The sequence below is a fragment of the Caretta caretta genome, chromosome 3, assembly GCF_965140235.1.
Source record: "Caretta caretta isolate rCarCar2 chromosome 3, rCarCar1.hap1, whole genome shotgun sequence".
Lineage (NCBI taxonomy): Eukaryota > Metazoa > Chordata > Testudines > Cheloniidae > Caretta > Caretta caretta.
Genome location: NC_134208.1, coordinates 174574305 through 174686835, shown reverse-complemented (window position 1 = coordinate 174686835; position 112531 = coordinate 174574305). Strand labels below are relative to the sequence as shown.

At 41.8% G+C, this 112531-nt stretch overlaps 1 protein-coding gene across 4 annotated transcripts; it reads right to left on the bottom strand.

The window, feature by feature from the left end:
• Positions 1 to 3576: 3576 nt before the first annotated feature.
• On the bottom strand, positions 3577 to 101567 carry PPM1B (protein phosphatase, Mg2+/Mn2+ dependent 1B). 4 transcript variants are annotated; one of them, XM_048843001.2, is made up of 8 exons: positions 100821 to 101039; positions 50795 to 50943; positions 29985 to 30848; positions 28129 to 28246; positions 15137 to 15248; positions 13822 to 13879; positions 13501 to 13569; positions 3577 to 5418 (listed from the first exon to the last, which is right to left on the bottom strand). In XM_048843001.2, exons 3-7 carry the CDS (start codon positions 30828 to 30830, stop codon positions 13537 to 13539), a joined length of 1167 nt encoding a protein of 388 aa, XP_048698958.1. In that variant the 5' UTR covers positions 30831 to 30848; positions 50795 to 50943; positions 100821 to 101039; the 3' UTR covers positions 3577 to 5418; positions 13501 to 13536. The 4 variants fall into 4 exon arrangements, with proteins under 4 accessions (XP_048698958.1, XP_048698959.1, XP_074983242.1 ...); XM_048843002.2 differs by lacking the exon at positions 13501 to 13569; XM_075127141.1 differs by lacking the exons at positions 3577 to 5418; positions 13501 to 13569; positions 100821 to 101039 and adding exons at positions 6470 to 7552; positions 101548 to 101567.
• Positions 101568 to 112531: the final 10964 nt, after the last annotated feature.

The following is a 112531-nucleotide window of genomic DNA, read 5'->3' as shown; positions in this document are numbered from 1 at the left end:
TTTCATAGTTAAATCAAAACTATCAGATCCAGACAATACAATCTCCAGTGCACTCCATGACAAGCTACAAGCTATCTGAAAACATTCACATATGAAGCAAGCAAGTTGAGTTGTACTTCTTTAGCATGAACACAAATTTCTTAAGTGGGAATGACACTTCGCCCCATGAGGAGTCCATGCACAATTCTCTTCATCCTTGTCTCAGGATATTTCCATTATGGTATTGTTAGAAGAATACAATAAAAATCACATTTGTTAGTTATCTGCCCAACACAGCTTTAGATTGAATAAATGAACAAATTAGTGATTAGAGTAAGCAATGTCAGACCTCTAGCTTTTTTTCACACCAAGGTGGAAGTCAAAGATGAGCATGTTTTCCAACTACTATAACACTATAAAAGAAAACCAAGTTATTTTGAGATCACAACCACTTTAGAGGCATGTTCACTTAAAGAATAATTCTGGGTATGCTGAGGTGTGATAAATAGGCTGTAAAGTGATTTAAAAATAGCGATTAATCGTGTGATTTAAAAAATTAATCTTGATTAATCATGCAATTAATTGAGCAGTTAAACAATAGAATACCATTTATTTAAATATTTTTGGATCTTTTCTACATTTTCAAATATATTGATTTCAATTACAACACAGTACAAAGTGTACAGTGCTCACTTTATATTTTGGATTAAGAATATTTGTACAGTAAAAACAAAAAAGTATTTTTCAATTCACCTAATACAAATACTGTAGTGCATTCTTTTTACCATGAAAGTTCAACTTACAAATGTAGAATCATGTACGAAAAAAATAACTGCATTAAAAAACAAAACGATGTACAACTTTAGAGCCTACGAGTCCACTCAGTCCTTCTTCTTTAGCCAATCACTCAGACAAACAAGTTTGGCTACAATTTGCAGAAGATGCTTCTTGTTTAAAATGTCACCTGAAAGTGAGAATAGGCGTTTGCATGACACTGTTGTAGCTGGCTTTGCAAGATATTTACATGCCAGATGTACTAAAGATTCATATGTCTCTTCATGCTTCAACCACCATTCCAGAGGACATGCATCCATGCTGATGATGGGTCCCGCTCAATAACGATCCAAAGCAGAGCGGACCAATGCATGTTCATTTTTATCATCTGAGTCAGATGTCACCAGCAGAAGGCTGATTTTCTTTTTTGGTGGTTCATGTTCTGAAAGCATGCTTCACACCTCATCCCTCAGATTTTGGAGGGCACTTCAGATTCTTAAACCTTGGGTCAAGTGCTGTAGCTATCTTTAGAAATCTCACATTGGTACCTTCTTTGCATTTTGTCAAAACTGCAGTGAAAATGTTCTTAAAACAAACATGTGCTGGGTCATCATCCAAGACTGCTACAACATGAAATATATGGCAGAATGCGGGAAAAACAGAACAGGGGACATACAACTCTCCCCCAAAGAGTTCAGTCAGAAATTTAATTAATGTATTTTTTTTTTTTTTAAAGGAGCATCATCTGCATGGAAGCATGTCCTCTGGAATGGTGGCCAAAGCATGAAGGGGCATAAAAATATTTAGTGTATCTGGCATGTAAATACCTTGCTACGTTGGCTACAAAAGTGCCATGCGACCACCTATTCTCACTGTTAGGTGACATTGTAAATAAGAAGTAGGCAGCAGTATCTCCCGTAAATGTAAACAAACTTGTCTTAGAGATTGGCTGAACAAGAAGTAGGACCGAGTGGACTTGTAGTCTCTAAAGTTTTACATTGTTTTGTTTTTGACTGCAGTTATATAACAAAAAAAAATAATCTATATTTGTAAATTGCACTTTCAGGATACAGAGACTGCATTATGGTACTTGTATGAAATGAATTGAAAAATACTATTTCTCTTGTTTATAATTTTGACAGTGCAAATATTTGTAATCAAAACAAATAATACAAAGTGAGCAGTGTACACTTTGTATTCTGTGTTATAACAGAAATCAATATATTTGAAAATGTAGAAAAACATCCAAAAATATTTAATACATTTCAATTGGTATTCTATTGTTTAACAGTGCAATTAATCACGATTAAATTTTTCAGTTAATCGTGTGAGTTAACTGCGATTACTTGACAGCCCTAGTGACAAAACATATCTGGTGTCCAAGTCACAGTCAGAGCTTAAAGCCAGAAAGGACCCCAGATCATCTAATCTTCTGCCACCAACCAGCAAGCACACATTAAACCCAACAACCAAAAGCACAAGAACGTCTAATGGCATAATTCCTGAAAAAGCAGATGCATAAACATCTGTATCTGAGGGAAAGGACGACCTATTTTACATTTGTGAAGTAGTTGTATGGACTAACGCACTGTCTTGCAAAGCCTTCTACACATGCTTTACTTTACAGAAACTGAGTAGTCCTATTGACTTCAATAAGGCTATTCACAATACATTGTTAAGTATAAATATAAGTCACTGCAGAAATGGGGCCTATCAGAAGAAATGCAAGTTTTCCTACTGCAATGTAAAAAGGAATTAAAATTGCTAGTTAATCAATTGTTCAGGACAAAGATTGCATTCTACAAACAGATCTGACCAAAATAAAATAAAACAAAGCTTATAAAATTAAATGTTTTCTGGCCCAGAATCCGGGTCATGCTAAGAGCCATTCATGAACACTATGGCTGCACTTTTTCCTGACTAAGTTCAGGATTTGAAATTTATGTGAAACGCCTGTTTTAGAATCTCAACCTGGGAAACTGCTGGAAAGGATTAAGATCTCTTCTGAGAAAAATGGCCCTGATTATTGTGACAGCCAGAAGTCTGCACAAATGGGCCAAATCTGGCATCAGATAAAATGGCTTCTGATTTGACAATGATGAGATGCAGGTATCTGTGTTCCAGACTAAAACTTCATCCATGCAATTACAACAAGCTCTGCATCTGAAATAACAAAATTGTCGTCTTGTTATTCTCACCCTCTCCCACACCATTCCACTACAGTGTAAACATTTAATAGGTGGCCAAAATTAATTACTATTTACCTGTAACATCTTTGTGGAGATTTTTTATTTTTATTGCTAGAGAGTAACTTCTACCTAGTACTTCACCAGAAAGTATTAAACCACTGTTGGAAGCCACAGATTTAGCCTGAGATTGTCAAGCTGTTACATTTGGACAGTTTGTCTCAATTTTGCAGATGCAGCTGGGGATCTTCCATGAATTTATGGCTAAAATTCAAATCCTGATCACTTTTTTTTGTTTTTAAACTCCATCTGATGTTCTTATCAGACTTGATTTCACACTCTCCAAACTCTAGAATAATAGGTAAAATTACAACTAAACTAAGGTGAAAGCTTGATGGCAGTTACAAAGCCAAATTCATCCCACTGTTTGTACCATTCTGTGACAGAAGTACCTATTCAGAGATTTTTGGTTTTGTATGTCACCAAAGGACTAACCCTGAAGTCTTGTCATTGTCAATATACATATATAGGCAGCAAAACCAAAAGTGAATATTTAAAATTACACAAAAGCAAAGATAATCAAACTTTCTACCTTTTCGGAATAAATCCTTTCTACACAAAATAGCAGTGTATCACACAGTTTTAGCAATCCTTTATTGAAGATAACAAGTTGGTTATGTTCACTGTATTGTATGAAACATCACAATATCATACTGGGAAGGTACTATCAGTACAGGGTTGGACCAGAGAGGACAGTCTGAACAATAAACCATTTTGCATTCTTCATTCCCTATCTTTTAACAACCCCAAAAACCCAGCAAAGGGACAAATATCTGTTAACATCATCATTTAGAACAATTTAACTTACAAGGCTAAAATCTAATGAATAAATAAAATATATTGTGGCAATAATCCTCTCTAGAACAAAAAACAAAACAAAACAAAAAAAAATCAGATACACAATGAATCAAAATGATTGGGAAAGCTGCCCATAGGCACCAGTGAGTGTGTGTGTGTGTGTTTACAGACTCAGCATGGGGATAAAGTTACAGAAAAATAGCATGAATTCCATTTCACACAAAACCAGTTGATGACTGTCATTAGCTTAAACTACACACAAGGGCAATTACATCCTCGCTGAAACACAGTTTAAACAAATAGGAAAATGTTTACAAGGCATCCACAGCATGTAAAGCATGTACAGATGGATACATTCATTGTTTCCCCTCCCCAATAGCTTTTTTTTTTTTTTAGATAAATACTTTACTCTTCTCCGTTTTTAGCATCTACTGGACTCAATACATGCACAACTCAAAAGAATTCAGAAAAAAAATCAAGGTTATTGCAAAAATAGAATTAAACTAAGAATCTTCAAGTACCTTACATGACAGCCACTCTGTACCATGCCCATTGTTTATAAAATGAAAGGTCACTGAACCCATGAAAATATCTCTAATATTTTCTTAGATTTAAAATAGATAATTTTAACTGTATTTATAGTAATCTCAAAGTGATAAATTTGAGCTTTGAAAATAATGCAAACAATTAAAAATTATATTCATATTACACAAGACTTCTGTCTGTATCTTAAGATGAAAAATTAGAGGAAACTATAGAAAACCACATGTGGAACAAAAATCACATTTTACATTATAATAAAGGCAAATTTTCAGCATTTAAAAAAAACCTGCAGCAGTGAGTGAGATGTCAAATTAAGTTACATCTAACCATAAATTAATCGGTTTCGTTTTAAAAGTTTTTTTTTCCTAGAAAGAGTTTAAGGATGTGTTGTACACGTGCGTAAAATTCTTATTAGTTTTAGACGCCTAAAATCTTCTTCTATTATTGCCAAATACATTTATCATCAAGCAAGCAGTAGGCAACATATCACAATTTGGACACTGTAGGGAAACCTAACAGTCTGGTAATACAGGTAAAACTGGAAATTTAAAAAAAAAAAAAAAAAAAAATACAAATCCTATTCCATATTGCCCAACTGAAATTACTTCCAAGCCACAGAGCTGCAAAAGCCTTCCAACTTGGTAAAGTGAAATAAGTAATGTCTCATACAATTATTTGTACTCTTTCATGCTTATATGTTAAGTTTTGTTAAACCATAATGTATCTTCAGAGTACAACTACAATCCCATGCACCTCAGGTACATATATTGATCTGCTAAAAGAATCACTTTTTCCTTGGTTTTTAGGGCTAAAAGTTCAACAAAGATGGAGTCAGTATGCCTGAGGCTGGTAAAGATACTGTAATACAGGCAATGCTAAGAGTGGCAATATCAGAAAACACAAAAATAAACAAGTGATGGAAAACTCTAATATCTTTCTGCCCATTTCACAAAATGTTGGAAATCCACCAAATTTTTTCCCTTGTATTGAAGAAAACTGATTAAGTTTTTTCCCCCAGAATCAAAAGCATTTTAGTAGATTTGTAAGGCTACCACGGATCTTCTAGATCTCCAGCACCCTACAGGAAAAGAAGAGGAAAAATATTAATACTCACCAATACAAAAAACTACATCCATAATTAATTGAATTTGAACAACATAATAAAGTGGAAAACGAGCAAGTAAAGAATGAAAGGAATGGCCACGTTTTCTATACTAATTTACACACATACACAAAATCCCTTTTTCCATATATATCTCTGTCCCCAGAATCTCTGGAATGCATCTCTGGAAGCAGCATGATTAACTGATTAAAAGCTTAGCTATGCTTTTCTCTTACAGAACATATGAATGCAATAAAAATAATGCACTGCAAATGAATATAAATAAAATCCTAAACAAATCACCTAGTGTATTATTCCATCAATCCATCAGCTAACCACTACTTTAAAAAAACAAAACAAAACAAAACCCATAAAAATCTGTGAAACACTAAGGGAGATTTCTGAACTCTTGAAAGATAATCCAAATTTAGCAAGAGGTTCCCACAGGATCTTACTCACTGAGGTAGTGAACTTTTATTTACACCTTTGCTGGATGATAAAAGCTATAATTTTGTGCAAGTGCTTCAATAACTGCAACCAAATATATAATAGGAACTGTGACAAAATACCTTTGTCACTGCTGACAATGGCATACTTTTGACAATGGCATTTCAGAAATAAACTACAGGCAGTTAGATTCACAGTAACATAGTAATACACGAATCTACTTAAATGTGTGTATGTGCATGTGTGTACACACAATGAAGAGGAATATCACAAAAAAGGTGGAATAGAACCTAAAATACAACAGCACGTTTACCTCAATTTTATTGCAGTGTTTAATTTAAAACTATGAAATATTGCTAGAACACAGATTAGAGTTATGATAATAAAAACTCCCAGCATATTTGTAGGAATAGCTAGTTTAATAAACAGTGTCACGATCTTTGTTGTCTGTTATTAACAGTAGCTACAAATATTTCCAAACCTTGACTAAATAATTAGTATTTCAAATGAACTTCCAAAAAGCTTGAGGTAGCATCATATCAACAAAATTACTTAAATAAAGTCAATATGCATACAGATATTATTCCACATCATATTTTTTATTTGGATGTAAACAAATTTTTAGAGCTTCACACTAAACACTAATTCTAAGTACATATTATTGTCTGATATACATTATGCTATAACCTATGGTATAGTGAAGGATACAGTTCTCTAGAAAATAAGTAAGATATTCACACTGAACAGAGGATACAGTCTAAATTGAAAGGACCATACAGTGAGGAAAACAAAAGTGGCATAACAAATCCTAAAACAAGTGAATAATTATTTTTGTAACTATGATAATGTGAACTATATACAATTCAAAAAAAAACATGCAATATGTAGGATATTATGCTGTGAAATAATTCAATTAATAAATTTGAACAAAAGGTGTATTTGACTAAGATGCCAATTAATATATGTAATGTAAAGTATTAAAATTCAGCATTCACTAGGAATGCGCTTACAACACAAAGAAAAACTCACTTTTGCATCTGTCAAAAATTCCTATCACTGGCGTCACAGGGTTTTAAAAAAAGTAAAACCTTAAGACTACCAACTACCAGTAAATGTAGATGTCCTGCTTCACATAATATAAAACGTAATTACATTTTGTTTATTAATCCAAACTACAGTAAATAGTAATTTTTAAATTACTCAAAAAAGGATGATTTTTCATATAAAAAGTCTGTACATATAAATGTAGGTACAAACAAACTAACTTTTTAGAACTGATGCAACAATGTGCTGACATATGAATACATTAGAACAGCTAGGTCAAGCTATCAAATCGACTGTGCGAAACACAAAGACATTACACCTGTTTATCACTCATCTCATTTCTCCCTGAATCTTCATTAGAGCTCTGCATTTCAGCAAGATGATTCTCAGATTCTGTTTGGGTGTCTGCCACTGGGTCACTGGGTCCAGCAAGATTATCAGAAGTAGATGCTGTAGCTGGTTCAGCAGTGCACTCTTCTCCCTGTATTTTAGCTAGCCTGTAACTAGTCAGCATCTCCTCCAGAAGGTGGCGGTAGTTGCCCCTATGATTAATTCTCATTTGCCTGAGAGCTTCCACCAATTTCCCCTGTGTTCCACTTTCCTCGGGTTCGCCAGGGTCCTTTTTTTAAGATTCAAGACCCCAAAATCAGTAGTTAAACTAGGATATTTTAGAATGATACATATATTTTAAAATACATTACATAAAAAGTAATTTCTGATTGAGGAAAAGATCTGAGCTTTATGCTCTCCTATGTATATATAAAAATACCTTAAGTTAGCAACATGCATCCTAAAATTAAGTTATTTGATCCATGTTTATTTATTTATTTTAGAATGGGCATTTAAGAAAATACCTTGTCTGTAAATTGCCTCGATTATGACTTACAGTATTGACAAACATTTCAATCTACTTTATGCAAGGCACAAAGAACAATATCAAAAAGATGACCCCGGAATAAACTGGCCTTTAGTTCAAACTATGTCCTTTGATGCACATAGCTGTCTGGTTGACTTCAGTGAAAGCCAACTGTCACTGACTTCAGTGAAAGCCAAAGAATGAAGAACTCGGCCATTTAAATTTACACTAGCCACTGAGTCAATATTTTAAAATGTAAAGTACTACTGATTCAGTAGCAATATACACCCTATGTGAACAGCTTAATTAAAAAATGTTAACTGCCAACAATGGATGCTGTAGTATCAGAATTCACTTAATTGATAAGCATTGCAAAATAAAAATCCTTTGACATTTGAAATCTGATTTTCTTCATGTGTACAATGCAGCGGGTAGAGGGCCAAGCTATTGCCAATCAGCATCACAAAGATACTGTTTCACAAAAACTCCAATGATCTAGCAATTCTTCTTCCCAAGATGCTGTCAGAAAAATGAATATCCAGAATATCTAGCTAAAGCCAAAGCCAACAACCTAAATTTAGGCACCCATCTTGAATTGTGACCTAAGATGTGGGAAGGAATCCTCCCTCCACCTAAGCTGCAGAAGTGTTGCAGACCACTTCAACCAAATGGGCAAAGCAAACCAAAAAAACCTCTTCTTAGTCTGTGATGGTGATTAGTGTGCCTTTGCGAGGGTAAAAAGTTGCATGGATCTGAGGTCCAAACTGGCTATTTTAAGTTCTGGATCAGTGCCAAAACAACTCTGTTGCTTTGAGGGACCAGAAGATATTTTAATTATTGATGCCTCACAAACTATCACGCTAAAAATAGTAGCTAGATATCACTGAAAGGCTGGTGAGTCTCACTACAAATGACATTAAAGGCAAATCATCCTGATTGCCATTCATGCTTTCCTACTGCCTCCTTCAATTCTGATCTGATTTTAGAGGCCCCTATTCTTGAGAGCTTTCAGAGCTGTAATCAACATTGTAAGCTATCTGAAAACTTGGAATCCTAACCTTACAAATGTTGAACGATATCTAATTCTAAGGGGTTCATGAAAATATTGGCTGCCATAACATATTATCTCTTTTCTACCCTTCAATTCCAATAATCGAATAACTTGGTTTTGAAGTGTGGGTGTCATTTTCAAAATTTGTTGTTATTGAATATAAAACTGTAAAATATCTTTATTTCAGAGAACACAAAATGTTAATATTTGAAACTCCACTGAGGCTTCCTGTCCTGTGAAATTTGAAACACTTTCCCCAGGTGGCTAGTACTGACAGTTCACATTTCTACATTCAAGGGAAGCCAGCTGCAATGGCCCAAGCCATGGCTACAATAAGGGACTATAGGAACACAGATACAGTGCAATAGCTATGTTAGCACAACCCTGTAGTGTAAATGAAGCCTACAGAGACGGAAGGGGTTTTTTCATTATGGTAGGAATACCACCTACCCAAGCGATGATAAGCTAGGCTGACAAACACATTCTTCAATCAATCTAGCAGCATCTACATCAGGCATAGCTATGTCACTCAGGTGTGGATTTTTCACACCCCAGAATGCTGTAGCTACATCAATCTAGTGTAGACTGCGCCCGAATCAGTACATAGTGTAAGTATAAAGAAGAACTGAAAAATACAGCCATTTAAAAAAAAAGAGAGTATCTGAGAACAATCCAACCTCTTTTTTAAATTAATAAAATAACTACTCTTCCTATTACATTTTAGCTAGCCTCTAATGATTTTTTCTGGTAGTACTGTAACCCTCTTCAAATATTTTTTATAAGTTGTTTCCATTTTAAATCCTTTAGCTACAGCATTGAGAAAATCAAATGCAAGTTAGGAGAACTACATTATACTATTCATTTAGATGGCAAATCTTTTGGTGCAAGGGTCTATTACATGTTGGGCACTGAGCACTATATAGCACCACATACATTTATAGCGCTATTAAGGAGCAGATCTCGTCTCCGCCTTCCTATCTATGGGGATCCTTGTCTACAGCAGAAATGGTGGAATTACTACACAAGAGTGATATACAGGGGTTCCTGGTAACCAGACATGCCTCTAGGGATCAGTGATGAGCCAGAGCTCCTAATTACTCCACTCCACACCATGTAAGAGCGCACAGGAGCCCAGTGACTACTGCATCTTGGAGGCTCCAATACTACCCACAAAACAACTCTGCAACATTACAGGGAGGATTCCTTCCTCCACAGATCTCTTCCAGTACAGTGCAAGCATATATAGGCTGTGCACTGTGTTAAGGATTTGCTCCTAAGTTATTATATAACAGAAATATATTTCAGAAATTAAACAGTTACCACAGAAAGTGCACTACACCCGAGGACAAAATTCTTGAGCTTGACTACAATTTAAATAAAAGCCTTTATACTTGTGAGAAATATAAATAAATTTGTATTCTGAAAAAAATAATCGATAAAAGATGCTTTCTGAAAATTCTTGATTCATCAAGCTATAAAGATCACTGTCATCAAATGAAGATTACTTTTTTTTTATTTAAGCTGTTCACACTACAGTATATTGTTACAACCTAGACATCCGCTCAACTGCAATAATTCATATAAATACCTTTTACTTTATAATTTCATCAGTTCAGGTTTTATCCCACACCATATATTTTGTTGACTGTACATTAAAATATGCAATGCAAATCACATCTATATATAATGACTATCAATACAGTACAAATTAATTATATGGAATGTTGATAAATATATTACGTATCACTGAATGAATGATTGAAGATTTCTGAATGTTGTCATAAGGAAGGAGTTTCAAAGACTGTTACAGCAATATTGCATATAGAAAAATATTAAACAGATGTAAACATTTTTCTTAGTATATGTAAGAACACAGTTCACCAAAATAGGGTCAGACTCTCAGCAGTGTAAAATCAGTGCAGCTCCAGACTGTGCAAATTAACACTAGCTGTGGATCTGGCCCATAATTTTTAATATAAAGCTCTGCTTTTGCTATAACATGACTTATACTGGGAGCATTGTGATATTTCATTTTGAAACACACTTTACAAGCCACCACCAACTGGGTGTGTTGTATGTATCCAGCCCTCTGCTTTGGTATCTGATTGAACGCAGGTTTGCAGGGGCACTCCAGTTATGCTATCACAATATAGAGAAGAACAGAAGCATTTTAACTAATAATGGAATTATTCCTTCTTCAGTTTTCTTGTCTAAGCATCAAGCTCAAGAGACTGAAGGACAGTCCAGTGGCTAGGGGAGCGAGTTTAACAGTGACCTAGAGCAGTGTTTCTCAATGACCGGTCCATGGACCAGAGTTCGTCCCTGCCTGACACAGTTTAGGAAGGCAGCAAGCCAGTCCCTGGTATCAAAAAGGTTGCGAAACACTGACCTAGACTATCAGGTTCAGCACAGCACATGAACTACTAGACTCAGCCTCTCTTAACGAGAAAGGAAAGTAAGTACCTTTCCTCTACTGAGGTACTATAAAGAGGTGTCAGCTCTGGCAGCACTGAATTTTCTCCTCCCTTTAAGTCTTTCTGGGACATATGAGCCAAGGACAGAAAAGGGAAATAATGCTGTTGCCAAATGAAGTAGATATTCCTATCAGAGGATTAAACCCAATCCTTCACCTAGTGTGGCTGATGCATTAAACTGCAGTCTCAGGTCTAAGTGACTTCTTGGGCTATCAGCCATCCTCCAATACTCAAAGATCACAGAGATTTCCCTTAATATAGGGATTTAATTCAATTCTAGCAGAAAAGAAAACTATATTTACATAGCTCAAAAAGTGCATTGCACTGTATTGTCCACACTTTTTGCATAATACGGTATTCAGTGTAAATATAACCTTTAATAGTAAGCCTGCCCTCCCTTTGTTTTTACTATGCCCGCCAGATCTGCATTTGTGTAAGAATTAAACAATTAGTTTAATAAAATACAAATAGATAATATTTAAGCACTAATGAAGCAGGTCCAAGACATTTCCTGAGATTCTAAGTAGCTGAGAGAATGCTTAACATATTTGTTTACTGTGGTTTTTACCTTTGTGGAGCTACACAATTTATAACAATTTGGTCCTTTGCGTTTTCCTTTGAAAGTCTTGCTCTGTCACAAATATGCTGCAGCAACATCAGGCATTTATAATTATCTGACAGAGGAGCCAGATTTTTCCTTTTCATTGCAAATGTTCTGAATTGAGTGCTTTAATTAATCCTAAACATTTCCATTTTTGGAAGTGGGTAAAAAGACACTGAGGCACAGAGAAAATGTAGTATTCCAAATGTTAGGAGTCATGGTGGGTTGGGTGGATGCATTGTCTTGCAGGACTGAGGAAACAGCAGATGTTTGAGGATACTTTGGAAGGAACTGTGGCACACTTTGAAGGGGTTAAGGATGTAAAATTTAACTGTAACCTTTATGATCCAAGACAAAAAAATAATAACAAACCACAAATTTTAATTTTTAAAAAGACAGATGTGACAATGAAACCATTAGCTATTTATCTGTATTGTGATAGCACACAAAGGCACAAATCAGAATCAAGGCCCCCAACTGTGCTAGGCTCTATAAAGACACATAGAAAGACAGTTCCTGCCCTGAAGAGCTTGCAATCTAAGGCCATATCTACACAAGAAAGTTTTACAGTAACTTTATTGCTGGCATACAGCTGCCAACATAGCAATTGCACATGCACTCTTAAGACAACACACCATATCAAGGTAACAGCCAACAGAAGGGAAGTAGATGGAGTGAGGCAAGAAAGACAGTGATAACAATAAGATAATGTAATTACAGAGGTTAGTTATATGCACAACTAGATTCAGAATAATTTCGAAGTAGTTAAAATAAATAAATAAAATCTGACATCCCTACCCACCCTCTCACCAGAGCCTTCACTTGCCAACTGAATTGTTTTTAGGCATCTCATGCATGCATGGTTCCTGGGGACCATTTAGAGAACAGGGTAGCAGCTCTACAAATTAGCTTAGGGAGTGAACCCTGTGGGTAAGAGGCAACATTTCGCGAAGCAATGAGTAATTATCCACTTTTTGAAAGTTACTCTCTAAACAAGTAAAAAAAAAAATTGTTAGTCTCCTAGACATGAAGTCTCTAAACCAATCTGTCACTATGGAGCTGACTGACATAGAATGACTGCTACAATTACTTTGTAAAACAGATGTTAAAAAAGTGTAAATTGTAAATTTCACATTTATTCCTTACTCAGTCCAGTAACGTAGTAATTTAAAACAGTTACAGCAACCCACTATATTTCATAGTGTTGTATTTTTTTGTGTGTAATTTAATGTTTAAAGATTTGAAAGCTCAACTGTCCAGGAGTTGAACAGATAGGTGTAAATAATTCATTTAAAAAATTAAATCAGGAATGATCAAAGAATTTGTTACTTTCATTCAAGTGTAAATTATACTGTTCTAGGCCATTTCACGAAAGATCTTCAAAACTGAAATACACTAATCTTCACTGGAATCATCTGTGCAACATGCTAAAAAAGCATAGCCAGTATCACTACCATGACCCTTTTCACTTAGTGCACACTCAACAGAAATCTTCTAAATGAATATGATTCTTACAAGGACACAGAATTTGACACTAGATTTTCAAGTACAGGGCACGTAACAAAATTTCAATCTCATTACTTACTTCAAAGCCAGAGTACATTTAAACTACCAACAGCTCCTAAAGTAAGTCCCCATATTGTGGCTCCATGGTCTTGAATGAAAAGCAGAAGCAGTCATTTATATTAAAAATTAATCAATCAGAACTAGGTATCATACACAAATCACTGTCCCTTTAACAATAAAGTTCTAGAACAGTGATATACAATTAAAATATATATCAAATATTTAAACACATACATACTTAAATACAGGTTACTTAAATTTTGTTCTGTACCCCACCTGCATTGAAGTATTATGGTTTCCTCATTATTAGTGAAGCCTAAGACCCCAAAGTAAAACTTACCCCATCATTCTCTCTGTGTGGATTCAGCCTGTTATACACAGCTTCTATAATATTACGCCTAAAAATGAAAAAAAAAATGTAATATAGCAGAAAAATGCCGTACAAATTTGAACACCCTACCACTCAAATGAAGAGAGATATTTCATGTCTAAACTTCTGTTTGTCTACCCTGCATATAAAGAGTTCAGTTAATGGTAACGAAGGATTTTTCAAGGCTTAGGTTTGTATGCAACCGACGTTTCCCTATTCTGAATTTTTGCTTCCCAGCCCTCCTCTCCTCTCAGGTTTTTATCCCGCTACATCTTCAGAGTTGCTTGAACATTTCAGAAATTCCCACTATGTACATGCAGAATGTCCCAGGTGTTATTATAGTAGTTCTGGGATAAATCCAAACTTTCGGCTTAGCCCAGCAGTCTAAGAATTCCTAAGGTGAGCTGCAATTCTTACTATAAACAAACTGTGAAATGTGAAAATATATATTTTAAAATTGGTATATTTGAGTCTTATGCAGGGAAATGATGCCATGTATGGGAATCCCAATGTAGAAGATTGTAAACAGGTTTGTACCTTGGCTTAATAATGACTTAAACAACCAGAACAACAGTTCACTAAAATTCTCTCTTGGGCTCATACTGCCAGTCACACAAAAAAATTATTAGCAAAAAAACCTGGTGTCCCATCTATAGGCTTACAAAAAAACTGGTGTCCCACCATAGGCTTATCTCAATTTTTCCTAATTTTAATTTTAAAAAACATTTCACAATGTTAATAACGGAAAGTACTTTCTACCTTTCAAATTTTCAGGCTGACATGTTAAGCAAAATAGGCGCAATTTTTCTTCGAAGAGGCAAGCTACGCTGTCACTGACCCAAGTACACATTGGGCCCTGAAGCCAAAAGTTCAGAGTAGCATGAAAATTGCTCAATTTTCTATTTTATCACTTTCTATAGATAGTGAACAAATATAAAGAACTAAAAAGCAAAATATGCCAAATTTTATATCTTTACATGTAATTGTATGGGATGGTAAACCAATATGTTATGTATCAAAGTAGTCTGTTTTTTCCCCCTATTTGGGATGGAGTGGGGGGCTGGTAGTGGCAGAATAGAAAGCATTGCCTGTATTTTCTATAGTGCAGACAGTGAACTAGTTTAATGTATGAAAAACTGAGCAATTTTAAATGTTTTAGTAACTTAAGTTTGTACATCTTCTCTACTAAAGATAGCCAAGTCTTCAGTTAATGAAGAAACGTATTGTACTTATATTCAAAATTATAATTACTAAAAGCCATAAATTGTTCCAGCACTGTACTTACTTGCCCGCTAGACCACCCCCAGGTGGTAAATTTGGGATATTCTCTGCAGATAAAATGCGCATTACATGAGCAAGATCAGGCATTCCTTCCTCACCCGACTTCTCCATAATTTCTGGTTAAAACAAAAGAAGTCCTAATTATTAGTTAAAAATGAATCAGCAGCAAACAGTAAAATAAAATCCAAGGTACTATTACTTTAGCATGGAAAAAGATTTAAATTTCAAAATGAAAATTCTTACTTCCCCATTGTACATAAGCAACATTATTCATATGGTGGTACGTAGGCCCAGTCAGGATCGAGGCCTGTTGCAGTAAGTGCTCTGTAAACAGAATGCATTTCCAAATAACCAGATATATTTTTCTAAAACATTTTGGCAATCTGAAATTTTTGAATTGCTATGTATATATACTATGTTACATGAATTCTTTGCAGAAAATAAAACAACTTTGGTTTATCTGTTAATTTACCCTAAGGACTGCTCATATGAAAAGTCAGAGCAGCTACAAGGCAAGGTCATACCACTTGCATCTATTATCAGGTATATGCAAATTACCATAAACAAAACACAGGGAGAATAAAAGCATCTGAACAGGGTGGGGACTTGTGGGGACGTATCAAGCAGGTCTTTGTGAAAGATAGTGCTTTTAGCAAGATTAGCCTTTTAAAAGCTTTGCTCTTAAGAGGACAGCTTGTGTATCAAGGCAAACTGCATAACTGTCCTTCTAGACCTTATACAAGGTATGCTGATCACTTGCACTCTGCGCATAACTACAAGAAATCCATAAATATTTCCCAATGTTCTGCTATAGTAAAGGACAGCTTCTCTTCAGATTTCTTTAATAGGAAGGAATTCCTTTTGGGGTATGCCTACATTATCTGTCTCCTTAGCAGTAGCCTGGTGCACTAGGCTTTGTCTTATCTTCCTAAAAATTGTGCTTTTTGTGGAAGGGAGAACATCATAAGAATGCAATTTTTCCTTCTTCTGAAAATAAGAAATCATATTTCTTGGATCCATGTTGCTTGATTTTCTTGAACCTACTGAAGGAGGCCACAGAAGTCCCAAAGGAGATCGGATAGGTGAGTGAGGCTTCCACAAAGAGAGTGTGAGGGACTGGTAGGTCTCCTCAGAAAGGTGAGATACACCGGGGGGGGGGGGGGGGGTGTTAGGGACGACCCAAACAGCTCATGCATCTTCTGCTTTCTGTTGACCTTGGAGAACAGTGCTGTCCCACCAAAGACTCAGCATTGCTGCACCTGGCAGGTTGAAAATTTGTTCCAACAACAGGAGGGAACCTGATGGGGTCTGGGATACAGTTTGGAGCCCTACTGAACACTGCTGTTTCAAGGAATGGGAGATCAGTCCAGGTGGAAAGAATACTAGGGGAAGCAGACTAAGCTACATTGCAGAGACTGATCAAACAGAAGTGGCACTGTACTACCTGGAGACTCGGCAGATTGACAAACCCTACTCAAACCACTCTTTAGCTGGGAAATGCTTGTAGCTGGTAACAGACAACACACAACTGCTGTTACACCTCACTGAAGAATCCCACCACCGACTGTGAATTAATATGGAGAAGAAGAAACTGCTGACCAGAAACTGGGTCCCACAGGTGTGGAATGGGACCCAGGAGAGAAGGCAGCAGAAAAAAGAAGAACCCAAGAAAAATATTCAAAGTGATTAGATGAGAAAAACTATTGAAGGTGCTAGTTTGCTGCTGGAGGCAGAAAAACTGGCATTTAGATTCCAGCCCTGGATTTTAAAAGGTCAAAGTTAGTGCCTAGAAAAGAGAAATTTTTACATACTTCTCTCCAGATAGGAATTGGCAAGATTTAGGCAGAAGTGGCTCTGGACTGACAGAGGAACACTTCAAGGGAACACAAGAGACAGTATGAAAAAACAGAGCACATAAAAATAAATACTTCAACCATAAAAATGGTTATATAGTAGACAAGAAAAAAATTATACCATGCTACTGTCTTCAGAGATATTTGTAAAATCCTAAAAACAAAAACACTGTAGTAATGATTACACAAATATAATGAGGTGGCGAGATTTTGCTGATGGCCCCACTTTTAGTAACTTCTGGAAAATGCTCCTTGATCCCTGTTTGCCCACTGTGGCTCATGTCTCTTATTAATACCAAAGATGGCAGTAGCTCACTTAGATGAGGAGTTTTAGGAACACAGACATTCTAAAATTCTATTTGTGGAATGATGTTCAATTAAATATGTTTTGTATAAAATGTTGGCAAGGGGTGAGAGCAGGCCTGGTTGGCAAGGAGACTGGGATTGGAATGAGCAACCTGAGAAGTGAGATGGGAACAAGGAGCCAGAGGTGGGGAAGAGACTGGACTGATCCAAGGATAGGTTTGGTCATGCTTGGAGGAATGGGCAGAAGAGTCTGTGCCCATCAGAGAACATTTCCCTCTAGAGTGGGAATGGAACCCAAGATTCTTGAGTTTCACCATTCCTCTACTATCAGCAAACATCTGTGAAACTCTCTGGCAAAGCGTCCCATCCCTTCTAGTGTTGGTCCACAGAGGATGACAACCTACTACTGCTATCAGTTCAAGTGCCAAAAGTCTGTGCAGTGAATCTAAAGGTTCCCAACCCTGCTGCTGACCTATGTGGGTGTCAGTATGTTGTCACATGATGGAATCTGTTTTTTCAGTTTGCTTTTTAAAAATGTAGGAAATCACACACACACTCTCTCTCTATCTGAAAACAACATTTTTAGACTGTAAACTCAAGCACTCAAAAACTAGGAAATGCCAGAATTAAGGTTGCTTGTGCAACCTCAATTTGGCTTTCTTCTACGTATGCACTATGGTACAGTTTAATTAAATGATCACATATTATCTTTTCCACAGAACTGTTGCTCCATTGTTCTTTTAGGTTTTTGTGTGGTAGAGTATACATATGCTCTACCAACAGATTTTAGAAGCAAGGCATTTCAGCCACAGGTAGGAGACTTGATATTTCTTGCCTATTTCATGCCAAATTCCAGATGGATTGGTAATGTACAGGATATACTAGATTAAAAAAACTGAAGCATTTAAAGTTTCTAGCTATGTGTACATTAAAAGGGAACAAACAGTAATGAACTGAACACAAACAGAATATAGCTGTACAATAAATTATTAGATATATCTGAGGAAAAAAACCACGTTTCCACTCAAGCTAAAAAAAGTTAAAGTTATGATTATCTACCAACATTTTCTGTAACAGCCGTTTTACTTTCTAACGCACTTTACACTGGCTAGTAGGCTTTGAATTGGGCCAAGAGAAAATCTATTTTTTATGATTAGTGGGAGAAAATAACCTTACTAATCAAGTTCCTGGTGAAATTAACTATCTACTGCTTCTGTTCCTGCTGCGGAATTGAATTATTTAATCCACATTATTTAGTACTTGAAACATTCTCTTTTCAACTAAGTCAGCTCAGTGCTGGAAAACCTGAGAACAAAGAATTTAAAAGTAAAACAGAACATGGGTATTACTTTTGTTACATGCTACCCTGTAATATACATGCATGTTATGGTCTTATGGTTATTGACAACTTCACTGTACAGAAAGTAACTCAAAGTATAGTTTTGAACTAGGAGTAATTCATTATTGACCACACTTCGTGTAAACTTATACAGGACAATTTTATAGCATCACTCTAGTTTTAAAAAGTGACTGCATAAAAACAGCATCTTTCTGGTAAGATTTTGTTTTGTTTTTTGGTATATTCAGAGTAAGATCCTTTGTATTCCCACAGACCCAACCTAGCTAAGGCTGAGTAAGTTGGAATCTATTCTGTCTCGTACATCAACACATTTACTTACTAGGACACAATCATTTAAACCTCTGCAACCCAAGAAAGACAATTATGTGAAGTAAAAAACAAGCATATTACTTTTTAAAACTTTTTAAACAAAGCCTAAAATTTGGAACCAAAAGATGCAAGTGTTCTTTAAATCCAGAGTGTATATGCAATCAATTAAGAATAAAATATTTGTTTTGATTTAAATAATAAAGACACCTATACAAGACTCTGGGCACCCTAACACATAGTTAATACTAAAACAAATCCTCACCAGCAGTAAAACAAACATTCAAAAGAGAACTCTCTCTCAGCCAGCCAGCTAGCTAGCTAGCTACAAAAACAACTCATTTCCAACCTATTGTCATTTCAGGAAGTATACCTCCAGCTCTCTTCAAAAATCTTATCAAATGTATCTTTTGCTGTATGCCCAAAAAGTCATAAAATACAGGACATTTTAGACCAAGAGGAGGAGTAAGTTCCTGATTCTTGTAGCACTCACAGAGAATGCCCTGCCAATGTCTTTTATAACTATGGGACTCCAGCTGAAGTGCCTCTGCTGACCATAGCTGCAGCAGTATGGCATAGAGAGAGAGAAGATACGTCAGACAGGAAAGAGCCAAGCCATTACTGTATAAATCCAGTAGTTGACAGCCTTTGCTTCATATATCACAAGCAGAATAAAAGCCATTCCATATCATGAAAAGTATCAACAAAATGACTACAAAACACACCACATCAATCAAGCCAACATTCAACTACCAGAATATGATGTGAACTAAAAAATAACTAAAGTTATTCACAGCAACTATCTGTTTAGAAGAAATATTCCCTTTCTTTAATTAAACAAAATAACTATCTTCCTCACACCACAATGCGTCTCTCCAAATAATTAACTCATTGTACTAAATAAAGTTGAGTCATGTCCCTGTTTTTCCTCCCTCTTTGGCCTCATCTGTAGCTTTTCTTAAAAACACTTGGCTGAGGCACTGTACTATTTCTAAAGAAGTTAATATTAGAAAACGTAGCTAACTTCTCCTCCACCCCCCAAATTAATTGTCTCATGCACATCACTTGTTTGCCAAGGTTGGTTGTTTGTTTTGTAAATGAATCACCTGCAGAGCTCCCATAAAAATGGAGAAACTAAAATATTTGAGATAGTTAGCCATGTTCATTATTGAATAAATGAATTATTGACCTTGATCCATAAAATGCAACCTTACAAATACACTTCAGTAGTCATAGCTTGTGCCTTTGGAATATGGTAGAACACACTGTACATGTCATGATACAAAAGTAGCTTTACAAGAGTTACAGTATACAGCCCCCTTTAAAAACAATCTCAGACCCAGCTGAGAGTGTAAGTGATTTCTAAGCAGTGCACTGAACACTTGAGAAAGCCATATGTAACAGTCAAATCAAATTGTAAGCACACAGGGTCACTGAATTTTACTAGTAAGCCGTAGAACAGCTTGATTTTTACAGACCATTACATACCACACAATTTAATGATGTGTGCAAACCTGACAAGAACCTTACTCTTCACTACTTTGGGGTTTTATAGTAAAAGACTAACTGTAATTTAAGACACAAGATTATATCCACACCACCATCCTTAGCACACTACATAACCACCAACATAAAAGTAATGTCTTGGTTATCAAATTGAGCTAGAATATCCCATTAAAATCTACAGAACTTTTCTGTCGTGAGTGGAAAAAAAATGTCATTTCTATGAGCAGTATGTTTATTGGGAATGGAAATAGTTGACTTAAGTGCTTTGCTTCAGGAAGTATATTTCTCAGTCAAAAGGTCTGGTATTTTTCTAACTCACATCAGAACAATATTTATTTAAAGCACTTTTATTGAAAGGTGCCAGTATCTCACATATAAAAAAGAAAGTAATTTAAATTTTTGTAGCCTCTTAGCTATCACAGTTTAATACACCATGGAAGAACTCTTTTAAAAAAACAACATTTAGAATGTTTTTGACATGGGTATTTCATAAGTAAAACAAATGCTACATCATTCTTATTAGACACAATTAACTTTACACAACTTCTGCAATTTAAGAGACTTTACGGAGGCAGAATAAGTAGATATTAATAAAAGTGTCATGATAAGATTTATGTGGTAACTTAACAGGGAGGCAAAGCCAGTCTTCCTTTTAGGAAACAATCTTGTTGGTTTGTTTTTGTTTTTTTGCAATCTAGTGTCTTATTTTACATTCTAACAGTTCTAAGTTCTATGATACTTATTTGAACAGAATTATCTCATATCTTTTCTTTATAACGCTAGCTTGAAATTAAATAAATACAAAACCATACTGCTTTTACTTTTGCTGTTGAGTGCACTTTCACACAATATTTTAACTGGCAACACATATTTGCCATCCAGTACTCAATGGCAGTTTCTACAAAGTTGTTTCTTTGAGGGTACAGATAGCATTTTAAAATTTGAAAGCGCAACTACCATTGTATTTCCCCTTAAACACTTTAGTTTTATTAAATGTAATTTCAATAAATGACCAATGTGATTAGAAGAAATGTATTTTGTGTCCATCTGGTAGAGAACAAGTTAAAAGGAAATAAAATTCACCCATCCTAAAAGTTAATTTCCCTCCTCCTATTACATGTTCCTATTTCATTCTCTCCTTTTCCTTAAGTTCCTTTTCTTTGAAAAAAATCTTAAAACAAGAAAAACCCAAACAAACAAAATGACAAAGCCAGTATTTTTCCTATCCTTTAAATCTTTATATTTTCTTTCCCCGTCCCATTCCCTCTCACCCCCAGAATAGATTATTCTCTTTTCTTGCACATTCCACCATACTCTGTCCCTCCTCAAACACTCACTCTCTCTTCTTACTTCCTCCCTCCTTAATTCTTCTCAGTGGGAAGCAGAGGTCGCTTTTGCTCCCATACAGAAACAGTGGACCAGTAGCTGAGTGGGACCAAGTTCTTCTGATATGTAAGCAATGGTAGAAAGATGAAGTGTTGGATCTTGGAAATCTGAATTTCTTCTCTGCTAGGTCTTTTTTTATTGTCTGCTCCTGACCTCATCCTTTGGATAAGGACTATATATTCACACACTTGGGCTATGATACCGTCTTTGCTTTTCTGCGAAGTATATGGGAGAGTGCCTCTATGTAGCTGGGCAGAATTAGTCACTCTGAGGCAATTTTTAATATACATATGGAACATAAAAGACCACTACCACCACACGTACAACTGCAATTTCAAATTAGTCTGAAATTACATGCACATTTTTAACACCTAACGTTTGAAAAATCTGATTCCTCATGGCAAGTAAATCCTACACTAGTCTTTTTGTGAAATACCACACGTAACTTAACTGTAGTTGCAATTACTTATTATGCTCCATTCTCAAACATTAGTCCAGGTCCTGCATGATTTTCCCCTCATTGTCTGCATCACGGAAATAGAATTTTACTTTCTTGGTACACTCTGATTACTGGTGTATGAGGAGAGCATTAAAAAAAATCCACTCTCCTGGGGAAGAGAGGGGAGCTTTCCCTGGTGAGTGCCAGCAAATTCTGCAAGCCTAAAATTTTTTTTTTAAAACCATCACACACACAAAAGGTGTTTAGTCCTTATGGTTGCAATGAACCTTGAAAATATTAACTTACTATAAACTGATGCTGTGTATTCTTAAGCCTGCAGACAAACAGCTCACAGTATCTCTGATGTTACTCAATTTTGTCACACTGAAGTAGAGTAAAAGCTGACCAAAGTCTTGTCAATTATCATTGTTGAGATTGAGAATCCTGTGCCAAGCAGTGAATTGAAAATAATCATTTTTTTCACAGCTGTAACTTTTGGAAGCTTTTTGAATTGATACAGATACTGTGGCTGGACACATTGAGCCAAATTGATAGCAACCCTCTGGCTTGCCTCTGTGTGCAACTGGGGAAGACTTCCTCTACAAAAAACTTCTGCCAGCCGGGCTGGGAATTTGATTTCCAAGGGGCTGTTTAAAAGGCGTAGTAGAATTTGAACAGGGTGAGCATACCTGCCTATTGGTTAGCAAGGGTTGGGTCTTACAAGGGTTCTGACCCCCCTCCTCTCCGTGTCTTAAGGAGGAGTCGAGTGAGCCTGACACACAGCAGGACTGTGCCCCACCAGCTGCCATATCTCAGTGGGTTTTTGCCCAACAACCAAGTCTTCTGGGTTACAGGAGCAATGGGAGGAGAGGAGCAGTGTAAACTGGCTGATATTTCTCATTCCCTGGACAGTGGCCGGAAGCAAAAATTGCAGATTTCAGTTTAGAATAGCTTTAAGCTTTTCCTTAAAATCCCCCATATTTATTTTATTCACTACTCGATCATGTCTCATATCAAAAGAACTGTTAATTAAAAATACTGGTTGAACAATGAAGATACCACTTTCCAATTCTTCATTCCAAAGAACAAAATAATACTCGTACTGCAATCCACTGGACCACCACCACCTCTCAAAGATCAAAGACCTTAGATTATTGAGTGAACTCATGTCCTTCAGGTGACAACTAAGTAATTTCTTTTCAAATAAGGTCCGTTATATTTCACTCTGTTTGGATAGGCAAATCTTTATGTATCCATACACTGCTCTGAGGCCTGATCAGCAAAGCACTTAAGCACATGACTAACTTAAGCACATGAGTAGTTTCACTGGCATCAATGGGACGAGTCGTGTGCTGAAAGTTAGGCACATGTTTAAGTACCTTGCTGAATTTGGGCCTGAAAACAATCTCTACAGTGACTGGGATCACGGGAAGACACAGTCTTATTGACCATCATAACAGGCCACGAGTACATCAAGAATATACCTACAGAAAAAATACTAATAAAAAATCCACTAGAAAGTCAAACAAAAAGAGTGGGTCAGCAGGCACTCTCCCACCAGCAACACAACTCTTCCATTTAACAGGCTGGGACTATAAAGTGTATTAGATTGCAAAATCAACTAAATGACTTTCACAAATTACAAATTCTTCCACTCTATTCTCCAGAGTGCATCGTATCCAAAAATGCATGCAAAACTGGTGAGAGCAATTAGCCTTCTTCTGATATTTTCTTACAAAGAGGCTCCTTCTCATTTACAAAGCCGCTTTTTTTTTTTTTTTTTTTTTGATATTCAACCAATTTTTCCAAACTTGACACCAAACATATTCCTCACTGAAGACTAAATACATGTCACAACGTAAAGTTTTAAAGACAAGCTATATACGTTTTCTGGGCACAACAGCTGCAATGGAGTCAAACAATTTTTTCAACAAAGACAGTTTTCCCACACTCAGATAGCAAACAAACCATCTAAAATGTCTACTTTAAGCTCCAACAAAATGTCTACTTCTATCCTATAAATATTTGATGAAAAAATTTAATAGTAAAATTATAGGCAGCCAATCTCTCAAACCAGAATTCAGCCACTTTATTAAGGAATCAATAGACATATGTCAAAAGGATAGAGAGATAATGAACTTATTGAGGATAGACGAAATATGCTGGGAGAAAAATAGGGAGGCGAAATATTGTGGGTTCTTCCGCTTTGTCTTCTGTTTTCTTGACTTGCTTCTATTCTGGATATAAATTCCTTGACTACTAACTCTCATTCCTTGTCAAGTGTATGTCACTTAAAGGTCTTATACTTTATCCAACGTACAGAACATTGAATGACAGGGGGAACTCCTGTGGGAAAACCAAAAACAACTGAAATAATAGGACGGACAAATGTCTGGATAACTTATTTCTGTTGAATACTCTGGCTTACCAGTCATTTATATTTCAAAATAGTATTAGATCAAAAGGAATACTCCCCTATATTTGAAATAAAGGTCATGGGTTTCAGACTTTATTTTATGTTTATGTAATATAGGTCTATTATCTTTCAAAATCTGAATTATATATATTTCTGTCCAAAATTAAATCTGGTGGACTATTATAAACAAAAAGCAGTAGCTTATAATAGTACAGGGATCGGCAATCTTTGGCCCACGGCCCACCAGGGTAAGCTGGGGCCGGTTTGTTTACTTGCCACATCTACAGGTTCGGCCAATCGTGGCTCCCACTAGCCGCAGTTTGCCGCTCCAGGCCAATGGGGGCTGTGGGAAGCGGTGGCCAGCACATGCCTCGGCCCGCGCTGCTTCCCACAGCCCCCATTGGTCTGGGACGGCGAACCGCCGCCAGTGGGAGCCGTAATTGGCCAAACCTGTGGACGCGGCAAGTAAACAAACCAGCCTGGCCTGCCAGGGGGCTTACCCCTGTTGTGATATTTTCACAAAACTAACTTTGCATAATTCTAAGCAAGTAAATGCTTAATAATAATGTTTATTGAGCACTTCTTCAGCAAGTTTCATGCAAGGATCTCAATGCATTTTAAAACAAATCTCAAAACATCCCTATAAAGTAATAGTACCTCTGCTTTACATATAAGGAAACTTAAGGATGAAGAAGTTAGGTGATTTGCACAAGGTTAACAGTGGTAAGGCCAGGCATATGGTCTAGCCACGAGAAAATGCTGTGCCCGGTACATTACTGTAGTGAGTACACAATAAATTGTCAACAGTTAGTAGTATGCTTTTCTTTTAGATATTTTCAAGGGTCTGAGAAAAATCTCTCTCCTTAATATCGACAGTAAAAAAAATTTGTTTTCAGTAAAAAAATTACGAGTTATCTCTAACCCTATTTACTATTTTGATTTTGATTTTTACTATTCTACAGCACAATAAAAGCATGTACATCCAATGATCCTAGCACATTTGACAATATTTTTAAAATACGTTGAATAGACCCACCATCACTTTCCCCAGATCAAGCTAAATAAAGCAGCAATAGAAGAATAAAAACAAGAATTAAAGCAATATCCACCAGACTCCTACATCACCATTACCCATCCTTACCCAACACCCATCTCCAAACAGAAAAGCACACCCTGAAAGGTAACATTACTTGGGTTCTTATGCGTCTAGAGAGGACACACATTTCACAAGTCCAAGGCTAGAATGGCAAACATCTTGCCAATCATGCCCTCTCTCATACTGAAAGGGTTTCAGCTCAGGCATCTCCAGTAACCTGAACTATAGCAATATACAATGGGCTGAGAGAGGTGATCTCTTAAAAGCAGGTAGGTCCCAGACCATTTAGGTTTTACAGGTCAGAACCAACATCTTAAAATCAAACCTGAAACTAACAAGTAGCCAGTGCAGATTGTAGAGCACAGCATTGATAAGCCTTTGGCAGGAAACACTGTTTAAACAAGTAAGCCACTGAATTCTGCACTAGCTGCAGTTTCCAAATAGATATAAGAAGCAGTCTCACAGTCTAATCTTGAAGTGACAAAGGCTGGCTGCGAGTTGCAAAGTCTGCATCGAAAAGAAACTCCAACAGCCTACCAACCATCCAAAGTCTGACTTGGCTGTGGCGGCTACCTGATCAGCGAGTAGCAGCCATGACTCTAATCAGACCCCAGATTGTGAAACTGGTCAACAAACAGAAGGCACATACTTACAGAAAGACCAACATAACCCACCACCATCTCTCCCAGTTGCCTTCCCCAACCAACCTCTCTCACCTGAGTCTTATCCGGATTGGGCCTCAGACAGGTAGCCCTGATCTCTACCTACACTGTCCCCCAAAACGCTGAGTAATGCAACTGACATCTTTAGCCAAGTCAGTGAAGATGGAGCTATAAAGCTCCATCATCAATGTACTGAAAACACACAACCCATGCTTCTCACTAATCCTCCCTACAGTTATGCAAATCTGCATCTACAGAGAAAGAGAGAGGGGAACTTTACTGAAGTTTCTGAATTGTAGAAATTAACATAGTCACTGATTGATAGGGTTCTGCATGCAGATATCCATACACACACGCTTATACATACACATATAACAGAGTATTTGCACTTGGCGCACACTTAAACCCTTCAGGAAAATATAATGCACTCGCGCATATAGTTGTTTTCAGTCATAAAACCTCTTTTTCTTCCCTTTTTTAAAATTAAAGTCTTAGCAAAGCATGCATTTTTCACGGAGGACTATTTATATGCTAACTTCAAAGTTTTAAAATAAAAAATTGGTTGAATTATTTAAATGTTAAAAGGGCCTGAACAATTTTTAGTGCATGAAGAGCTTATTTCACATTAACTCAAAAACAACAACTTTCCTTCAAACCTTAAAAAAAAAAAAAAAACCAACTCCACACCTATGGGTTGAAATGAAACATTAGAAATAGAATCTAAAAGAGTAAATCAAAAGTGCTTTCGCAACCATAAATATAGAATAAGTTGTTAGCAAGAGATTACAATATCATGTAATGATAAAGTAATGATAAAGTGTTTAGAATCTATATAAGTAATACCTAATTTATGCCAAAATTTAGGAGACAAACAGAAAACCAATTCGAGAGCCAGTCTGAGTATTTGCTGCAATAATAATTTAAAATACCAAAACTACCAATATATCCTACAATACATATGGCTGATATGAGGCACATGTTCTCTAAAAACAAGAGATTACTCAAGTTACCTCAGTGGCAGCATAGCTTACAAAAGAAGGGTGTTTCTGCCATCAGAAGAAAAAGATAGCAAGATGCATCATGATAAAATAATGCTGAATAATCACTGAAGAAAAAAGCTTGTGTGTAACATAAAATATAAAAAAGGAGGGTGGGAGACAATAGCCATTATTTCCTAAATGCTATTTTTCACTATAGGCTTGATTAGCATGCATTGTTTAAATATAATGGGCTACATTCAGAATATGATATAAGCAAGTTCATCTCCACCAACTTCAGTAAGATTTCCCTAGATTAGGCAAAGAAGTTATGCTTAAATCAAGTGCTAACCCCAACCTTTTCCTTACCACAGGCACAGGTTAACATTTTACCACAATTTAACAGGTCGAGGTCTACCCTAGGGTGAAGCCTGTGACTAACTTCAACCAACTAAGCAGAGGTACAAGGTGTTAACTTACGTATAAATTAAGGAAGAGATACTGGTTCTATCAGGGTTAGCTAACCCCAAACAATTTTTAACCTTTTCCTAATTTATGAAAATCCATAGAGCTTTATCTATTTACATCAGCTCTGAATTTGGCACAGCATCATTTAAAACTTGAGAACCATTAGGTCTTTACGATTATGAAGACAGCAGCATTTTTAATACACAAAGTGGTTTTCCTACCTTCAACCCGTGATTCCAAGTGCTTATCCAGCTCAGCATCCTTTTTCACTGCCTCATCTGAGACCTTAGGGGCATTTGAAAAACAAACTAGTACAATACTCATGTTATCACGACTTCCCTATATAGTGGAGGGAAAAAAAAAAGTACGTGAGAGGGATCCTTAGTTTTAAACCTCTTGCCTTCCTTGTTATTAATCACTCTCGCTTGTTCTAAGATATAACGAACCATTGTTAACACAATTACTTTATTGCACATTTGTAACATGTTAATTAGCTGCAATATATTTCATGTAGAAAAAGATTTTATAGTCTTGAAATTTTATATATTATCTTACAATTAATAATAAATATATCACTATTAAGCATTTCTTCACTTGTTTAAAAGGTAACGACAAAAAGACCACAAGTTAAAATGAAGAAATTGTTTAACTGTTACCCAAACCAATAACAAACTAAAAAAGCTAATATTTCATTCTATGAAAATACTCAGGTGAGACACTACAGCTCATTTCAAATATATTTGTTCATCTGAATTCTATTTGTGCCACTGCCTAAATTGCATTTCACTTTGATGCTATGAAGTTCCAAAAATGAATACGATCACTGATATGGCCAAGATCTAACATAACGTTTCTCGATCCACCTCCCCAGGTCAGCCACTAATATATAGTTAATCTGGAACTCCCAATTTTCTTGCAAATTATGCAGAACTACAAATTTTTAATATTAATTTAATCTCCACTTGGAAATGTTTACACATTTCCAGCTGATCTTACAGTTCAACACATACCGTGCAAACATATCAACACTATTTTCTTTCAGAATCTCTCTCTTGTACTTCACTTTTTGCTCAGTAGTAATTTGCAAAACTATAATCCCAGCACTAATTTAATTTACTACTGTACACCCATTCCCAGAGTGTATACTAATACCCTCACAGAGCTGATTAATCAAAAGTTTGGCCTTCCCTTCCTCTTCCTCCCATGTTTGTATAAGCTTAATTGCAACTCCTGATGCTCCCAGGAGCTTGTAAAGGAGTTTAGTAAGGACTGGAAGAAGAATAGGTATCCAAGCTGCTGCTATATAGCATAAAGATTTGAAAGAGGGTTTCAAGAGATTATCCATTCTTGCACTGCAAATCTGTAGAGAACATTGTGACAACCACCAGTAGCCAAACTAATATGGTAAACCCAGGGTTACTAGACCTTACATCGCCTTTTTTGTTCAGACCTACACCATGGGGCAGTTCCTAGCACCCATCATCACACCCACTCTCCTGCAGGAGTACAACAGGACTGTGGAGTAGAGAGAATACCATAGTAGAAAGGGCTTTGTTTTTGAAGTTTCCTTCTGCACCAGGCCTAAAAGGATTCTCACCTTTCGCAGTCAATAAAAGATAGCTGTTGGGAGTCAAAAAATTCCCTCCTCTTCCAGAGTTGCAGAATATTGAGGCTAAAACTTCAAATTCAACTCCAATCTTGCAAGCGGTATGAACTTATTCACATGGAATTTGGACATCAGTGCCCTATATTGAATCTGCCTATACAGAGCTCAGTGCAAGATCAGGGCTCAATTAAGCATTAAATATATTGTAGTAGTCATTCCACATGCACAAGACTTGCAGATGTTGTTGGTTGGAAAAACACCACATTCAAGCGAAGCTTACAGTGTGTGCTGCACGCTACAATTCAACCATGAAGAATTCTCTGGGTAACAAGAAGGAAGTGCAAGCTATTTGCATTACCTGAATTACAACCAGAGGGAACTGAAATTCTTCTTTTTAACTGGTATTGTATTCATCTAAATAATTAAAGATCAACAACTGTATAACAACTTTTAGGAAAAATAGTTACATACCTTATGTAAACAAGTATCGACCACCCAATTGCACACTTTTTCCAGGTCATCTGATACTTCAAGCCTAGACTTAACAAATTCACAGAGCTCTTCATTACTCATTACATCCCAGATTCCATCACAAGCTAAGATGATAAATTCATCCTCTTCTGCTCTTAAAATTTCATAAACCTCAGGCTCTGGAGAAACAAGCTGTTCTGTAGGGCCTTTGCCATCAACACATTTGTAGTCATAGTCGCCCAGAGCTCGAGAAACTGCCAATGAACCATTAACACGCTGAATCATTACACTACCTCCTGCATTCTGGATTCGCTCCTTCTCCCTTGGGTTGCAAGGTTTGTGATCCTGTGTTGAAAAACACACTTGTCCATTTCTAAAGAGAACAGCACGCGAATCACCACAGTTGATAAAATATATATGCTCACGTGAAATCATAACTCCCACTGCTGTTGAGCCACTCCTGTCCATTCCATTTCTGAGGTCAGAAAAATTGCGCATATATTCATCAATTTTCAAAAAGCCAGTTCTGATTCCACTCTTGACATTTTCCACTGAAGGCTCAAGAGCTGATCCTGGTTTTTCTGATGCCCTAAAATCATCATTGTTGGTGATGTGTTCTAATAAATGTGTTGAACAGTAATTTGCCACACGAGAGCCTGCATGACCATCATAGACAGCAAAAAAGGACCAGTCTTCTAGGCCATGGGGAATACCTACAACAGCCGTGTGAGCATCCTCCATTTCCACTCTCCATCCCTGCATACTGCTGAGGCCATAACGCAAGCCATTCCCTGCACCATGAGCATTATGTTTATCAGTTTTTGGTTTATCCAAGAATGCACCCATGTTTATTTAATATTGAATCTGGAAAACAAAAAAAAAATGTTATTTATAAATCTATTATCCCACAAAAGTCTTGTACAGCAATCTGTCAAACAATACATACATAATTCCTTGTGGCTTTTCTTACAGTACAGTCAGTGAATTACTGTATAACGAAGTGTGTACAACAAAGTATGCATTTTTATTCAGGTCAGCTGTGGGGGAAAAAGGTCTGTTTCAATTTTTTTTAAATGTGATCCTGTCAAATTAGACATTTTGGTAGCTTACCTGCCACTGTCCTCAAGGAGGGGAGGGGGCTTACCTTTGTCTTAGGAACATTTCATGCTCACTTACATATATAAATGAAGGAGTCCTTCAAATGGAAGGAGCAGCTTTTCTGTCTCTGTAGCACCATCCCTTCCTCCCCAGTCCACGTCCCTCTAATTCCATAAAAGTTACCAGGAAAAGCTAGTATAGTCTCTCACTAATTTTTCTCCATAGCTCCCCAGAAGCTGTCCAGTATAGGGGACTTCTGCATAGTGCAGGGGGATAGAAGTAACACTGGTAAGGCGTGGCCGGCCTACTACTGGAACACTGAGTTTGGGGGCAACTTTTCCAAGAGGAGTTTGAGGACAAATCCTTCTCCCTCACCCACCAACAAGATGATGGGGGTAATTTCCAGAAGAGAATCCTCAGAGAAGTCCCTGCTTAAACAGAAGTCTGGGAACAATCTGGCCTCCTGTGTGTGTAAGCAGTTCCAATTTTTAACTTTTCCAAAACACATTTCTTAAACTAATTTTGGATGCAATTTAAAATTCAAAAATATATATTTGCCTAAATTAAAATTATCATCCTGCAAATAAATCACACCATTCACAGTATTAGGAAAAATCAAGAACTACAAAACAAAAACAGTTCTTCAACTCTAATTCGAGAAGACCTATTTAAAATAAAATAACTAAATGCATATAAGGACAGCAACCTTTTAAGATGACATATAATTTACTCCAAATAACGAACTTGTAGTTCATACACCTTCCTTTTAAACAATGTCCTTTTACTGGCCTTATTTTAGATAGAAATCGTATCTTCACTCTGATTATCACAATGATTTTTAGTGCTCTACTGAGAAACAATATTAATTATTGTTCTAGTTTTATGTTGTATTGTCTTGGTTTATATGTTTCTTTTCCAAGTCATTTCAGTTCTTGTTTGCATTACCATTCCCTTCAGCACAAAAGTTTCAAGTTCAACTAAGGGTCAAGCTAGAGTTGATAGAAACTGGTATGACTAAATGACATAATTCAGCTCCACCCTTTTCTTAAATGGTCTATACAGTCCTGAGGCAGATACTGTCAGAATTGAAAAACAGACAGATCAAGGCAGAGTTTTCTGTAATCACCCCTGAGGGCCCAAGTGCACAAATGGCAGAATATCTACTGAAGGAAGAAATGTGAATGGAGTGGAAATTTACAGTAAGCAATATCCATGTTCAAGCTCTAATTTAAAGGTTAAAAGTGCCACGCACCCCCCCCCTTTTATTTTTTTTGCACTCATGTTCTCCTCTCTCGTTCTAGGATTAGATTATTTTGTGCTGCAAGGCAGGAACATGACCCTGCCAGTATTATGTTATTAAACCTTTAAGGTACACCTAGGTGTCTCCTTTTAATTACATAATCCTCATATATATTGCAAATCAAAAACTTCTCAGCTAATTTTTTTTTCATTAAGCAGAGTACTGGAAGCTACTGATATTAAAAAGTAAGTATGACATTCCGTAGTATTGTGACAATTTCAGACTATATATTTTAAGTGACTAACTTCTGTGTTCTGTCCTCCATATTCTAAAAGACATGCCTGGTAATTTAAAAGAAATCCCCCCCAGATAGTATCTTAATTTTATGTAATAAATACCTTATGTATTCAGAAGTTCCACTAACCACACCAGTTGTAACAGAAAAGTGAGGCCCTGTGAGCTAAAGAACTGCCTAAAATGCCAGAGGTATGGGCTGCCTGAAGAATTAGGTATACATCTCCAGTTTTTATGTGGGATTTTTGAACTAATAATCCAGGTACAGATGAAGAATGAAAGGCTTTATTATGCTTTCCCACAGAAGCCTGTCCATGTGGAAAGGCTAAAATTGCTTGGAAAGTTCACCTAGAACTAAAATACTATGAGATTTTGGGAAGAGAGGAGACTTGCCTTATCACTCCACAGAATGAGCAGGAGTGCCCCTGCAAACTACCAGATGCCCAAATCCTAAGGATCCTATGCTCCTCCTACGGCTCCAAAAGCCATGATGCCATAGCGTCTCTGACTATGTCAGGGACAGTTCCCTTTCATTTCCAGGGTGGCTGGTTGCATAAAGCAGGAACCTGAAAGAATTAAGGAAGGATTTACTATAGGATGCTGCCATGAAAAATGACTGATTCCTTGACCATGCCTATGCCTCTATCTACCTACTAAACTTGAAAAGAACGAATTGCCTCATGTTTGCCTGGAACATTTCTACAAAGTCAGCAAATGAGAGTGGGAATAATACCACACTGGCTCCCCTCCCCATGACACATTTTGGGCAGTTATAGTTTGCTTTGCACTATGAGTTGACAGAGGTCAGGGCCACCACTACCCAAGAATCCACAAAATCTTGCACCTTCCCTCTGTAAATGGAGTTCTATGGTAGCTGTGCCATTCAGAGCCCTCACTCCCACTCCTCCCATCCAGATTCTATACTTCCTAGGGGAGGGGTCCCCAACGCGGTGCCCACAGGCGCAATGTTGCCTGCTGGGGCAGCTGTGTGCGCCCGCAGGACACCACACCACCAAAATGCCGCCGCTGAGCACGGCTACCTGAGAACCGCCTGCTGAAATGCCGCCGAGAAGTGCTGCCGTTTCTCGGATGCATTTCAGCGGCGAGGCTTCCTTCCGCTGCCACTTCTTGGCAGCATTTTGGCAGTGGGGTGTTTGGCTCCCGCCACAGTCTGTTGGGAATAGGAATGTTCTATTCCCACAGAAAGGTTGGGGACCACTGTCCTAGGATGTTTTGCCAAGCAGGGTATGTCCATTGGATTCTATCTTTGTCATAAATATAAAGGGAAGGGTAAACCCCTTTAAAATCCCTCCTGGCCAGAGGAAAAATCTTCTCACCTGTAAAGGGTTAAGAAGCTAAAGGTAACCTCGCTGGCACCTGACCAAAATGACCAATGAGGAGACAAGATACTTTCAAAAGCTGGGAGGAGGGAGAGAAACAAAGGGTCTGTGTCTGTCTGTATGCTGCTTTTGCCAGGGACAGAACAGGAATGGTGTCTTAGAACTTTTAGTAAGTAATCTAGCTAGGTATTTGTTAGATTATGATTTCTTTAAATGGCTGAGAAAAGAACTGTGCTGAATAGAATGGCTATCCCTGTCTGTGTGTCTTTTTTGTAACTTAAGGTTTTGCCTAGAGGGATTTTCTATGTTTTGAATCTAATTACCCTGTAAGGTATCTACCATCCTGATTTTACAGAGGTGATTCCTTTACTTCTATTAAAAGTCTTCTTGTAAGAAAACTGAATGCTTTTTCATTGTTCTAAGATCCAAAGGTTTGGGTCTGTGGTCACCTATGCAAATTGGTGAGGATTTTTACCAAACCTTCCCCAGGAAGTGGGGTGCAAGGGTTGGGAGGATTTTGGGGGGAAAGATGTGTCCAAACTACGTTTCCCAGTAAACCCAGTTAAAGTTTGGTGGTGGCAGTGGAAATTCCAAGGGCAAAGGGTAAAATTAATTTATACCTTGGGGAAGTTTTAACCTAAGCTGGTAAAAGTAAGCTTAGGAGGTTTTTATGCAGGTCCCCACATCTGTACCCTAGAGTTCAGAGTGGGGAAGGGAACCTTGACAATCTTGGCATCTTTATTTAGATACTGATGTAGATTAAACTTTTCCAAAAAGCTGATAGGTATTGCTGTAAACTCCTTGACCAATTTATTCTCTACTTTTTACTACCCCAGCTAAGCTATTAACAAAAAAGGTTTTTTTTTTGTTTTTTTTTTAAAGTAAGGTTTATGCAGGTGGTATCCCTTCAACTTTTAAATAGTTTTAATGGGATTGAAGAGAAGAGAAGCAACTGGCAGCGCACATCACTTTTTCTATGGGACTTCTTTATGATGCTCTAAGACTTTTAATAGCCTTTAGGTTAAGAGCATTATACAGTTTGTAAAATAGGTCAACATAAGCAGCATTTCATCTTGCCAATTACAAACCTATTTAGCAAAGTTACATAATAGGTAATGAGAATTAACATTCACATCTACAGTCACAAAGATATGCCAGTCTAGTACAACAAACAAACCAGTTAAAGATGTTCACGCACCCATTGACTTTTGTTAGAATTTCAAATCAGATTTTAAATACAGAAGCTGTGTTCCATAACTATATATAAAAGTAACTGACATTAATGTTTATCTATGACCTGGCTGAGCAAAACATCAGGCAAAAATATTAAATACCAAGAAACATTAGGCTCTCCCTGCTATTTTCTACAGAATCCAAGCTGTTAAAACACAACCACCTTCTACTCACCTATTTTTTGTTAAAAGGCATGTCCACCAACCCTACCAGTTGGCTCCTCCTATTTTGCAGTAACACAAAGGCAGTTGTAAAGCCTTGCAATGAGAGATGTAGCTTTTTTTTTTCTTTTTTAAAAAAAGAACAGGATTTGCATGGGCCCATTTGCAATCCTCTCATCTCACCTACCTACAAAGCAAATCCCTCTGGTGTAGATTGCTTCCGAGAGGCTGCAATGATTTGGGCCATCTGCTTAAAGGCACTGTGGCTATATATCTGCTCCACCATAGGCCAAGCTGACAGAGATAGGACAATCAAGATGGAGCTGACTTTCAATTGTATTAGTAATGGCCTAGGATCCTAATTAAAATCCTAGCGTGTGCCAAAAGTACCAGGGTTCAATTCCAATCAACCATCCTGATATAATAAACTGGACTCATTAGGAAAATTACATGGATCCTAAGGACACCAATGACGCGGCTGCATGGACTGAGTCTTCCATCCTCTCAACCGCCAAGAAGAACCCAGCTCCTCTCATCCTTCAAGAAGGATGAGGATATGCCAAGAAAATACGAGCCCCTATGAAGTGAGGCACTGAAGTCAGATGCAAGCACCAACTAAGTCAGTCAAGTTCTGACATTGTGCCCACTCAGCAAGGTGTCAGAGGGGTGATGGGCACGGCACTGATGTTACCAGGCCCCAAAGCACTAACTAATGAGCACCAGAGAGAAAATGGTATTGGGCCAATAGCCTGATATGCCATTTGCCAAGAAGGCACTTGCACAACAACAGGAACCAGCAGATAAAGCCAACATGATGCTGGAGCTGAAAGCGTGGGAGGAAGTGTACAACACTGACCACCCCAGCTGCTGATGTCCCAACACTGGAAGTCCCAGGTGCTGGTCTTGCACAGCACTAATGTGATTAAGTGGGCCTAGTGCTAATGGGGGGAGGGATAGTTCAGTGGTTTGAGCATTGGCCTGCTAAACCCAGAGTTGTGAGTTCAATCCCTGAGGGGGCCATTTGGGATCTGGGGCAAAAACTGGGGATTGGTCCTGCTTTGAGCAGGGGGTTGGACTAGATGACCTCCTCAGGTCCCTTCCAACCCTAGTATTCTATGATTCACTGAGCTGAAGAAGACTAGTGCCAGTAGTATACTAATGTGCTGGCTTCACAACCCTGTTGGTGTAACAAAGGGATCTGGTGCAACTAGCCCAAAGCACTACTGTGACAAAGGAGAAGAGTACTAGCTACACAAAACTTGGTAAAGGTGGATACTGAGCACATCTGGTCCAACAGGTAGGATTTTCTTTTGTTAATATGGGATTTAGCATACTTTGCAGCTGTAATTCACATTATTACTGAAAGATTATATATGCACATAAATCTGCTGGATTTTGGGAGGGCAAACCCAAATCGAATTGAGTGGATTAGGCATACACAAGACTTTCTTCGTTAGGAATGTCCCTTTTCTGTCAGATTTTATGCTACAAACAGAGGGATTTATGGTCAGCTGCAAATGGATAACATTCTATCAACAGCTGCACTTCTATACCCCCCTCCCCACCTACAGGTGTGCACAATTTAAAAAAACCCAAAAAATTAACACTCTCAAAACCCCTTGTTTGGAAGCAAGTAGTGTTGTTTCCCCTAAACATACCTGACACAAATAGATGAAAATATGGAAATTAAAAGTTAAGCCACATTACACAACACACACTTCACTCTTTCATTCAGCAACATATACACTTTCCTATCTCCCCACTTATAGATCACATACCCACAACCCTTAACTCTGCTCCACTAGCAAAACCAGTCTTCCATCAATCCCGTTAATTGCCTTTCTATAATTCACCCACTCAACTACCCTTTCACAACACAACCACTGTCACCAAACAGCCACAAGGGTTTGTCAGATATGTGGTGTGTACAACCACCATAACTGGTTCACAACTAAGTTGTATGTGTATTAATTGTAAAGACAAAGCAAAGCCATAGAAGATCCATCAAGTTTGATCCTGCATTATAGGCAGAGCAGGTCGCAATAGTTACAGTTATAAAATATAGTTGTGCTTTCCTAACGTTTTCCAATAAAATTCCTTGTTTTCAATTGCTTACAACTTTGTCAAACTAACATTTCCGGCTGAAAGTTTCTATGGTTGTTTTTGCCATCAGCAAAAATCGTGCAATGGTTTTCAACTATAAAATTAGGAGGAAATAGGTAGTGTTTCCAAAATTAATTTATTTCCAGGCATCCTGAAGAGGTCTAGAAATGCCATACTTAGGAGCAAAAGCCTGAAATTTGGCACAGGGAAAGTCTTGGGGCTCAAGAGAGGTCTTTTGCTGGCCCCATAAAAAATTTTATCCAGATTTGGCCAATTAAGGCCCTGAAAAATTTCCATTGGTACATGCTTAACAGAGCTGGTTCGAGGTCAGCTGCTAAAATCTTTGAACTTCTGACTCCCTTGGAACTCCCTGAGCATTGAGCATGTTTTCTATCCTTATGGAGTCCCTTACATGACCTTGTATTGTAGCAAGGCAAAGCAGTAGCTGAAAAATAACCTTTGGCTGAAAAGCACTGGATTAGAACCTAGGAGGCAACCGTGAAGTTTAGTTTCAACTCTTCCACTACCAAGTACTAATTGCGCCCTTCATGTGTCTTATTATTGAACCAGGGCTCATTCATATCCCTCTCAAGACACAAACAATTATCATTCACCCCCATTTTACAGATGGGATAACAGATTGCACAAGATGAGTACTGGCACGACTAGGTAAAAACCTACAGCTCTAATATGAAAGGCCCATTTAACCAAACTGTCTTTCAGAACGAACATGCCAAATCTGTGGGTTCAGATGTTCTGTCTATAACCACTGCTCTATCCTCTAGTCCATTCTGCCCTTGAGCCTGAAATAGAATCTTGATTGCCAATACTGTTCCGCTGTCTAGCAAATAGTTGTGCAATCCATTAAAGTGGGTTTTGCACTCCCTTCCAATAGCAGGTCCTCCCACATGGAAGACAATTGCTTATTGCTGCTACCAATTACTATTTTAGCTCAAGTTCTAAGGATTTGTGACAGGTACCTAAAGGTCTTGGGTACTAACACTGCTAACGACACATGCAGTGGGATCTATATGGTTCCACATGATGGATTCTAATTTTTAGTTTGTTTTTTTTTAATGTATAGAAAGTTGATATACAAAATGTTAAATACTGAAGTTGAAAAATCAAGCACACAAAAGTGTTAGGAAACTCCATTAAAGTTGCTTGTGTAACTAACATGTCTCCATTTTGGCATATGCATTATGATACAGTCTGTAATTACCACATATAATTTGCTCTGCAGAGCCCCATTATTCAGTGCACAGAATGAATGATGAATGAGACATTTGCAAGCTGAGAAAAATGTTCTCTTACAACTAAGTGCTAGACTTGGATTCAGGAGAACAGAATTATATCCCAGGCTGAATCAGACTTTGTGGTGTTAAGCAATATACATAACAAGGCAGAATTCATTAATTCTGAGTTTACTAATTTTTGAGTGCTTGACTTTGCAACATTAATGGTCTCTTAACAGTTTTTTGCATGTAATATTAATAGTAATGCTCTTTTTCCAACTTGACTTCAAGACAGTAATACAATTTTCAACCTTCTACTATCATCAGACTGGCAAAACTCATATGTTATTAAAAGTTAATGAAAGGGTTTTGTTATATAATGTAGAAATTCTCAGCAAATCCTCTCGCAGATTAATCCTCTGCTTTGATGTAGAGCAATGATTGATGAGGTAGTCCAAACTTTAAACATAGTAAGTTCCTTTCCTTTGAGTGGCTATTAAAAAGTGAAAGGGAATGTTTTAATATTAACAAGGAAGAAAAACATGGTTTTGTTTAAGCGGGCATGTGCTCTACTATTGTATACACAAGGCTGTGTACTCCTCAGATGTGCAATTTGAAGAGAAATCAATCCCTTGTCAAAAATATGTGCTCCAGAATCTAAGCCTTCATTTTTTAAAATGAATCTTTCTACTATGGCTGTGAAAGTAACTACAAACATGTAATCAACACAATGGTGTCGTCCTGAATATGAAGACAGCATGAAAAATCAGTTACGGATCTTCTGTAACGATTGTTCTTCGAGGTATGTTGCTAATGTCCATTCCAGTGTAGCTGTGGGGGAGGATTCGGAGTTCATTGACAAGCAGACTGTAGCACTACTCTGCCAAACTCAGCATCATCTCCAGTCTGCTGACGGCATAGTGAGACGCAACAGTGTGGACTGAAGACCACGTTGCCCGCTCTACAGATGTCCTGGATAGGAACCTGTGCCATGAATGCAGGTGAAGATGCTTAGGCCTTTGTGGAATGCACCCTCAGGCAGGAGCAGGGACTTTTGCCAGGTGCATGTGTAAATATAGGAAATGATCCATGATTAAATTCTCTGGGCTGAGACTGAGAGACCCTTCATCCTGTGTGCAACTGCCACAAAAAGAGTTAAGAAGTTCTCCAGAATGATTTAGTCCTTTCTACATAGAAGGCAAGTGGATGTCTGACATCCAGGGAATGAAGTCGCTGTTCCTGTTTCTGGCATGTGGTTTCAGATAGAAGACTGGAAGGAATACATCCTGGTTACTATGGAATTGTGAAACCACCTTTGGGAGGAAGGCTGGGTGAGGGCACAGCCGGGTCTTGTCCCTGAAGAATACTGTGTATGGAGGCTCTGAAATAATGGTCCTAATCTCCGAGGCCCTTCTGGGACATAATAGTCACCAGGAAGGCCACCTTCCAGGACAAGAAGAGCAGAGAACATGTTGCCAATGGTTCAAATGGAGGACCCAGGAGCCATAACAATACCAGGTTGAGATCCCAGGGTGGGACTGGTTGTTGTACCTGGGGATACAGTCTGTCAAACCCCTTGAGACAACGACTACAGATAGAGTTTGTAAAAACGGACAGGCCATTTACCCATGGGTGAAACGGCGAAACTGCAGCCAGGTGGACTCTAATTGACGACACAGATAGCCATTGCTGCTTCAGGTGTAGCAAGTAGTCCAGAATGGCACTGATGTCCGCAGACCAGATCAAGAAGCTTTTCCACTTTGCCACATATGTAGCTCTAGTGGACAGCTTTCTGCTTCCTAAAAGAACTTCTTGAACTGGTTCAGAGCATACTAGTTCCAAGGGGTTCAGCCATGGAGCTTCCAGGCCATGAGTTGGAGGCCTTGAGGTGAAGAAAGTGGGTCACGCAAAATTCCCATAAGCAAAGTGCCTCCTGGCACAGGTGAGAAGGCTTAAATCTCAGAGACCAAGGCATGCCCCGGTGCTGGGCAGAGTTAACCCTGCCTAGTGGGGTTCACTAACTCCTAACTATCTACTAATAACTGAAAACATAATTCCTAAAATCAACTATATACAATAAGAGAGAGAAAAGTCCACTGAGGAGTACTTGCAGAGGCAAGAACGAGTAGTAATTCCAGCGACCATCCCAAGTGGTAAAAAGGAACTGAGGTGGCGGTGGGTCGGCATGGCCCTCTATCCCGACGCTATGAGTGTGTGACTCCAGGGAGCACCAGAGTCAACCCAATGGATACCACTGACGGAAAAACTTTCTGGCAGCGGTGCTCCAGGTGAGCACACACCTACATTGGAATGGACATGAACAAGCATTCAGAGAACAACAACTATGAAACTGCCCCATTCATTCTAATAGGGTGTTAACTGAAGTTGACAATTTAAAAAGTCAAACTCCTTAGTTATTTCACCACAGATTATTTGAGCAGAAATAGGCAGCTAATACATTTATCCCACAATTCCAAACAGCCTCCAGTAATTCCCCACATGCCAGAAGTCCCAAGAGTACCTCCAGCTTCTAAAATGCAGGTATGTGCTATCAATTTAAAAGTCTGGCACACAGCACAGTGACTGCATTCAATTCAACTTTACATAAAAACAAGTGACACAGGGATCAGTATGTCATATTTACTGTTACTCTTTGTAGACATAATACAATGACCCTCATATATAAAAGCTATTAACTAGCATATCATAAACAAGGAAACTGGATACACAGAAATTGAGATTGTAAGCCTCAAATTACTTGTAACTTGCAAATTAGTGTGACATACCAGTGCAGTGTTTTGCTCAGCCTGTCTACATCATCATGTTTCTATTCTTATCTGAAATAGAGTCTGATTTTCAGTTATAACACTGCTGCTCAATAGTGTAAAAACACACACAGAGCAACTCATGCCAACTGAGCCAAAGAACTGACATCTCAGGAAGCTGTCTGATCAAGAGAGTCTTAATTTTTTTTTATTTTCCCCACTGAGATGTTTTTGTTTTGACGCTTTAAATTAGACTCCATAATAAAAAGAAACTAACTGAACAAATTTCCCAGGACCTGCAGAAATGGGTTTTCTTATCAACAAGTTTTTCATACTTTTAGCAGGCTGAACAAATAAACAAGATTAACCCAGTTTTTTTAATAAATCTTAATTGTCATCACTATGTAACTAAGTGTGAGGCTATTCTTAACTATTTGTTAGGCCAACTCAGTCCTATAAATAAACTTATAAGAACACAAGAATGGTCACACTGGGTCAAACTAATAACCCATTTAGCCTGGTATCCTGTTTTCCAAAAGTGGTCGGTGCCAGATGCTTCAGAGGGAATGAACAGTACAGAGCAATTATCAAGTGATCCATCCAGTCACCCAATCTCAATTCCAATTTATGGCAGTCAGTGGTTTAGGGACACTCAGAGTATGGGGTTGTGTCCCTGACGATACGAGCTAATAACCATTTATGGAGTTTTCCTCCATGAACTTATCTAATTCTTTTTTTAACCCAGTTATACTTTTGGCCTTCATAACATCTGTTGGCAACAAGTTCCACAGGTTGACTGTGGCCATGTCTACACTTACAAGCTTATAGCGGCACACACAGAGCAACTTATTCCTGTACCAAAACAACTGTGCTGCTATAAGAGCAGTTGTTTAGTCACGTAACACCAATGGGAGAGAGTTCTCCTGTCGACATTATAAAACTAGCTCTACGAGCGGCACCAACATAGTGTTGTGCACATGACCACTTATGCCGGCAAAACTTATGTTGCTCATCAGAGAGGGTTCTTTCACACCCTGAAAGACAAAAATTTTGTGGACGTAAGTGCTAGTGTAGACATGGCCTGTATGTTGTGTGAAAAAGTACTTCCTTATGCTTGTTTTAAATTTGCTTTTTATTCATTTCATTGGGTGACCCTTGGTACTTGTGTTATGTGAAGCAGTAAATAACACCTCCTTATTCACTTTCTCCACACCATTCATGATTTTGTAGACCTCTATCTCTTTTCTAAGAGAAACATTCCCAGTCCTTTTAATCTCTCCTCATAAAGAAGCTGACCTTCTCTGTACTTTTTCCAATTCTAATACATGTTTTTTAAGAGAGTCTGATCAGAACTGCACACAATATTCAAGGTGGGTATATACCATGAATTTATTTGATGGCATGATTTTTCTGTTTTATTATCTATCCCTTTCCTAATGGTTCCTAACATGCTGTTAGCTTTTTGACTGTTGGTGCACATTGTGCAGATGTTTTCAGAGAACTATTCACGCTGACTCCAAGCATAGGCGCTGACTCCATGGGTGCTCCAGGGCTGGAGCACCCATGGGAAAAAAATAGTGCTCAGCACCCACCAGCGGTCCCACCAGCCAGCTCCTCCCCCTCCACACCCCCTCCCGCCCAGTAACCAGCTGTTCAGCAGCATGCAGATGGCACTGAGGGGTAGGGAGAGGAGTGGGGCAGGAAGAGGCGGAGCAACGGTGGGGTGTGCTCGGGAGAGGAGGCAGAACAGGGCAGGAAGAGGCAAAGCGGGGACGAAGTGAGACAATTTGGCTCAGAATGGCTCAGGCATGGAAATCACCATCACATTCTCTGCAGTGAACACTGACTCAAAGAATTCTTTTAGCTTCTCCACAATGGGCTTGTCTTCCTTGAGTGCTCCTTTAGCACCTTGATCATCTAGTGGCCCCACTAATTGTTTGGCAGGATTCCTGCTTCTGACGTACTTAAAAAATTTGTTTGCTGTTAGTTTTCATGTCTTTTGCTAGTTGCTCGTCAAGTTTTTTTTTGGCCTGCCACTTGACTTGCTACAGTTTATACTCCTTTCTATTTTCCTCAGTGGCATTTGACTTCCAATTTTTAAAGGATGCCCTTTGGCTTCTAACTACCTCTTTTACTCTGTTGTTTAGCCATGGTGGCATTTTTTGGTCCTCTTATTGTTTTAATTAATTTGGGGTATACATTCAGTTTGAGTCTCTATTACAGTGTTTTTAAAAAGTTTCCATGCAGCTTGCAAGCACTTCACTCTTGTGAGTGTTCCTTTTAATTTCCATTTAACTAGCTTCCTCATTTTTCTATAATTCCTCTTTTTGAAGTTAAATGCTAGTGTGATGGGTTTCTTCTGTATTTTCTGCCCTCCACAGGTGTCACATTTAATTACATTATGGTCGCTACTACCAAGCAGTTCTCAGCTTTTGGACAAGATGCTGTACTCCACCACTTAGGACGAAATCAAGAACTGCCTCTTCCATTGGAGTTCCAGGACTAGCTGCTCCATGAAGTAGTCATTACTGGTGTCTAGGTATTTTATCTCTGCATTTCGTCCGGAGGCGACGTCTATCCAGTCAATATGGGGATAACTGATTTCCCACATTATTACTGGGTTTTCAGGTTTTATAGCCAGAAATGCTCAGATCTCTGTGAGCATTCCACAGTCACCGTCACCATCCTGGTCAGGTGATCAGTAGTATATTCCTACTGCTATACTTTTATTATTCAAGCATGGAATTTCTATCCAGGCTTGAATAACAAAAACTCATTATATATAAACTGTGAAGATATAGGACTACAGAGAAATGCATAAGATGAGAAAATATATAAGCTGAAATTCTGCCTGTCTTGTAACTGTTGAATTTTGCCACACACATATGCCAACTGGAAGTATTCTTTCAGCAAGTCAGACCACTTACAGTTGTTATGGAAGGTTGAGGTTACTATACCCATATATACAATGTTCAGTAAAAATATGAAGAGATGCCAAATTGCAACATTTTACAGATCTTACAAAAGACCTTGTTTAGGCAGAATCAAACAGGTTGCCATCAAACTGATGGAAGAAGCAGGAATCCCTGACAGGGGAGACCTTCTAGATCTCACTAAAGGATCTCCAGATGGTTACCTGCAGAAAATGGTAGTCTTGGAAACTGACTTTTTTTTTTTAATGGCCATGAGCTACAAAAAATGCTTCTACAATACCTAGGCACTATTTAATGGATTGGGGGAGACATTTAGAAAGATTTAGGAAAAAATAAAAAGGAAAATATTTTGATTCATGTGGAAGAGTGCACTGATCTTGGGAGCTCCTGAAGACACCTTCATCAGGAGATGAGAGCCAAGGTGAAATCAATGAGGAAAGTAACATTACAATGGATGGCCCCATGCATTTTGCAATTCCACTGAAGAAGAGCAAAATTACTAATCTCCATCCCTATCTCCAATTACTAGTTATATAATGTTATGACAGAGAACCGATTATTGTTATTTAGTTACAGCATATTCTTGGTGAGGCTTTGTGGTTTAGGTATTTGGAGGGGGAAGGGAAGAATGGAAAAGAATTGTTAACCTTATGTTTAAAGAAAATACCTGCATGTTGCTTTCCACATATATTCAGAGTTAAGAGGCTGAAAAAAAAACAAACCTGCTTATAGGATGTTTTGCTGCAAGGCAAAAAGTGTACTTAAATCGTCAGGTACAGGTTTGAAAAGCTACTATCAACAGTAAATCTTTGATGTATTTATTGATCAGTAAGTTTCAGATAACTTGTGAGTTTCAAATAAACTATTCTGAAGTAAATTAATGCTCTGATGATTTACAATCCGTACAAAGACAACAAACCTTCTTTTAATATAATTAGGGTAGCCCAGTCTCAATCTTTTGGAAACACGCTATGAAAGAATAATTCTCTTCCTCTGAAGAGTTCACTTCATGGGCTAGTAATCTTGAATAAGTTAGTGCTATGGAAAAAAACAAGCAGTGCCAGAGTTGCCTGTTACAAAGTGCATGTGTTCCTACTATAAAAAAGGCTGACATTTCTACAGAAAAAACTCTATGCTTGTAAACTGAAGATGGAAGTGACAACCAATGTATCTGAAGTCTCATTGTCACAAAATACAGTGTAGGTTATTAGATATTTTTATTTTGGGGTAGCAGGCAATATGAAAAGAATACTCTTCTAAAGGAAAACATATATTTCATTTGGAGCTAAATGAACATTTAAATCCCTGGCCCAGAACTAGTACAGTATGCTCTGCACTAATAATACACCAGAAGGTTTTGGTTTGTTTTTAACAAGTTTATAAAAGATCGATTAACACATTCCACTTTATTCTTAAGTCCTTCTTAGAAAAATGAATACTACTCACCTGTCTGCATTTGAACTGAGCAAAACAAGTCAAGGAACTTAAAACTATTACTTGATTTTACACACCAATCACCGTACTGTTACCTGGTAATTAACGTAAGTGGGCATGCAGTATCACATGCAGCATCTTCTTCTTACATATCACTTCTCATCTATAGCACTTTATAAAAAGGAGATAAGTTTTATCTCCATGTTCAAAAATAAGAAAAAAACATTATGGAAATGCTGGTAATCACATAGCTAAAGTTGCATTCTATTTTGCAGTTAACGCAGGGATTCAACTTTAGTTTCGTCTGAAAAATACAGTACACCCTTCCAAATTTACAACATTTTACTCCAAGTGAAGAATCAATTGTCTGATAATCTGCAAGTAAATCCATTAGTTTATATTTTAAACTAATTAAGAACTGGGTCCTTTAAACAGTGTCATGTATGCCAGTCTTTTCTTTGTCCTGAATTACTTTAACAATGGAACAACATTGGCATTTCATTACTTTCCACACAGTTAAAATTAACTGCAATCTTCAAAGATAGCCTGCACTCAAGAAATTACGTTACAATTAAGCTATTACAGCAATTAGATACACAACTGTTAATTATATGGACTATAAATAACTTGAGAGCTCACTGTGACAAAGATAGCCAATAAAACAGTTACCTACCTTTCGTAACTGTTGTTCGAGATGTGTTGCTCATGTCCTTTCCATTTTAGGTGTGCGCGCACCCACATGCTCCATTGTCGGAATTTTTTGCCTGGCAGTATCCATAGAGCCGGTTCTGGCACCCTCTGGATTCCCATGCTCATGCGCCGGTACACGAGGCGCCGCTGGCCCTATGCTCTCTCTGTTCCTTCATACCAGTAATTCCGAGAGAAGGGTAGGAGGACGGGTAATGGAATGGACATGAGTAACACATCTCGAACAACAGTTACGAAAGGTAAGTAACAGTTTTTCTTCTTAGAGTGCTTGCTCACATCGATTCCCTTCTAGGACTCACAGGCAGTATCCCCGGAGGTGGGCTTGGCGTTCATGGTTGTGCAGCTTGCAATGCTGCTCTACGAAAGCCAGCATCATCCCGGGTCTGTTGGGTAATCGCATAATGGGACGTGAACATGTGAATGGATGACCAGGTAGCGGTCCTGCAGATGTCCTGAATCAGCGCCTGGGCCAGAAGGCTGCTGATGAGGCTTGTGCTCTGGTCGAATGGGTGGTTATGATCTCCAGCGGTGGCATCTTTGCCTGTTCATAGCAAAAACTGATGAAGGCGGTAATCAATGAAGAAATTCTCAGAGCAGAAACAGGAAGGCCTACATGCTGTCTGCCACCGCACTGAAGAGTTGCATCGACTTATGGAACAACTTAGTCCTGTCAACACAAAAGGCTAGCGTTCTCCTGATGACCAGAGAGTGTAGCCTATGCTCCTCATCTGACTTATGAGGTTTTGGAAAGAAGACCGATAAAAATATATCCTGGTTAGTAGGAAACTGTGAAACTACCTTGGGCAAAAAGGCTGGATGCAGCTGTAGTTGAACCTTGTCCTTAGAGGACACTGTGTAGGGCAGCTCTGATGTAAGGGGCTCTGATTTCAGAGACGGTACGGGCTGATGTTATTGCCAGCAGGAAGGAGACCTTCCATGAGAGAAGAAAGGGGGAACAAGAATCCAACCGCTCAAAGGGAGGACCCAGGAGCCTTGACAGCACAAGGTTCAGGTCCCAAGGTGGGACAGGGTCACGGACTTGAGGGCAGAGCCACTCCAGAACTTTTAGAAATCAGACCATCATGCGCTGAGCAATGACTGACCTGCCCTGAACTGGAGGGTGGAAGGCTGAAATAGCTGACAAGTGGACTTTGACCGACAAAAGTGACAGGACATGGAGCTTGAGATGCAGAAGATAGTCTAGGAACAACTGGAGTGAGGTCTGTTCAGGCAAAAGATTTTGGCCCGAGGCCCAACATGCTAACCACTTCCACTTGGCCAGGTAGGTCGCCCTGGTGGAGGGCTTTCTGCTACCCATCCGTACCTGTTGAACACGACCCGAGCACGCCTTTCCCTCTGCATTCAACCATGCAGCAACCAAGCTGTCAGGTTCAGAGCGGTCAGATTTTGGTGTGTGGTTCAGCGGTAGTTTTAACAGAGCTGCTATGGAGAGTTTCAGCAGAATGCCGAACCAGTATTAGCGAGGCCAAGCCAGAGCTATCAGGATTACCTTCACCTCATCTTACCATAGAATCACAGAATATCAGGGTTGGAAGGGACCTCAGGAGGTCATCTAGTCCAACCCCCTGCTCAAAGCAGGGCCAATCCCCAATTAAATCATCCCAGCCAGGGCTTTGTCAAGCCTGACCTTAAAAACTTCTAAGGAAGGCGATTCTACCACCTCCCTAGGTAACGCATTACAGTGTTTCACCACCCTCCTAGTGAAAAAGTTTTTCCTAATATCCAACCTAAACCTCCCCCACTGCAACTTGAGACCATTACTCCTTGTCCTGTCCTCTTCTACCACTGAGAATAGTCTAGAACCATCCTCTCTGGAACATGAGGTTCATCTTCATGAGGAGTCTGATGAAAGTTTTTGCAACACATGCTTCACATGCAACTCCCCCAAACACTTTAGGCAGTTGCTATGGAGGTCACTAATAGGCACAGGCTTGTTGCAGACTGAGTATGACTTGAAGCCCGGGGACCAGGGATTGCCTCGTCTCTGGGATGAGGTCCCTAACGGGGACACTAACTATTAAACCTATATAAAAACTACTAACATTAAGTATTGAGAACTATATACAATGAAACACAGAGAAACCGCTATCACACTTGCAAATGCAAGAGGAAAGGTGCTCTGACTAACTATCACAGGCAGTAAGAAGGAACTGAGAGGGCACAGGGCCAGCAGTGCCTCATATACCGGCACATGAGTGCAGGACTCCAGATGGCACCAGAGCCTGCCCTACGGCTACCACTACGGCAAAATATTCCGACAATGGTGCATACGGACACGCAAACACCTAGAATGGAATCGACGTGAGCAAACACTCAAAGAAGAACATCCCTCTTCCTCTACACCTAATTTACATGCAATAATTCTAATGCTTGCAAGGACAGTGGTATGAGGGAGACCAGACACATGTCAAGAGTGATCAAGGATAAAATTATTTGGCCTGAATGTCACTGGTCTTCAAAGATTCTGTGGTCACATGCTAGCTTGGGCTACTGTATATGAAAGATTCTCTGTGGCACTGCTGAATCTGCTCCACTGCACAACACTGGAGCAACACTGCAGGGGAAATTGATGTACATGTGCAGGAGGAGCCCTTCAAGTCCACAGAAGTTGTGGCTTGGGGACAGGATTCTCTGTGTCCGCTCCACTTCATGTGGAACCAGTCTCACTAACGGAGCATTCTAAAACAGTAAGTCAACTGCAAATTAAGGAGATATTCACCAGGTTGCTTCAGCTACCTTGTGCTGTTCTGCAGTTGCAGAACAACCAGTAAACCCAGTTTCACTGATTAGTGTACTTGGCCTGCTTTGGTGCACCAGTGAATGATGTTAAATTTTTTTGTTTTGTTTTTTTAATGATTTAGGTTCATACTACATATCTTCAAATCTTTAGAAATATTGCATAAAAGCTCTCTGTGTTTCTTCTTTAGTATTTGGGACTCCAGTTTTTAAAAAAGTTAAAGAAGTTCCCAGACAAATTTTAAGATGTAACTATAGTTGACTGTGCATCAGTAATTTGTAGATAAAACAAACTACATGGAAGTTAAAATTATGGCAAAAACAATCATAAAATCAGGAAATTCGAAGTTCAGTGACAGGTTTCAGAGTATCAGCCGTGTTAATCTGTATCCGCAAAAAGAAAAGGAGGACTTGTGGCACCTTAGAGACTAAAATTTATTGGAGCATAAGCTTTCGTGAGCTACAGCGTGATCAGGTAAGGTGAGCTATTACCAGCAGGAGAGCGGGGGGCAGGGGGGACGACCTTTTGTAGTGATAATCAAGGTGGACCATTTCCAGCAATGACAAGAATGTCTGAGGAACAGCGTGGGGGGAGGGGGGAATAAACATTTGGAAATAGTTTTACTTTGTGTAATGACCCATCCACTCCCAGTCTTTATTCAAGCCTAAGTTAATTGTACCCAGTTTGCAAATTAATTCCAATTCAGCAGTCTCTCGTTGGAGTCTGTTTTTGAATTTTTTTGTAGGAAAACAGTTCAGTCTCTTTGGTCACTCAGCTACAGACCTAAAAGTGGCAATTCTTCAACAAAAAAACTTCAACGAGAACCAGCAACAATGACCTTGGGAAGTCTGCAACACCTCAGATACCTTTCCCCTTGCAGAGGTTTTTCAGCAGTTGAATCTACAATATACTTACGAAGGATAGTTAACAAAAAAGTTACAGAAGGTTCTGTAACTGACTCAAAAAGGAAACTTTCACATTACTGCCACAACTGCCACATTTAAGGCAAGAGAGACACTAAGGGAAAGGAGACAGTAAACTGATCTCAGCCAGGTGATGCCAAGATGTTTCAAGAGTTTTTACTAGTTGTCGCTAGAGGACAATCTTTATTGGAGAGCAAGAACCCATCAATTCTGGATTAGTGGGAAACCAGTGTACTGATTAATTAGAGTTTTCCACTTACTACAAATGTTTTCCATTGAAAGTTTTACAAAAATGTAATTATCCCTCAATCAGAAAAATATGTCTAGCTGAAATGATCTACCTGTTCGCAACATATACCCAGGATACAAATGTTAAATGTACATTAAAATGTTGACGACTACATTTAAGAATGAGAAATATCAATTAAACTCAAAACAAGTTTCAAGAAATGCTAAATTATAAATCCTTAGTCAATTTCAAGTTGAAACAGCAGAACAACAAAGAGTGTTACCTTAGTCACCAAGGTAAGATTTCAGGTTACCTTTCCATCTTACCTCCCTCAAAACAGCAGAATTTGTTCTTACCTGTTAACTGCACCTCTAGCCAATTCCTCCAGCATTAAATCTAGAGCATTAGGTTTACATTCCTCCTGCCAACACGTACAGAACAGAGTAAGTTGGAAAACCTTGAGATACCAGTGCACGATGCAACATCTGCTTTATTTTGAAATTTCCTAGAGAGAGAGAAAAAAAGAAAGTAGCTATTTACTCAGATAGGTATACAAAGAATTAACTGAATTTTAAGACTAGAATAGGGTTTGTTTGTTTTTTTGATACACTGGTTGTATTAAAACTCCTAGCCCGGTTGTCAAAAATATCAGTACAACCTGTTAATCTACACATTCAAGATTCACTGATGACTGAATATAGCTGATATGAGTTTTTGGTAGATTAGTTTGTGTCAAGTGGTATTTGGGCATGTTTAAGTTATTAGGTTGATAAAAGGCAGCTTTCATATTTCAGCAGCTCTTTCTTTACTTTTATCCCTGTGAATTAGGAGGACTGAGTTCTATGTATGGGGTATATTTTGATTTTAAAGCACAAAACCGCTATTGCTGGAAGAGACACTAGAGAGAGAGCTGAGTATATATAATTAATTTATACACTATTTGGGACAGGGACTGTCTCTGTTAGATGTTTGTAAAGTGCCTACCACTATGGGGATGGGTCCTCAAATAAATGTGTAATTTCAGCCTAAGGTCAGCTTAGACCTGAGGAAGAGCTCTGTATAGTTGAAAAGCTTGTCTATCTCACAAACAGAAGTATATCCAATAAAAGATATTACCTCCCCCTTGTCTCTCCAATATCCTGGGACCAACATGGCTACAATACTGCATAACTGATAGATACATTTAAAAAAAATTAACTCCAAAAATACTTTAAATGCCGTTTTCACAACAGAAAAGAGATGAGTAATATAAAATAATATATTTATATCAAACATGGTTCTGTTCCACAAAAGTTACGAAGACTAGTACACTGGTGGAAGGAACCAGACTGCAGCAAAAGCCCCAAGAAAAAAAAATCTGGCTAAGTAGCCAGAGTTTCACCCGGGATGGGGGAGGGCGGGAGTACAAGATTTACTGGAATATTCATTACTTTAAAATGGATGCAAATGCAGACTACCCAAATGCCTGTTCAGCTCTGATGACCAGAGTGAAGGGTGTGTGGCCATAGCCTAGCCCTCGCACTGTTCAGTGCCAGTGCAGAAACAGAGCAACAATCTAGCAAAGCAACAAACATTTTTGCCTACGTTGCTTGGAACTAGGAGTTCCTAAAAAGGAGAAAGGATATTTTGGCTTCTGGCTGAAGCAGAGTTCTCCAAGCAACGCCCGTGCTATACCCTCGATGCACTAACTACTGAAATATTCACAAGAAAGACACACACACAGTAACAAGAAGTAATACCCAAAAGTCATTCCCAGTCCTCAGAAACCAATGCGTGGAAAAGCTCTCAAATACATATTCAACAGCTATAGCTAAATCAATAATTATAAATTGTGGGACCAGAAGTATAAAAGACAGTCTTTCATAGCATTCAGTTTTAAGGCTTAAAAGAATTATATGCAAATACATTAAATATCCTTCCCTTTGAATATTCATGGAGACTAGAATACCAAAGCGTTTCATAAGCAGACAGAATATAATTAATCCAAAATAACATATTAGAATTCTTTTTGCTTAAAAAATACATGGTGATTGTAATAAGACTTAATTGCTGTTAAAACATTCAGGCAACAAGTAAAACAATACTAGGACATTTACAAGTCATGTAAATATGCAAAATATAATATGCCCTAACTACTAATAGATTTCAAAGATTTTTTTCTTTAAAATTCCTAAAACTGCCTCAGGAGATAAAGCCCTTAAACTGTCAGAAAATTAAAATCAACCACCACAAAACATAAAATGACTGCCAAGGTATTACTTAACTGTAGGTATCTTAAAACAAACAAACAAAAATACAACAATTTAAAAAACGAGACATGCAAACCCAGTTCTGGAAAAATGTATAATTCCGTAAGCAGAAATTTTAAAAAAAATCAAGGCATATAAATGATTACTCTAAAAATACTTTTATTAAAAGAGAACCTCCATCTTATTCCATGGATGTCTAATTCTATAAATTCCTGCAAACTACCTATGCATTAATATCCAAAATGAACAGGTACAGAGGGACATTAAAAAAAAAAAAAGCTGCTAAAGCTGTGGTTTTTTTCAATAATGCTCTCAACATTCATCCCTATCACAGGTCACCAGATCCTGCTCAGAGTGACAGCTACAATGTGCAGGTTTTATTCTTGCAAAACAACATGAGTGACAGAGGTGGCCTTATATGAGTAATCAAATGCTGCATGGGGGGAATGAGCTGATTATTAGTTTTTGGGTGTTTGATTTTCATTGTTAGGCTGAATGGTAGATGGAGATTTGGTTGGCCTACAAGTATTTAAACACGGATAAGCCTAAAGTATCAAGTAATTCAACATGTGGTTGCATCTAAACAAGACAAGGATGAGGCAGACGGTTACTACAACCTCCAGAGTTATAATCTCTTTTACTGAGGAAAACTAATGGTCAAGAGTTCTCCAAACTAATCAGTATTGATTGAGGACATCTATTGAAAACAAGAATTCACTTGAGGATAAAACTATCCATAACATCTTTAGCCCTGGTCTACACTAGGGCTTTAGGTCGAATTTAGCAGCGTTAAATGGATGTAAACCTGCACCCATCCACACAATGAAGCCCCTATTTTCGACTTAAAGGGCTCTTAAGTGGATTAGCGCTTAAATCGGCCTTGCCGGGCCGAATTTGGGGTACTGTGGACACAATTCGGCAGTATTGGCCTCTGGGAGCTATCCCAGATTGCTCCATTGTGACCGCTCTGGACAGCACTCTCAACTCAGATGCACTGGCCAGGTAGACAGGAAAAGAACCGCAAACTTTTGAATCTCATTTTCTGTTTGGCCAGCATGGCAAGCTGCAGGTGACCATGCAGAGCTCATCAGCAGAGGTGACCCTGATGGAGTCCCAGAATCGCAAAAGAGCTCCAGCATGGACCGAACGGGAGGTACGGGATCTGATTGCTGTATGGGAAGAGGAATCCGTGCTATCAGAACTACGTTCCAGTTTTCGAAATGCCAAAACATTTGTCAAAATCTCCCAGGGCATGAAGAACAGAGGCCATAACAGGGACCCGAAGCAGTGCCGCGTGAAACTTAAGGAGCTGAGGCAAACCTACCAGAAAACCAAAGAGGCGAACGGCCGCTCCGGGTCAGAGCCCCAAACATGCCGCTTCTATGATGAGCTGTATGCCATTTTAGGGAGTTCAGCCACCACTACCCCAGCCGTGTTGTTTGACTCCTTCAATGGAGATGGAGGCAACACGGAAGCAGGTTTTTGGATGAAGATGATGATGATGAGGAGGAGGAGGCGGCTCTAGATACCTCATAGCAAGCAAGAAGAGAAACTGGTTTTCCCGACAGCCAGGAACTGTTTCTCACCTTGGACCTGGAGCCAGTACCCCCTGAACCCACCCAAGGCTGCCTCCTGGACCCGGCAGGCGGAGAAGGGACCTCCGGTGAGTGTACCTTTTAAAACACTATACATGGTTTAAAAGCAAGCATGTGAAACGATTAATTTGCCTTAGCATTCACGGCTCTCCTGGATGTACTCCCAAAGCCTTTGCAAAAGGTTTCTGGGGAGGGCAGCCTTATTGCGTCCTCCATGGTAGGACACTTTACCACTCCAGGCCAGTAGCACGTACTTGGGAATCACTGTACAACAAAGCATTGCAGTGTATATTTGCTGGCGTCCAAACAACATCTGCTATTTATCTCTCTGTGTTATTCCCAGGAGAGTGAGATATCATTCATGGTCACCTGGTTGAAATAGGGTGCTTTTCTTAAGGGGACACTCAGAGGTACCCGTTCCTGCTGGGCTGTTTGCCTGTGGCTGAACAGAAATGTTCCCCGCTGTTAGCCACGGGGAAGGGGGAGGGTTGAGGGGGTAGCCACGCGGTGGGGGGAGGCAAAAATGCGACCTTGTAACGAAAGCACATGTGCTATGTATGTAATGTTAACAGCAAGGTTTACCCTGAAAGAGTGTTGCCATTGTTTTATAAAATGTGTCTTTTTAAATACCACTGTCCCTTTTTTTTCTTCCACCAGCTGCATGTGTTTCAATGATCACAGGATCTTCTCCTTCCCAGAGGCTAGTGAAGATCAGAAAGAAAAAAAAAACCACACTCGTGATGAAATGTTCTCTGAGCTCATGCTGTCCTCCCACACTGACAGAGCACAGACGAATGCGTGGAGGCAAATAATGTCAAAGTGCAGGAAAGCACAAAATGACCGGGAGGAGAGGTGGCGGGCTGAAGAGAGGGCTGAAGCTCAAATGTGGTGGCAGCGTGATGAGAGGAGGCAGGATTCAATGCTGAGGCTGCTGGAGGATCAAACCAATATGCTCCAGTGTCTGGTTGAGCTGCAGCAAAGGCAGCTGGAGCACAGACTGCCGCTACAGCCCCTGTGTAACCAACCACCCTCCTCCCCAAGTTCCATAGCCTCCTCATCCAGACGCCCAAGAATGCGGTGGGGGGGCCTCCGGCCAACCAGCCACTCCACCACAGAGGATTGCCCAAGCAACAGAAGGCTGGCATTCAGTAACTAAGTTTTTCAGTTTTTAAGTGCAGTGTGGCCTTGTCCTTCCCTCCTCCCCCAGTCTCCCCAGGCTACCTTGGCAGTTATCCCCCTATTTGTGTGATGAATTAATAAAGAATGCATGAATGTGAAGCAACAATGACTTTATTGCCTCTGCAAGCGGTGATCAAAGGGGAGAGGGGAGGGTGGTTAGCTTACAGGGAAGGAGAGTGAACCAAGGGGGCGGGGGGAGTTCATCAAGGAGAAACAAACAGAACTTTCACACTGTAGCCTGTCCAGTCATGAACCTGGTTTTCAAAGCTTCTCTGATGCGTACCGTGCCCTCCTGTGCTCTTCTAACTGCCCTGGTGTCTGGCTGCACATAACCAGCAGCCAGGCGATTTGCCTCAACCCCCCACCCTGCCATAAATGTCTCCCCCTTACTCTCACAGATATTGTGGAGCACACAGCAAGCAGTAATAAGAGTGGGAATATTGGTTTCGCTGAGGTCTAAGCGAGTTAGTAAACTGCGCCAGCGCACCTTTAAACGTCCAAATGCACATTCTACCACCATTCTGCACTTGCTCAGCCTGTAGTTGAACAGCTCCTGACTACTGTCCAGGCTGCCTATGTACGGCTTCATGAGCCAAGGCATTAAGGGGTAGGTTGGGTCCCCAAAGATAACTATAGGCATTTCAACATCCCCAACAGTTATTTTCTGGTCTGGGAATAAAGTCCCTTCCTGCAGCTTTTGAAACAGACCAGAGTTTCTGAAGATGCGAGTGTCAAGTACCTTTCCTGGCCATCCCATATTGATGTTGGTGAAACGTCCCTTGTGATCCACCAGAGCTTGCAGCACGATTGAAAAGTACCCCTTGCGGTTTATGTACTTGGCGGCTTGGTGCTCCGGTGCCAAGATAGGGATATGGGTTCCGTCTATGGCCCCACCACAGTTAGGGAATCCCATTGCAGCAAAGCCATCCACTATGACCTGCACATTTCCCAGGGTCACTACCCTTGATATTAGCAGACCTTTGACTGCGTGGGCTACTTGCATCACAGCAGCCCCCACAGTAGATTTGCCCACTCCAAATTGATTCCCGACTGACCGGTAGCTGTCTGGCGTTGCAAGCTTCCACAGGGCTATCACCACTTGCTTCTCAACTGTGAGGGCTGCTCTCATCTTGATATTCATGCGCTTCAGGGCAGGGGAAAGCAAGTCACAAAGTTCCATGAAAGTGCCCTTACGCATGCGAAAGTTTCGCAGCCACTGGGAATCGTCCCAGACCTGCAACACTATGCGGTCCCACCAGTCTGTGCTTGTTTCCCGAGCCCAGAATCGGCATTCCACCGCATGAACCTGCCCCATTAGCACCATGATGCATGCATTGGCAGGGCCCATGCTTTGAGAGAAATCTGTGTCCATGTCCTGATCACTCACGTGACTGCGCTGACGTCGCCTCCTCGCCCAGTATCGCTCTGCCAGGTTCTGGTGCTGCATATACTGCTGGATAATGCGTGTTGTGTTTAATGTGCTCCTAATTGCCAAAGTGAGCTGAGCGGCCTCCATGCTTGCCTTGGTATGGCGTCCACACAGAAAAAAGGCGCGGAACGATTGTCTGCCGTTGCTCTGACAGAGGGAGGAGCGACTGATGACATGGCTTACAAGGTTGGCTTACAGGAAATTAAAATCAACAAAGGGGGTGGTTTTACATCAAAGAGTATTTCAGGCAGGACTTCACAGAGCGTTCCAATAAGAAATGGTGCACCTAAGTAATTGTTCTTATTGGAACAAGTAGGTTGGTCTGGCCTCTGATTGATACATGGCCAGATTTACCTCGCTGCACCTTCTCTGTGAGTGACTGCAGTGTGACCTAGAGGAATGAGTCCCCTAGACAGGAGGATGGGGGGAAGCAAATGAGTACAAAACAAATCTGGTCTATTTCTTGTTTTGATCCACTCCATCTATCTTTTACATCTTTGGCTAGCAGCAGACGGTGCAGAAGGACTGCAAGCCATCCACATCTCATGGCTGCTCGGCAGAAGATGGTACAATAGGCCTGCTAGCCATCCGTATCTCTTGCCTGCCTGGCAGAAGATGGTACAATAGGACTGCTAGCAATCCGTATCGCCTGCCTGCTCACCATAAGATGGTTCAATAGGACTGACTGCAGGACTAAAGAGAATGACCTGGTCAAGTCACTTCTAATGTAGTCCCTGAACCCATGTCTGGCCAGGAGTACTTCGGACATGACGATGACGGCCAGCAGTCCTATTGTACCGTCTGCTGCCACAAGGCAAGGGGTTGCTGCTGCTGAGTAGCAATGCAGCACCATGTCTGCCAGCACCCAGGAGACATACGGTGACGGTTACCTGAGTGGGCTCCATGCTTGCCGTGGTATGGCGTCTGCACAGGTAACTCAAGAAAAAAGGCGCAAAACGATTGTCTGCTGCTGCTTTCACGGAGGGAGGGAGGGAACAGGGGCCTGACGATATGTACCCAGAACCACCCGCAACAATGTTTTAGCCCCATCAGGCACTGGGATCTCAACCCAGAATTCCAATGGGCAGAGGAGACTGCGGGAACTGTGGGATAGCTACCCACAGTGCAATACTCCGGAAGTCGACGCTTGCCTCGGTACTGTGGAAGCACTCTGCCGAGTTAATGCACTTAATGCACTTAGAGCATTTTCTGTGGGGACACACACACTCGAATATATAAAAACGATTTCTAAAAACGACTTCTATAAATTAGACCTAATTTCGTAGTGTAGACATACCCTAAGACATTGTCCTAAAAGGGAAGCTGATACTTTTCCTTAGCTGTGTTGCTCACCCTTTATCTTATGGGATGAACAAATCAACATTTAAATCTAACAAGATATATAAAAATTTCAGACATTATTTATGTATTGCTCAGTGCTAACATATGCTTTGTTCTGTATAAACAAGATGCCATGGAATTACCTGAATTTTAGAAAATTCTAACTTGAGCATTTGTTTTCTCAACATTGATGTTGCACTAAGTGCTAAATTTTTCCATTTAAACTCTGCCCCTACATTTTATTTATTTATTTTTAAGGAAGAAGGAAATATTTGGGTACTGCACTTTGAGACATCACTTACTGAAACCCAGCATATCAAACAACTATTTAAAGCACTCTATACCTTTAGAGCAATTTAAACAGTATTAGAGACTTTACAAAAAATATAGCCACAGCTATAGTACATGTGTAGACCTTTCAATCAAAGCAAGAACCCTCAGAATACTAAAGGCTTTGAAGAGCTTTATATCAATTTTAAAAAAATTGAACCAATTTTATTTTTAAGCCATGTTTGAAGAAATTTGGTTTTGTACTTTAAATTGCAGTGAGATGGACAAGAAAAGCCAAGAGTGAAGTATCCAGCTTCAGTCATTTGAATTGTCTAAGCATAAAATTTGACGGGAAACACTGAACACTGCTGAATGTTTTATCTTGTAGGATTAGTTTCTGCTTAACTTCAGTGAATTCCTTAACAGTGCATGCTAAAGTGAAAGTCTGGGACTAGCATGGGCTTAGCGGCATTCTAAGTTAGGTCCACACTTGTTCTAGCTAAAGATGACCTTCACCTACCCATATACAAAAACAAACAAAGAAGTGGGTTTCTGGGGCATGTGGAACCTAGAGATCAAAGATCTGTTTGGAACTTAGTTTCCCCCCCAAGAAAGATGTCCTGATTACATCTCCTTCTAGGAAAAGCCTGGGCTCTAGCAGAATGAGCCCACAAGACAAAGTATGCTCATCATTTAATAACAGATAGAAATACACTGTGTAATCCATGTAAATATTCTCTATGCCAGAACAGTTTGTCCCTTAACTATATTGAGGGACAGCAGTGTCTAGCCAGATAATATAAGGCCTTAGCCACATCCAGAGCATGCTATTTCTCACGTGGAGTGGGGTTCTGGAAAGAAAATAGGGAAAAATTGATTGGTTTAGGTAAAATTAAAAAACAATTTTGGGAATAAATTTAGGAGACCATACCACCACTTTATCTGTGGGATAGCGTAGGAAGGGTCAGCCACAAGTGCTTGGGAGTCACTAATCCTTCTTGTTGATGTAATGGACACAAGAAAAACTGTCTTGAGAGTAAGGTGGTGAAGAAAGCACTTGCAAAGGGGGCTCCAAAAGACCTTTTAGGACAGTGAGATTTTAGGAAGAAGTCAGCTGGCTCCCTGTTGGACAAGTGTGGATAAATTATTTTAAAGAGCTTCAGAACAGTAGGGTAAGATAACACAGAGCATGACTCAACTGGAGGGTGGCATGCTGAAATTGTTGCAAGGTGAACCCTGATTGAACTAGAGAGATCTGAGAGCTTTTACTGTAGTCAAGAATCTTGGGAATGGAAGCCTTCAGAAGATCAATATAATTCTAAGCAGTCCTTATTGAGAATCTCTTCCATTTGGAGGAACAGGATTTTCTTTGTGGAAGCCTGCTCTGCAGTGATCTCTCTCAAACCAACACTGAACAGTCTATCGGTGGCACTTCGCCAACCAACTTCCAGGTTGAGAGGTGTAATGACTTCAAGTCTGAGTAGAAAATTTTATTCTGATTCAATGATATGTCCTGGAAGCCTGGTAGTGTGAATCGGGGCTTGAGCGGATATGTGAACTAGATCTGTCAGTCAAAACTGGCTGTGCCAATAAGGAGTTTGGTATAGTCTGTGCTGCATTCTGTCTCATTTTTCATACTATCTTGGGTAGAGAAGCAAACAGAAGGCCCTGTTTCCAGGATATGAGAAAAGCATTTTCTACGGATCTTCGACTCGTGTGCTCTGGAGCAGAATTTTGAGCACTGTGTTCTCTTTGGTGGCAAATAAGTCTATGATAAGAGTACCCCCAGGGTGACACATGCGAATAAGGACAGATGTTTTGAGGGACTACTTGTGATTGGTTATGGATTCCCTGTTGTGATCAGCTAGGGTGTTTCCAAAAACTGGTAGGTGAAGGGCTATCAGAGCTATCCCATGTGTCAGGCACCAATTCCAAAACTTGATGGCCTTGCAATACAGGGGCAATGAGTGAGCTCCACCTAGTTTCTTTACCTAATGCAATGCAGACACAGGGTCTGTGAGAATTTGTGTGATAGGCTTTCTGACTGCCCACGTTCCAACATTTAAATGAAGTCATGAATCTCCTCTTGACACTAAACTCCTTGTATCTAAAGGTATTTTAAGAGTGCACCACATTTTATTCCTTAAACATCTGTGATCACTGTCTTTGAAGTGGAAGAGTGGAAAAAGGTACACCTCTGTGCATTGTCTATCCATCAATTTATTGATGCCACAATATGAAATAGGATCATTAAACATGTCCATGAGTCTCATTCCATACACTGATCTTAGCCAGCCTTGCAACAGTCTTAGAAGACTCACTAGCATGGAAGTGCAAGTTGGCAAGTGACCCATGAGTTTCAGAGACAACTCAAGATTGAGTGACCAGTTTGCTTTGATACAGGAGATAAATGTCAAAATGGAGTGAAGTGTCTTTAGAAAGGTTATACCAACCCCAGGTTAGGAAGAGAGCACCTGCCTACTCCCAACAGTAGCCTACCTATTACCTTCTGAGAAAGAAGCCTGGTTTCTCCCATAGGAAACCACTACCTTCAGTGGGCATCAAGCCTCCTGTATAGTCATCCGGACAGCAGGTTTGCCAGACAGTCATCCCTGAACCTGACCTTCAGATGTCATCTTCCCTGTTTTATCAGCTTAGACAGGAATACCCTCAACCACTGATAGATGGGTACTTATCTCTAAAAGGTATTCTGTCCAATTCCAGTATTTTTTCCTTTTCCACTTTCCTTCCCTGTCCCTTTTCAGTCTTTCTCACAAGACCCAACTGAAAGAAGAGATAGTCTCCCTGATCTGTCTTAGAGCCATGAAATTCAAAGGAAGAAATTTCTACTCCTAAAATTTCCTTATTCTGGAAAAAGAGAAAAGGGGGAAGCCTTTATGCTATATTTATCTGAGAAGGTCAAACAAATACATACACCTTCTCAGATTCAAGATGGTAACAGTAGCCCCTAGCTAGCTCAAAACTGATTCATGGCTTTTGACCTCCAAGATGTATATTTCCATATTGTGATCCCTCCAGCCTTCACAAAATGTTCCTATTTTTTCCCAAAAGATTTAGGCTTGATAATGGATTGCAAATCATCCCTTCAACCACACGGCTGATATAGTTAGGGGGTTTAATAGTCTCTAAGCTGGCAAGAGCATACAAGGTTGCCACCTTCAGGCTACGGTACAGATCCTCAATGACCTCAACATAGCACTGCAGTCTCTTAGAGAATGCAATGCCTTGTCAATCCAATTACTCAACAAACCATTGTGTTTGAAAGGCAAGTCCTCAACTACATTCTCCACCCCCCTAAGAATATCTGAAGCTTGCAGCCACAATGCCCTTCACATTGTCTCTGCAGTGGCCATGAACTGAGCTGCAGTGTCTGAAGTATCTGTGGCCACCTGAAGAACTGTCTCCTAACAGTTATCAGCTACAAATTTTAAACTGTCTGTTTGTTTGTTGAGCACTAGTTTGTTGAGAAAGGGAAATACCTTGTCCCATGTCAGCAATTCGTACTTCAAAATAATGTTTTGTAATTTGCTATACATAATTGAAGAGAGGTAGAATGGGTTTTCTTACCAAAAAAGTGAGCTTTTCACGATCTTTATCCTTGGGAGTCACTCCCACTGGGCCAACTGACTAGCTTCCTCTTGGGCTACTGGTCTTCCTGATAATGGGTAACAGATTACTCAACGCTCCTTTGTGGCACTGTATCTTTTCTCTACTCTCTTTGCTGTAGAGGCAAGAGTAGCAGGGGTCTGACATGAACTTTACAGATGGGTCTAGGTTCCCCTTATAAGGGCATGGCTATTCTACCTGGATCAGTGAAGTACAAGATACCTAAAATCTTATAGGTCTTCTCTTCAGTTAATGTTGTCTCAAGTTCTAGTATATCAGCTAATTAAGATAGTAAATTCTGAAAGTCATCAGGTGCTGGAACCGCGCCTGAGTCTCCCCTGTAAGGTGACAAAGTTGAGGGGAGTTTGGGAAAGGCTATATGGTATTGGTCCAGTTGTTCTGGACCAGTTTCCTTCTTTTGTTCTTTGTCTCTGTCCAGGATGGTAGCAGATATGGCTAATGTACTTCGGCAGCATTGACCTCAAGACTTACAAGAATATCTGCATTTATGCAATGAGGTAGGGAGAGAGTTAATACTGCGTGTTCTACAAACTACAGGGCAGACCTCCCAAGGGAGGTGTGGGAATGTGTCCGTGTTTGTTTAATCCTTCAGTAGCGAACACAACAACAACACAAAAGTACAAGAAATAAAGTGTCATTCAGTGAAGTTGGTGGCATGGGAAAACCTTGTTTTTCTGGGATTAATCAAGAAAAGAGCTAACATCAAGGCTATAAACAGTAGGTCTAGAATGCCATGCTACGTGAAAAGTATTAGGTTAACGTCCTACTTCATTTTTTTGTTTGTTTTTTGGTTTGGGGGGACGGGGTAGACTAATGACATTACAGCAGCTTGTATCATCAGAGAAGATGAGAATTTGCTAATTCATATCCTATCTTTCTAGTATCTTAGGCTTGGTTTGCATTCTTGTTTGTTTACTAGGTGATCTGCTTTGATTTGTTTGGTATCACAAACTTATTTTATGTTTTAATCTAAACCAGTAAGTTGGAGTGAAGTGCTTGGGAATCTTAGCTCCAGGGGGTGTTGTATTTCCTCTCCAAGTTGAGAGAGGGGCGAACTCTAGGACCTCACACTGTACAGTTCCCTGTACAGCACAAGATGGTATAACTTTGGGTTTACACTCCAGTAGAGGGGTCCTAAGGTGGGAAGCTGGTGGTTATTTTGGCTGTAGCCTCTTTATTGTTGGTTCATGCAGTAGGTGGGTCAGAGAGCCTGCATGTAACTACAGCTAGGCGCATTCCTACCTGTGTGAATACTGGAAGAAGTGTAGAGCCGGAAGCAGGTCTGCAAACTGTCACAGCAGCACAGTGTGAGAGAGAGCCCAGGCTAGTAGATCAAAGGGCTCAATGGTACTCTAATTCCAGGGGGAACCCATCACACTCTAGACCAGCAAAGTTTTACCACCATTTGCAAGACTGAATATCTGAAGTTAGGAAAGGGCGAAAAGGCAAGCAAAGCTGTATTACATTTATTGGCCCAAAGAAGGAATCAAAGGCAAAATACATGCAAGGATGAATAAACTAAGTTTTACTTGCTGGAAACAGTTAAGGCACACAGAGGAACTACCCTAGGAAAAAAAAAACTGCTTTTATTTAGCATGTTCTACACTCAATGGAAAGCAGATTTCAGCAGACCAGCCTTCATTTGATAGAAGTAGTATTTTCTAATAGGTAGAACACATGAAGGAGTCAAGGATCCTGGGTTCTTACTCTGGCATTATCTTAGTTAAGTTACCATGTGTCTAAGTTTTATGCACCTGTAAGATGGGTAATGATCCCTCACACAAGTTTTACCAGGTGTAATTATTGCTTGTACAGCATTGAGGTCCTGGGATAAAAAGCCACTACAAGCGCATGGCATTTTTAAATATCAGGAATCTTGGCAGCATTACATCCCAATTACTGTAACACAGCACACCCAAGCAGTGTTTTATTTTGAATTAAATCTTACTTGTAATTGCTTCATAAAAAAAAAGCCAGAAATTATGCCTATGGACAACAAAAGGCTTTTACATATTGATTAAAAATAAAGAACTATTTAATTTCATTCTAAGTTTCATAAAAAGCCCATATTAGTTCCTAGTACAAGCAATTACATATCATGAAGGTTAGAAGACTTGAACTTCCACAATGCACCACCTTTAACTCTCCAATCCCAATGGCTGTAGTAACTACAGAGGTCTTCAACCACGGCTGGAGATTCCACTTTCAAGACTTACAAGTTTGAAGTCTTTGGAATCAGTAGGAATCCAGATTACACTTCAGTATTACACAGCTCCAAGCAATACATTGGACATTATAATCTTTCAGTCCCTCCCGCTCAAGAAGGATGATATAAATCAACTAGATATCACCATCATACTTTAGTAAAACAAGCAAGGGGAAGCTCATTCCCCGATGTTGTGTTAGAAAGATGTAAAGTTTGGATGTAGTGTATTTATCATCACAAAACACCAGACGGTTCCACATCTGCCAAGACAAAGAACACTCAAGGAGACGCCCTGAACAGACTGAAATGGGACCAGCATAAACAGTCTCTTAAGGACTCAGTGGTTCAACACATATTCTGCAAGCGCGGATTTACCACAATACATCTGTTTATCAAGGAAGATACCAAATGTCATCAGTTCTGTTCCAGAGTGAGCAAGGACAAAACATTCCTTTCTGTGAGGTTGGAGCAGGGATTTCCTCTGTATTCCCACCCATACATCTACTGCCCAGCGGTGAGGTACCAAAAACAGCATTAGTGCTGGTAGTGCCAGGGTTTCATCAGATCACTGGTGCTGCTTCTTTCTTCAGGGCCTCATCAGAATCAGAGCTATAGTGCCTCTTTTCTTGTTTTTGCTTGGAGACTGAGCTCTGACAGAGGAAATATGCGGAGTAGGGGCAGAATGCATATCAGGAAAGCACAGTCAAAACAGGATGTAAGACCAGCACTAAAGGAGTCTGAGGACTGTGCCAGAGCATGCACTGTCAAATTCAAATGGCACTGGAAAATAGGTCTAGTTCAGTAGTTCTCAAACTTTTGTACTGGTGACCCCTTTCACATAGCAAGCCTCGGAGTGCGACCCCCCTTATAAATTAAAAACACTTGTTTATATATTTAACACCATTATAAATGCTGGCTGCAAAGCGGTGTTTGGGATGGAGGCTGACAGCTCACGACCCCCCATGTAATAACCTCGCGACCACCTGAGGGGTCCCGACCCCCAGTTTGAGAACCCCTGGTCTAGTTGGTGTCAACTGAGTCACTGACTTCACAGGAACAGTGTCTGAGTCTTTTCTTAAGGAAGTTGCAAGACCAGTGCTGAAGCTGAGGATGGGAGCCAATGTTCTACCTCCTTCATAAAAAGAGAGCTTCAGTGCAGATGCAGGTCACTGAAAACCCAAATCAGCCTAACTAAAGAAAGGGGGCTAAGAAAGTCTATAAGCAGATCTAACAGAGGTTCCCAATGCTCTTCATTGTAGAGGTATGTGGTGTACAGTAGTTGTAGTAGTAAGGTGCATACTTATGGGTGGTACTCCTCATGACTTAATTTTTCATTTCCTTGATTTTGAGTTTGTCTCAGGTATGTTGTGTGTGTAGCAAACCTATTCCCCAAACACTGTGTCCTGTATTTCATTACAGTTATTTAAAAATAATGCAGCCTATACATGGAGGAAACAAAATGTACTTAGAGCCCAGTACTGCTACTGAGCTAACATACAAGGCTGTAATACTTGAAATAAGGTAGGAAAAGAAAAAATTCAGGATCAAGAAAAGAAGAATTGTAGGTTGAATGATAAGATTCAGCTATTTCTGTATCTGTGGTGAAAGCCCTCAGGTAATTTTACCTCCACTGTTGGTTTAGAAATTTGAAGATGCCACCACTCAATAGCCCAGTCAAGCAGGTTTACCCCTTTTTCCTTCTCCATGAAGGAGAACCGAGAAACTTTAGGGTGAGTACTCAACCCTTCAATCCACTCACCAAAGGAGCGAGACTTTTCTTCTGCTCTCTGCACATGATGCTCCAAGACTAAACTGCCTTTTCATTCACCCCTAGAGATCTTATAGAATCTGCATCTTCTGTTTCCTTGGTAACAGCATGAAGCAAGCATAATATTCCATGACACCTACCCACACAGCTTCACAATTAAAGTATGGCAGCACCCATTTCTTAAGGCTTTTCTTTTCAAGTGGCAATGACAGGAAATAAGCCAAATAAGAGGGGGAGGGAGGGAAGAAATGGAGAGGTGACTTACAAATACAATTCCTCCCACTTCTGAAAAGAATAGTCAAAAGGATAAAGGTAACTGCAAAGAAATGGGATGGGGGAGAGAGAAAGTAAAGCAAATAAAAGGAAGAAGAGAACTTATCTCCACTAACGCATTTTTCATAGGTACAACCTAATGATCTGCATATCACTCTTGTTACTCCCTTCCCACACTAAGGGCAGGGAGTATTTTTGCCTATACTCGCTAATTCATCTTAATGGAGAATTTTAAATGCATGAGACAGTTCTTCTTCAGCTACAAGTCATCCTTCCCATTGGCTATAACTAAATTATGTTCACTCAAAAAGCCGGTTTTGTATCCTTCATCTTTGGTGGCACAAGAAACTGCTGCAGCTCACAAGCAGAGATTTTCCAAAACTGTTAAGAGACCAACAGCCCCCAATTAAACAAATTTCATAGAATAGGCTCATCTGGAATAGTGGCTGTCCTATCCATGAGAAAATTACCACCCCAGTTTAAAAAAAAACAAAAACCTTTTCCTTCTCTATTATAGATCATTTACTAGCCAGGAGGCAACTGGCAGCCTCGAGAATATTGTGGTCAAAGGCTGCATCTGTCAATGAAAACAGAAAGTGGCATAGAAAGGAATGAACAGAGAACAGGGTCTACTAATAAGCTCAAGGAAGTAGGCACTTTTTGCAGAATGATCTTCAACACCTATTAAGGAAGGTATTTTGTTGTTGAGGATATAGGCCAATCCAATTTATAACCTAATCCATTGGGGAATTATTTTGGTCTCTTTTCAAATAAGAAAGAGCCTGTTTCACATTACCACTTTCTTTTGCAACAAAATTTCACAACATCCTGTTTTGGTCTGAGGAAGGAGGGAGGGTACATGAACAGGGATTTAAGGGAACAGAAGGATTAATTTTATAACTGGCCAAGGGTAGTCCATTTCAGGGAGAAAATGGAGGAAAGATACCTTGAAAGACTCCAGATTCACTTTGACTCTTCCTACAAAGTTGATGGCTGAAAGCATGGATAACTGAAATGACAGCAAGAAGCCTTCAGAAACCTGGCAACATGATGGCTAAGGTTCAGACCACTATGTCTGCCTTTTGGAAAAGATCTTTCTGCCAACAGATCACCCTGTACTTAAGCGCAGATTGAGGCTCATCTATAAACCCCATCTATACAGAAGTAGGAGTGCTGAATGGCTTTATAACACACTAGGCACTAACAGAAAAGGGGCCTCTATGTCCTAATTATAGAAGACTTTCTTGATTTTTAAAGTAGGTTTCTGACATCCTGACTAGCAGCCTCCTTTCTGGAAGCCTAATTCTACTACAAATCTTCAAATGAAAATCTATTGCAAACTGGATAAACTAGGTCACCTTGAAAAAGAACAGGAGTACTTGTGGCACCTTAGAGACTAACAAATTTATTAGAGCATAAGCTTTTGTGGGCTACAGCCCACTTCAACGGATGCATAGAATGGAACATAAAGTAAGATATTCATATATATCTTACCATATGTACACACACATACACACACACACCCCATACATACACACACAGAGAGAGAAGGTGGAAGTTGCCATACAAATTGTAAGAGGCTAATTAATTAAGGTGAGCTATTATCAGCAGGAGAAAAAACCTTTTGTAGTGATAATCAAGATGGCCCATTTAGACAGTTGACAAGAAGGTGTGAGGATACTTAACTTAAGGAAATAGATTTAATATGTGTAATGACCCAGCCACTCCCAGTCTCTATTCAAACCCAAGTTAATGGTATCTAGTTTGCATATTAATTCAAGCTCAGCAGTTTCCCGTTGGAGTCTGTTTTTGAAGCTTTTCTGTTGCAAAATTGCCACCCTTAAATCTTTTACTGAGTGGCCAGAGAGGTTGAAGCGTTCTCCTACCGGTTTTTGAATGTTATGATTCTTGGTGTCAGATTTGTGTCCATTTATTCTTTTGAGTAGAGACTGTCTGGTTTGGCCAATGTATATGGCAGAGGGGCATTGCTGGCACATGATGGCATGTATCACATAGGTAGATGTGCAGGTGAATGAGCCCCTGATGGCGTGGCTAATGTGATTAGATCCTATGATGGTGTCACTTGAATAAATGTGGACAGAGTTGGCATCGGGCTTTGTTGCAAGGATAGATTCTTGGGTTAGTGTTTTTGTTGTGTGGTTGCTGGAGAGTATTTGCTTCAGGTTGTGGGGCTGTCTGTAAGCGAGGACTGATCTGTCTCCCAAGATCTGAGACAGAGAGGGATCAATTTTTCACTTGCCCCATAACCTCAGCCGTGCTGAACAAAACGTCATCAACAGCCTCAGGAACAACTCTGACATCATAATCGAAACAGCTGACAAAGGAGGTGCTGTCATCATCATGAATAAGTTGGAATATGAACAAGAGGCTGCTAAGCAGCTCTCAAACTCCACATTCTACAGATCATTATCCTCTGATCCCACTGAGGATTACCAAAAGAAACTACACCATCTGTCAAGAAACTCCCTGAAAAAGCACAGGAACAGAGCTGTGCAGACACACGCCTAGAACCCCGACCAGCGGTATTCTATTTGCTACCGAAGATCCATAAACCTGGAAATCCTGGACGTCCTATCATCTCAGGTATTGGTTCCCTAACAGCAGGATTGTCTGGCTATGTGGACTCTCTCCTCAGACGCTACGCTACCAGCACTCCCAGCTATCTTCAAGACACCACTGACTTCCTGAGGAAACTACAATCCATCGGTGATCTTCCAGAACACACCATCCTGGCCACTATGGATGCAGAAGACCTCTACACCAACATTCCACACAAAGATGGACTACAAGCTATCAGGAACTGTATCCCCAGTAATGTCACGGCAAATCTGGTGGCTGACCTTTGTCCTCACCCATAACTATTTCACATTTGGGGACAATATATACCTTCAAGTCAGCAGCACTGCTATGGGTACTCGCATGGTCCCAAAGTATGCTAACATTTTTATGGCTGACTTAGAACGCTTCCTTAGCTCTCATCCCCTAACGCCCATACTCTACTTGCGCTACATTGATGACATCATCATCTGGACCCATGGAAAAGAAGCCCTTGAGGAATTCCACCATGATTTCAACAATTTCCATCCCACCATCAACCTCAGCCTGGACCAGTCCACACAAGAGATCCGCTTCCTGGACACCACTGTGCTAATAAGCGGTGGTCACATAAACACCACCCTATACCAGAAACCAACTGACCGTTATGCTTACCTACATGCCTCCAGCTTCCATACAGGACACACCACACGATCCATTGTCTATGACCAAGCTCTACGATACAACCGCATTTGCTCCAATCCCTCCGACAGAGACAAACACCTACAAGATCTCTATCAAACATTCTTACAACTACAATACCCACCTGCTGAAGTGAAAAAACAGATCGACAGAGCCAGAAGAGTACCCAGAAGTCACCTACTACAGGACAGGCCCAACAAAGAAAATAACAGAATGCCACTAGCTGTCACCTTCAGCCCCCAACTGAAACCTCTCCAGCACATCAAAGATCTACAACCTATCCTGAAAAATGATCCCTCACTCTCACAGATCCTGGGAGACAGATCAATCCTCGCTTACACACAGCCCCACAACCTAAAGCAAATACACTCCAGCAACCACACACCACACAACAAAAACACTAACCCAGGAACCTATGCTTGCAACAAAGCCCGATGTCCACACATTTATTCGAGTGAAACCATATAGGATCTAATCACATTAGCCACGTCATTAGGGGCTCATTCACCTGCACATCTACCTGTGTGATATATGCCATCATGTGCCAGCAATGCCCTCTGCCATGTACATTGGCCAAACCGGACAGTCTCTACGCAAAAGAATAAATGGACAAATCTGACATCAGGAATCATAACATTCAAAAACCGGTAGGAGAACGCTTCAACCTCTCTGGCCACTCAGTAAAAGATTTAAGGGTGGCAATTTTGCAACAGAAAAGCTTCAAAAACAGACTCCAACGGGAAACTGCTGAGCTTGAATTAATATGCAAACTAGATACCATTAACCTGGGTTTGAATAGAGACTGGGAGTGGCTGGGTCATTACACATATTGAATCTATTTCCTTAAGTATCCTCACACCTTCTTGTCAACTGTCTAAATGGGCCATCTTGATTATCACTACAAAAGGTTTTTTCTCCTGCTGATAATAGCTCATCTTAATTAATTAGCCTCTTACAATTTGTATTCTCTCTCTCTCTGTTCCAGTCTATGCATCCGATGAAGTGGGCTGCAGCCCATGAAAGATTATGTTCTAATAAATTTGTTAGTCTCTAAGGTGCCACAAGTACTCCTGTTCTTTTTTGCGGATACAGACTAACACGGCTGCTACTCTGAAATAGGTCACTTTGGTATATCGTAAGCTTTTCTAAGTCAGGAGCCTTCATACATTGGAATAAAAAGTCAATAGTGCCAGTCAGCAGAGTGCTTTAGGAAGCCTGAGACCTTCTCATTTCAACTGGTCCCAACTACCTGCGATAGGTTTGGGAATGGAAGAAAGGGAAATGTACCCGTAGAACTTTTGAAAGTTAGAAAATTTCTGGTACATATTTGCAGGGAAAGGGGTCAGACGATAGTTTGTTTTCTTGAAGTGTACAATTAACTGATCGTTTAAAGCTAAAAGACTATACAAAATTTTGATATACAAAATCAGAAAGAAAAAAAATATTTTTTATTTTTAAATATGATGGTACCTGTAAGAAGTCCATTATACTTCCCTTTAGTTTCTTTCAAACCCATTAAACTGCACTATGCAACAGTCAACTCTCATGGTAATTGTTTCATCTACACCAGTAGTATTATGGTTGAAAAGACTCAGAGCTTTTGTTTTGAGGCACTTCACTTTCTATAATAAAGCTAGAATTCTGCACACTTTTTTTTTTTTTGGAAGCAAGGCAAGTTCCATTTCACTGATTGAGTTAGAATCTAGGTATTGAACTTTAATATAGATTTCTACAACTTTAAAAAGTAGGTACTAACCTGATAAATCACAGATTTTTACTCACACAAAATCATTCTAGAATTAAGAACGTTCCTAAAGTCCTGGTCTACCACAAGGTAAGCCAAAAAGATAAAGCTTCTCTTTGCACTAAAACAGTGAAAGTTTAAATTCAATAGAAACTGCACAGTACCACTTACACCATGACAAAATTCTTAATTTCTAAAAGTTTAAGTTATAAAATAAAAACCTGGATTTTTACTCGAATTTTAAATATAGTAAGGGGGGGGAAGTTTCAACTGCTCTACAGACATTTTTTTTAAATCTATACCTTCTATCCTGTGTCAAAGTATCAGATTTTTCAGTAGAACTCATCCTATCTATGGAGGAGAGAAAATTCAGAATTCATTGTGTATTTGGTTTGTAAAAATACTATTTAGTTTGAACACAGCACTTCATCTGTAGATCTCAGAGCACTTTACAAAGGAAGATTATCCCCATTTTCTTTATGGGGAAGCAAAAGTTCAATGATTTGCCCAAGGTCACACAAGTCAAAATCAAGTACAGAACCCAAACCCCCAATTCCCAGTCCAGTGCCCTAACAACTAGAGCACACTGCACTCTTAGCAGTTTCAATATACTGTTAAATTTTCAAATGTTTTTCCATTACCTTTTACCCTAACAAGAAAATCCAAATATTTTGTATGTAGTGCTAATGTACACAGTCACCAGTACTGTACAGTCCACGACAGAAGGCTACAAAATATACACAGTCCACTTTAGACCTGCCTACATTAAACAAAATACCACAAATAATCAGGTTGGAAGTTCCAAGGACAGAAGCTTATAATTCTATGGATGAAAGACTTCAGGTGTTCGATTAGCAGACTGAATGGTTTCCTCCACCTCCTTTCCCAAGTTACGATATCTGAAACACGGGAACAGGTTCAGAATACTTTTGAGCATTGTTATCAGTACATCAAATGAGCACTCAAGTAACACAAGAGATGGTAATAAAATGAAACAACAGTTCTAAAGATTAACAATAATATGGAAGGGTAGTGTTTTTGCATCTTTTATTAAGTCACCATGGTAAAACACTGGAAAATGACTTTCAATTGTTTTTAAATATTTTTTTAAAGAGATAAACATAATAGTTCAATTAATTCAAGATCAAAGCCAATGATTTGAACACAAGGATGAAACACATTCAAATAGGGGTATTTTAAAAATGCAGTACCTAATCACTTTCTAGGTAAAGCAAACACCCAAGTTCTATTGGAAGGACCATAATGAGAATATGAAATAAAATCTACTGGCTTCATTCTTCTGTCATAATTCAAAATAATTCAGTAGAACCATCAGTTTTAATCATTTGACAATTATGTCTCCGCTCCTTTAAACAGCTCAAGAGCGCAGTTCCTGATAAAACAGCTCATTTTTTCCTTTAGTAAAACATGTTTATAGACAAAGCAATGAGTTTTCTACATATAATAGCTAGCTCCAGCATAACAGAAGAATATCTGATAAACAGAATTCAACTGGTATATAAAAAGTGTAGCTTTGGTCAGAAAAGTGATTATGTAAAAAAGCATTCTTTACTCACTGCATTGCTTCCTGTGTATCTGGTACATTTAATTACTATATTAACAAAAACAAGTTTTTAAACTAGTATTAGCAATGCAGAACCAATACAGGCATGGAAGAGTTAGAGGGACTAGTTTCTGCCACATCCATCAAAAAAGGGTAATCAACTTCTGTAGAATATAAAAAGTGTACAAACTTTGAATAACTGTTTTCGTTTTTTTTTTAAAAACACACATACACTTTCTCTCTCCCAAAGAGATAGCCCTGAAGACTGCATCAGACAAATGAGTTTCTGATCTGCAAAAATGCGAATCCAAGTAAGTAAAAATCCCATATTCATAGAATCACGGAATCTCAGGGTTGGAAGGGACCTCAGGAGATCATCTACTCCAACCCCCTGCTCAAAGCAGGACCAATCCCCAATTAACTCATCAAACCAATTTTTGCCCCATATCCCTAAATGACCCCCTCAAGGGTTGAACTCACAACCCCAGGTTTAGCAGTCCACTGCTCAAACCACTGAGCTATCCCTCCTTTGTTGGAAGTCTACTTATATGAAGAAAAACGTAGGCCTCAATACGGCAAATATTTACACATCAGTAATCCCACATTGAAGAAAATTTGGAAAGCTTATGAGTAATTACTTTTTCACAATTGTTTAAATGGGAATTTGGTACCAAAAGTATTCACAACCTGTCAAGCAGAACCATTTTGGTGATGGAAAGAGCTCCAGTTCACATACAGGAAATATCTTTTCTAAAAACAAGGAAAGCTGGAAACTCAGATGATACCACAGAATTAAGCCAAAGGATAAAGAAATAATTTCACAAGAGCTTCCACAATTGAAATGACTTGTTAGCTAGTAGCTACTGATTTGATTTTTTTAAACATATTAAAGGAAAGTCAGCAAACACTAAGTGCTCAGGAAATTTAGGAAATATTAATTCCTCTCGACATTGCAGAAAACCCCATGAGGCTGTGGAAATGTCAATCCATGCTGGAAATGCACTTACATAAGTGACAGCTATAGAAGTTGTGCTGTAACGAAAAATAAGAATTAACCAAAGGATAGCTACATGAGGCACAGAAATCTTTTGCTAGTAGGGTGGGAGAGCACCAAGAGAAGTCCACAGTAGAGAATGAATGCCCTCTAATTGGAAATCAAGAATGTGGGATAAGGAGGATGTGGAATTTTATTACTACCAAGCATACAAAAGAATTCATCGCAAAATCTTCAAAATACATCCAAAAAAATTCTATCCCATTAAACACTTTCACTACTACATTTGTGTTTTCAGAAAGTTGTACAGAATTGTAATTGTTCTTAAAGTAATGCACTAACATATTAGAAAACCATTTTAAAACTATAATTAATAACTGATTTTTACTTGGGAATGCTGCATTAAAAAGTGAGTTTGCAATAGAAACTTTGAAATAGAAACAGTTACAGTAACGTTCACGAGTGTTAGAATGGAAGACTTCCCGCCTTCTCAATTAAGGACATTTTGTAATACTGGTATGATAAATTGTCCCAGGAGAAGTTTAATATTTTAGAGTTTCTATAGGGCCCAGAATGAAATAGATTTAGGTCAGGTCAGCATACTGGGTAACTAAATTCTCAGTAGTTCCTCCCCTGATTTAATTAGAAGAAAAACACCAGTTCAAAAAAAATATTGCAAAATAGCTCCATAAACTTAAGACTCTTTCCTCAATATTCCCTTACTACAAGATTGCTTACCAACCTCATATTAAACATGTAAAAGATATTGCATTCAAACACTGGCACCTCTAAGAAAACGTTGGCTTTATTTGATTTTCATAGAAACTGGAAGAAATTTTCTTTCAAGAAATATCAGAAAAAACAAAGGAGGAACCAACACTGGGGAGGACAAGCTATAAAATGGAAGCTGAGTGAAATGTTTGGCCAATGTACAGAGAAGGAAAAGAGAAAGAAGGATACAACAAAAAAGACTTAAAATAATTCCATCAAGCACCTTAAGTTAGTGTGGGAGAAGAGTGTTAAATAGGTAACAGAAGGAAGAATAATCACATGAAAACATCTTGGTTCTTGTCTTCAAATATATAAAGCAAATCTTAAAATCTAATAAAACTAGAACTAGGATAGAAAATTAATCCATTCTTTTAAGTAGTCTATACTAAATTTGCTTTATCAACAAGGGATTCGAACAGAACAGGGCACAACCCTAACCTTTACTGATGCAATTATCTCCAAACTATCATGTACTCCTGGGGAATTCTGCACCACTGCATACGCACAGAATTCATGTCCCCACAAAAAAATGTCTGCAGAAAATACATTCTGCTGGAGAGGCGCTGCAGTTACCCCTTTCGCCCACCAGGGACTGCTGTGGCACCAGATCAGAGACAGCTGGCTCACCAGCAGTAGCAGTCTGTAGTACACAGGGAGGAGAGAATGCATTCCTCACAGCGCCCTGCCGGCAGGGCCAAGCAAGGAGGGGGGACAGACAGATCACAGCACACAGGATTACAGGGGGGGGAGGGCGGGGGAGAGTGAGGTGTCACACACTGGGGTTCAAAAGGGCTAGTGGGGGGGGGACACACAAACTGTGGCAGGGACTGAATGCGAGAGGGGGTGAAGAGCCACATGCGGATGGGGGGTGGCTGAGTGGGGATGCAGGGACACATGGAAGGGGGGGTGCGTGGAGGCAGGGGATGGTGGGTGGGAGTGGAGGGACACATGGGTGCAGGGACAGATGTATTTAACTGAATGGGAGAAGTTAGGTGTCAGCAAGGGTCTACATGGGGTGGCTCCCCAACTCCCGAACAATCCATCCCCCCTCAAAATAAATAAATAAATCAAACAAAACAAAACTCCTTATTCCATATTTCTCCCACCCACAAGCAACAACCCTCCAGGTTCATTCCCAGTCTCTTTCTCAGCAATTACTTCCTTCTCCCTCAACTCCTCCCTTACCCTGACTCACCCAAGACTTTGCACTGCTTCTGATGGGTGCAAAAAAACAGCAAACAAACAAACAAACAAACAAAACACGTTTCTGTATTGTAGTTTAAATAAGTTACTCAAAGTTATGTATTAATATGCCTAGTAAGGAATCTATTTGCAAAAAACATTTCCTGATTTTTTGTTGTTGTCTATATTGTTAGACATATTTGACAGAAATTTTGAAATAAATTATCAAAGTAATTGAAACTGGCATGATTATATTGTGTAACTGACAAGTAAAATATGTAGAATTTTAAATTCTTGAGCACAGAATTATTCATTTTTTGGCACAGAATTCCCCCAGGAATAATCATGGAAATTATTTTTATGCAGAAATAGTGGATGGCATCACAATACAGTATGTAGCAATCTTGTTGCCAGCCAGCAACAGACACTGCTGACAAACTGACAAAGGGGGAATCAGACTCCAAACAGTAAGTTGCCCCTTCCTGGGTGAACTGTACATATCTTGTCAGATGTATTCGAGCGTCTTTTTACATCTTTTATGTTAAAAATTCAATAAAACAAACATTACAGTGGAAGTTACCAAACAGATGATAAAACTATCATTCATATTAACTTCTATTCACAAAATGAAATACAAGTGATATAAAAGGCAATAAAAAGAGAGGAAACAAAAAGGGAAAAACAGAAAAGAAAGAGATGGGAGAGGGCATCAGAAAGGGAAGTTACTTACCCTTTGTAACTAGATTTCTTGGAGATGTGTGATCCCTATCTGTATTCCACTGCAGGTAAGCATGCACTCCACATGCCTAAGTAGTGTGCACTGGTCCATACCTGTGTAGTTGTTCCCACCATAGTCCATATCAAAAATAAAAGGAGTGGCGCAGACTCATAAGTCTCCATCTTCTCCTCTTATGGTGACTCACAGAGAATTTGAAGCAAAGGGGAAAGAGGATGAATAGTGGAATAGATAGCGACCACAAATCTTGATGAACTCCAGTTACAATGGATAAGTAACTGCCCTTTCCTTCTTTGAGGGCTGGTGCCTATGTATGTTTCACTAGAAATACTGAGAGAGAAGGAGAGTGCAAAGACGCAGGTGGTATAGCAGCTTGCAAAACTGTTGTCTCAAAAGGATGCAAAAGGTCAAGGAGGCTTGGACCAAGGCATAGTGTTTTGTGAATATGTGGACGGAACTCCACACTGCTGATTGCAAACGTCAAGCAGAGGTACTTCTTCGGAGTGATTTTGCTGAGGCTGCCTGTGATCTCATAAAGCGAGCCCATACCCCATGTGGGGGAGGAAGATGTGCCAGTTCATAAAGGAGGACACAGCCAGAGATTACTCAGGAGAGGTGGAAGTGCTGGGCCCAGATAGAGAAGGGCTTCCATATTTCAAGATAAAAAAAAAAGTTGAGTCCTTCCTATTACTAGTAAGGACAGTTTACGTGTCCTGGGAACAGGAACATTCTAGATCAGATGCCCATCCAAATACCAAGCCATGAGGTGAAGAGCTTCTGAGTTGGGGATGTCTGATCTTGCCAGTCTCTTGAGTCAAGAGGTCTGTGCAGGAAGGAATGCTGATGGGCAGTCGGGCTGACATGCAGGAGAACTGGAAACCAGAACTCCCTGGGCCATGTGGGCATGATGAAAATGACTTGTGTGCTGTCATTTTGAATGTTCCATAATACTCGAAACAGTAAATTAAGGAGGAAAGACACAGTTAGGCAGTCTGCCCAAGGAAGTAGGTGAGCATCACTGCTAGAGAACTGGCCCTGAGCTCCCCTGGAACAGCATATGATGCGCTTCCTATTTTTCTGACAGGCACACGGGTCTCAGATAGGGAATCCCAACTGAGAAAAGATGCTGTTCAACACTGAAATGTACAATTACCACCTGTGGTCCATGACAAAATGCCTGCAGAAGCGGTCTGCCAGTGAATTCTGGGTTGCTAGGAGGTATGCCGCTGACAGTGTGATGTGATTCTTGATACACCAGTTCCATAAATTGATCACTTCTACAGAGAAGTGAATGGACTGCAACTCCTCCCTGTTTACGTACAATACTGCGGTAATATCGTCTGACATTATGAGAATGTGGTGACACTGGATTAATTATAAGAATGCCCTTCATGCTTCTTCGACAGCTCCAAGTTCCAGGAGGTTTACGTGAACACCTGTTTCCCAGGGCATCCAAGTGCCCTCTGCCATACCATCATCCATGTGAGCCACCCACCCTAACAAAGAGGCATCTCTGATTATCCTTCTGTCAGATACAGCTGATAAGAAAGGAATGCCCACTCACACTTGTGCCAGATCCTTCCAGTAGGTCAGAAGATCCTTATCTGATGGGGATTGTCACTCCAGAGTTTATGCTAGGTTTACTCAGCATATATACCAGTGGTCACCAACCCATCAATCGCGATCAACTGGTCGATCCTGAAGCCTCTGCCAGTCGATCGCGATCTCCGGGCTGCTAAAAGTCACCTCCGATCCTGACCGAACGGCCCCAAGTCCCTCCGAGCTCGCCTGAGTGCCACTCCAGGTGAATCAGTCGAGGAGCCAAGCTCAATCTGGTGCAGTGGGGCTCAATGGGAGCTGCGGGGATGGTGCTGGGGGCAACGCGCAGAGCGGCTTCCCACCGTAGGGACCGCAGAGACATGCCAGCAGCCAGCTGCTTCCAGGAGCGGCATGGGGCCACGGCAGGGAAGCAGCCTGCCTAAGCCCACTGCACTGCTGACTGGGAGCTGCCTGTGATAAGCAACTCCCGGCTGGAGCCTGCACCTCACACTCCTTCCCGCACCCCAACACCCTGTCTGGAGCCCCCTCCTGTACCAAACTCCCTCCCAGAGCCTGCACCCCTCAACCCCACCTGCACCCCAATCCCCTGCACCAGCCCAGAACCCCCTCCTGCACCCAAATTCCCTCCCAGAGCTTGCACCCCTCATTCCTGCACCCCAACCCCTTGCCCCAGGCTCAACCAATGCACACCCCACAGATGAGAATGTTACACTGATTTGTGACAATCCCTGAAGGATTTTGGATCTATAAACAAATGACACTAATAAAAAGTAAAACTTATTAAATGTCCAGTGGATTCTGAGATTAGGTGCAGTGTGACCATATGACCCCTGCACCCAAACTCCCTCCCAGAGCTTGCACCCTCACTCCTGCACTCCAAACCCCTGCCCCAGGCTCAGCCCAGAGCCCCCTCCCACACTCCAAACCCCTTGGCCCCAGCCCAGAGCCTGTACCCCCTCCTGCACCCCAACCCCCTGAGGGATAGGGAAGAGCGAGTGACAGAGGGAGGGGGGAATGGAGTGAACAGGGCAGGACCTAAAGGAAGGGGCGGGGTAGATCCTGGGTTGAACTTAAATTCAAAAAGTGATCTTGTGCATAAAGAGGTTGGAGACCACAGATATATACTGTTCAAAGCTAAGCCTGCAGGCAGCAGAGGTGGAATCTAGCAAATATCATCATTCGATACATGAGATTATGTGACCCAAGAGGGAAAGGCATACCCGGATTGATGTCCAAGGGTTATGTATAAATTGCTCTGTCTGTCAGTAGCTTGGAATCGGTCCATAGGGAGATAAACCTTAGCCCTGTTAAATCTATAATCTGGGTCTCAGAGTAGACTTCTCTATGTTCACGGAGACACGCAAAAATGCTAGGAGAAGGAGCAGCAATGAGGTAAATGCTATGGACTTTTGCACATGTCCCTGTAGGAAGCCAGTCATCTAGATACAGGAAGATGGTGGAACTGTCCCATCTGAAATGTGGAGCTACTTCAGAAAACATATTAGTAAAGATTCTGGGTGAAGCTGCGAGGTAGAATGGGAGTACCTTGCATTGATAGTGATTTTCTGGTGAAAAGATGAATATCTATGTGAAAGCAGGCATCTTTCATATTGAAAGCTGTGAACCACGTGTCTTTCTAGGTATGGTATAATCGATGCCAATAAAACCATGCAGCACTTTATCTTGCGAATAAGGACACTGAGTTGTTGCAGGAGGAGGACTGGTCTGAACCCTCCTGTCTTTTTGGGGACTAGAAAATATTTGGAGCAAAACACATTTCTTTTATGCTGAAAGGGTACTCGCTCTATTGCTTCCCAGTGTAGGAAAGATTCTACCTCCTGCAGGAGGATCTCCTCACAAGAGAGGACCCTGAAGAGGGAAGGGGAGAGAAACTCAATGGTGTATCCAGAGTGGATAACATCCAACTTTACTGCCCTCCAATAGTGGGGAAATTGTGTCAAGCGTTCACCAAAGTGGATCTGGGAGTCAGGTGGAGATGGCATCAAAACTGGCTTGCACCTCTCAAGCATCCAATCTAAAGCATCTTTTGGTTGGAGGGTGAGGTTGGGTAGTTGCAGCAGAGGCAGACAGGGAAGTGTATCTGAATTTTTGTACCCTCTGCCTTTTGTGATGTGGCTCGTAAGAACATTGGTAGTACAACTGCTGTAAGAACTTCAGCTTGTAAGGTTTATAGTAATTCCTCTTCGGGGCTGATGTGTATATATGGCCAGTGAGCGGACAATTTCCCTGGAGTCCATTAGCAAATGCAAAGGCTAGTTTGTCTTCTGGTGAAAAGGCAGATTTCATCAAAGGGCAAGTCCTGCAGTGTGTCCTATATCTCCCTGGGAAGCCCTGAAAAGAGTAGCCAAGATTCCTGGAACATCACTATAGCTCTCGCCATGGACTCTAAAGCATCAGAGTCAACAGCAGCTTGTAGCAAGGTTCTTGCCACCAATCTTACTTCACTGATAAGGGCTTGAAATCAGGCCCTATCTTCCTTGGACAACTTCTCTTTAGAGTCCATGAACTTGGAGTAGTTTTTAAAAAAATCATGTTGGCAGGAGAGCCTCATAGTGGGAGATTCTAAATTGAAGGCTGGTGGAACCAAATTACTCCCGGGGGAATTCTGCACCACTGCGCAGAATTCCAATCTGGCGTAGAATTCCCACCCACCCACCCCACACACACACACACACACACACACAGAAAATACATTCTGTCAGAAGTGTTGCAGTTCTGTCTTTCACCCATCAGAAGTCACTGTGGCACCAGAACACCCAGCTGCCAGAACCCAGTTGGATGACATCACAGCACCCAGCCATGGAACCAGATGAGGACAGACAGCACCCAGGGCTGCTGGAGAATCACATACTAAGGGGCTGGGGCATGGGCTCAGGAGCTATTTGGGTGACAGCACTGAGCCAGGGGCTGAATGAGGCCACCTGGGGATGGGGGTTGCAGGGACACACGGGGTCAGGGCAAATGTGCCTGACTGAATGGGAGAGGTCTGCGGTCAGCAAGGGTCTGCATGGGGGAGGCTCCCCAACTCCCTAGCAATCCCTCCCCCCACCAAACAAAACAAAAAAAAGTCACCAGTTCCATATTTCTCCCACCCACACCCAATAACCTTCCAGGTTCACGCTCAAGCTCCTTTCCTCTCCCTCAGCTCCTTCATTACCCATGACTCCCCCAAGCCTTTGCACTGCTTCTGAAGGGTGAAGGAAAAAATGTTTTTGTATTTAATATAAATGAATTACTCCAAGTTATGTATTAATATGCCTCGTAAGGAATCTATTTGTTAAAAATACATTACCTCTCTTTCTTTTTTTTTGTCTGTATTGTTACAGACATACTTGCTGACAAGTATTTTGAAATAAATTACCAAAATAATTGAAATTGGCATGATTATATTGTGTGTTATTTTGACAAATAAAATATGCAGAATTTCAAAATATTGCGCACAGAATTTTTAATTTTTGGTGCAGAATTCCCCCAGGAGTTGTAAATACCTTTCTCACCAAGAGGTATAAAATTCTGGCCTCCTTGTCAGCCAGGGTGGCCCCTGGGTGTTACTGTCTGGATGTTTCTATGGCTGCCTGGATGAATAGGGAGCTTGGGGCATGGTGAGAGAACAAGATGTCTGCTCCCTTAGCCAAGAACAAACACCACTTCTCCATCCTCTAAAGGATAGGGACAGAAGTGGCTATATATACACCATACAGTTCTTGCCAGTTCCAATATGGCCTCTAACTGGGAGTACTATTTGGCTAGATCCGTATAGGCTGTAGTATGTCCAAGAGCCTGTGTTGCAAGTCCCGGGTCTACTCTAAGGGATTTAGAGCTCTTCTGCTATACTCCATATTAGTTATTGTAACTGTTTATGGTAATCTGAAGCAGAAAGCCAGACTGGAACAATCACCTCATTGGGCAAGGAAGATGACATGTCAGTACTGGAGGTACAAGTGGATCAAATTTGACTTCCTCCATAGGTTCAGGAGGCTCCCTGGTTGATCACTTAGGGGAGAGTGATATGATTCCCTTTGGGATTACATGGACTCATGCTTTCGTGCATACAAGTCACGTGGCCCCCAGTGAGCCCAACATAAAGTGTCACAGGTGCCATTGGTCCTGAAAGGGAGGTCCCACTTGGAGGGACAAGGCTGGAAGCAGGAGGCTCTTGAACCTCTGTCCAGACTGAACTCTCTTGGCGAAGGGGAAGATGGATCCACTGGAACATCAGACTCTCCAGAAGATGAAAAGGTTGGGTCCAGTTCCATTGGCATTGCCATCAGTACTGGTATTGGGAAGCTGCTGCCAGTGAATGGAATGGGAGATGAGCTTCTCCCTGGGATTAGAATCTCACTGGTGAGGGTCGGTGCAGACAACAAGAGGGAATGAGAGTCTGGGAGAATGAAGATATCCTCTGAAGTGGTGCTGAATGTTTGAGCCTTAAATGCTGAATCTCATTGCCCCATGCCACTGGAGTCAATGTAAAGAAACTCTTGGTAGTCAGTGATTCCTTCCAGAGTTGTGGCAGCATCGCCAGTGATGGAGCCTCCATCCACATGGCTATTGTTGGCACTAAAGATTGGAAGTCCTTCGGCTCTTTGGTGCTTGGTTTTATTTAGTACTGAGGTTGGTGCTACTTATGCAAAGAATGGCTGAAAGAGCCTTGCTCTTATGCACCTTTTGATCACAGTCACAAAGCTTAGGAGGATCTAAGTCCTTGAATCCTGGGTGAGAAAACTCACTTGACTTGGACACGGGGAGAGACCGTCTCTTAGAAGATCTAGGAGGGGAATCAACTCTTATGTTTATAAGAGTGCCTCTTACTTTCATGAGAACGCAGAAATGAAGGGTCCTTCGCTCTAACCATACCCATTCTTGAGTCAGACATCAGACTATGAGGTGCACTCCTCGATGTCTCAGGCTCAAGTATGAGGCATCTCACCAACTATCTGACTGAGGCCTCATTAAGTGCTTGCTTCTAAAGTCTGAATTCTCACACCTGCCAGATTCAGCTGGGAAAGGAGCTGCAGATACTGCACTTAGGCTATGTCTATGCTAGAGACCTTACAGGGGCACAGCCGTACCTCTGCAGCTGTGCTTCTGTAAGGCCTCCAGTGTAGCAGCTCTGTGCTGATGGGAGAGAGCTCTCCTGTTGGCATAATTAAACCACCCCCAACTAGTGGCAGTAGCGCTTTTCCTGCTGACATAGTGCTGTCTATCCCAGCACTTCTATTGATATAACTTATGTCGGTCGGGGGGCTGTTTAAAACCCCTGAGCAACTTAAGTTTTAACGACAAAAGTGCTACTGTAGACATAGCCTTAGTGGAGATATGAGTTTCTGAAAGACAGTAGAGGCAGCAGTGGTGGTTGTCACTGACCAAAAAGGAGCAGGAGATGCAACTCTTAAACCCTGGAAGGCAGAGGACAATCTATATCCTGCCCCAAGGAATCACAAGATTTCCTAGGGTGAGGATTTAAACTAAGCACTGGTCTACACTGAAAAGTTACATTGGTATAGCTACGTCTTTAAGAGGTCTGAACCACCCACACCCCGAGAGAGATAGTTAACTGTAGACAGCACCAACACCCTAGCTACCACCTCTCAGGGAGGTGATTTGCCTACAGTGACTAGAGAAGCCTTCCAATGCTGTAGTGTCTAAGTTGAAGTGCTACAGCAGTGCAACTGTAACGGTTTAAATGTACACATAGCCTAAACTAAAAACATAAAACTTTTAAACATTTACAAGAAAAACATTGAAGAGGATCAGCTCTGGACACTGGAGGATTCCAACCTACGTCATGAGGCAGTAAGGAGGAACTGGAAAGGTGCTGGTCTGCACCACTCCTTATACCTGGGGTATGAAGCATCAGGGAAGCAACTGCACAAGCATGGACCAACTGATGCTACTTGTTAGAAAAATCTTGTCAGGCCCATTGAGCACATATTTACCCACTGTGGAATACACATAGGGATCAGTGCTCAAACAAAGTCACACACTAACTTATTTCACCATTTCTGTAAAGGCTGTCCATATGTCAGTGAACTGATCTGTATCATTTTTATTACGGAAGGACATCCTCTCCATCTCAGACAGTGCAGACATATCTGTATACCATTCTTCAATCACTTACCTGGATTTTGATTTCTAATACTGAAGTGTAAGTCTCTAAGCTCTGTACAGCTACAGTTTCTTGGAAAAATAAAGATGCCAAGTGTTCTCTACTAACCAGAAAATAGCATGTTCTCCTTTAAGCACAATGTCAGATGACATATAAAAGTTATTACTTCTGACCTTCCAGAATCGAATAATATTGGGGCAACTCCACATCACATGAATCAAACTGCTACCCCATTTCCTGACAATGCCAGCATTTATCAATCTAACAGTTCCTGATTTAAATAATTTATATTGCATCTAATATATGTTCCAGATAGTACTATCCAATTTAAGATATACTTCTCTTGACTTAATGCCTCCAATTAGCTTAACAGAAAACTGTTTCTCCATATTTAGTAATGACTAAATCTTTACACCAGCGGGATCTTAATGTAGTATCTAGTTCAAAAATCTTTGACAAAAATGCATATAGCATTGCTAATGGTCTACAGAGGCTCAGCAAGGTCTGACAAAAAAAGGATTTTGTGGAATTTAAAGCAGCAATACTTTGACAATGCTTGTATATCCTATCATGCCAATAAAGAAATTTGAACTGAAATTGACCTGAATTGCAACATCTCGTCCCCTACTCTACCTTTCTGCCTCCCTGCACAAAGTTTTTCAGTTTTCTTCATTTCTTGTGCAATCACACTTGGCAGCACTTCATAAATTTGTATTCTTCCTGGAGCATGGAGTGTGGTCTCTCAACTCACCCTCTTGGATTCCCATTCAGAGCCCACAAATTCCCCCACATACTTCCCAACTCCACCACACATGGCCACACAGCTTCACCAATAATCATATTAAAGCAGGACTGGTAGCACTGACTTAAGACTGCCCCACACTTCCCATTAAAAAGATCCTGCTTTCAATTGCTTATAATTTTGCCAAACACTAACCATTTGGAGAGAAGTTTTCTATGTCAGGTGTCTGCCTTGGTTAGAATTCAAAACTTCAACCAAAACAATTAAGCCATTTGAGAATAGGATTCAGAAAAAACACATTGTTTTGCCCATGTTAAATTCTGATGACTCTCTTTGAGAAGCTCTACCACATCCATGCTTTGTGTCAGGGATGTGTATTTTATTGCCCCATAAAACTTCACCCACATTTGGCACAGTAATAAGCTCTAAATGAGTTGCAGTTGCCTTTTGTTCAGTGGCAATTTGCTAGAGCTTCACAGTTAAATGTCCTCAAGATTCTGTCCACAATGGGCCTGCTCCAGCCCAGAACTCAACAGCAATTTCCCTGCAATTACAGCTCTGGGCTTCTGCAGATTGGGCCAGACACCAGAAATGAGAGCAGGAAGCATCTCTCCCCTGTGCTATGAGAGCAGGAAGCATCTCTCCCCTGTGCTAACACAAGCTGCCTGACAACTGCAGAAGGGATAAAAGCAAGACTAGCTGGACAAGGAGAGGAGAGTGGGGGGAGGGGCTGAGATCAGATGAGGAGCCAAAGGTAAGACTGGAACTACTGGAGCAAAGAGGAAGCAACTGGGAACCAATGGGGACATACAAGTTAAGTGGAGGAAGAGGCAACTAGAGGCCAGGGTGGGGGAAAGACTGGATGAAGACCCTGGAAGGAGTGTGGGGAACAAGGACTGGCTAAGCAAGGATACTGGAACTGGGAGCACAGTAGGGAGAAACTGGATGGGAAATCAATGTATACGATTAGAACTTGTATGGGAGACTGGGCTGAGAAGTCGGAGGATCAGAGACTGACTGATTAGGTAATGAGAATGCAACCAGGACAAAGAGCTAGGAGTGTGGAAGAGACGAGACTGGGATAGGTTGCAAGGATTGAACCAGGAGGGGTCAAGCTTGAGGGGAATAGGTAGAAAGATCTGTGGCCACTAGAGTACACTTCCTTGAATAACCTAAGATTCCTGAATCTCTTCATCTTTCAGCAAATATTGTGAAACCCACTGGGGCAAAGTGTCCCATGCCCCTCTACTGCTGGTCCACATAAGAGGACAACAACCTACTATTCCTATCAGTTATTCCATTAGCTCAAGGGGCAAAGGTCTGTGTGGTAACTGTAAATGCTCCAGCCTTGTTGGTGAAACATATGGCTGTCAAAATGATGTCACCTAAGTTCACTCTAAGATGCGCAGCAGACTATAAAGGGGCCATGTAGGTGCGCAGCTACAGTGGCCTGGAGAGGAGAGAGGTAGGGAGTGCGTGGGGACTAGGGAGAGGTGCAAGTTGGGACGTGCAGGGCTGCTGCCAGCAGAAGATAAGTGCCTCTCCCCTGAAGTGTCTACCGACGAGGAGAGGGATGGGATGGGATGGGTGGCGGGGGGTCCTCTGGCCCCAGCCCTGGGGCAGCCTGCACCCCAAACCCCTTAGCCAGCCCATCCTCCCAGACAGAGCCCTCGCCCACCCCCCCATCCCAACCCTCTGCCCCATCTCCCCACACCCAGACCTCCCTTCTGAGCCCCAACCGCCTTCCCCTGGATCCCCTGCAGAGTCCCATTGGCCCTGCACCCAGAACCCCCAATGAGCCCCCGTGCATCCAGATCTCCCACTGAGCCACCTACATCCAGATTGCCTCACACCACACCGAGATTCCCCCACACTAAGCCCCTCCACACTTGGATCCTGCTGGGATGAGCATGCCCACCCACACCAGGTGGAGAGGGGCAGGACCCCAGGGTGTTTCTGGACCAGGTCCGGCCCTTGCACCGTGTCAGGGTTGGGTGCAGCCTCACTGAGTCCCTGTACAAGGGGAAGTGAGGGCTTCAGAGTTATCTCCCACCTCAGTGCAGCCAGTGACCTGTGCTCCACACTGCCATGCTGGAGCGACATTTATTTATTGACAGATAAAATTCACAGAATTTTGCAAAATTTTAAAATATTATTGTGTGCATAATTTATTTTTGGCACAGAATTTTTAATTTTTTGGTGCAGAATTCCCCCAGGAGTACAACTCTTAGTGAAGACATGACAGTTTGTAGCCTTCACATGTGTTAACAGGTTGAGGTCAGGACTATGGGAGAGCATAAGATTTACCCCAACCTTCTACACTGTGAAGGATACAAACTGCCATATCTCTGCTAATTTTCTACCTTGTTAGTTAACACCAGTTAAGCATGCACCTTTTGCCTGGTGAAGACAAAACTACTAAGGCCTCCCAGCCCCATCATTTCAATACACACATGCATAGGATGGATAAAAATGAATGATTTTTCCCCCAAAAAAATGTAGGTTTCAGAGGAACAGCCGTGTTAGTCTGTATTCGCAAAAAGAAAAGGAGGACTTGTGGCACCTTAGAGACTAACCAATTTATTTGAGCATGAGCTTTCGTGAGCTACAGCTCACTTCATCAGATGTATACCGTGGAAACTGCAGCAGACTTTATATACACACAGAGAATATGAAACAATACCTCCTCCCACCCCACTGTCCTGCTGGTAATAGCTTATCTAAAGTGATCAACAGGTGGGCCATTTCCAGCACAAATCCAGGTTTTCTCACCCTCCACCCCCCCACACAAATTCACTCTCCTGCTGGTGCTAGCCCATCCAAAGTGACAACTCTTTACATAATCAAGTCGGGCTATTTCCTGCATAGATCCAGCCCCGCAACCTGAAGCAAATACTCACCAACAACCACATACCACACAACAGAACCACTAACCCAGGAACTTATCCTTGCAACAAAGCCCGTTGCCAATTGTGCCCACATATCTATTCAGGGGACACCATCACAGGGCCTAATAACATCAGCCACACTATCAGAGGCTCGTTCACCTGCACATCCACCAATGTGATATATGCCATCATGTGCCAGCAATGCCCCTCTGCCATGTACATTGGTCAAACTGGACAGTTTCTACGTAAAAGAATAAATGGACACAAATCAGATGTCAAGAATTATAACATTCATAAACCAGTCGGAGAACACTTCAATCTCTCTGGTCACGCAATCACAGACATGAAGGTCGCTATCTTAAAACAAAAAAACTTCAAATCCAGACTCCAGCGAGAAACTGCTGAATTGGAATTCATTTGCAAATTGGATACTATTAATTTAGGCTTAAATAGAGACTGGGAGTGGCTAAGTCATTATGCAAGGTAGCCTGTTTCCTCTTGTTTTTTCCTACCCCCCCCCCCCAGATATTCTGGTTTAACTTGGATTTAAACTGGGAGAGTGGTCAGTTTAGATGAGCTATTACCAGCAGGAGAGTGAGTTTGTGTGTGTATGGGGGTGGGGGGGATGTGAGAAAACCTGGATCTATGCAGGAAATAGCCCGACTTGATTATGTAAAGAGTTGTCACTTTGGATGGGCTAGCACCAGCAGGAGAGTGAATTTGTGTGGGGGGGTGGAGGGTGAGAAAACCTGGATTTGTGCTGGAAATGGCCCACCTGTTGATCACTTTAGATAAGCTATTACCAGCAGGACAGTGGGGTGGGAGGAGGTATTGTTTCATATTCTCTGTGTGTATATAAAGTCTGCTGCAGTTTCCACGGTATACATCTGATGAAGTGAGCTGTAGCTCACGAAAGCTCATGCTCAAATAAATTGGTTAGTCTCTAAGGTGCCACAAGTCCTCCTTTTCTTTTTGCAAAAAAATGTAAAGGCTTTTTTTTTAATTTAAAAATCTATTTTAAATAAAGTTAAAACAAATTAATTTAAACTTTATTTTCAAAGTATGACAACCTATGTTGTAGGCCTAAACTCATTATAATCTATTAAAAGAAAAGGAGTACTTGTGGCACCTTAGAGACTAACCAATTTATTTGAGCATAAGCTACAGCTCACGAAAGCTTATGCTCAAATAAATTGGTTAGTCTCTAAGGTGCCACAAGTACTCCTTTTCTTTTTGCAAATACAGACTAACACGGCTGTTACTCTGAAACCTATAATCTATTAAAATCATTCAAATTTCAAATATTGAGCAGCATGTTTGCTATCAATGTTTTAAAGAGAATCAAATCACTGACCTGGTGGAAGTAATTGGCTAAGCACCTGGAACCTGAGTTTGCTAAAGTGCTAAACCAATTTTTGACAGCAGTAGTCTCCTCTGCAGGTGCAGAGGGAATTTTTTTTCAGTTCAGTTTAACTCATTCAGTTCAACAACTTGTGACTCAAAGTTAAGAAACCAACTGTTAACTGGAAAAACAAAAAAGCTTGTTTTACTCCTATCTATGACTAAAAGCCTGTCTATACTACAATATTAAGTCAACCTATGTTAGGTTAGGTTAAAGCCACTGCAGTAAGTACTGCGGTGGCTGATGTCCACACTACCCTCTTTCTGTCAGTGGTGCGTGTCCTTACCAAGAGTGCTTCCACCAACTGAAGAGAGGTAGTGTTGGGTGGTGAGAGCCCTGGCTCTCACCACCATGCAGCTCTCCACCAGGAGCCTAGCTGTCCCACAGGCTTCTCGCCTCCCTGCTCCCAGCTGTCCAACAAGACAGCCAACAGCTGATGCCTAGATACTGCATTGCCCTAACTACGCCAACAAAAGCCCTATGCCTCTCATGGAGGTGCAATTATGATGTCGGTGTACTATGGCATTTACATTGGCAGGAGCAAGGCTGTAGTGTGGACACTGACATAGTTAGGGCAACATAAGCTGGCTTATGTTGACTTAACTCTGTAGGATAGACCAAGTCTAAGGTCTGGTTTACACTACAGGGTTAGGTCGAATTTAGCCGTGTTAGGTTGATTTAAAAATGACTGCATCCACACAACCAACCCCATCCCGTCGACCTAAAGGGCTCTTAAAATCGACTTCTGTACTTCTCCCCGATGAGGGGAGTAGCACTGGGTCAAATTTGGTGTAGTGCGGACGCAAATAGACGGTATTGTCCTCTGGGAGCTATTCCAGAGTGCTCCATTGTGACCACTCTGGACAGCACCTTGAACTCTGATGCACTAGCCAGGTACACAGGAAAAGCCCCAGGAACTTTTGAATTTCATTTCCTGTTTGGACAGTGTGGCAAACTCAGCAGCACAGGTGACCATGCAGTCCCCCCAGAACCACAAACGAGCTCCAGCAGGGACCGAAAAGGAGACACTGGATCAGATTGCTGTATGGGGAGAAGCATCTGTGTAGGCCGAATTCTGATCTAAAAGAAGAAATGCAAAATTTGCCAAAATCTCATGCGTTAGAGTCCAATACATGCCGCTTCTATGATCAGCTGCATGGTATTTTAGCGGGGGATCCTACCACTATCCCATCACTGTCCATGGACACCTGCAAGCTGGGAGTCTGACACAACAGGGAGAAGGATTTTGTGGATGAGGAGCAGGAGGAGGAGAACGCGCAGCAGGCAAGCAGTGAATCTGTTCTCCCTGGCAGCCACGACCTTTTCATCACCCTGGAGCCAATACCCTCCCAAGGCGGAATCCCCGACCCTGAAGCTAGAAAAGGCACCTCTGGTGAGTGCACATTTGTAACTACAGTACAGGGTTTAAGAGCAATAGTGTTTAATGTTTGATTTGCCCTGAAGAATTGGGATGCATTCGCAGCCAGTACAGCTACTGGAAAAGTCTGTTCACGTGTCTGTGGATGGAATGGGAATCCTCTAGGGACATCTCCATGAAGCTATCCTAGAGGTACTCTAAAAACCTTTGCAGAAGGTTTCTAGAGAGGGCTGCCTTATTTCATCCTCCACGGTAGGACACTTTACCACGCCAAGCCAGTAGCAAGTATTCTAGAATCATTGCAGCACAAAGCATGGCAGCGAATGGTCCTAGGTTTTGGTTGCATTCAAGTAACATTCGGTCTATATCTTTGTGTTAGCCTCAGTAGAGTGATATCATTCATGGTCACCTGGTTGAAATGGGGGAATTTTTGTAAGGGAACAGTAAAAGGACCCTGTTCATGCTGGGCAGCTTGCACTTGGCTAAAAGGGATCATCCCAGAAAATAGCCACGCGGCGGGGTGGGGGTACATGTGTGCTGCACATCCACCCGAAAACCGCAGGCCCTCCTTTTAAATGCGAAACCCAACCTATTTCTTACTCTGGGAAAGGAGGGCGCTTCAGTTTCAAAACATTCCCCCATGTTATGTAGGCGTAAGAAGCCAACCCCGCATACCAAAAAGCTTACCACGGCTGCCTGGAAACCGAATTCTGTTGCCCATCCATGTGTGGTGTCACCATACCCGCAGGCGCTCAATATAAAAGGCAAAATGAGACTGCTGTCTGCTGTGAATTGCTTGATTCACTATGAAAGAGTCTTCCTTTTGGTCTCAGAAATGTATCATCTTAAATTTTACTCTCCCTTTTTATCTCCCCCCAGGTGCAAATGTTTCTACGCTCCCCCATCATCTGTCCCAGAGATTATAGCAGATTAGAAGGGGGAAAAGAAAAAAAAACAAACGCACTCGTAATGACATGTTTTCCGAGCTCATGCAGTCCTCCCGCACTGATAGGGCACAGCTTAATGCATGCAGGCATTCAGTGGCGGAGGCCAGGAAAGAATTAAGTGAGCACGAAGAGTGGAGGCAGGATGCAATGCTGAGGCTAACGGAGGAGCAAATGGACATCATGAAGCGTCTGTGGAGCTGCAGGAAAGCCAACAAGAGCACAGCCCCCCGCTGTATCCACTGTATAACCGCATGCCCTCCTCCCCAAGTTCCATATCCGCCTCACCCAGATGCCCAAGAACGTGGGGGGGGGGGGGGAGGGGGCAGAAGGCTCCAGGCACCCAGCCACTCCACTCCAGAGGATGACCCAAGCAACAGAAGGCTGTCATTCAAACAGTTTGATTTTTAGTGTGGCTACAATAAACAACGTGGCCTTGTCCTTCCCCACAACCCACTTGGGCTACCTTGCCCGTTATTTTTTTTTTTTAAATTAATGAAGAAAGAATGCATGTTTCAAAACAACAGTTACTTTATTTCAAAGAAGGGAGAGTGGTTGGCTTATAGGGAATTAAAATCAACAAAGGGAGCGGGTTTGCATTGCAGCAAGGAGAAACACACAGTCACACTGTAGCCTGGCCAGTCACGAAACTGGTTTTCAAAGCCTCTCTGAAGCGCAGCGCGTCTTGCTGTGCTCTTCTAATCGCCCTGGTGTCTGGCTGCTCAAAATCAGATGCCAGGCGATTTACTTCAACCTCCCACCCCGCCATAAACGTCTCCCCCTTACTCTCACAGATATTATGGAGCACACAGCAAGCAGCAATAACAATGGGAATGTTGGTTGCGCTGAGGTCTGACCTAGTCAAACAGCGCCAGCAAGCTTTTAAACGTCCAAAGGCACATTCTACCACCATTCTGCACTTGCTCAGCCTGTAGTTGAACTGCTCCTTACTACTGTCCAGGCTGCCAGTGTACGGCTTCATGAGACATGGGAGCAAGGGGTAGGCTGGGTCCCCAAGGGTAACTATTGGCATTTCAACATCCCCAGTGGTAATTTTCTGGTCTGGGAAGTAAGTCCCTTCTTGCAGCTGCTCCAACAGCCCGGAGTTCCTAAGTATGTGAGCGTCATGCACCTTTCCCGGCCATCCCACGCTGATGTCAGTGAAACATTCCTTGAGATCCACCAGTGCTTGCAACACCACTGAGAAGTACCCCTTGCGGTTCACGTACTGGTTGGCAAGGTGGTCCAGTGCCAAGATGGGAATATGAGTTCCGTCTATCGCCCTACCACAGTTAGGGAACCCCATTACAGCAAAGCCATCCAGTATGACTTCCACATTTCCCATAGTCACTACCCTTGATAACAGAACGTCAATGATTGCACTGGCTACTTGGATCATAGCAACCCCCACAGTAGACTTGCCCACTCCAAATTGATTCCCTTCTGACCAGTAGCAGTCAGGCGTTGCAAGCTTCCACAGGGCTATCGCCACTCACTTCTGAACTATCAGGGCAGATCTCATCTTGGTATTCCTGTGCTTCAGGACAGGGGAAAGCAGAGTTCCAGGAAAGTGGCCTTATGCATGCGAAAATTTTGCAGCCACTGTGAATCATCCCATACCTGCAACGCTATGCGGTCCCACCAGTCTGTGCTTGTTTGCCTGGCCCAGAATTGTCGTTCCACTGTATCAACCAGCCCCACTGCCGCCACGATGTCCCAATTGCCACATCCTGTGCTTTCAGGAACGTCTGTGTACATGTCCTCATCAAAATCCTCCTCGTGCTGGCGTCTCTTAGCCCGGTTCTGCATATACTTCAGGATAACGTGCGAGGTGTTTACAATGCTAACAGCAGTGGTAACGGTGAGCTAAGTGGGCTGCATGCTTGCTGTGGTATGGCGTCTGCATGGGTAACCCACGAAAAAAGGCATTAAACGATTGTCTGCGTTGCTTTCACGACATGTACCCAAAACCATCCGCGACAATGTTTTTGCCCCATGAGGCATTGGGAGCTTAACTCAGAATTCCAATGGGCAGCTTAGTGGGGACATATGCAATCGACTGTATAAAACTGATTTCTAAAAATTGACTTCTATAAAATCGACCTAATCTCGTAGCGTAGACATACCCTAAGTGTGTGACAGGATGAGACCTATCAGCTCTAAAATTCTGAAGGACATGGTGACTGGAAACAATCAGTTCAACTCACTACCTACAGATAATACTTCTTTTGTTTAATAAGGCAGACTGTTTTAAACACAAAACACATTTTGATAAACCTATTTTTTTCCTTATGTAAACAGCACATTTAAGATACTTTAATAAAAAGTTTTCAATGCTATTTGTGAGTTTTTAAATGCAAATCTCCATCCAAACAGAACCCATTTTCTAACATACTAAAAAACCACAATTAAGAATCTGAATAAATGTACATAAGCTATATAATTGCTTAAAATAGATATAATATATTATCTTAGTTAGCCAAAAAATTACTACATTTAAGCAAAAAGGCTATATTTAGTTGCTAATCAACATGTCTTAATGGTTTCCAACCAATGAGAATCAATCTTTCTTTAGGAAAAGTTCAAATGCAAAAACAAGATGGAAAACGGTGATTTAAAATTGCTTTGATTTAAATCAATCCACCATGCCACATAAGCCATCCATCTGACACCCAATCCCATAACACGCTCATAGGATTTCCAACTCTCTCCTCAGCCCCCATATACAAATATACATGCCTCAGGGTTGCCAACTGTCTAATCACGGAAACCCAAAGACCCTTACGCTGCCCCTGTCCTGCCCCTTCTGAGGCCCTGACCCCCCATCACTCGCTCTCCCCCACCCTCACTCATTTTCACCAGGCTGGGGTATGGCATTGGTGTGCAGGCTCTGGGAAGGAGTGCAGGCTCTCGGCTGGAGCAGGAGGGAATGCAGGTTGCAGGCTCTGGGAGGGAATGCAGGGTGTGGGAGGGGGTGTGGGCTGGGGCAGGAGGGGGTCAGGACATACCTCGGGTGGCTCCCAAAAGCGACTAGCACATACCTCTGGCAGCGGCTCCTAGGCAGGAGGCCTCCACGCACCACTTCCCGCAAGCACTGCCCCTGCAGCTCACAGAGTTGGCACGGGGGCAGCGCACGGAGACCCCCTGCCTCCGCCCTCCCCAGTGGCTGCAGGGATGGTGCTGGCTTCTTCCGGGAGCGGCATGGAGCCAAGGCAGGTAACACAATACACACAGCCCTCCCCCAGCTTTCCCAATATATACACACAAGGCACCCCCAACTTCTCCTCCCCCGATACATACCCCAGTCACCCACAAGCTTCTCCTAACTCACCCACTTCACAACCGACACTGCTCCCGCAAAGCTTCTCCTATTCTTCCTTCCCTCTTCTCAACCTGCATAAGCCTTCAGCTTCTCCTGTTCTTACTCCCATGCTATAGACATTTCCCCCAATTCTTCTCCCCCACACAGGCATCCCAGCTGCCCCTTCTATCCCAATATTTAAACAGGCCTCCTCTCTCCCCTCCCCAGGACAATACAGACCTCCCAGCTCCTAGTATCACCCTGAAAAACACTCATGTCCCCCAGATCCTCTCCTTGTCCCCAAGACACACAGCCCCACTTACCAGCCAACTCCTCTAACCACCCAGTACACAGGCAGACTAGCCTGCCTGCCCCATCTATTTTAAATGAAAAATTTCTTCAAAATCTTAGAGCCACTAAAATTTCATATTCATGGGAAGCAGAACATAGGGTGTTCAGAGCTCATGTCACTGCCTACACGAGATATTTGTGCTAAGCGAAGGAATGTTTAAACGAATTCCCGATACAGTTGTATGGGCCAGGTTGCCATGATGACGTAGTTAAAATTGTGGAACTAGCCTGCAAATATAATCTTTGCATAATACCATTTGGTGGAGGAACAAGTGTTTCTAGTGCTCTCGAATGTCCTGCAGATGAGAGAAGAACTATTGTTTCATTGGATACGTAAAAAATAAATCAAATTCTCTGGATAGATGAGAAAAACTTAAGTGTTCATATAGAGGCTGGCATTATTGGACAAGATTTGGAAAGACAGCTTGGTGAGAGTGGTTACTGTACAGGCCATGAACCAGATTCTATGGAATTCAGCTCCCTTGGAGGATGGTTGGCCATACGCGCATCAGGCATGAAAAAGAACCACAAACCTCAATCCACCAGAAGTAGACCCACCTGCTTGGCTGCAATCTGACCACCTCCCAACTTCCTCCCTAAAAAGCGCGCACACAGACCCATACTACCACATCTTGCCCCCCACAGAATACATGCATAAGTCCACCAGCCACACATATCCCCTACACAGGCCCAGCCAGTCTCACTGCCCACCCACTACAGACTGTATTGAGGGGGAGGCTGGCAGGCCTGTGCATGTTTTCTGGCATACTCAGACCCACCTCCGACTCCCCTGCTGCCACCCCGTCTCACAATACACACACAGGCCCCACCAGACTGCCTGCCTCCTCCCCAAATACACAAACAAGCTTCCCTACCTGCCTGCCAGATGTCCTCAGCCCAATAAAAAAAAAAAAAATACACCAACCTGTCTTCAATGTCCACCCAAAATACACACAGGCTCACCTGCCTCCCCACCCCAAATGCCAGTCCCCTCCCCCCAGCACCAAATGCCCACACACAGCACACTCCTATCCCAAATGCCCACACACAGCCCAGCCTACCCTCTGTCTCCCCTCTCCCCCAACTACAATGCCCACCTATCCACTACATCCCCTCCATCAGTCCTAAATGCACATCTAGTCCTCCCTCTCCACCCAGCCCCAAATGCTCACACAGCCCTGTCTACCTTACCCCTATATCAATGCCCGCACAACCCTGTCCACCCACCAATTCCTCTCTCCTGCCCCTACAAGGCTTGTGCACAGCACAGCCCACAGCTGCTTCCTTGCCATTCCCCAAAATAAGCCTGGCTACTATCCCCTGATAACCACACACAGCCCAGCCCACCACCCAAAAGACACATCACCCATCCAGCCTACCTGCCAGCCAATCAAGAATACACACAGGCCTGCCTGCCACCTCATCAATACACAGAGGCCTTCCTCCGGCATCCCACCACCCACACACACACACACAGACCGGCCTGCCTACCAGCCATCTCCATCACTTTCAGTACAAACACAGGCATGACTTCCTACCACTGCCAATACACAGACATGCCTATCTACCAGCCACATCGCCCCAGAAAAAACACAGAAGTCTGCCTCTCTGCCACCTCCACTCCAACCCAGACATGCACAGGCCTGCTTTGTCATCATCTCTGCCTCTGCCCCAATATACTCAGCGGTCATCTGCCCCCCAATACATAAATCACCTGTCTACTACCCCAATACACAAACAGACCTGCCTGCTTGTCACCTTTCCTCTCTCGATACACAATGCACTCCCCAAAGAAAACATACACAAACCCTGCCTGCCTAACTGCCACCACCTCCCGAAAAAAACCCCAAAACCACACAAGATTGCCTTGCTTTCCTGTCAGCTAGCCATCTAACCCCAGAAATAAAGACACATGCCTGCCTGTCTTCCTATGGCCTCTGGCCCCCCAATACATACACAGACCTGACTCACCACCCCCCCGAATAGAAACAGGCCGGCCTGCCTACATATCAGTACCCCCCGAACAATTCTTCCTCTCACGGAATAGTTACAGAGGCCTGTCACTTCCTACACCCCAAGTCACACAAAGGCCTACCTGCTACCTTTCCACCCGCATACACACACAAGCCTACCTGCCACTTTCCTTTCCCTCACCTCATACAACAGAAGCCTGCCCGTAGGGCGGATTGATTTAAGTCGGTGACTTAAATTATGTAAATCACCAAGTAGAAACCCTAAATTTAAATAAATTTTAATCAGTCTTTTCATTTATACTTCAGTAATTTTCTAAAGAAAGGTGCACTCTCACTGGTTGATATAACCACTAATACATGTTGATTTACAACTAAACAGAGCCTTTACACTAGATTTGGTACTCTTTTTGCTACCTAGGAGGGTACACTGTAGCTATATACATTTATTTACGCAATCACATAGCGTAATATTTTCAGATTCTTATTAACTGTACACTTAGTATGCTAGAAAACTGTGAATGATATACTGCTTATTTACTATATAATTAAGTGTCTGCTCATGCAAGCTGCATTAGGATGGTAACTGGAATTTAAATATACCAAACAGGATATAAAATGTATGCTTACTAAACAAAACAAGCCCTTAATACACTACATGACCCATTGTGCCATATTTATAAAGCTTGACCTCAAAGGTTAAATTGTTTTCCCGATTCTTTCTTTATACAGAAAAAAAAACCTCTTAACTCAAAGTTTTTGATAGAAGCTCATAGATTCAGCATATTTATTTCATTTAAATGTTTTAACAGGTTATAAAATTCAGGCCTTACCATTTTGTATTAAATTCAGATTTTATTTTAAAAAAGGTTTGCTTTTTAAAAGTAAAAATTATAAAATTAAAAACAAAAATTATCCAATTTAAATAAAATCTTTGATTTTTATTGTGCCTGTCTGCCACTTTACTCCTCCTCTCTCCCAATGTCTGCCAGCCCCCTTCCCCCACCATGCACTTGCAGGTATGCCTGCCAACCTCCCTGCCACCTCACCCCCATACACTCACAGGCATTCCTACACACCAGCCACTTTCCTCCACCCTCCAAAACATCAGAAGTCAGCCTGTCTACCAACCAGGCAGTCACTTTCCCTGCCTATAAACAGACATGCCTGCCTGCTGCCTTCCCCTTAACCCCCACCCATACACACACAGGCCAGCCAACCAGCCTGCCATTTTCCTCCTAAACTCTCACCCCCAGTATACACAGACCCTTCCTCCTACCCGCCCACCCCTAGTAAAAACACAGGCTGGCAGGTGTGCCACTTTCCCCCTATCCACACCTCAGTACACTTACAGGCCTAACCTGCCAACCTCCCCTCCCAACAAACATTCAAGCCTCACTATCAAATGCCCCTTCTTCCTCCCACACATACACACAGGCTCTGACTGCCTGCTACCCCACCGCTACACACACAGGCCCTAACCGCCCCCCAACACGCACATGCACAGGTTGCCACGACCCCCACTACGTATACACATGCACAGATGCTGCCAGCCACCAGCAGCACCTGAAATGCATGGACACACACAGACCCTGCCTGTAGCCACTACTGTTCCACCAAAACATGTGCAGGCTCCACTTCTCACCACAGTCCCACACCCAAAATACATGCACAGGCCCTGACTCCCACCACCACAGCACCCCCTCCTCCTTCCTCCAAAACACAGACACATGTGCACAGGCCCCATCTCTCACTGCCCCCTCCAAACACACACTGACACACAGGTGCCACATTCCCCCATCACAGCCTCCCCAAATGTGCGCATGCACACACCCCCACAGGCTCCACCTCCTCCCCCACCCCCTGACTCCCCAAACAAGTACAGGCATGCACTAACCATGCCTACACTTCCCCCACCCCTCCAATGCGTACACACATGCACAGGCAACACCTGCTCCTGCAGTCCCCAAATGCACATACACACGCCTGCCTGTACTAGGCCTCCCAACTGCTGCCCTGCCCGCCCCCCAGTAGAGGCGCACACAGGCCCTCCCGCTGCCTACCCATTTCATCACCCCCTCAAAAAAGCAGGAACAGGCCCCAGCTCCCCCCCCACACACAAAATACCAACACACAGACCCTCCCACCTTCCCCGCAATACACCCACAGGCCCTGCCTGCCACCTTTCTTACTACCTCCCCAGTGCACATGCAGGCCACTTCCCCCCTATCCTCTAAGCACATGCACAAACAGCTCTGTTTACTCCCTGGCCCTTCTGCCTGCCACCCTACCCGCCCCCAAATATAAGCGCACGCAGGCCCACCCGCTTGCCACCAGACCCACGCTCCAGTACACACACAAGCAGGCCCTTCCACCCCACCCCAGTACAGGCACAGGCAGGCCCTCCTCCTGAGTACAGGTGGTCCTCCTGCCCACCTCCCTCCCGAGTACAGGCGCAGGCAGCACCCCACAGTACAGGCACAGGTAAGTTCTCCCGCCTACTGCCCTACCCCCCCATCAAGTACAGGCACAAACAGGCCCCCCCAGTACAGGCGCAGGCAAGCCCCCCCAGTTGCCACCCTACCCCACCCAGTACAGGCACAAGGAAGGCCTCCCCCCAGTACAGGTGGGCCCCACCCAAGTAGCTACCCTACCTGCCCCCCTAGTACAGGCAGGCCCCCCCCCCCCCAAGTTGCCACCCTACCTGCCAATACAGACACATAAGCCCCCCCAGCTGCTACCCGACCCACCCACTGCACATACACACATGCTCGCACAGCATTTACCACAGCACCCCCAATATAGGAACGCAGGCCCACATGCCACCCTACCCACCCCCAATATACACAGATCCCCTATCCCACACATACACGTGTGCATATAGAAACTCCCCACCTGTGCCCCTACTCCCGTCCAATACAGGCTCGCACGCATGCCCCCCACCGTCCCAGCACACACAGGTCAAGGCCCTGCCTATCACCCCCATATCTCCCCAGTACACGCACGTGCGCGTACAGGCCCCGCCTTCCCCAGACACAGGCCCTGCCTGACCCTAACACACACACATCCTGCACCCTTCCCCATATCCCTCCCACAAAACACACACCCCACCTTCTGCCCTACCCCCTGCGGTACATGCGTGCACAGGCTCCGCCTGCCCGCTCCCCATACTCCCCCCCACAATACACACTCACAGACCTCGCCTGGCCCCTATAACACAGACACACGTTCCTGCCCCCTTCCTCGTTCCCCTCCCACAATACACACGCAGGCCCCGCCTCCCCGCTTCACACACAGGCCCGCCTTCCCTTTTCACCCCCTGTACACACGAGCACAGCCCCACCTGCCCGTCCCCCACACGCACAGGCCCCGCCTGCCGGTCCCCTTCCCCCCTACACACGCAGAGGCCCCGCCTGCCCCCCCGTACGCGCAGACAGAGGGCTCCCGGCGCTGCGGAGAGGCCTCCCACTTCGCAATGCCCCCGAGGCGAGTCGGGCCCTGGCCTGTACCTGGCCGCGGGCAGCGTTTGTGCCCCGGTGTCCGAGGGCCGGCCTGGCCCGGTGTGGGGTGTGGCTGGCAGGGTCTCACGCTGCGGGCGCTCCGGGTTGGCCTCCCCCCGCCGCAACAGCCGCCCGCTCGCGTAGTCCGAACGCAACCAGCAGCACCGACATGTTGGGAACCCCTCTCCCAGCGCCCGATGCTGGGCCCTCCCCCTCCCGCCGCTCACGTCAGCAGGCAAAAGGCGGGGTGAAATGATCCGCCCCCAACAGCCCGGCCTCGGGACCCAACTTTGGCAGCCCAATTCTATTGGCTATCATGTCTGTCATTCAGTTAATCCCACCTCTTCCTGACTCCCATTGGCCAACACGCCTGCCTGCTGCACATATGCTAAGAGGCATTGGTTAACCCCTTTGCCACTCACCAGTTGCCCCATCCTCTCTCCGCCCGCCCAGATGGCAATAGCCGTGTGCCCTAGCCTAGTACTGAAAGCTATTGGCCGCGGCTACGGTCAATCAAGTGCCTCTCCTGTCATCCTCCTTACTTCTGCGCACTTTTTTACCCGGGCACTGCAGCCTGGGCATGATTGACGGGCGTCGCTGTCAGTTAAACCCACCGCCCCTCCCGCCGCAGCCTCTTTCACGAACACCAACCTCCTCCCACACAGCACGTTGGTGGCCCACACTTCATAGGCTCTTGATGCTGTCAGTCCAATTACATCCCATCTCCCTTCCATACCTCACAGCGGCCTGGCTAAAGGGCGGGCACGTACGTAGCTGTAATATCCCTGCTCTCATTGGGCTGCATGCCTGCCAATCACTCCTCCGAAGGGACGAGGCGAAGGAGACGGCGAGAGCGAAGTCGGCTTTGACAAAACAAGCAAGCGTTTCCCCCCACCCCCAACGGCAGAGCGCTGTGCCCTGTGATTGGCTGCGCGGGAGGTGGAGAGGGTGGCCTCCCCAGGTAGCTGCAAGGGGAGACAGGGGTCGGAGAGGTGATGAAAAATGCCCGTATGTGCTCGCCCATTACATCACCGCCAGCCAATCAGCGAGCGAGCGGTTCAGCCTCCCACCGCAGCGGGGGGAGGGAATGCGTTTTGGTGCTTCGCACTTCGGGTGCCGCTGGGAGTACAAGCGGGGGCAGGGGCGGAGGCGCCCGGCCTCGGAGGAGGGACCGACCGCCGCAGCGCAGAGGCGGGGAAGGCCAGGGCTTAAGGGAGAAGGCGGCTGGGGCCCTGGGTACCCCTCATGCGGTCCAGCCCAGTGGATCATTGGCCTGCACATTGTCCGGCAGAGCAGGACTGGGCCCTGCCCCGGTCCCCGCCCTCGGGGTCCGGCGCTGCAGGCTGAACCCAGGGCTTTGCAATAGCAACAAGGAGGAGGCGGACAGGGGAGGTACTTGACTGATAGCAGCTGCAACCAGTGGTTTTCAGTAACAGGACAGGGTGTGTCCTATGCCCGGTGAGCAGCCAGTGCCACCCTTTTAGACCATATTATAATTGTGCAGCTAGTATACAGCCAACGCAGCTGTTAATTTAACTCTCTCCTTTCAAATACAAAGTTGCCTCCGAAATATCTTTGGTAGCAGCATGCGATCAGCACAGTGTCCTGAGGCACCTGCCCTTCGCACCTCCCTCCTTTTTTCCATACTCCTTCTGGTTAGTGGCTCCAGGCTACCAGAAGGTTCTGTTGAATTTAGGTCTCTTTCTGCAGAAGAACCCATGATGCTGGTATTTTTTTTTAACCTCTGTAGTGTCATAGTCTTGTAGGAGTATTGTTGCCTATACTTTGACATTAGCCCTATTCATCCATTTTAATCAGTAAAGGAAAACAAGGTACATTCTCCTTCCTCCCACCCCCCATCATGTTCTTATCTACATAAATGGTGAAATCCAGGTCCCGCTGAACTCAATGACAAAACTTCTCTTGGCTTCAACTAAAAAAAGTTGACCCAAACTTCACACAAAGTTGGTGTTTTTGGAGTGCCCATGCTGTAATCTATTATCTCTACAGTAGCATAAAATATTTCCTTTACTAATAGTTTTTAGTGATGTAAACAATGTGATGCCCCGTCCCCTTTCATTACATTGGTTTCAAGTTGCATTTCCCCCAAATTATATGCATCACATTTGTCAAGAACAGAACTCGTGATCATGGGCATAAAAGTCAGTTTACATGGCATTTTCCTTTTGTTCAGGTCTAAAAGAGTGGCTGCAATGGCAAAAGTTCATGAACAGTCCCTAAAAAAGGCTTTGATTTTTCATTGTGGGAGAAGGCTATTCTCTATTAATCAAGTATGTGCTTGTAAAAAAGTGGACTCACTGCTGGAGTGTTTCCTGGTGGGTGGGTGTGGTGTAGCAGCTACCCTCTCCCCCACATCTGGCACCACATGATCACAGCCACTCTGGTTGTCTTGTTGTGGTCCGCCTCTTCCCCTGACTTGACCCTCTGGCCTGGTCACATTTTAAGTCAACCCCTTCTGGGGTATTAAAGTCCAAAAATAAAGGAATAGTATGAACTGTAACAACAAAATGGCAGATGAAATTCTGTGTTGATAAATCCCAAGTGATGCGCATTGGAAAACATAAACCCAACTGCACATACAAAATGGCAGGGTCTAAATTAACTCTTACCACTTAAGAAAGACATCTTGAACTCATTAGATAATTCTCTGAAAACATCTGCTTCAATGTGCAGTAGCAGTCAAAAAAGCTAACAGCATGTTAGGAACCATTAGGAAAAAGGATAGATAAGAAGACCGAAAATATCATAATGCCACTATATCAATCAATGATATGCCCATACCTTGAATACTGCAGGTAGTTCTGGTTGCCCCATATCAAATAAGATATATTTAAAATGGTACAGAGAAGGGCAACAGAAATTCTTAGAGGTATGTAACAGCTTCCAGATGAAGGGACATTAAAAAGACTGGGACTTTTCAGCTTGGAAAAGAGACAATAAGGGGGGATATGTTAACGGTCTATAAAATCATTAATGGTGTGGAGAAGCTTAATAAGGAGATGCTATTTACTCTTCACATAACACAAGAAGGAGGGGACACCCAATGAAATTAATATGCAGCAGATTTAAAACAAACATAAGGAAGTACTTCTTCACACAATGCCCAATAAAACATATATTGTCTCTTGTCACCCTAACATCATGGGACCAACATGGTTACAACTACACAGCATACAACAATAGAAGAGATCTCATTTAGCCAGCTGAAATGGAATCTTCACAACATGAAAAAAAGGAAGCAAAACTTAACAGCTACATTTACTCCTGGGAAAATGCAAAAAACAAAACATCATCCCCAGCAGTCTCACCATATATAATCCTCTGACCAGTACATACAACTCTAGATATGCTGAACAGCTCTGCAGACAGACTTCAGAGAAAACTGAGGAATCATTTACTGCACCTAACACACCCAAGAAGTGACCACCTCAAACAAGAAATCATCACATGCTGCCACACACTGGAGGAAAAAAAGGGAAAGTTAGCTGGAAATCATGCAAGAAATTAAAAACAACTAGAAAAAAACCCCTGATGACAGCCGTCCAACATGAAAACAAAAAGTGGAACCAACAACAACTACTCGACAACCCACAGAACACCACCTCCAGGAGAAACCATGGTACCAGTACTCACCACATGGACACTGTATGATACCCAAACATCATCAACTTAATCAAGACTACCTCTCACTGTCGTTGAATTATCTGTACTCTCAAAGTCTCAGTCTAAGGGACTGAACTTCTGCCTCACTACAGAACCTGATACCTGCTAACATGTGGAGAACTAGAAGAATTCTTTCACTGTCGCTGCCTCAAAGAATTCTTTCACAACAATGATGACACCACTCACAATACCACATTCCCACCAACAGTCATAAGAAAAAAGAATCATCTGACTGGACACCACAGAATGGACGAAACCACACTCTTGATCATTACGTTGATTGCTTCAGGGGAAAAAATTGACTATGAAGTCCTTAACAAACATCGCATTCACCATAATCTCTCCACTACCAAGAAGACAGCCATATGGTCCCTGAAATCTAACCACCAGATAGTGATCAAACCAGCAGACAAAGGGGGCGCCATTGTAGTCCTCAACCATGATGACTACGGTTAAGGAGGCCAACTGACAACTCTCTGACACCACCTACTATGAAGAACTTAAAGAAGACCCCACATCAGAATTTATCCATGAACTTAAAGATATCATCAAATCCTTTCCCAAACAACTCCAAGAGAAACTCTACAAACTTATCCCCCACAACCCCACCACACGGACCTTCAACATGCTTCCCAAGATACACAAAAAGGGATCTCAGACAGACGCATCATATTTGGCCACGACACTCTTACTGAAGGAATATCAGGACCAGTGTTCCCTCTAATTTTTCCCACCCATGTGCAGAATGAACTTTGTTATGTACACGAATATGGAGGTGATGTGTGACATATTACCTCCATATTGGTGCGCATAAAATTCATGTGGTGGGATAGGGCTGAGGGGTTCGTAGTGTGGGAGGGGGCTCAGGGCTGGGGCAGAGGGTTGGGGTGCTGGGAGGGTGAGGGCTCCAGCTGGGGGTGCAGGCTCTGTGGTGGGGCTGGGGATGAGAGATTTGGGATGCAGTGGGGCTCCCCCCCCCCAGTTCTCTCTCCCTGCAGCAGCACCTGGGCTGAGGGGGAGGGGCACCAGTTCCCTGGCCGCGGCAGGTCCGGGGCTAGGCTGGGGAGGGGCCCCTGGTCATGGCAGGGTCGGGCTGGGGAGGGGCTGGGGGAAGGGCGCCTGTCCCCCAGCTGCGGCAGAGTCGGGCTGGGGGAGGGGCTCCTTTCTCCAGTCTGTGGCAGTCCAAGGCTGGGTTGGGGGACTGGGTTGGGGGAGCGGGATGCCACAGCAGGTCTGGGGCTTGGGCATCTCCCCCCACCACAGCCCTGAGCACCTGCACAGTGCTTAATAGGCAGCTGGACAGCCACGCAGTTTAGAGGGAACTTAGATCAGAACTCATAGAAACTATCCTCAAACCACTCACCACACAAAGGTCCAGCTTCCTCCAGGACCACAACTGACTTCCTCCACAAACTCCGCAATATTAACAACCTCACTCAGAACATCATCCTTGCCATGGATGTCGCTTCCCTATATACTAACATCCCTCACAATGTTGGCATAGCTGCCTGCCTCAAATATTTACAAGACAATAGACAACCCTCAGGTATCCAGCCCAAACACTTTGCCAGACTCATCCATTTAATCTTCACCCATAACAATTTTACACTGAACAACAAACATTGTATCCAAACAATGGGAACAGCCATGGGTACTAGGATGGCTCCCCAATATGCCACCCTCTTCATGGGCCATCACAAATAATTTCTGGACAAATGCACCACAAAATCAATCATATACCTGAGATACATAAATAATATTTTCATCCTCTGGACGGACAGCTCATAGATTTCCACCACAACTTCTAAACCACCACCTGTCCATTAAACTCTCTCTGAAACATTCCTACATTAACATCAATTTCCTGGACACCACAATCAGCTTCAACAATAAACCCTATAGATAACTCTATACAAGAAACTCACAGATCACCACACCTACCTTCATAGATCCAGACCTCAAACACAATAAGAAATCTGCTATCTACAGCCAGACACTCAGATATTGCAGAAGCAAGGAGAAAGTCTGGGATATACACCTTAACACACTTAAATCTGCTTTAATCAAATAAGGACACTCCGCCAGAGAAGTAGATCACATCTTGGAATGGGCCACCCAAATACCCTGAGAGAACTTGCTTCAGTACAGAAATAAACCCCCCTCCAACTACCACTCCCAGCTGTCACCTACCACCCCAGGCTGGAACTCATACAGGGTATCATTAAACAACTATAACCCATCCTTGATGGGGATCCCATCCTGAAAGAAATCTTTCCTAAACCCCCACTTCTGGCCTTCAAACAAACCCCCTCACCCCTCCCCAACCTTTCCAAGGTCATCAGAAGCAAGCTCTCCACAGACCAGGACACACCAACTCAAAGCAGCACCAGACCCTGCTAGAACAACAGATGCAAAACCTGTAGACTCCACTGCTCCAGGGATCAACACACCTTTCAGGGTCCATGGGTCCTACACAACATGTGGTGTACCTCATCCAGTGCACTAAATTTCCCAATAACAAATATGTGGGTGAAAACAAGATAATCACTGCACTCTCAAATGAACTCACACAGGAAAATGATAAAAGACAAAAACTATCACCTGTGGGTGAACACTTTTCACAAAGCGATCGCTCTGTGTCTGACACACCTATATGTCATCCTCAAAGGAAACCTGCCCAACACTTACAAAAGACCCGCTTGAGAGTTTAAATTCATAACTCTGCTAGACACTAAAAATCATGGACTGAACAGAGACACTAGATTTATGGACTATTACAACCATCCGTTACCCACTAACCCCCTCTTTTTGTCTCTGACTGCAGAGGTGTTAACGGGGCCCTTCTACCTTGAATGGTCACTTAGAATATGTGTTAGCTATTTATGCTAAACAATCTGTTCCACCTTGCATTTAGCTGTGATGCTCAGAGTGCCTTTCCCAGATGTAAAGAAGAGCTCTGTGTGGCTGGAAAGCTTGTCTCTCTCATGAACAGAAGATGGTCCAGTAAAAGATATAACCTCAGCCATCTTATTTAGCCAGGGTGGCATTTTTTTTTTGTCCTCTTACTATTTTTTTATTTTTATTTTAGTCTCTATTATGGTGTTTTTAAAAAGTTTCCATGCAGCTTGCAGGCATTTCACTCTTGTGACTGCTCCTTTTCATTTCCATTGAACTAGCTTCCTTATTTTTCAGTAGTTTCCCTTTTGGAAATTAAATGCTACTGTGGTGTTGCTTCATCCTTGCCTGTATAGCACTTTGCAGGGTTTGTCGTTAATCGAGCCTCCCCTAGGGACTGGAGGACAGCCACTACCTGCTTCAGGTGTCCTCCCAATTCCAGCTATAAATATCATCAATAGAGGCTGAAGCATAATCACCATGGAGTTGAATGACCCTATCCATCAGCCACTGAAAAGTCACCAAAGCACCACTGAAGCCAAATGGTATGGTTTGGAACTGATATAGCCCATAAGGGGCTGCAAAGGCTGTCTTTTCTCCTAGATTCAGGAGTGAGAGGGATTTATCAATACCCCTTCATAAAGTCCAAGGTGGTAACATACCAGGCCTAGCCAAACCAATCCAGTAATTTGTCTACTTGGAGTGTGAGATATGTATAAAATTTTGAGATAGCATTGATTTTCCTTATGTCTATAGAGAAGCAGCTTGTACTATCCTGTCTGGGCACTGCAACAGTTGGGCTTCTCTAGTAACTATGATACTCGTCAGTCGCTCCAAGCTCTAGCATGGCCTGGAGCTCTTGCTTTATGATTAAGGCTACGATTATGTCACGGAAGTCATGGATTCCGTGACTTCTAGCGACCTCCATGACATTTTCTGCCCAGGACTAGAGCTGTCAGCCAGTGGAGCTCTGCAGCTCTCAGCTGTTGCTGGCAGTGGCCCTGCCTGCAGCTGGTAGCCGCTGGGCAGCAGGCGGAAGCAGGAGCTCCCAGCCGCTGCCCTCCTCCCCAAGCTTCCAGCCACTGAGGGTGGGGGGAAGACTCCGCAGCTGCCCATGCAGAGCAGGCGGCAGGGGGACCCCCACAGCTGCCCAAGCACTGTGCAGGGGACCCTGGAGTTCCCACTCACTGCAACAGCAGCAGGGAACTCCAGAGCCGCAGCAGTGGTGGGTGCTGAACCTGCCTTCCTCCCAATTTTGTCAGGGATATTTTTAATGAAAGTCAGGGACAGGTCACAGGCTTCCGTGAATTTTTGTATATTGCCTATGACCTGTCCATGACTTTTACTAAAAATATCTGTGACAACATCTTAGCCTTATTTATAATCTCTCTCATCTTCCTGGGATGCATATGATGGGCTAAAAAGACTGTGTAGAATGTAGCTGCCAGTTGTCACGCTTGGGTCTTCTGGCATCAGATTCTCCCCAACACACATGGTCCTGATGGTCCAAGTGTTGTGTATCTGAGAGCCCTGTTCTGGCTCTGGAGCATAAGGGGCTATAAATAATCCCTTCTGAGCTTTCCATGGCTTTAAAAGGTTGACATGGTCGATCTATTTAGTCTTTCTTTTATCAGGTTTTCTAATTTCTTAATCTACTGGTCCTATCTGCTGTATAATTCATCAGACCAACGGTGTTGACTCTGTGTTAGAGAGCAATAGGGGCATCTATTCACCAGGTTTGAACACTCTGATATGGGCTCCTTTATTATATGCACTCCAGTGCTTACCTTGTAATGAAAGAGGTGTAGGCATTCAAGAAATGACATGCTGGGGCTCAAGAATTTTTTTTACTTTCATAACTGATGCAGCAAGCCCAGAGGTGCCGGGACTATGAACTTCCAAGCCTAGACATGCCAGGGCTCAGCCCTGACACAAATTAAACACTGACACACTCTCTTTGGCATTCAAAAAGCTCTCCCTTGCAAAGGAACTTAGACCTTCAAGCTCGTTGCGAAGTTTAAGTACATGGGGGACAACATTTTCAGTTTGAGAGCCCTGTTCCTCCCACATCTCCCTCACCAAGCCCAAAATCCTTTGAGGTTGCCTCCCATAAGAGTTCAAAGAGAAGCCTGTAGATGGCTTGGCACCTCTCATACTGCAAACAGGAGGGGAGTGAAGCATCTGGTCCACATGATGAAGATATGTGGTGATGAACGTCTTTAGCATGTTCTTCAATATCTGATTAAGACATTCCACCAACCCATCCATCCAGCAGTGTAAAGAGAAGTTCTGAGTCTTAATTTTTATTCTTTTATACACTTATCACATAACCTTCAATGTAAAGCTGGTTCCCTGGTCAGTCAAAATCTCCCAGGACAGTGCTATCCTGGCAAAGACCTCCATTAACCCCCTCCTTGCCTGCATGGGGCTTGTATGCCCTATCACAGCCCTAGTTTTATTTTTCCATTCTCCCCCCATAGGGCTTACGTAAGATACTTTTTAACAGACCCAACTAGTCCTTTTCTGCTTTCACTTAGGCCTGAATCTGGCAGTCTTTTAAATACAATTAATATATTATTCAAGTGATGGCACATCTGGCTGAAAAATGCTGTGTCTTTTGTGTGGGCCACTATAAAAATCATTCAGTCCTGATAATTCTTGCACCATACTTTGAATTGTGGCAAACAGAAACATTAGGATTGGAGGCAGGAAGGGATCGGTGGCTATCTGATTTTGCGACCATTTAAGCTAATGGGAAAATCTCCCATTGGTTTCAGTAGAAGCAGAATCAGGCAGATTGTCTGTAAAAACAGAGACATGATAAAACTCAGATTCCGCTTTACTCCATGGTTGCCATGGGATAATGACTATGCTCAATATGACTGAGGCACACTTAGCTGCTACTGCATCTTCCATTTATCTTCTTCCAGCATGCATTCTTTCAACAGTGAATATTACACCAACACAGCCATACAAAGCCAGGAAATCACTAGTTGAATTTTAAACCACCCCTGGAAATCTACAATCATGATTTTTGTTTTTTTCTGCCCAGATCAACCCGCACAAGGCTCTTTCCTTCATCTCCATACAAAACATGAAACCTTAACTCCAGCCATAAACATCAGCTTTTGAAAGAGACAAAAAACATCATACTTCCCCATTACATCACCTGAGTAATACTAGAAACATTGCAAACAGTAACTTCCCAAAATGATAAACACTACTACAAATGCTTTCCACTTTCAAATAAAAAGTTTTCTTCTTTATCATCTAACATAACCCACCTAAACATAACCATCATCTAAAAAGCAAGCACATTAACCATCAAACTCAATGCAACATCACTTCAACATTCCAAACAATTAGAAAATATAAATATCTAGCCACTCCACATGGCTTAGAATTAAAATTTGCACAAGAGGCATGTGTGGCAAGAGGCATTTGTCATTGTGGTGGCGGTGGAAGTGGATGAGGTGATAAGAAGGTGAAATAATGGCGGGATGTTGCAAGGGGAAGCTAATGACTTTTTTGTGTGTGTGGTTGGGCTATTCACTTAAGAGGTTTTCAATGAATTTTGTTTTAAAGAAAAACATTTTTATATATAAGAATATCAGTGTGTATATACATATAAATGCACAAACTACAATGTCCAGACTCCTTTTCTGGTCAGGAAAGTAAAACAGAATAATTAAGCAAAAATGAAAGCAAATTCCTAAGTGATCTATACAAATGCAACTGAATAGAAGGTTTGAAATGGACTCTATAGGACAAAGTTGTAAATACAAAGTCAATGGGTCATTTACAAGAAACTTCTATTTGATGCTGCTCTAAAAAGGATGAAAGGATGTTCTTATTAAATGGATTTTTCTAAGTCCCCATTTTGTATGTTCTTTTGTTATTGTGAGAATAGATTTGTCTCTTCAGTGATAGCTGTTGATGGATCGCCTCAAGAATTAAATCTGCTTCATGCTCAAGTCAACGAGCTGTGAAATAGGTCTTGACAAAATAACATCAGTCACTTCAGAAAGATACTGAAGCTGACAGCACTTTTACATTATCATCTCACCTTTTACCTTTGGTTTCTGAGCTCTGAAAATGTTAGCTGTTCACTTGAAACGTGTCTGCCTAACGTGTCAAATGGACTCCATCCTAGTTTCATCACAAGAAGCAGATGCTCCAGTTTCACAGAACAGCATTTTACAGTCACTGAAAAGTAACATTCTTGATACAAAAATAATCAAAGTTTTTTTCTCCAAAGAAAACAAGCTGCTTAGTCTTTCCTATGCTCCTTCCCACAACCTGCTAAGTAATAGCCACCTAATAACCCATTTATTGAACAAATAGCATTAATAAAATTCATCACCCTTCTGCTGGGCAGTCCCTTCTTGATACACTACACCCACTATGTGGAGTGGAAAGGAAAGAAAGGTCTACAATTCTCCACTACTGACAGAATTCCCAGGTAGGTGGGAGTTCTATTTGAGACTTCCCTGCTGTATGACCATAAGAGAAGAAACCTTTCATAAAGGTTAAATTTATTTGCTGGTATTAATGTATCAGTTACAAAAGATCCCCCACTGTACTAAAGAAGATGGAATATCTAAGCCCCTTGATCCTGCCATCAAATTTGTGTGGGTGGACCTTTGTGGCCATGCAGAGTCCCATGGGTCCATCCACATGAATCTGATGGCAGATCTGGGGCCAAAAACAGTAACAGCAGAGTTTTTAAATTGTTGCAGATGTGCATCAGATTGCCTTCTTTACCATTAGATAAATTAAACTGCGAAATTTCTTAACTTTAAGTGACTTACAACCTCCTGATTCTTATGAGTAAGATTTTAGATTTATTTGAACAGTGTATTACTGTAGTTCTTCCTTACATATGTGGAATAGCTGGCACATGATACTCCTCCCTGCGTAGACCATCGTACTAAGAGATTTGTCATCACCATGTATAAAATATCTTGGCTTTAGTAAAAAGCAAAATTCCCATTGATATCAGTGGAGCCAGGATTTTACCCCAATGATCTACTATTTACTTTATCTTGTACAGTGACAAATTATTGTACCAAATTCAAATAATATCACAAGCATGGTTAGTGTGTAAACTTTAACACATTTAACCTATATTTCTAAAATAT

Excerpts from the sequence above, each read along its gene's own strand:
- PPM1B (XM_075127141.1), bottom strand. The coding sequence starts at position 30,830 with ATGGGTGCATTCTTGGATAAACCAAAAACTGATAAACATAATGCTCAT. Across the intron at positions 28,247-29,984 it reads TCGATACTTGTTTACATAAG|GGAAGTCGTGATAACATGAG; the intron begins GTATGTAACTAT and ends TCCACTATATAG. Across the intron at positions 7,553-13,821 it reads CACACAGAGAGAATGATGGG|GACCCTGGCGAACCCGAGGA; the intron begins GTAAGTTTTACT and ends TCTTAAAAAAAG.